At 38.5% G+C, this 144,179-nt stretch overlaps 1 protein-coding gene across 1 annotated transcript; it reads right to left on the bottom strand.

The window, feature by feature from the left end:
- Nucleotides 1-24,856: 24,856 nt before the first annotated feature.
- KLHL14 (kelch like family member 14) lies at nucleotides 24,857-118,725 on the bottom strand. Its single transcript, XM_004478996.3, has 8 exons — nucleotides 117,592-118,725; nucleotides 91,112-91,233; nucleotides 49,031-49,120; nucleotides 38,526-38,604; nucleotides 32,396-32,586; nucleotides 32,156-32,314; nucleotides 29,228-29,385; nucleotides 24,857-27,177 (listed from the first exon to the last, which is right to left on the bottom strand). The coding sequence occupies exons 1-8, from the start codon at nucleotides 118,542-118,544 to the stop codon at nucleotides 27,037-27,039; spliced, it is 1,893 nt and encodes a 630-aa protein (XP_004479053.1). The 5' UTR covers nucleotides 118,545-118,725; the 3' UTR covers nucleotides 24,857-27,036.
- Between the last annotated feature and the right edge of the window lie 25,454 nt (nucleotides 118,726-144,179).

The raw sequence follows: 144,179 nt of genomic DNA on the forward strand, positions 1-144,179 counted from the left end.
CAGGGCACACAAGATCAATACCCAAAAATCAGTAGTGTTTATATATATAAGCAATAAACAACCAGAAGAAATCAAGAAAAATATTCCATTCACAATAGCAACTAAAATAATTAAATATTTAGGAATAAGTGTAACCAAGGACATAAATGACTTGTACACAGAAAACTACAAAACATTGCTAAAAAAATCAAAGAAGACCTAAATAAATGGAAGGACATTCCATATTCATGGATTGGAAGACTAAATATTGTTAAGATGTTAATCCTATCTGAAGCAATTTACAGATTTAATGCAATCCCAATCAAAATTCCAATAACCTTTGCAGAAATGGAAAAGCCAGTCATCAAACTTACAGGGAAGTGTAAGGGGTCCAAAATAGCTAAAGCCATCTTGAAAAAGAATAATGAAGTTGGAGGGCTCACACTTCCCGTTCTTAAAACAAACTTATGGGAAGTGGACTTGACCCAATGGATAGGGCATCCACCTACCACATGGAAGGTCTGCAGTTCAAACCCCGGGCCTCCTTGAACCGTGTGGAGCTGGCCCACGTGCAGTGCTGATTTGTGCAAGGAGTGCCATGCCACGCAGGGGTGTCCCCCGCATAGAGAAGCCCCACATGCAAGGAGTGTGCCCTGTAAGGAGAGCTGCCCAGCACGAAAGAAAGTGCAGCCTGCCCAAGAATAGCGCCACACACATAGAGAGCTGACATTACAAGATGATGCAACAAAAAAGAAACATAGATTCCCGGTGCCACTGTGAAGGATAGAAGTGGTCACAGAAGAGCACACAGCGAATGGACACAGAGAGTAGACAACCAGGCGGGGGGGGTGGGGGTAGAAATAAATCTTAAAAAAAAACACCAAACTTATTAGAGAGAAGCTGATGTGGCTCAAGCAATTGGGTGCTCACCTACCACATGGGAGGTCCTTGGTTCAGTTCCTGGTGCCTCCTAAAAAGAAGATGAGTGTGCAATGAACAGACACAGAGAGCAGACAACAGCAAGTGCAAACAACGGGGGTGGGGGAGAAAGAAAGAAAATAAATCTTTTTAAAAAGTGATTTAAAAACCCCACAACTTATTAGAAAGCCACAATACTCAAAACAGCATTGTACTGGCACAAAGACAGACATACAGACCATTGGAATTGAACTGAGAGCTCAGAAATCAACCCTTACATTTATGGCCTACTGATTTTTGGCAAGGGAGTAAAGATCACTCAATTGAGAAAGAATAGACTCTTCAACAAATGGTGTTGGGAAGACTGGACCTCCATTTCCAAAAAAAAATGAGGACCTCTCCCTGACACCTTACACAAATCAACTCAAAATAGATCAAAGACTTACATATAAGATCTAGTACTATCAAACTCCTAAAGGAAAATGTAGGGAAGCCTCTTCTCCAGGACCTTTTGTTAGAAAATGGTTTCTTAGACTTTACACCCAAAACACAAGCAACAACAACAGCAAAAAATAGATAAATGGGACCTCCTCAAAAATCATAATGTTTTTTTCCTCCAATGACTTTATCATGAAGGGGAAAAGACAACTTATACAATTGGAGAAAATACTTGGAAACCACATATCAGATAAAGGTTTAAAATTCAGAATATATAAAGAAATCCTTCAACTTAACAGAAAGATAAACAGCCCAATTAAAAAATGTGTAAAAATCTTTCCAAAGAAAATAAACAAATGGCCAGAAAGCATATGAATAGATGCTCAACATCATTAGCCATCAAGGAAATGCAAATCCAAACCACAATCAGATACAATTTCAAACTTATTTAAATGGCTGATATTAAAAAAAAGTATAGGCGAGGGGATGTGGCTCAATCAGCTGAGTGCCTACTCTCCACATGGGAGGTCCAGGTTCAGTTTCTGGTGCCTCCTAAAAAAAAACAAAAAAGCAAACAAATGACAAAACCAAAACAACAAGCAAACAAGCCAAAAAACCGAACTCAGGGAAGCCAATGTGGCTCATTGGTTAAGTGACAGCTTCCCGCATATGAGATTCCAGGTTCAATCCCCAGCCCTGGTAACTTAAAAAAAAACAAAAAACAAAAAACAAAAAAACAAAAACCAAATAGTGATGACTGGATTAATAAAATGTGGTATTATACAATGGAATATTACTCAGCCATAAAAAGGAATTAAGCCCTGATGAATGACACAACAGGGATGAACCTTGAAGACATCATATTGACTGAAATTAGCCAGACACAAAAGGGTAGGTATTGTATGATTTCACTGATTTGAAAGTTAGAATAAGCAAACTCAGAGTTAGAATCTAGGTTATAGGGGACTGGGTAAGGATAGGGAATAGGATGTAAGGCATAAAATGCACAGGGTTCCTCTTTGGAATGGTGGAAATGTTTCGGTAATGGATGGTGGTGATGGTAGCACAAGAGTTTGAATGCAATTAACAGCACTGAAATTTATGTCTACACATGATTATAAGGGGGAAATGTTAAATTGAATATATGGTAACAGAATGAAAACAAATCGGAAAAAAATATATGGGTGAATAGCAATTATGGAACTATTGGATTAACTCCCTGTATTAGTCAGCCAAAGGGGTGCTGATGCAAAATACCAGAAATTGGTTGGTTTGTATAAAGGGTATTGTTTGGGTAGGAGCTTACAGATACCAGACCATAAAGCATAAGTTATTTCCCTCACTAAAGTCTATTTTCATGTGTTGGAGCAAGATGGCTGCCAACGTCTGTGAGGGTTCAGGCTTCCTGGGTTCCTCTGGGCTCAGCTTCTGTTTTTTCCACAAGGTCAACTGTAGACTATTAGGTGAACAGCTCTGTCTCTCTCCGCAGGGCTCCTAATTAAGACTTCAGCATCAAACTCCAACATTAAAAGCCCTCAACTCTGTCCTTTGCCATGTCTTTTATCTGTGAGTCCCCACCCCTTGGTGTGAGTCCCCACGCCCTAATGATGTGGCCCAATCAAAGCCCTAATCATAATTTAATCATGCCCAGGTACAGACCAGATTACAATCATAATCCAATATTTATTTTTGGAATTCATAACCATGTCAACCTGTTATACTTCCCAAACAAGAATACCTTATATGGTCTCATTTTATTCTCATCTTTGCAGATTAATTGTTTCATAATGAACTCTCTCCATCAGCTTAATATGCACAAGGATAACAGAAACAAGAATTGTCTCCAATCATTTGTATTTGGGTTTGGAAAGTTTCCCCTTCTCTTCCTACTTTAATTTAGATGTCGGTGAAAGTGAGTTTATATTTCCTGAGCATAAATATCAACTGAAGCTGGAGGAAGGTGGTCCCGGGTTGTATGGGGTATACAACAGGAAAATGAGGTGGTTTGCTCTGAACAGAACTTTTCCCTTTTCTGAAATGGTTTAAAGGGGACCAAAGAAGATGATGGAAACACTGATAATTTGTATTTTTTTTTTTTACAAAAACCATGAACTTGTTTAATTTTTTTGTTGAAGGAAAACAAACAATTTATTTTTTTATGACAAAAATACACACTTTATGGAAAAAATAAAAATATGCACATCCAAAATTCACCTCAGTTTAAAAAGGCTTTGGGATTAGCTCTGCACTAAAGAATCTATACCAGATATTAACAATTGCTATCCCTGGGGGAGGGATTAATAGTAATTTCATTTTTATGGTTCCTTTGGGAAGAATTGCAGAGTTTCTTTTAAAAAAATGCTGTTGAATTAGATTTGCATGAGAGACAACTGCAACAACTTGAAAACCAGGGAAAAAAACAAAAAATCTGAAAATCCAGAGGTTGGAATACTCTGATCATTTCTGATAAAAGATTTTTTAAAAACATGAAAGCTACCTGCTTTTTTGAGCAATTCATGCATCAGGCAGCATCTCATACAGAAAGTAGAAGGGAATTCCTAAGAGTGGTAGAAAGAGAAGGGTTTCCATAGACAGGCATATAGAACCCAAAAGGAAGCTAGCAATACAAATTACTCCACTGGCTGTTTCAAAATATTCTCCTTATTTGGCTTCTGCCAAGCCAGAAGGGCCTGGATACACAGGCTGAATTGGAGCGGGTGGACTACGATTGGTTGGCCTCAGGTTTCTGGTTCTGGGAAAGCTGAACACTCAGGAGAAACAGTAACTGAGTTAAGTTTTGGTTTGCTGACCGAGAGGTTCAGCATGAGGGGCTCCATATTGGGCCTTTGTGCACTATTTAACATTTCTAAGTTCTTTAATCTTTTTTCCCTTTAGAGAAACAAACTGGAAATGGTAGGCAATGCAATCAGGGTATGTGTGACCACACAGAACTCTATCAGCAACTGATAAACAAAGGACAGCTTGTGGCTCTATAGAAGTGATTATCAAATAAGTATATATCTGTATACTTCGTTAGAGTTAAATGTTTAATATACTTTTGTATCTTTTTCCTTCTCTCCTCCTTCTCCTCCCTCCCTCCCCTTCTTCCTCCTCTCCTCCCTCTCCTTTCTCCTATCTTTTCTTTAAATGACTGTTTCAATGAGCTTGCACACTAGTGGTCCTGATTGTGTTTGATGCCAGGCCAGTCATGAGTGGCATTTCAGCAGCAAACCGCATCCTTCCTCTTGTTTTCGCAGGCCTGTGGGAGCTCGGTCTGGCAGGGGATGGGAGTAGAACATGGTCTGGCTCTGGTCTGGGAGTAGAATACAGTGTTTCTCAGATACATGAGGTGACTCCTTTCCCTTCCCTGTCCTAATCATGCTGTGGCTCTTTCTACAACAGGGACCAACCCATTTTACAACCAGAACATGTCTAAGCCATGGCATTTGTTGTATCTGATGGGTATGAATTTCATGTGTCACGGACAGGTTTTGAAAAAAATAATTGTTTCCTATAATTCATCCCAATCTGTCTTCCCAACTCTCATTCTGTAAAAAGCAGAAAACATAATCTAGTTAATTCCAGGTGTATAGGGGAAGTGGATGTGACTCAAATGACAGAGCATTCGTCTACCATATGGAGGGGCCAGGGTTCAATCCCCAGGGCCTCCTGACCCATGTGGTGAGCTGGCTCATGCACAGTGTTGCTGCACTCAAGGAGTGCCATGCAGGTGCACCCCGCATAGGGGTGCCCCACGTGCAAAGGAGTGCTTCCCCTAAGCTCCCCGTAAGCCACCCTGCGTGAAAAAAGCGCAGCCTGCTCAGGCGTGGCGCTGCACACACGGAGAGCTGATGCAGCAAGACGATGCAACAAAAAAGAGATGCAGTTTCCCAGTGCTGCTGGATAATGCAAGCGGATGCAGAAGAACACACAGTGAATGGACACAGAGAGCAGACAATTGGGGGGTGGAGGGGACAGAAATAAAATAAATCTTAAAAAAAAATTCCAGGTGTATAATACTTTATCACCTATGCTATTTTCTTAGACTTTGAGGTTTAATTAAAATTTTTGTTGTGAGATAATTGTAGACTCACAGGCAGTTGTAAGAAATAATAGAGAGATCTCATTTACCCTTTACCCATTTCCTCCCAATGTTAGCAAACGTCTTGCAAAACTACAATAAAATATCACAACCAGGATATTGATATTGATAAGGTCAAAGTACAGAACATTTCCATCCCCACAAGGGCTACTTATGGTACTCTCTTTTAACCAATCCACTGCCCTCCAGCCTCTGCTCCTTCCTTAATCCCTGGCAACCACTAATCTAGTCTTCATTTCTGTAATTTTGTCTTTATAACAATATTACCTTTTTGGATTGGCTTTTTTCACTCAGCATAATTCTCTGGAGAGTCATCTAGGCTGTCCTGTATATCAACAGTTTGCTCCTTTGCACTGCTGAGCCCTCCTCCTTGGAATGGATGAGCCATGCTTTGATTAATCATTCGCCTTGAGAGACATTTTGGCTATTTCCAGTATTGGGGAAACACTTGTGTACAGGTTTTTGTGTGAATATAAGTTTTCATTTCTCTGGAATAAATGTCCAGTAATATAATTGTTGTATCACAGGTAGTTATATATTTAGTTTTATTTAAAAAGCTAAACTATTTTCCAAAGGACCTGTATTATTTAACTTTGCCCCCAGCAATGTATGAATGACCCATATCCTTGCCAGTGTTGGGTGGTGTAACTATTTTTTATTTTAGCCATTCTGGTAGGTGTGTAGGGATATCTTATTGTGGTTTTAATTTGCATTTCCCTAATGCCTATTGATGTTGAATAGATTCATGTACTTATTTAACTTGCCATCTGTATAACCTCTTCAGTGATATGTCTTCCTATTTTTTGCTTATTTTCTAATTGGATTATTTATGGTTTTACTGTTGAGTTTTCCTTATATATTCTAGACTAGAATCTGTGGCTTGCAAATATTTTTCCCAGTCTACAGTTTGTCTTGTCATTCTCTCAACAGGGTCTTTTACAAAGAAACTTTTAATGTGATGAAGCCCAAATTATTATTTGTTGTTTTTATGTATTGTGCTTTTTGTGACAAATCTAAGTCTTAGATCCTGAATATTAACTCTATTTTTTAAAAAAGTGTTATAATTTTATGCTTTTCATTTAGGACCACAATCTATTTTGAGTTAATTTTTATATGGTTCACATCTTTGTCAAAACTCAGTGGTGCACATTTATGTGAGCTATTTCTAGTTCTCTTCTGTTCACTTCATCTATGTGTCTATCTCTCTGCCAATACCACACAGTCTTGAGTACTTGTAGCTATAAAATACGTCTTGCAATTGGGTGGACCAATTCCTCCCACTTTATTCTTCTTTTTCAAAATGGTTTCAGCTATTTTAGTTCCTTTGACTTTCAAAATAAATTTTAGAATAGTCTTGTATATGTCTATTGGAAATCTTGCTGGGGTTTGAATTGCGGTAAACCTGTACATCAATTTGGGAGCATTGACATCTTTACTATGCTGAGCCTTCCAGTCCATTAGCACAGCATGTCTTTCCATTTATTTAGATTTTCTTTGATTTATTTGATCAGCATTCTATAGTTTTGGCATATAAATCCTGTACATGTCTTACTAGATTTATAACTATTTTATTGTTTTGTATGATTGTAAATGGTATTATTTTTAATTTCAGTGTCCAAGGGTTCATTGGTAGTATATAGAAATTGATTTTTGTATGTTTATCTGGTATCTTACAAACCTGCTGAACTCACTGAGTATTTCTAGGAGGTTTGTTGTTGTTGTTGGGTTTTTTGTAGATTCTTTGGTATTTTCTATAGAGACAATCATGTCATGTGCAAATAAGGACAGTTTTATTTCTTCCTTTTCTGGAGGAGATTCTGTAGAATTGGTGATATTTCATATTCAAATATTTGGCAAAATTCTCCAGGAAAGCCATCTAGGTCTGGAGATTTTTTTTTTTTTCCTTGGTGGGGATTTTCAATTTCCTTAATAGTTATAGGGCTATTCAAATCATCTCTTTCATATTGGGTGAGCTATGGTAGTTTGTGTTTTTCAGTGTTAGCCCATTTCATCTAAATTGTCAAAATTATGTGTGTAAGGTAGTTTGTAATGTTTCCTTTTTATCCTTTTGATAATAAGGTCTGCAATGATAACTCATTTCATTCCTATATTGGTAAATTTTGTCTTCTCTTTTTTTTCTTTTTGAATATTGCAAGAGTTTTGGCTGTTTACTGATCTTTCCATATAACCAGCTTTTTGTTCAATAATCCTGACTATTTTTGTTGTTTTCATTTTCATTGATTTTTGCTCTTATTTTTTATTATTTCCTTCCTTATGCTTTCTTTTGGTTTATTTTGGTTTTCTTTTTCTATTTTTTTTTTCTTTTTATGGTGGTTTAGACTTATGTAACCCAGAAAAACATGATCTTAATCTTAATCCATTCCTGTGAGTGCGAACTCATTCTAAATAGGTGTTTTAGTTTGCTAAGATGCCAAGAGCAGATACTACAAAGTGGATTGGCTTTTAACAATGGAAATTTATTAGCTTACAAGATTACAATTTTGGGATTGTGAAAATGTCCAAAACAAGGCATTATCAAGGCGACGCTTTCTCTCAATGACTGGCTGCTGGCGATCCTGGACTTCTGACACGTGGCAAGGCACATTGCAGCATCTGCAACTCTCTTCCCTTCTCTTCCAGGTTTTGTTTCTTTCAGCTTCTTGCTTCCATCCTCCTGCCCCTTCTCTATGTATCCATTCCATTTATAAAGGAATAATCTTCGGTATGAAGATTAAGCCCCTATGTGGGTCATGCCTTAACTGACCTTTTTAAAAAGGTCTTATAATAGATTTTTAAAAAGGTCTTATAATAGATTTACACCCACAGAAACGGATTAACTTATTATTATTATTTACATTTTTCTTTCTTTTTAAAGGAGTTTTAGATTACTTAATTGTTACATTGAAAATACAGGGGATTCCCATATACCCCACCCCTTACCCCTGCCACACGTTCCCCCATGAACATCTTTCATTAGTGTGGTACATTTTTTACAGTTGATAAACTCATATTGAAGTATTGCTACTAAGCACCATCAATGATTTACATATGCTTTACATTTTGTACCTCACAATTTTATAGGTTGACAGAATGTGTAATGGCTTCTATCCATCATTGCAATATCCTGCAAAATGATTCTGTCTCAATGATGTGCCATGTTACACCTATTCTTCCCTCTGCCTCCCCTCAGAACTTCTGGTGACCACTGCCTTTATATCAGTGTTATAAGTTCTTCCATTATTGGAATAACTTTAAGTCTACTTTAGTCCACAGTTGCATCCCCTCTTTATGTTTGTTCATTCTATACTTGATATCAGCACTTAGATAACTGATTTGAGACATTTCCTATCTTCTGATGGAAGAATTACTACTATAATTTTGCTTTCAGCATTCCTTAAGCTGTGTCCCACAAAGATGATAGATTGCATTTCCATTTTGTAGCAGTTTGATATTGTTTATGAATTCCAAAAATAGATATTGGATTATGTTTGTAAACTGGTCTGTCTGAAGTTTCACTTTTACTTAATTAAATTATTATTAGGGCTTTGGTTTTGATTGGCCCACATCAGTAGGGCGTTGAGTCCCCGCCCCTTGGTGGGGGACTCATAGATAAAAGACATGGCAAAAGACAGAGTTGGGAGTTTTGAGTTGGAGCCCAGGAAGTAAGCACATAGAGGAGCAGAGCAGCTGAGAGAATTGAGCCCCAGGGGAGAGAGACAGAGCCAGTCGCCTGATAGTCTACAGCTGGCCTTGTGGAGAGAGGCAAAGCCTAGACAGATTCATAGTCTACAGCTGACCTTGAGGAGAAAACGTAGTTGCTGAGCCTGGAAAGAAATGAACCTTGGGAAGGGAGGAATCCAGGAAGCCTGAACCCTAGCAGGCCTCAGTAGCCATTTTGCTCTAACACATGACAATAGACTTTATTGAGGGAAGTAGCTTATGCTTTCTGACCTGGTAACTGTAAGTATCTACCCCAAAATAAATACCCTTCAGAAAAACCAATTGGTTTCTGGTATTTTGCATCAGCACCCCTCTGGCTGAGTAACACACATTTCCATTCAGTGCAATGTTTTTTTTTTTATTTCTTTGAGATTTAATCTGTCCACTCTATTCTGCTATTGAATTTTTAATGTTATTTTATTTTTCAGTTAAAAATTTTCATTTCAATCTTTTTGTATCTTCTGTTTCTTTACTAAGTTTGTCTTTCTTTGCTTAGACTACTTTTCTCCATTTTTCAAGTGTTCATAATAATTCCTCATTAAATCATTTTTATGACAGCTGCTTTATTTTTTTTTTCAGATAATTCTAATATTTCTGTTATTTCAGCATTGGTACCTATTGCTGTTTTTTAAAAAACATAGTTCCTATGAAATTTTAAAAATTAATTTCAATTTGGATAAACTTCCCTTTGCTGAGACAATTAACAAATGCAATTATAATAAAAATTTTATCCAATAAAAATTTTAAATACTTAGAAAATAAACATGAATTTTATGTGCTACATTTAAATATTGCAGTGGTGTTGCATATGATAAATTATTGTGCAGTGTGTCAGGGTTCCCTCAGAGAAACAGAACCAGTAGGATATGCAAAAAGCGATTCATTGTAAGGGATTATGAGGGCTGGCCATCAGGAATGAGAAGCTGGAACTTCACAGGATGGACTGACGGTGCAGTCCACAGGTGGAATTTTTCTTCAGGAAAACCTCAGTTCTGCTCTTAAAGCCTTTCAACTGATGACATCAGGCCCACCTGTGGGGTGAGTGGCTGCTATGGTGCCTTACGGGAGCACAGGTGCAGGGCACTACAGAAACTTTCAGCAGATGATCTATTACTTGCATAGAATGAAGAGGCCAGAAAAGGCAAATAATCTCTCTGTTTCTTACTTGGTACAAAGATTCCAAAAGAGCAGGGGATGAAGTTTCATCACTGTCAGTCACCCGGGATGGCCGAACCGCTGGGTTCAAGGTTGGTGATGGCAGCTCTGCACCTGCTGCTTTGCAGACTGTTAGAGTGTGTGTGTGTGTGTTGGGGGAGCCCTGCACTGAGAATGCCTGTTTCGATTAGCACCTGGGGCTGCTTGCTCCCTCTCTTGGGTTTAAGGTCTGGCGGGGCCTTTTCATTAGATCTGAAGTCTTCATCAGGTGATGGAATGGTATACCATAGAAAAGGAGGTGGGAGTAGGGAAGGCCAAGGCTGGTGGCTTAGCATGTGTTTGTGATTTCCCCAGAGGAGGGGCTTGGGGTAGGTGCAGTCTGAGGTGTCTGTGATTTCCCTAACACCCCCCAGATTACCTAGGGTAATTTTCCTTACTTAAAGTAAACTGATAAAGACTTTATTCACATTTATAAAATACCTTCAGAGCAAATTAGTGTTTTACTGAGTAACTGAGGACTGTAGTCTAGCCAAGCTGACACATAAAACTGAGCCACATATGTAGTAAATATTAAATTCATAATTTAATTTAGTTATATACAGCACAATCACTTACAGAGTGATTGTTACCATCTCTTAAAGCAATGGCTCGTACCATACATTCGGGTAAAGAATTGGAATCATAATTCATGCATGTTGTGTTGAGCTAGACCAGGGTTTGACAACGTTGTGCTATTGACATTTTGGGCTGGAAAATTCTGTGCTGTGGGGCATGGCTGTCCTGTCCATTGCAGGGTGTTTAGCAACATCCCTGGTGTAAGATGCCAGGTGCAACCTTTCTCAGTTGTGATAACCAAAAATGTCTTCAGACATTGCCAAATGCCCTTTGAGGAGCAAAATCACTCCTGGTGAGAACCACTGAGCTTGAGCTACATTTATATGCTTTTAGGAGTAATATAAATTGTTTAATAGTGCAGACATGAATTGTAATATGAAGAGAAGTAAGAAAATGGGACTCTTTGCAAAAGCAGGAAGCACTACTTTGTCCTGGAAAAATCTATTGCCATAGGCAAGGAAGGGTTTGACAAAGTAATTAATTTATCTTCTTTTTTCTAAGTCCTTCGCTATTCAAAGCCTAACACTATTAGCCTTTTGTTTGTTTTCATTATACCATCACCACTGTTTTAACCTATTTAATAGTTTTTCTCCCCTGACCTCAATTTAGTATGCAGATAAATTGAAGACTTCATGATTATCAAAGATAACGATGTACACAACAACCCCCAAAACTACAAGAATGTGCTTCTTATTTAAATGCCGTACTTAATTGTTTTTTGGTGGGTCAGATATCCTCGACAGTTAAATGATTCTGAAATTCTGGATTTTAGATGGATTTGGCACACCAAAGTCACAAAGGAGCAATGAAGATAGGTTACCCCACAGTTTTTATTTTTTTCCGGATAAACACTGTATTCTGGAAAAATATACATTATGGAGCCAGAAAGACTTCATCCTGAATATGCATTCTGCCACTTTCTAGCTGGGGACAAATTGTAGACAATTTGATTCCTCTGAAACTCTCTTCATCTATATAATGTGAATAATAATAGTCACCTCTCTGGGAGAGAATGTAAACTACAATGTAAACTATAATCCATGCTTAGTGGCAACGCTCCAAAATGTGTTCATCAATTGCAATGAATATACCACCCTAATGAAAGATGTTGCTAATGTGGGAAAATGTAGGAGGTGTGGGGAGTGGGGCATATGGGAATCCCCTATATATTCTTTGCAACATTTATGTAATCAAGTATCCTTTAAAAAAAAAAAAAAGCCATCTCTTAGAGTTGGGGTGAACGGAATATGATAATAAATGCAAAACATCTGACCCCAGGACTTCCTCCATAGCAATAATAATAGTTCCTTTTTTTTCCTGAATGTGAGGGAATTAAGCCACTTGGGCAATGCATGCAGGAATGCTTGGTTCTCTTGCTGCAGTCTCCAACATACCAAAGGGGTATTTTATGTAGTTTATTAATAGTAACTAAACAAGCAAATTCTCTAGGAATACCAGAGTATCATTTCCTTGCACTCAGAAATAATCTCTTCTGTCAAGACCAGGTAGGCTCTTTCTTCTGGCTCCCGTTATTTCTGAAGTCTACCGTTAGGTTCTAGTCTGATTTATTCGCTGAGACTTGGAATACAAACTTAACTTTTTATCTCGTAATATTTTAGTGTTTTTCCTCGCTAAAGGTTGATTTTACTGTGCTGTTTTTGGTTTCATAGCTGCCCTACGTTTTCTGACTCTCTTGATGTAAATAAAAGGACTGAAGTCTAATTTCTAAGGCTAATGAAATTTGCAAGGTATAGTTTTAAATGCCTGTCACAGAGTTTGCCTTGTGCTAGGCAAGCAGAGCAGGCTGGTTTTTATAGTGATGGGGAAGGTAGAACAGGGGGCAATGCTGCTTCTTCATAGCCATATCTAAACTGGTCAAATGAAGTATTTTCTTTCTAAAAATGCAGAAGATATGCCATATTGATTTGCCATTGGTTTCAGTTCAGCAGATTTATTCAACTTGTAAAGTTCAATGAAAATGCACTGAGGAGAAACTGTGTGATAGGATGATTGGACATGGCCCCAATGTGCAGGAACCTAAAGATAGTCTGTAAAATTTCTTGAGCGCCATTTTGAGATCATTTCTCAGTAAAGGAATTGCTTAACACTTTCTGACAATAGTTTTCATTTCTGTTTTTATTGTCTTCCATCCCTTACTTTGTATGTCTCAGAAAGTACAGATATCATATTTTCTCTGTAAGGGTTCTATGGAGGTTAAAGGGTTGTATTGCATGAAAAAAGCTTTGGGAGCAGATTCTGTTAGTCTTATTTCTGTATTTCCTTTGCTAATCTCTGAGCTCCACAGGGACAGAGGCTGAGTCTTATTCACCTTTGTACTCAAACACAGTTTTGCTGATAGAGGGGGGATTTAATTTTTGATAATGCCAATAATAATGATAATATGTTGAATGCGTAAAATACTCTAGGCAATGCTCTAGGAGCTTCATATGAAGGGTTACCCAATATCTTGGTTAGCCCGAGACTAAAGTGTTTTCTGCAGTGCAGGACTTTAAATGTAAAACTTTATAGGTCCCACCTTATCAAATATAGTAACTCCAATCTGTAGAGTAACTGACAGCCATTAAAGAATCAAACTTTGGGACTTATTTAAGTATTGTCCTACAATTAAAAAGAGTATAGAAAACACTCATTAACCATCCTTAGTACCACTGAATCTGCATCTCTTCGTAAATTCCTTATAGGCAGTAAGTTCTTTAAAAGTGATTTTTGGGAAGCAGATGTGGGTCAAGTGATTGGGCTCCCACCTACCACATGGGGGGGTCCCTGGTTTGGCTCCCGGTGCCTCCAAAAGAAGACAGCAAGCTGTGGCAACAGGAAAACATAATGAGAGATACAATAAAGTCAGGAATGGAAGTGGCTCAAGCGATTAGGTGCCTCCCTCCTACATCAGAGGTCCCAGGTTTGGTTCCTGGTACTGCCTAAAGAAACAAGGTAGATGACTGGACACAGCAAGTGTGAACAAGGAGGGGGCGAGGAGAAATAAAAATAAATCTTTAAAAAAAGGTGATTTTTATATCAGAAAATTTGTGTTTCTTCCAAAATGTACATGGGTCAGGATGATGGAACATTAACTTTACCTCTTTATTTGGGAATATAATGAACCATTTGTTTAATATTCTCAGGCTTTTATGTACATTGTTCTACTTAGTCTGACAACTGTTCTCACTTATAGTTGAGGAAATTGAGGTTCAGAGAAGGAAAATAATCTAGTTCAAGTCACAGTTAAATGACAAGTCAATGAATGGTGCAATTGTACCACGATTGCCTCTTCTGAGGCTATACAAAACCGTCATTCAAATAATAGAGAAATGGGATGAGACAAATGTGAAGAGGATGTGTCTAATATTTACATGTCAATGGTTGTCCAACCTGAATCCCACCTCCAGGCTTCTCGAGGTTAAGGGAAGGCTCTTTGTGATCCCTAACTCAATGGGGCCATATATTAGGTTCTCCCCAGGACATTCCTGCCTTCTACACTTGGAAACAGGACTTACCAGGCATGTAGCTTGGGGTAGGAGATAGAGATGCCAGTTTCCACTTCAGCAGAGGGCTCTAGTTTCTCTTTGAAAATATAAAATTTTGAGAGGAGATGAAATGTCCCAGCCCTCTCTACTTTTACAAATTCCCTCAAAGATCTCACTCTAACTTACAGTCTTTGCTTTCAGAAGCTCTTTTTTTTCCCATAATTTTATTTTAAAACATCAGAAATCCACCTCTTTTTTTTTGTTTGTTTTTTGTTTTGCATCTTAATATGACTAATTTAAAAATGACAGCAAGTAACAATGAGAACTTTAAAACATATCTGAATATCTTTTTTTGCACCTTGAGCTTAGGGTTTATCTTTCAGAAGCTCTTGAAGGTTATAATCAAGTGATCTCTTTGCCTACTTATTCTCAAATCCTCTGGGAATGTGGATTTCACATATAGTAATCTAGACATGGCACCTATGAAACTGCATTGCTCAGATCTGCCGCAGGGAGCAAACTTGACCTATGGCCCCAGCTGCTATGTTCTGAATCACCTACTGAGTTTGCACCATAATGCTGCTTTCCACAGTCTGTTTTCTGCCAAGTGCGGCAGAGATACTAAGAAAGGCATGTTCCTACCAGATGGGAAACTTTTCTGATGGGCAATTTTGGCTCAAGAACTTCCCATTGGCCTGCCCCAACCTTACAGCTTTGCTGTAGGCTGCAGATCTTTCTACCCAATTCCGCTTTCCTCCCTCTCTCCTCAAGGTTCACCTTCCCCCTCTGGTGCCCTCCCCTGTTCCCTAAGAGTCATTTTCCCCGTATGTTTATACCCATCTTGCTGTTTGCTTCTCAGAAGGCCTAAACTAACACATATTGGTGCTTAATACTCCTCACTTAGCCAACATTCTAATTTGAGACACTAAGAAAAATCTCCTTTACTCTCCTGCTACATATGCCTTAGGCTCAAATTTTAGAATATTTGATTTATTCCCAGATGTGTGAAACTAAACAATAAAATTGTGGGTAGACTTGAATCTATCAAACATTTGAAGAAAAATCATTTTAGTCTAGATTCCTGAGATAATTATCCAGGTTTCTAGATCAGTTTACTTGTGTAAATGGGAACTGAGCCATAAAGGAAATAGCATAGGAAAGGAAGGGGTCTGTATTGGGACTGGGAGGCCAGTTTTTCATCCCTTCCCCATACTCGTGATGGTCTTGGACATAGCCCTTTATCTCTCTGCATTTTGCTTTCTTCATCTGAAAAACCTGAAGACCTTTCATTACTCCCACAAGAAAAGTACTATTACTCCCATTTTTCAGATGATGAAACTAAAGCTGAATAAGAAACATTTAACTTGCCCTAGTTAACCCTGCTGCTACAGAACCAAGATGTGAATAGAAGGCTTGATGGCGACAGTGTTTGCTCTTTCCCTCCATTTAATCTTTAAGGTGTTTCCAGCTCTGAATTTTATGGATATGTACAATTGGAATGAAAATAACCATTTGTCTAAACCCATATTTTATCTGTGCATGGATTTGTTTTTAGTGAAGGGAACCATCTTATTGGACAATTTTAGTTTATTTTTCATTGGCTGCTTTACTGGGCCTCATCAAATGTATTTGCTTTGCAAAGCTGCAGTGGATTAATCCTGAATAAGTAATTTGGAAATGCTTTTATTCATTTCTATGGAAACCATCTATTTGGATTTTCATATATCAAGATCATAGAGATTTGTCCCAGTCCAATTGCAATCTTAGTTACAGAAGTGTTGGCTTACATATTAAGGGCACAGTTTTGCTCGGATAGCCCTTCAGAAATCTGTCATTGGTGTGGAACACTGGCACCAATATAATATGTTGTATGAGGTCCTGTGACTTAGACTTCTGCAGATTAGCAGAATCTTTCTTGATGGAACAAGCCCTTTGGAATTTATTAACACTATATGCCTCTCCCATTAACTACTCACTTTTCACACAATTCATTTGGTCTGTCTTTGCTGGCATTTAAAAAGTCAAACATGAATCTGAGAGTCTAATTGATATATTATGAGGTAATATATATCAGCCATATTCCTGGACTTTTTACTACCAAATGAGGGCTTTTTTTTTTTCATTTTGGGATGAACAAATATTTTTTTTTAATATATTTCCTTCCTACAGAACAAACCCTTTTCCTTTTAATTATTAGAATATGTCAACCTGCCTCCAATATTACTTTATACCTTCTTCCTATCCCCCAACCCCCAGTTTTAGGGCTTTTTAGACCTAAAGACTGTGGGAAGGGTTGTATTTTGTGTGGAGGTAGATATAGGGGGGCAGGCAGTGCAGCCCTGTTCGAGACCATGAGCCCTGTTTAAAAAAACAAGACTATAGGGGATGGCCTGAAAATCTAAGAATCATGTTAGAAATCTAAGCCACAGAATTAAATTCTGGGAGAGTTTATAGATATTCAAGATTCATTCTATCTCTATCCTTCCCTCCCTCCCTTCCTCTCTCTTACCTATCTATATCATCATCTATCAAACTTCTATCTTTCTATGTCAAATAATTTTTTGTACAAATTCATTCCCTTAAATGTTATTAGCTACAACAGATTTGCAGTATGTAAAACAGCATCTAATATGCCCAAATTTTATATTTCCAAAGAGTAATAGCACAGTTTTATTATGTCCCAATTTATTCAGTGTTGTAAGTTAAATAGTCAATATGGAGATGCTAGGTTCTCAGTGTAGGAAGAAGTTATGCCCATTTTGATGGACTGTGATTATTCTGCCTCCATATTATGTTGATGGCATTATAGTTATCCCAGAGTTTTTAAATTTTGGTTTGTACTTATATTTAAATTATGTCTCCTGTAAGCATTATATAATGAGTTTTGTTTTGTTTTTAATACTAGTCTGACAATCTTATTCTTTTATGTGGAATTTTTGGTCCATTTATCTTTAATGAAATTGCTGATTTATTTGATATATCTCTGCCAACTTATTATTTGCTTTCTATTTGGCTTATTTTATATTCTTTCTCTCCTTTCTTGTTTTTCTTGGATTAATTCTTTATTAAATTTTCCTCTTAATCACTTATTTTTAAATTTAAAAAATTATTCTTTTAGTGGTTAACATAGAGAGCACAGCATGCAACCTTTATTACAAACTACTACTTTTGCCTCTTTGCTAATACTTAGAACCTTGAAATATATTTACCCTTTCCTGCAATTTGGAATTATTCTTGTCAAACATTTTATTTGTTATATATCTTAAATTCCATAAGAATACATAATTATTTTTTGTATGATCAAAATACATTTATAGTTACCCATATATTTACCTTTTCCTGTGTTCTTCATTCCCTCCTGTTTTTCCATTTCTTTTGATGATTGTTTCCTTTTGTCTAAATATCTCTTTGGTATTTCTTTTAATGTGGACCTCTATCAATGAATTCCCTCATTTTTTGTTTGCCTAAAATTGTCTTTTGTTCATTTTCATTATCTTTTAGAATATTGCTTCTTCCCTATCCTCTCTTGCCTTTCCTTCCCGAACTCTAATGATACATATATTAGACATTTTTAGCATGTCCCAGAAATCTTTTTTTCTTTAATATATTTTTTCTATTCTTTTATCTCTCTATGCTTCACATTGGGCATTTTCTATTAATTTCTCTTCCATTTCACCAATCCTGTGTTCCGCTTTGGTTAATCTGCTGTTAAGTCTATTCATTGAGTCTTAATTTAAGATATTATATATTTTTTAGCTCTAGAGTGGCCATTTTATTCTTTTGAAAAATAAATTTTAATTCTCTGGTGAAATTCTCCACCCATTCATTTATTTTTTCCACTTTTACTATATTTTATTTAATATATTGATCATAATTTATTATTTGTTTGCCAACTAAGAAGTTTGGAGCAGTGGTGGGTCCATTCCTATACTATTTTATTCTGCTGATTAAAGATCATATGCTCTTGTATTTTTCTCATGTCTAGTAATTTTTGACTGAATGCAATGCTCTGTTTATTAAAAAAATAAACTAGGGGCTCCATATCATTTTATCTTCCATCAGAAAAGGTTTCCCCTTTCCTCTTTTGTGCAGATAAAGTGAGGAGCTGATCATTTCAATTCAGTCAGGATTTGAGCTTGGTTCATTTCAGTAAGATTCAGTCTACCTTCTGTTTGCCTTTTCCTAGGGCAGGCCCTCCCAGGATTTTGATTGAGAGACTGTTTTTTGTCTCCTCAGTCCTAAAGTCTGTAGGAGAGTCAGCTCTTCCCTTCAGAGGTTTACAGCTTACCTCTTTATCCGCTTAACTCATACAACCTCAGCGTTAGCAAATGTCTTGAGGGGGTGACCAGTCACGTATTTAAGCAGACCCCTTCACTTGGAAAGCCCCTGTGTGACTGTCAAACATGTTGCTGGTTTCTCCTTCCCACAGCATAGATCTTTTATCTGGATCAGAGTTGATCACCAACTTGTGCCTCAAACTTGAAAATGCTTCAAGGGGGAAAAATAACTGGCCATCATCAGCTCACATTAGACTACTTTCCCCCTCTTTGGAGTTTTTTTCACCTAGTCCTAATAGCTTTTATAGTTTGCTAATGCCTTTAAAATAGTTTTAAAAATAACATTCATCTTTTGCTAGTTGTCACAATGGAACTCTTGGCCTGCTGTGGCCTACTTCATTCTATTTGAACTTGAAAGTCTTTGCTTTCACATGTTCTTCATCAATTTTACCACCATTTAATACACTAATCTAGGCTAGATAGTATCTTCTATCTAGCAAAATTCCACATGAAACTGGTTTAGTAATTACTGCATTTTCAAGGATTATCTTTTAAACATTAATTGATGAAAAAATTTTATTTCCAATCTAATTTTCAGGATTGACTTTATACGTTACCTCTGCCTCAGTTTTACCTGATTCCCCCAGGTCTCTTCCCTTTTGGAACTCCCATATCATCTTATTTGTATGTCTTTCTTGCACAATCACCTTGCATTATTACTGTTCATGTAGATTTATATTACTGTTCATGTAGATTTATATTCTTCATAGGGCACCATCATAGAGCTTGTCCACAGCGGGAGAAATAAATGAATAAAAGACTGAAAGCATAATACTGGAGGGGGTACCAAGAGAGTTATTTCATCCTCTTCCTCATTGTAAAGAGATCAACTAGGAAGCAATATTTGTGGATGTTTTCTGAGCTGGAGGCAGAATTCCACCAGTTCTGTACCATTTCGGTGTTGGGGCAAAGATTTTCATAGTTGCAGGGATTTTATACAGCTGAATGAAGGTTGAAGTTTTTTTTTTTTTGCATTAAAATTCTGACTTTTACCATCATTAAATAGGTGTTAATATGACAAAGGCAACTAGTTTATCCCAGCATACACTTAAAAACCTTTGCATCAAAGACTATTGTGGGGTTTGTTATTTTGGCAGCAATCAGAATTGACTTTGAGAAAATCCATGTACAATTTACAGTTTCAAGATTATGAGCATAAAATGTCTGAGCAAGTAATGACTCTGCTAGTCCAAGGATTCTAAATGTCCCTAATATCAACCACCATCCACTTACTGAGTATCACTACAGGCAAGATACTGTGGGAAAGCACACCATTTTCAGGCACTGTCCATTCTATGCCAATGGACATAGTTAAAACAAGGCATAAATATATCACAAATAACATAATATAAGAAAATATGTGATAGGTACTACATGAGCAGTACAGATAGTAAATATTCTAGGAAGTTAGGAAGAGATGATGACCGCTCTAGGGGTGGTTTAGCCACAGACCTGGATTATATTTTCCCATCAAACATGTAGATTCAAAGGATTTTAGCTTTAAAAATCCTTCCTTCCTTCCTTCCTCCCTCCATTCCTTCCTCCCTCCCTCCCTCCCTCCCTCCTTCCTTCCTTCCTTCCTTCCATTTTTTCCTTCCATTTTTTCCTTCCATTTTTTTTCCTTCCTGTGAGTTGGATTAACATGACAAATCATACCTTAAGAGAGATGAATAAATTTAGTATGGCATCCCATCACGGCTGATTTTAATTGCCAGATTGCTTTTAAGAAAAACTGGAAGGCAAGTAAATAATTTCCTGCCAAACCATGTAAATGCCATCTGGCCTGAAGTGGGATCATGGTGGTCTAAATCCAATCACAAGGAGAATACAGATTACCACAATTGTTCTGGAAAAGCCTGGAAGTAGGGGGAGTTGCAGCAGTTCTCATCAAAACTGTTAAATGAAGAAAAGGACCAGAGATTAACTGAATGAGCAATATTTCTAGAGAGCCAGACATTTTTATGTCTTTCAAAGTGTTATGGTTAAACAATATTAGTAGTTGTGCAGAACATGAACTGTGGAGTAAAATTGGCAGGAGGGAATCAGAAAGAACACATAAAAATGCTGTTTGAGATTTGTCTGTGGCACCAGTACATAAATAAAAATTTACCAAAGTTGGAATATTTGTTCAGCATACTATGTAATTATCTTAAAAATATTATAAAGGCTGTACAGTAACATGGAAAAAATGTTTGTGAAAATGCCAAAATTTAAAATGTCAAGATATTAATTCAGTTGTACAAAATGCAAGAAGTGCAAATGAAAAAGACTGGAAAGATTTCAGACCACCAAAAGATAAAATTATTGTGTTGGATGGTGGACTGAAGATAGTTTTCTCTTCCTCCATATTTTCCAAAACTTTCAAAATTTTATTATATTCATAGTTTTTAAAGATAGCAAATTCATCCAACTAATATTTTATAGTCCCCTAATACTTATGAGGTTTTATGGCAGGTTCAAAGATGTATTACCTATTATCTCTTCTGTTAAGGAACTGTGACTCTAGTAAGAGTATAAATCATATAAAATTTTACAAATAGGATGTATTAGATAAAGTAAGAATGCCATAGGAGCTAAGATGAAAAATATTCACATAAGACTGCTGTGTTCATGAAGGCTTGATGGAGGAGGAGGTGGAATTTGAACTCGATCTTGAAGAACAGGATTTTAATAGACAATGTTGAGTATGAAATGGAGAAAATGAATAAGTAAAAGGGAAAAGATGGAAAAGCATTGGTCATGTTTGTGGAACAGAAAGGATTCACTTTATTCAATGAACAGAGTAGTGAAGGGAAATGTAACTTGAAAGGGAGGGCAAGGTCAGATTTTAAGGTATCTTGGATGCTAGGTTAAAATTTGGACTTAGTTCCTTAACCATTGCATCATCATAGCCAATATGTTTATCTTACTACAGAATTTACAAGGTGCAAAGTGTTTTCTAATCCTTTTCATCTCACCCTCATAATGGTGTTTTGAAGAAGTGATTATTACCCCATATCCAGATGACAAAACTGAAGTTTGAAAAATGAAGTGAACGTCTAAGGTCACAAAGCAAATTCCCTTTTCCTTTTCTGTCCACTATTATGCTTCCCAGTAGTTCATTCCCACAAATATGGCATTGGTCATAATCTAAAATAATTGTTTAATTTCCCCTTCAGCACATCCCTTTGAGAGATGGAAAAAGCAGCCAATCTGACTTCAAATAATTGATTTAAGAAATGTCTTTATTTAGGCAGGAGTTATGGTGGTTAAGAGATGGCCTTAGATTAAAACTGTGGTTTGAATACTACCTCCAATACCTACCAACTTTTTTTTTTTTGAGATTTATTTATTTATCTCCCCTCCCTCCATTGTCTGCTCTCTATGTCCATTTGCTGTGTGTTCTTCTATGTCTGCTTGTATTCTCATTAGACAGCTCCGGGAACTGATCCTGAGACCTTCCAGAGTGGGAGAGAGGCAATCATTCTCTTATGCTACCTCAGCATCCTGGTCTGTTGCATCTCTTATTGTCTCTCCTCTGTGTCTCTTATTTTTTGTTGTGTCATCTTGTTGCGCCAGCTCTCCATGTGGGCTAGCACTCCTACGTGGGTCAGCTCACCACATGGGCCAGCTTGCCTTCACCAGGAGGCCCTGGGTATCGAACCCTGGACCTCCTATGTAGTAGACAGGAGCTCAATTGCTTGAGCCACATTCGTTTCCTCCACCAGCTTTTTAACTTGTCAAATGGTTTACCCTTACTGAGCATCAGTAGCTTTACCTTTAATATAGGAATGATACTTACCACCTAGAGCTGTTCAGAGTAAATGAGGAAATAAGTATAAAAGGCCCAGTCTAGGGCTTGAACTTAAATAAGCATTAACACCAGTTTTATGTTCAATAACACTGTTGATATAATAATTTTGAACCAATAACTAAATTTTCTTCCTTTTATTTATTTTTTCCTGGTTTAGTTCAATCAGTTCTTAATTTTCCTAGATGAGCAACTTGGTTGGAAGTCAGGAGCTTGCCATCTCCCGAAGTGCAAGGATGCCTCCATTTGGCAGCCAAATATTCATCTTCCCCTAAATACCCTCACATGTCATTTTATTGTACATAGAACTTTGGAAGTTCACAGTGTAAGAGTCAACTTAAGTAAAAATTGGAAGGAGAGTTTACAGTCAGGATCGCTTTATCCAAGATGATATAACTCTCCTGAGCCTGAGCAGTAAACTGTCCTGTACTTCAACTCACTTTAAACATCTTGTTTCTAGCATCATTGGTAAACTAAAAATTACTGGGGCAATGTTACTCCTGCTAATCTTAAGAGTAAACATTTATTGAGTCCTTAATATATGCTAGGCAATATTCTAAGTGTTAAGCATGTACTATCTTTATTAAAATATCAATTATAAGTGAACTATTCTATAATTATAAATTTTCTTTAAAAATAAATGAGAGGTTCGAAGGGATAAGTCATTCAAGCTTCAAATTATATAATTTTTTTTCTTATTTTACACAATTATAGTATACTACTTGAAGCACATTTTTAGTATGCATCTCTAGAATTGAAACTTTTGTCATTGTACTAAGCCTGTAAAGTCAACAAATATAGAATACCTCCATTAAGATCTCCTACTTAATACTTGGTCCATATTTATTGTGCCATCCAGAGAAGCACTATACAGCTACAGTGACAAAAACCAAACACAGTATGTATTTGGATATCTCCTGCTTATATACTTCCTGCTTCTTCTCACTGTTATTTTACTTTCTAGCAAGGTTTCAACATTCTCCAGGTCAGGGTACTTCTAGGAAGTCAGGCTTGATCACTCATGGTCTTCTGGCTACCCATCTATGGGAACTCAGTCTATCAAGACATCCATCAATATATATTATTTGGCTTTAGTATGCTTTCCTAATCCCATTTTGGCTTAATTCCTTGCTTTTTTTTTTTTTTTATATCTTGGTCTAGAGAATCAGATTTAATCAAAAGGCATCATTTACAGTGATGTTTTAGCATATGTTCGATAAATACTTTATTCTTACAATGTTGATAATCATGACAATTTGTTAAATGATGTAAGAGTCAAACAGCTGGGAAATAAAATTTGGCACTAAAAGGAACGAACAAGATGCAAGTACTAATTTTAAATCCAGAGATGCAGTTTAGTTAATTCACTAATTTGGCCTCTATGCTTACTTTCTTAGGCATTAGGCAGTTTTAAAGAATATTCTTATAAAGACAATTTTTTATGGCCAACTCAACATTGATCTACTTCCTACCCTAAAGTCCTTCAAGTGTTAACCAACTAAATATAAGATATGAAATGTAAAAAGTCTAGTTATGGACTCAAAGTAGGTGGTTCCTTGGGATTAGGAGAGTTTATTTCCTTAACTTCACTAGAAGTTTTGGGAACTCAGGATATTTGGAAGATGACCCATGACAACTAGTTGGTTCAGGAGAAGATGGTAATGGAGGCTCCTTAGAGAAGGGTCTTTTTTGTGTGTGCTACTCCAGCATGGAGAGGTGAAGATCAGTGGGATAAGAAAGCAATCTCCATACCGTTGCATTCATGCCATACTAGGGAGGCTCAAAATCTCTTTACTAGTGACTTTAACCATCAATAATGCTACATGTGGCTGTAAAGCAATGAAGTAAATTCTCCCTAACTTGCAGGCTTCAGGAAATTGCTCCTCATCCTGCATAGTTCTTTGCCTGGAGGGCTGCCCTCGTGTTGTACAACATTTTGGTAAGATATATTTTACAGAGAATGAAATAAATGCTATGCATTTAGATAATTGATTAAATTAATTCAATTGATTTAATTGACTTATTCTTTAGCGAGAGTGCACATATTGTTCAACACATATGGTGCTTATAGCAATTTCTATAAATATTTTGTTACTAGATTCTGGATATTACTTTCAGTGGAAAAATCAGAGTCAGCTCATAATTTTTAACTTACCATAGTTTCCCATAAGTGTTCCATAAATTTCAGCAGATTTTCTTACTCTGTACATTTATATATTGCTGGGAAGCAAAATAAACTTGTAAAGTCTATCTGCATAATAAAAATATTTAGTCATTTATAGATTACAAACCTTCAAGAATTTAATGTAGAGGTTTATACATGTGTTTTATAAGTAGGGATATGAGAGACAGTTGAATTAGTACATAAAGTTTTTATTTAAAGTTTTCCCTTTCAAGCAAGCTTCATTTGCACTTTCTAATACTGTACAAAATTTACATTCTCTGTAACTTATTTATTCACTCTTCACTTTCTAATAGGTTGCATCTTTCTGAAATACAGAAAGCTTTACTTATAGTTCTCATAAATGTTTTTATTCATTTTTGCTAAAAATAACAAATAGAATGAAGAACCAGTCTAAGGAAAGCAAATATCTTGTATAAATTGTGACTTTCTGAAGAAATGGTGACAGTTGACAATAAAGGCTCTGAAGCAGACAGACCTTGTTCTCTTCATGATATCAGCTGGAATTTTCCTGCAAAGTATTGGGAATTTTTTTTCTTTCTATATATTCATATGCTTTCAAGGAAAAGGAAATGAAAGTTGATTGCACTGGATATATATATATATTTATATATTTTTTTACAACGGATCCTTTGGATCTGAACATACAAATAAATACAAAAACAATGAAGATTGTACTTTACTGTAGAAACGGCATTTCAGTGTACCCACTCTATCTTGACATGCTCTGCAATGAAAGCTCATCACCAAAGCCTTTTAATCTCTGGCTTCCCCATATTGTTGCTTTGAATGACACATGTGTTGAGGGATTCAACAACATCTCTGAGTGATAAAAAAAATATTTTATGCTTTTATTTGCCATAACTGTTGTTGTTCAAGCTTTTAAGAACTTGAAAACCAAATTCATGTTCCTGCCAGTTTTGCCCTTTCGATTTGTCAGACCGAGACTAGTCATGCTCTGCTGTCCTTCTGCTCCTAAACTCCTCAGGGTCCTATAGACAATGTAGCAGTTGCTCAGCTTAACTGGGTTCAGGCATCTCTGTTGATAAAAGAAATATGAGGAGCTGGGAAATAATGGTAAGTATAGGCTTTTCTGGAGCCAGTTGAAGGTGGGGAAGAGGGAGAAGGATTTTGTCAGGTGCTGTGATTGGTTCTGCAGCTCTCTTAATTAATGCTATTTGGTGACAGAGAGACAACTGGGATTGTACTTAAAATAAACGATTCTTTTTGTTCCCGAGTTCCTGAAAGCAATCTTCCAGTTTGTCAGTTTTTTTTTTATTTTTTATGTGTGTTACTTCGCTTCGAGGCACCTCTCCATGCCAGTCTGAGAGGCCTTTTTTCTCTTTTTTAGCGGGAGGTCCTGGGGATCAAACCCAGGTCCTGCATATAAACGGGAGCTCAATTGCTTGAGCCTCAGCCACTTCCCTTAATTTTTATTATAGACTAAGTTTGAGGTCAGATGCATTATCCAACAGAATCTTTTCAATATTGGAATTTATCAGTCCTATCTTTTGAAGAAAATAAGAGGTGTCTTCTCTACTTATATACTACAATCAGTGTGAAAGCATAAGCCTCTGTGAATTGAATAGTGATATAGTGTATTTTGTTTTAATCTTTCAGATAAAATTGAGGACACAGAAATTATGACTCTGGCAAGCTTAGAACCCATAGAGCAGGAAGCAATTACTACAAGAACCAACATCTTTCTCTTTGCTGATCCCATGAGGTGCTAAAAGGGGAGAAGGTATATGAAATGAAGTTGTACAGAAATGAAAATGCCCCTCTCTAATCTATGATTTTCTAGAACTGTGTTGTTTATGGAGTCTGTGAAGTAGCCAAATATTAGGATTACAGAATCAAGTGGCAATTTCTGTAGTGCTGTGGAAATATTTCAGTGGGTTAAATTTTGAATCATTCATGAACACAATATCCCCAAAACTTCAACAAATAGATCACATGCAGGCAGACTACAATGCACAATACAGATCTTAGGTCTCTCTGGGGGTAGTCTTCTGTATTTTATCTTTCTCCTTGTGAAAGTTAAAATCCACATGAGGAATTTCGTAAAGCTGGGACAAGTTAAAACCAGTCTGAAATGGAAGAGTCTGTCACCACAGGAAGTTTGGTGTGATCTGAGTTACAGACACAGTATCTGTTCAAGAACAGGTCGCTTTCTTTTGTCGTTACTTGTAAATCATTCATTAGAAACCAAGGATGGGTTTCGACAGTTGTGTCATTAGAATGTATTGTTCCTATTATAATAGGGATGTCATCTGTCATTGTTTCCCACCTGTTCATTTGGGAGTTTCCTGGTGTTATTTGTTGTACGGTACACAGGCAGGTAGGATAACAGTTGCACAGGCAGGGCCTGCAAGTGGTTCTGCTACATCTCCTTCGAGTTCTGTCCAGGTTCCTTTTTCTGGACAGTAGCATATTGTAGATGATTTGTAGGCCCCCTGTAATGGGAGAATTGGAAGCAATTAGAAGGGAAGTTGAGATATGTGCAAGAGTGGCGTTATTTAACACATTAACATTGGAAAGCAAACATCTTTTCTCTGCTCTTGTTAAAAAAATTCTAAATGAAAGCAGTAGATTTTAGACTGATTCCAAGGGAAGAATTGAGACAAGATTTCAAGTCTTTTTATTTTGTGATTAGTAATGAAAGTAAAAAACTTAGAACATCCTAGATAATCAACAAATTCTTTAAAATAATTTATCAAAAATGGAAATTCTCCAGTTGGCTTAAGTAAAAAAAAAAAGGCCAATTAACCTTAAATATTCAAATAATTAAAGTAAATTGGATTTTAGAAGGGTGCCTCAATTCTCCATTTTATTTTTGCTACTGTAGAGCTGAGATTCAAAACCAATTTTAAATAAGGAGGAAATGGCTTGCCTACTTCTTCAGACATTGATTCATTTATTTCAAGAGGCCACACAATAAATAAAAAATGTCTTTGATCTAGTTTCCTTTGTCAACCTCAAGGGCTAGTACTTGTATAACATTTCCCTCCTAAAACCAAAGCAGCATTATTTTTTATCAAAGACAACAAACAAACAAAAAACCAAGCAATCTAATAATTAGTTTATGAAAGAATACTCCTGGTGTTTGGTTCCCAAATACACATATTCTTACAGCTAGCAATTTGCAGCAAACAAGCAAACACACCAGTATCAATTTTATCTATTGTTGCCTCCATATAACTAAAAACTTCTAAAGGTCCCCCAAACATTATACAACAAATCTTGTTTGATGCAAAAGAAATAAAAATAATTGATATCATTAAAATCCCAAATTAGCCTTACAAAACAACATGTATAAATAGAGAAATTTTAAAAATAGCCATCATTTCAAATGTTAATACCTAGACATCTAGATATGATGTGTCTCCTGATGTGGATGCAATATGAACTACATGACCACCTCCTCAGGTGCTCTTGCAAAAAAGAAAGCAAACAAACAAAAAAAAATAAAAGAAAAAAGCTGGACTTAATTAGATCCTTAGGTCTAACTTCCATTCTATGGAAAATATAGAAGCAGAGAATTATTTTAAATGATACCACAAAGATGCCATTAGCCATTTCCAGAATGTAGGATAGTCGATATAATAACTGACCCTATTTCCCTGTTTTTTCAACAAGTTAATAGCACGGGGGGAAAAGTGGGGCAGAGTAATGCTCCAGATGATAAGAGACTTATGAGACATAAAAACCAAATACGATTTTTTGATTGACTATATCAATTTGAAAAATAAATTTTTCTTCAAGTGAACAGGGGAAATTTGAATATGGACTCGGTATAAAGGATTTATTGTTAATTCTGTTGGATTATGGTAATATGCTTATGTAAGAGAATGATTTTATTTTACATAAATATTGAAGCATTTGGGTAAAATAACATTATATCTGCAATTCGTATCTGACTGCTTCAGCCAAAATTTTTACAAAAGGGGGAAAAGGTGAAGTAAGTATGGCAAAATGTTGATGTAAGTGGAAGCTGAGTGATGGGTTAATGAGGGCACATTTTGCTCTCAGGTTTTGTGTATGTTTGGAAATCTCCCAGATAAAAAGGGGAAAGAAAGTGAAAAGCAAAGGCAAAGTACACATACTAAATAGAATTTGTGGTTGATGAGAATTAATTTCCATTTCTCGTCACTTAGGGATCAGAAATATTTCAGATTCTTCTGTTTAATAACAATTTCAACAGAACCTTTACAAAATCACTTCAGTCTGACTTTTAGTTGGAAAACCAGAATTTTAAAAAGTCTGGAGATAGGAGAGAACAAGAGACACCCCTACCCTGTCTTGTGGTAACAGTTGATATGACGGTAGTCAGCTGTAGGCCACCACACTCATTCTATTTTACCACTTAAAGTAACTTACAGTAGCATATAGGCATGGTGCTCTTACACGGTGAAGGTGTGGGTGATAACACATTTGGAGGGAAACAAATAGAAAAGATAAGCACAAACACAAAGCAGGAGGGTTGAGGTAAATGTGGGCACGCACCATACTCCAGCTGTAGCCTCCCACAAGGTAAATGCTGTCATCAAGCACTGCACAGCCAGGACCACTTCGACCCTCCAAAATGGGGGTCTGGAGAATATTCCATTGGTCACCTTTGGGGTCATAGCATTCCACAAGCATGACATCAAGATGGGAGAAACCTGAATGACAGAAGCAAAATGGAACCACAAAAGAATAAACTCTCCGGGTCCCAATTCAATGCCAGGGCTTCTTTAAAAAAAAAAAAAAGTATAGTGCCAACAAGTGGATAAATTTATATTTGAAGACTCACAAATGTATAAACCCACTAGTAAAACCAGGACACATGTCAGAAAGACCTAACAAACAAACAAACACTGTAGGTATTTTGAATTAATTCATAGCAAGTATGCCTGACCAGATGTCATTAGTAAGGGTTGAGTATATGGGGTAGATCTTATTAAAAATGCACAGTTTATAATAATATTGATTAAGGCAAGCATTTTATAGAGGGCTTACAACATACTAGCTGCTCAGTGATTTATATAAACCGATTCATTTAAGCTGCTCAATCACCCCATGAGACAGTCACTCACATGTAGTGACTCTACATTCATTTTATAGATTAAGAAACAGAGACAGAGAAAAGTAATGACTTGTATAAGTCACGCAGCCAGTTAGAAGCTAGGCTGAGATTTGAACCCAGCAGATAGGCTGCAGAGCTCACACTCAAAGATTCAACCATATTGCCTTTCTTGAACAAATATTTAACTTCCGCAAAATGTTTTGTTAATTAAAAATGTTCTTAAATCAGACTATTTTTGTAAACAGCTATGATACTAGATAGATTTCCAATATCTACTAAGGACCAAGTGTAGAGTCGGAAGCTGAGTAACTTCAGTGGAGGGGCTTCTCCCACTCCTGATAAGGCTTCTCACTGGTGGGGTCAGTAACTTGGCTGCAGAGAAAATTTTAGGTTTCTAAACTCTACTGGAGCTCTGCTTTTAATTCAAGGGGTTAAAAACCCCTCGTGGGAACTTCATGGTCACCAAAACTTAAATGGCTTCTTTCTTTTCTTTTTTTTTTTAAGTTAAAGGCATGCTGTTGGTATTTACTAGTTGACAATTACAGTGAATATACTAAATTAACAAACATACTGGACTCTTTAGAGTAATTGAGAAGATGGACCAAAAAGTAAAATAATTTTTACTCTTGAAGAAGTAGACAGGTTTGGGCTATTAACTTCTATGAAATAAATCACATAAATTTCAGAATAGAGCAACATACTGCAGCTCTGGGATGTACTCCTTTCCTTTACCACATATATTATTGATGATAATTTTTGAAGCCTATATAATCAGAGTGAGCACTTGGAAAAATTCCCAAGTGCTGAAGTTTTAGCAGCATCCCTGGGGGAAATGTGTGTCTTATCTGTGCCATGCACATAGATTATATATGTTGATTGTAAACCAGAAGCTAACAAGGAAGGAATAATTGTTCTTATTTTACAGACACAATATTAAGTGTCTTGAGTAAGACCACACAACTAGTAAGTACGTTACTGGGATATTCCAACCAGACTTAGATGCAAACCCATTCTGGTTCCTCTACACCGCCATGCCCCTCTGAGCTAACCTAATTTTGATGTGCATGTGCTATTTCTCATGTAGGTGGCCATTACCCAAGTCTTTCTGTCCAAATATAATCTTAACTATGAAAAGTTCTCTAACATATTTAGGGAATATCTTGTGCAACAGAAATTAGAAGAAATCATGTTTTAATGTAGAATGGTCCAAAACTAATAAAGAGCATATTGAGGTAAAGGAGCTGTGTGTGGATTGAAATGAAGGTGTACCAATGAAGAGAACAAGATAAAAAGGGAAGGTCACCACTATAAAGATAGTCCTCTTCCACTGGGGAGAGCACTAAGATGAGCAAAAGACAGAATATTGGCATTTCTGACTGAATAGGCAGGAAATGCAAGCTTGGAAATATGTGCGTAAAAATTACACCTGTTCAGTCTAATTAAGTTTAGGGGTAAATATATATTAGGAAAATTTAAAAAAATTCTATGTCTACCTATTTTTTAAAAATGGATATAATATTGTAAATAATACATGGATGGGCCTAATCTATCATACCTCAATGGCCTATTCCCCAATTTCAAGGATCATAGAATGTCAGAGCTGGAGGAGAATTCAGAGATCAACTAGACCAGTATATTCATTTTCAGATGAGGAAACTGAGGCCAAAGCAGTTCAACAACATTTTCAATGTCACAGGTCTCTCCCTTTCTCTGTCAAATTCAGTGTTATCCACATGTATTTCATAAGTACGAAATGTTACAGTCATATACATATATGTGGAGGAAAAGAGCCAAAAATGGTTAGAAATATTATGCTTTAAATACATGTTAATTTTAAAAAAACAAACAGAAGGAATTTGGGAATCTTAGATGGTTTAATATTCAATTCTTAAAAGAAATAATTCTAAATTTAGATACAAAATTCTACTAAATGTTTTCTTTAGGAAAAATCACATATTAGCTTCTTTGTGCAGCTATGTCTTAAAGTTCTTTATGATTACTGCTAAAAAACAATTTCTGGAAAAAAATTCATTACCACAACTTTGGTGATAATGGCTAATTTATTTTACTGAATTCACTGTTACGACAAATTGTTTGTGCTTTTCAGTTATTAATGCTCCCATTTTTTATTTTCTGTAGACTTCATTATTCATTTCTTTAATGTGGATGGTAACTTAAAAATAATCCTATCTGCAGAAAAGCCCAAGTAAGTGGTTGCTCAAGGGTACTGCTAATTTACACAGAGTAGATTTTATTTGGTCAACATGTTTTTTACTTGGTTAACTATGATTATCTAACGAGAAACCCCCTTAGCAAGAGACAGGAGATGCAAATGTTATTGCAATTAAAAAAAGAAAAAGAAAGACCTTTCAGATGATTTCCTCCAATTGCATACAAGCGATCATTCATTACAGCCAAAGTGTGGATTGCACGTTTTGTGTTCATATCTTGTTTTCGAGCCCAGACATCCATTACGGGGTCATAGCAGTATAGCCATGGGACATATTCTCCATTGTGAACACCCCCTGTAAAATAGAGATATACAGACAAATCAAGAAAGTGCCTTGGAACTGAACTTTGTAGCAGAAAGTGGAGGAATGACTTGCCTGAAATGTATATCTTCCCACTGTGCACTGCTCCTGCATGAGCTGCTAGAGGCTGTGGCAAAGAGGACACATAACGCCATTCATTTGTTTCTAGGTTATAGCACTCCACACTGGACAAGTAGCCGCTTTCGTTCCTTCCACCAATAACGTATAAATGTTTGTCCAGCCGGCATGCATAGAAACTGGCTCTTCTACAATGAAATCAACAATCCATAGTAAATCACAAAGGGAACTGTGAAATGTCACCTTTTGAAATACTTAGGGAGAGGAAGTCCCTCCTGCTTCAGAGAGAAGTACAAACTTTTGGAACCTACTTGCATAGCTACCTTCTAAATCTGAGGCCTTATACAGTAATCATGTGCATTGCCCATTGTGAGCTGTATTTTTGATATTTAAAGTCTAGTAAAGGAGAAATTTGTCAGCTCTTTTTACTTTGCATTTTACACATTGTTGAAGTGTTCATTAACGTTTGGGGTATTTGGTACCTTGTAAAGGTATCACAGCTCCATACAACAAAGTGAAAAATGAGGAAGATAATGTAACAATAATAAATTATCTTGACATTCATTTTCTTTACGGTCCTTCAAGGGTCATTGTTCCCAATTTATAAGTGAACTACATCATCAAAATTTTCTTCAATTATCATTTTTTTCTCCCTCCCAATACTACTGCAAATAGAGCAACTTTTGTGACTTGCACACAATGATCAAAATTATTAAATTATATAACCAGTTATAGAAATATAACCTAAGGAGTTTTTCGTGCTGATTCTTATAAGGTTTTAGGATATCTTTTGATTTCCTTTTCTAGATAGCCAATTGGCTGAATTAGACAGCTTGGCCATCAAAGGCAAAAGATACAAGCTGTGCTGAAAGGATTGAAGACGGGGAGACAAATTCTGAGCTAAGTAAAAATCTAGGCATGAGATACTGAGGACTTAAATTAGGGTGTTAGTAGTAAGTGGAAAAGAGTGACGCAAAAGGTATTTTAAAGGAAGAAGATGTAAGACTTGTTAACTAATAAGATACCGGTGGCAAGGGAGACTAAGATTCAGAGAAGCCTCAGTCATTTGGAATTAGGATGACTGGGTTGTAACCTGAAGCAAGGTTGGTACTTTGCTTTTTTCCCCTCATTGATGGTACTGGAATAGTATACTTTACCATGATAATATGTGGTCCAATACCAAATCAGTGTAGTTAAGTGTTAAGCCCCGCAGAGAACGTAAGTCATGTTTGCTCCGGTAATGGTCCCCATAAAAATCGATAAGACTTGTGCAATGTCAAGAGTAAGTACAGCAGCCCTCTGGAAGTTTTTAACAGGTAAACCGATATGGTCTGGAGAATTTCCAGATTGTTTTACAAAGTATTAACCCCTCTGGAGGCAGGATAGGGCATGTTGATGCACAGTTTAGTCTCTGGGGTCATATTTCCTTACTATGTTACTTACTGGGGGTGTGGTCTCTGACTTGTTACTGAACCCCTCTCAGCTTCAGATTGTTCATCGGGAACACCCAGATAATACTAGTACCGTCTTCCCCAGGCCATTTGTAAATACATATGCAAAGTACTGAGCAGAGTGTTCACAATATTGTTAATGCTCAAGAACGGTGAGTTAATATTATCTGGATGAAAAGTTTTTTAAAAAATTAGTCATCAAGATTTTTGTATAAAACCTTTTCCTAATCACATTTAAGTGATGTTTCAATTTTTTTTTAATGTTCAGACGATTTGTTATCATATAGGTATGGAATTTGTGATAGATGGTGATGTATTCAGGGTTTTTTTGATATTCTAGAATTGTTAACCATTTCCGGTAATTGTAGAATAATATTTAGCTATGTTGTTTTTTTACATTTCTGAATGCCTTTGAAAGAAATATGTACTGCGAAAAATTTAAAAGCAAGAAGAACAATACCAATAATAGAAAAAGAGGAGAGAAAGCAGGAAGAAAAATAAAGAGCAGAGGAGTCAGATTTCTAAAGTAGAGGCTGTTAATACTGTCAATGGTATCTTAGGGTCCAGGAAGCTCTGAAATTGTAGTATATGTATATATGTTTATGCATATGTGAATTCCTTGCATATAGGACCAAAACTGTACTTAAATATAATATCAGGTTTTTTAAAAGTTGCAAAATTAAGTGAATACACATGAATCACTGGTTCCTTCCATTTCTTTCACCAGATTTCAATTGCTCTCTCATTGAATATGGCAGGTCAAAGTTATTTTATCAGTACTTTTACCTTATCAAGTTAAAATACTTCATTGAAAAGACTGACATGTCTTAAAAAATCTGTCCTAGCATAACAAAGATATTTATTTGCACCTATGACACAAGGGTAGGTAGGTAATTCTCCTCCATATTTTTCTATGGCAGGTCCTGGAGCCTCTGAAATAATGAATTTACTTATTTCATTGATGAGCCATCTTTAAATAATTTGCACACTGTGGGTAGAAAGGTGGTAATGGAGAGTTCTATGCAGTACCAGTTTAGAAGAGAAAATGCCCATTTGTCATTGCAAGTATGAAAGCCCTCCACTTAAGTTTAGATTGTAAAAAAGAAGAGAAAAATCTCTCTTCGGTAGTGTGAACTCCTTTTGTCTAGTCTGAATTTCAAATTTTCACTTTTCTCATTTGGCTTTTTGAGGCAGCCTGTCCAAACTTGCTTTTTTTTTAGCCAAAGCATTCTTAACCTGATGCTCCATGTGTACTCCTAGCTTTATCCACACAGTGTCACTGTTAGGATCTAAATGGGAAAACATCAGTAGGTTTTACTTCCTGACTAAAAGTGCATTTTTATGCAGAAATTTAAATAGTGAAGATTTCAAGTCTCTGACTTATTCCCTTGCATGACCAACATGAGAATTCATGAAATGCACTATAGAAACGCCTGATAGTTAATGGTCTGTCAGCAACTGTCAACATTTGTCTGAGGCTAAAATTTCGCCATACCTGCTTTCTCTTGGGAAGCTCCCTGCTCTTCTTCCTCTCATGAAGAGCTCACCTGATTAAAGCTATTTTAATTTTCTTTTTGGTGGGGAAAGTAAGTTCAAGATTATTGAAGATTCCATAACAGGGTTGCACTATTTGAATTTAAAATCGTTCATCTCCTAAGCCTCCCTCCAGAGACAATATTCAACGTTTCAGAGATAAATTAAAAACATGAACAATAACTTCCACAAACACACTTGGAGCCTTGCTAATTGTAGAAGTCTTCACAAGTCCTTTCTGGCAACTAGGATGGTCAAAACCTTGTCCCAGCTTGAATTTTTAACTTCCACCATTAGGTTAAAACAATAACAACAACAACAACAACAACAGATTTTCAAACAGAATATCATCTTGCATTGTTTCTTGTAAGACTGTCAGTGACAAGATATTTAAATTTGGAAACTTTTTTTGATGTATTTGTTTTTAGCTTTCACTTACTCCTGGAGGAGAAACAATGCTTCATTGTTGCTGTCGAAACTGTTTGTTTTTCTTTTCCCCATGATGAGTTTTCTAGACTAAGATGCCCATAGGAATAATGCCTAAATTTTCTTTTTATTGAACAACAATGTTAAAGTTAACCGAAACATTTCTATTGAACCGAGTTTTCATTTTGTTCTCCCCGCTTTTACTGAAGAATCATATCCTAAATCTGGGACCAAAACAATTCATCAACATTACATTTAAATTTGTTTCTGTCTAATTTCAGTTAGTAAAATTCATAGCCGGCAGGCGTGCAATTCATGAGTTGAGCCTATTATTGGGTTAGCTTAGAAGCCATGCGCCATTTTCCTGCTGAACCAGAAGGCTCTCCTGCACAATTACTATACTATTACTATACCTCTTTGAAAGCACAACCTTGAAATCTGTCTCGCCAGATCTCTAACAGTGGGTTATCTCAGGGGTGACTCACAACCTCTTTCTAGTATTTGCAACTAGGCTGGTAACTTTTCAGCACAGTTTTAACTTCTCAGCACTTTGGTAGCAGCATAATGCAAGTGGGTGGGTGAGAAGTTACTGGTGAATTTGACTCATGATCTGCACAATGCAAAATAAATGAATTGAAATGTTTCAAGAAATTGTTTTTGATCTGAAGAGAGTCTCATATATTTTAGTTTCTTCCTTTTCTTTCTTTCTTTTTTTTTGTACTGCTAATTAAGCCACACTGAAAACTGATCTCACTTGCTGTTTTGAATGGAACTATTGCGATGACAGCAAAATTTCATTTTAAGCTATGGATTGCTGCCTGGGTCAACAAACTCAGAGGAGATCGGAAGCTAGAAGATTGACTGGGCATTTGTGAGATCTGCCTTTTCCCACTCAGCTCTGTAAGGAGCTCTTTATTTGGTCTATCGAGTTGATTGTTCTAAATCTAAAAAAAATAAAAAAATAAAAAAAAACCTTCTTTTACTAGGGACCTGACATGATATACCATAATGACTTAGAAAGAAACGTTAAACAGTCCATCCTGTCAACGGTGGCTGCCGGGTGCCGACAGACCATGGCAGGTCTTTTTATCAGGTCAATGAACTGCTAAAAATTGTCTAAGTAGGACCCTGCCATGATAGGCCATAGTGCCTCAGAGGAAGTCATTATGGACTATCAAGTAAACAATACACATTTTTTAAAAATTACTAATTAGGTTTTGCAGCAATACTTCCCATCCTTAGGGGTTCTACAGTGAGATAATTGACCGCGCCGTGAGCTATGCCTCCCAAGCCGAAGGCATGAAGGTTAATTATCATGGCGAACAGCCCCCAGCAAAGGGGGCCATTGTGATGAGATGCTGACATTTCACACATATTATTGATATTTATTTTAAAAATGATTTCTTAAATAAAACTTTTTCAAGTGGTCTTGAGTAAAGGACAAAGTGACACAGCTACAAATAACAGCAACCAGGAAATAACCCCTGTGAGAGAGAAAAACAGGGTCCATTGGAGAAAGACATCATAGGCTTCCAATTCATTGAGAAATTTGGGAGGATAGAAATTGATTTAGAGTATTTTCTTGAGGTACCTTTGGACCAGACTTTCTTAAACATGTCTGTGGCCTTTATAATGTACCATGCCTCCTAATTTTTGGTATAGAGGTTTTAGTCTCCTGAAAGAGAATTTTAATATACTTTTATGGAATAGAAAGTTAATTATTGAGTTTCTTTTAGTATAAATTCACACTGCCTGCTGCAGCTATGTACACTTTCAAATGAATGGTATTGTCTGAAAATGTCCTATTAAGTTGGAATTTAGGATTAAAGATCTAATTTGATCTCAGTGTAATCTATTTGGATGTTAAAAAAAAAATGGAGATGTTAAGGTGAGAGGTCATGAGGGAAATAGGAAAGGGAAAGAATGCTGCAGATTCCTTAAATAACTCAATTGAAAAGAGGAAGTAGCTTGCAGCTTATGCCACTATCAACTGGAGAATTTGTTCAAGAGGCTATCCAGATATTACTTGAAAAGAAACACGTGTTCAAATTTTAGAACATAAATTTGATATGCACTTGGTCTCATGCCTAGGTAACTTAGGTAACAGCTAGGAGAGACAAAAAATATATATAAATATAACAGTCATCTTGTCCTTTTGGAACTAGGTTAGCTGAGATAAACACAATGTATATAAATGAATACATTGCAAAATAAAAACAAATAACCTATTCTTCACTGTCTGATAAGATGCTTGGGAAGGTAAATGTAAATTACTTGAGTCAGTTTGACTTGAAATCTTTGATATTGAAATTTCTGTACTGAAATGCCTATCATTGTGAGAATGGTGTTTAATATTTCAATTTTAGGATTTAAATATATTATTAGGATTTAAATATATTATATTATTAGTAGGATAGCCAGGGAGATTTTAGCTCTGCTTACAAAAATAGCAATGCACTGTAATAAAAGAAGACTAGTCACACAACTTTTTATTTTCTTCTGAAATGAGGACAAATGATGGACTTATTTGACTAGTTTTCTCCATTGGTTAACAAGGCAGTTAATCTAAATTGGCTGGGCCATCCTCTATATTTTGCCTCCTGTGTCTTTTATTGACTCTGTTTAGCATTCCCTATTTTATCATGGAAAGCTGTTCAGAATCCAAGCCTCCTGTAAAAGAGCCAGAAAAGTTTCAAGCACAAGAAATAAATGCTTACCTTTCTTGCATGGGCGGAAGTTGAATCCAGCTGTTAAATCGGGGATCATAACGACTGACAAAATTTGTACTGTGCTTTCCTGTGAAAATATATTTGAGACACTTAAAACTTAGATTCCTTTGCTGCTTTGCAAATTTAATATATTTTATAGGAGGTCTCTGTTATTGGATTTAACAAACAGATGAATTAAAACAAGGAAAACCTCTATAAGTCAGGAGAATAATATATGTGCTACCCCAAATGTTTTTCCTTTTCTTCTTTTTGCTGTTTTTGGAATGAGTTTACACAAAAATAAATCAGTCATATTGATAAAAGCTAGTATATCTTCCAAATCAGTTTTTGTCACAGTATTAGAGTAAATGCTTTTGTGTTTTGGTGTTTTATATTTTAAAAACATGAATTTGTTGTCTATAAATTATCAGTTCCAGAGACTACCTTGTCATTTTTCTGGTTAGAGCCTTTGGCTAACCATCTAAGAACTCTAGCAGTGGGACAGTGTGCTCCCTGCCCGTGGATATAGTAACAATCATCTTAAGAGTCCGAGTTAAGAAAGTTTTATTCTAGGCAAGTCATATGTGTATACTTGGGGAAGCCCAGTTGCTGTGACGTATCATAAGTACATTTACTGAAAAAGGAAACATGAGTCCTCAGAGCTGGTTCATCAACTTATCCCTCTGCTGAGCCCAAGAAGCACAGTAATGCCTCCAAGGTATTAAAATGAATCCTACTTTACATACAGATTGTCATCAAAGCAAGAAATGGAAGCAAAAGTGTGTGTTGCATTTTCCATGGAGCACCTGAGATGACAATCAGCTAAAGCACCTGAGGCCTCAACTCTCAAAGCCTGCCATTGTTCATATATGTGTAACTAAACATTGAAATAGAGGTTCTGAAACACCACAGGGTAAACAGATGGGGTTGTGTTTCTGAGCGCTCACACAGGCATATATACACAACACAATTATTAATTGCCTAAATATATATTGAACACCTACTACATGTTTTATATGTTCTACATTTGGGATTATATTGGTAAACAAGACAGACAAAGTTCCTGAACTTATATATACATAAACAAACAAAATATATTATTGAATAGAGAAAAATGCTATAAAGAAAAATAAACCAGGGATTCATAGAGGAGAGGCCAGTTTAAGTAGGATGGTCACCTGCTCAAAGGTGCCCTTGGCAAACCATGCAAATACGTGGCGAATGAGTCTCTTTACACTTGCTTTAGGCAAGCAGGTGTAAAGACCTTGGGCTGGCCATGAGTTAGGAACATTCAAGAACATTCAGGGACACAGTTGGAGGGGTATCAAGGTCCAGAACACATTGTACTTTGTGAACTCATGTAGTAGGTTGCATTTTGTTATGAGAACAATGGGAAGCCATTGGAAGGTTTGAGCAAATGAGGGACCTGGTCTAATTTATTTCTTAAAATGATCACTCTGGCTGCTGTGTGAAGAATGGACTGCAGAGGGGCCATCTGGAGCCTACTGCAATAATCAAGGCAAGAGATGATGGTGGCTTGAATGAATGTGCAGTGGTGAGATATGATCAGATTTGGTACATACATAGTCAATAGAATTTCTGGATGGACTGAATATTGTTAGGAGAAAAAGTGGGTAATTAAGGATGGTGGTCAAGTTTTTAGCTTGAGTAATTGGAAGGAAGGTCATAAAATTTGCTGAAGAGGAGAAACCAGGGAAGAGTAGTTTGAAGGTTGGAGAGAGAAGTCATGAGCTCTTTTTTATGTTTTTTTTTTTTTTTGTACTTAAACTTGAGAGGTCTATCAGATCTCAAAGGGGAAGTGTCTGGTAGGCACTGGTTAAATAAGGCTGGAGCTGGAAATTCAGGAGTAAACATCCCAGAGATATCACTGAAAACTATGGGACTGAAGGAAACTGTCAGGGAGAGAGTATTGAGATGGAAGGTAATGAGTTCTGGGAATGAGCCCTAAGAATAGGAAACATCATCAAAGACAAGGAACAGTCAAAGATAGGAAAACTGTAAGAGTAGGAGCCAGGTCAAAAAAGTGTTTCAAAAAGAAGGGAGTGAGCAACTGAGAATTGGTCAAAAGGTTTGACAAATCAAGGTTGTTAGTGACCTTCACAAGTGTTGCTTCAGTAGATTGGTGGCAGTGGAAGCCTGAGTGGAGGAGAGAAAAAGATGTAAGAAAGAGGCGGCCAGAGGATAGACAATATTAAGAATTTTGCTGTAAAAAGAAGCAAATTATAGCTGGAGGATATAGGATCAAGGGAAGAGGTTTTTGCTTGCTTGTTTGTTTTTTAAGTTGGGAAATACTGCACAGTCTTTGAGCAGGAAAGAATGGAATTAGAAATACTTTAGTTGGAGCAGAAACAACAATAGGATGGAAGATAGAATATCTGAATAGCGATAGAGGTAAGTGAACAGATCTGGTAGTAGCAAGATGCTGATTTTATTTTTTCACTGCTTATATTATCCTTGAATTAAGAAGCAAAGCCATTAACTGAGAGTGAGTATGGGGGTTTTGGAGAAGGAAGAATTTGAGGAGAAGGTGTGGAACAGATATTGGAATTGTTGCTCAAGACAAATTATTGAAATTGATATTTGGCAGATGGTGTAATAATTGGGAATGGCAAAATCTTGTGTATGACTGAGAGTGGGGGGACTGAAATGAGGTGGAAGAGGGGCATGAAGGAACTGAGTCTAGCATGTTGGATGGATTGATTCATTGGTGAAGTGACAGGAGTGGTGGTAGAGAGGTGTCAAATCCTCAGGGAAGGAGGTGCCATTACCAGGAAAACGGTGGATAACTGCCATATAAAGAGGCTGTGGGTGGTATAATTTGAAGACATCTTTTAAAGTGGCTGGAGTTTCAAGGGTCTGCAAGTGGCAACGAAGAGGCAATGTTGTGAAATGTGAAGTGTGTGAAGAGAATGAAAACCATCCACCACTAGAGAGGGTGACTGGGAAAGCAGTACGCTCAGAGGATAGCCAGGTTTTGATTAGACAAGAAGTTGAAGGGACCATTCTGAGGAGAATTTAAGAATTGTAGGGATTTTGTTGATGTGAGATCATGAGTTCCAGGGATCATGTGGAGGGTTTGGATGGTTGGGGTACAGGGTAAATTGAGTCTTACTTGGGGTATATAGAAAGAAATCTGCATGCTCATGGTGAAGATGATTTAGGAGGCTTGGATTTCACATAGGCAGACTTCAACTAAAGGAAGGATTATGTTTAGAGTTGGTTTATAAGTGAGTTTCTGTGGAATTTGCAATCATTTTCCCATCTAAACAATATCATCTTTGACAGATTCCAAGGTTAAGTCCCAAAAACATCTGAAGATTAATGCTGTTAATGGGAATGTAGAAGCTGCCCACCCCGCATACGAATGTTTCTATATGAAATTTGATTTAGAATTGTAATTTGGAAGAAGACAATCTGCCTCTTCCAGACAATGGGGCAGAGAGGGGCTTCACATGCTGAGCAGGGGTGACAGATGCAGCATGTTCACCTCTGGTCTTAATAGTAGGGGCCTTGGCCCAGAGAAAAGGCTAAGCAGGGACTGGGAAGAGGAGGAGGTGAAGAGCAAAGAGTTTCCAGAGGCAGGGTCAATAGTGTGGAAGGGGAGGAAGGATGGAGACATGGGATCACAAAAAGAAGGAAGGAGTTCTGGAGGTGGCAAGGAGGTACAGAGAGGATAATGAGCCTCAGAAGAAATGAGTTTGGTGCAGTAAGGAAGATGAGATAAAATGGGGGTTATTTTTTCTTCCCTTGTAGCTACTATTGAGGCCCTACCAGGAGCTTGAGAATGGAATTTTAGATTATATTTCACCCTTTCAGTTTCTTCTCATCTGTTTCATTTCTTTTTTGACTCTTCACCCATTTCTTCCCATGCCCTGTCACCAGTTACTATTGTTGACTAGCTCTTGGGTGATGGGAGAAATGGGGTAGAGGGGAAGGTAGTGGGAAGGAGAGGAAGTGGCCTGAGGGCTCTAGTTTTGGGGTCATTCATCAGTAAGTGACAAATGTAAATTAGGTCTAAGTTGGTGCACTGATAAAATACATGCATTTCTATCAGAATATTCTAATGCATTCCTTGCACTAATGACATGAAGGGAGTTAATAGGAGTTAATATCTACAGCTGAGAAGAAAAACTTATATATGTATCCTGCTTATATTTCCAAAAACTAATGTGTTTTCTGATTTCAGACTTTAGTCTTGTAAGCCAAGACCACCACTAAATAAAATTATATTTGTGTTTTATGGGCATGTAGTAAAATTTACAATTTTGTATTTCATTTAAGGAAATACATCTCAGATACCATTTTCATAAGAACTAATGTTAACTTAAGATTTCATCTTTGGAACTGATACTTACGTAATAACTGAACATACGGATTACTAATTTTTCTCCCTGCCAGCAATGAAATTAAAACATGTTATATATTATCATAGGATTTTTGTTCTTTATAAGTTTTTGTATTAATTTTACTTGTATGAGGTATTGTAATATGATATGCTAATCCCATATTTTTGGGATTATTGAGCCCTTTACATTTTTCTAAATGAGGAATAATGAGGAGTTCTTTGTAAGTGAGTAGAAGCTACTTTCCACTGTGATGCAATACTGATTTAATTTCAGAAGAGCAACGGCAAAGCATAATTGTTTTAAATATCTAAACAAATACGTAAGTTTGGGTAATGGCAGTGTAGTATAGTGAAGACTTAGGTTCTGGAGTCAAACAGACCTGTGTTAGAATCAGCTCAGCTTCTTGCAAGCTGTGCATCCCGGCAGGTTTTTAAACCTCGGTAGGCTTAGTCTTCTCAGAGTAAAACTAGAGTGATAATGGAACATGATTCACAAGGTGATTGTGAGGATTAAGTGGAATGTTGCAGGTCAGTGCTGGGCAAAGTTCCTTGCAAATAATGGTTACTCGATAAATGCTAATATTAATACTAAAAAAAAAAATTAATTATGATTGACCAGATAGATGGAATACGAAGCTACAGGGAAAATGTATAAGGGAATGTGGTGAATGCTATTGGTAAATAGCTCAGATACCCTTTACCAAGTGGTGTAAGTGTTGACAGCTCATACTTATGGCTGCTCCCTTTCTGGAGAAATGCCCTCAGCTGAACAAGAGGCCTCATTGCCCACCCCAGCTCCCCACCTGAGGGGAGGTCTCAGCCAATGACTAATTAACATGGGAATTCAAAAGGTTGGCCTGCTTGCTTCAAGGTGTAACCAATTCTCTGTGCAATTCAAGAGCTCCCTCATGGCATCAGGCTGAAGCTACAGTCTAGATGAGAGCACATCCTTGCTTAGCTCTGAATCCTGACAAAAGACAGAGATCATCTGAGTGGAAAAAAGGGACAACAATAAAATTGCATGTGTGCTCTGATTCTAGCTGAATAGATATGTATTTCACGTGGAAAAAGACTGAATGAGAAATCAAAAGCAATTGTGTGTGGGGAAGATATTGTGCATTAAGTTAAAATGTTCCTTTAAGGTGCTTGTGATGACGTTTTAATAATAAATGGAATAACAAACATTAAGCAATGTTAAAAGATAGCAGAAAGGATGAACAAAGTTTAGTATATACGTACAAGAAAGTTCAAGTGATGACTGAGAGTTAACGGTTGATTTTGGATCCTGTAGAGATCCCTTTGGTCAATATGGGGTAGTATAGTGAAGTAAAGAATATGGCATTGGGAGATGTGATTTTGTTTGTGTCTTTATATTATCTTCATGGAGAACAATGTCGTTTTTGTTTTTTTACTCTCGAGGCTGGCAATTTTTGTGGTGGTGGCAGTGGGGGACATGGGGGACTTCAGTGGACTATGGGGAAAGCAAGCCTGTTGAATGTACCATTGAGTTCGGGAAGAAAGCTCACCTTTTGACTTTGATCTTTAACTTTGTATCTATAAAATTGATACTTAAGGTAAGGTTTTCTTTCAGAAATAGCTTTGGCTTAGATTGGCTCTTCTGGAATAAGACCCATAGAGAACTTGGTTATCCTGCCCTCTATGGACACCTGTGAGCAGTCAGGTTTTGCTACACTCTATGCCCAGTTCCCTATGTGGGGGCCTAGGGCACATGCAGGGTGAGAGGGAGGGGAAGACAGTATAGTTAAATCTCTGTGAGTCAAAATACACCCATGAACTTTTTTTTTTTTTTTTACAGTGGCAACATTTAATTTCACAAAGTAGATGCAGAAAAATCTCCTTTCCAACCCTATCCTATCCATACCATTAACCCAACACCATTGGCAAATATTTTCATTAATTTCTGATTTATTCTTCCTGCATTTCTTTTTTTTAAACAAATCAATTTTATTGATACATATTGATAAAGCATACAAATCATCCAAAGTGCACAATCAATGGTATTTGGTTTAATCACATAGCTGTGTGTTCATCACTTCAATCATTATTGGAGCATTTTCATTATTTCAATAATAATAAACAAAAAACAAGCAAACAAGAAAAAAATTCCTCACCCCTCAATCTTTCTCTGTTCCCCTGCTGTACATAGCTACTTTTTCAATTATTTATGTGTATAATTATTTATGTGTTTATTAAGCAGTTTTATTGAGGTATATTCACATATCATATGATCTATCTGAAGTGAATCACCAATGGCTTTTAGTATAATCACAATGTTGTACATTCATCATCTCAAAAATTTTAGAGCAATTTCATTACTCCATAAAGACTCTACACTCCTAATATTCCTTCCCCAGTCCTACATAACCATTAATCTAATTTAATCTTTATAAATTAATTTATATTTACATTTTATATACATGGAATCATACAATATGTAGTACTCTGTGTCTGGTGTCCTTCACTTAGTATACTTCACTTAGTATTTTTTTGTTTGATATTAACATTTTTTAGTTTGGCAGCTCCTGAGGAAGTAGAATACAGACTTGCCATGGGACCTGGCAATACCATTGCTAGGTATATACCCAGAAGAACAGAGAGCAATGACGTGGATAGACATCTGCACACCAATGTTCATAGCAGCTTTATTCATGATTGCCAAAAGTTGAAAACAACACAGGTGTCCATCAACTGATGAATGAGTAAACAAATTGTGGCATATACACATGATGGAATATAAGGTAGCAGTTGTGAAATATATAACATGGATGAACCTAGAGGACATTATGTTGAGTCAAGCAATTTGTCCAAAAGGACAAATATTGTATGACTGTGCTCTATGAACTAAATATATTATGTGAAATATGAATACATTCTGTGAAATATGAATAGGGGTAAAATTGCTTATATAAGACCATTTTTCTTTGAAGCTGAACAAATGTCGGTTAATACCACCCATTAACCTTTACATGGCATGGAGAGAGCACAGGCGAGCTTGAGGACCAGTTGCAACTAAACTTTCTCCCAATAAAAATTTGGAAGCAGGATAATAAAGTGGTTAAAAGCATGGGCCTGGAAGTCAAATGACATAGGTTCAAATTCTCTTTGCCACTCACTATCTGAATGACCTTGGGCAATTTATCTAATTTCACCAGCTGTAGTTTTGTCATTTGCAAAATTTGGGTAATGAGCTTCTTAGAGGTGTTTTGAAGAGTTCATAGTAATTTAACATGAAATTTATGTTATGGTTTATTTTCATATGTGGAATATATATAGGTCTTCCTACTTATTTAGGCTTTACTATATGCCAGACTCTGTACCATCTGCAGTTTCTTCATGGCAAAATGTAGGGACTAACGCCTACTCCACAGAGTCATTAAACTATATTGAGCAGTGCCCTGAGGAGTTTTCCTCAGACCCAACACCTCATTTTTCATTTCAGACATTTTTGTTCATTAAGCAGGACCTGCTGGGGATATTCCTTCTCCCCTCCCCCGCCCCCTTTCCTCCTTCTCTGCTTCTTCCTCTTCTTCCTTTATCCATTCTTCCTCTTCCTCTTCTTTACCCCCTCTTCCTCTTCCAATTCTTCCTCTTCCTCCTCCACCTCGTCCTCACTCTACTGTGTCCTCCTCTGTAAACCATAGTCTGGAAAACAGGTCCTTGGCCAGCATGAAAGCTGTGGATTTCGACTTTTTATTATGATTAGCTTCCTCCTTACTATTACTTCATATACTGGCTTTTAGTTTTCTGTGTTTATTTACATCCTACCCCATTCCACAGAAGATGCAACTCAACCGAATTCAATAAATACAGTAAAATAGAAAATAAAAATAGAAATTAGACTCAAGAGAAATGGAAAGAAAATAAAATACAAATGCGTATCAAGACTAAAAGGAGAGGGAAACGGACTTTGGCCCAGTGGTTAGGGCGTCCGTCTATCATATGGGAGGTCCGCGGTTCAAACCCCGGGCCTCCTTGACCCGTGTGGAGCTGGCCATGCGCAGTGCCGATGCGCGCAAGGAGTGCCCTTGCCACGCAAGGGTGTCCCACGCGTGGGGGAGCCCCACGCACAAGGAGTGCGCTCGTGAGGAAAGCCGCCCAGCGTGAAAAGAAAGAAAGAAAGAGCAGGGCAGCGAATAGACACCAAGAACAGACAACCATGGGAGGGGGGGGAAATTAAATAAATCTTTAAAAAAAAAAAAAAAGACTAAAAGGAGAGTTAAGATACAGTAAAGTTGCACTAAAATTTAATTCTTGGTTTCTTGGTGGCTAAAGCAAATAGAAGAGGCTCACTTGATTAGTATTAGTAATAATTTTCAAAATGTCTCTGTACCTTGGTCTGACAAGAATTTGTTACGTGGGTCTTTGTGTAGAGTACACTGAGTGATCACAGTGAAGGCTTCCTCAGTGACCTTCCTACAGTAAATGCCATGCTGAGTTCTGTATAGTCTTCTCTAATAACATATTCCTTGAGGGCTTAATACCAAATTGCTGCTCCTCCCAGACGCTGGGGGAGAGAAAGCAGTGTGGTCCAAGGGTCCTCATAGCTTTACAAGGGTCTGAATTAGTTCAAAGACGAAATTTTTATTCTCTAGACAAAAGGAATGGAAATGTCCTTTAAACTCTCTCCTACCCCCTACTCAATTCTCTCAGCTGTGTTTTTGGTAGAAGGTGAACAGCAAGCAGTTACAGTTTATATTCTTTTGTATAAGCATAGGGGGCAAATTTTCTGTGTTGCTGATTAAGGTCTGAAGCATAGGAATGGAGAAGTTCTTAGTTTTTGTGTGTGAAAACTAAGTTTTTGAACCAAAAGACCTCTTCCATCTTGGAGGAGAGGTGGGCTGAGAGTGTACTGTAACCCGAACCAGGACTCTCCAGCCCACGTCTTGTCATGCTTTATTTTTTAATCTGGCCTTCAACAAGAATGTTCTGGAGATTCTTTGCTGAGATAAACACAATAGCTGTGAATTGTCTGTTTACTTCCAAATGTTTCATTCCATTCAAATCATTTCCAAAGGATGATTAAACAGTAAAAGGGGAGTTTACAGTGGGTTGTATACACATCAGAGTTTTCTGGTAACATATCAAATCTGCCATTACAAAAAATAAGTTAGAGGTGAGATAATAAATACTATTCTTGCTCCTGTTCCAAATCTGTTCCTTACAAAGCACAGGAAATGTCTCCTTTCTTAACACTGAGAGAGAGACATAAAATAACAAAGCTGCAGGTCTTGAGAAAGAAGGTCCCCTTTCTTAAAAGAAATGTTCTTAGAGGGTGGCCTGAATTGTTTTCCTTTAAGATTTTCTAGAGTGAACAGATGTAACAATTTTCTATAATTTGCCTTAGTGCAGATGCTGAAAGAGAGCATTCACAATAAAATATATGCAGTATATGTAATTTCAGCTGGATGTTCTGGGGTTTTAAAGTAAAAATGTGTACCTGCAAGCTGTTTTATGGTTTCTCAGTCATAATTATCTCTGTTACACAGAAGGTTACAACTGCAACTCCTCCTTCATGTGCAAGCTCTCCAAAAATATCTCGATAATTTTGTGTATTTTGCAAGGCGCAGTGTTCTTCTTGTGATCAGCTTAGGAAGTGCGTTAAAATGTTTAATTTATCTTTGAGGTAAACTTACGAACTAATCACCCCAATGGGGAGGATGGTGGAAGAAGCACTTGCCAAAGGTATAGTGATGAGAATGAGTTTCAAGGAATAAATGCTGCAAAATAACTTGGGCTAAAACTACGAATAGCACGACTAAGACAATTTATTGCAACCACATTATTATATTGCTAAAATGGGAGAAAAGTGGTGGAGAAGGTGGCTCAAAGTCTTAGCAGCAGCTTGGTACCTTTCTCTAGGGACGCTGTGCTTATGCTTGTGGCATTCCTCAGGGGATGGATAAGGAGAGGGGCCAACTCCCCAGACAGCCAATGAACTAATAATGCTTGGCTGCATGTGTCTTCTCCTAGCTCAATGATTGAACCTCCCTCCAACTGTCAGCCCAGTTCACTGATTACCTCATCCAGCCCTGCTGCACAGAAATGTATTTTCCAGAGCAATTAAAAAATGGAATGCTACTAGTGTCTGTCACTCCACACATGGACTATTACAGTGTTCAATATTTACCATTAGGGTTCCACTGGTCCTCTCCACCCAGTACGAACAAGAAGTTTTCTACCTCCACGACACAGTGGTGGGCACTGTTATATGGCATAACTGGAATGAAGAAGAAGAAAAAGACATAAGAAATTTTCCATCCTAGGACTTGATACCTTGACTCATTAGTTGTTTGCTTCCACCAAAGTGTATAAAATGTGAGACTAAGTTGGAAGGCAGAGGAGAGCACGGGCAGCAGAGCGGAGCATGCACCAAACCAGAGCCTTACGCTGTGGCTCAGTGGTGTGTTCCCGGCAGTTTCAAACCCAACCCCTTCTGATTAATTTTACATAATGTTATTCCAGGAATTAGTCAAGAACAACCTGTTATGCTGCTTTCGATTCTCTAAGTTCTTGCCACCTGCCTGATGATATGGATGGCCTACCCCCAAGATGACAGCCACTCCCAAATGGTCAGGGCTGGGGGCTACTTCTTGGAAGAAATAACCCTGAATCCCCTTCGAGCCATTAAGATGCTCTGCCCAAACTTGGTTTGCTGGCAATCTTTCCATAAACAGACTCAGGGAGCTTGGTAGCTTTCTATTCCACAGCAATGAACAAGCTGAATTTCCATACAGTTTTAAGTTTTTAAATTAAGGTCCTGCTGATTTAATGCCTCCTCCAAATGTATACGCTTAATTTCCTGTACAATGCCATTAGCTGCACAATCACACATTTTCTATCTATCTGCTTAGGAGTTCTTCTGTAACAAAGATAAAAACTGTCAAGACCATCACCAATATCCATTTTCCTCGTCTCTCCCTTCTTTCTGCCCAAAACCAGTGGCTGTGAGGAGGGGGTGTTTAGAAAACCCACTGAAGCTAGAATTCTCTGCATTTGTTCTCATTTACATTTCTGTGTGGGAGCCACACAGTACCAGAGCAGGCTGCCCCTGTTGCCCCGTGTGTCTCTGCTATTATAATTTCATATGGTAAATGTAAACTTACACAGCATTAGTTATCATCTCGCATGCAGTGGTTGGGACCGGTGACATCAGTAGGAAAAATGATGTCCTTGTTCAGCTCATCATATGGGCACCTTAAATCTAGGTGAGGACAAATGGGGAGGTGATGTGCATGTTCAGGCAGGGAACTTATTGCTTGACACGGATCAACAGAGCACTTAAGAAACCAGTGCAGTGCGAAATCAATATGAGTCAGGGCCAGCTCTTACTTTGTGCTCTTTTGCCAATGCTGAAAGAGACAGAGAGACGGAGAGAAAGAGGGAGAAGAACAGGGAGAGGGAGAGGGGGAGGGAACGGAAGGGTGAAAAGGGAGAGGGAGATGGGGAGGAAGAGGGGGAAGGAGAGGGGGAGGGAAAAGAGTAGGAAGAGAGCTGATCTTGCACCTGACTTATTTGGGGGTGATATATATCTCATTTCGTTTTGTTTTAATTATCTTTTATTTTTCTCAGAATGTACTTATGCAGGTTAAGATATAGAAATAAAGTAATAAGAAACTTACACAGCTTTGAAACCTATAACACAGCTTCAGATCATTTAAGTTACTGAAGGATTTTAAGAGTTTTGATTATTTTAGTTATTTATTTATTTTTACTATGAATGTTCATTGTTCTTGAACTTTTATCCACAAGGGAGAGGGCATGGGTATACAAACCCCTGATTTTTGGGATAATGTAGAAATTGGAGGGCAGTGGATTTGTGCAGTCCATTAATTAGGTCAGCAGACTTAGAGAGTTATCTCGGAATGTCCCTTAGACTCCTCAATCCTGGTTGGAAAATGCTTTTAATTCTAAAGGTCCTGAAAACTTGAACCTATTGGGGCAGAGTACATATTGGGTTCAATGAACAATTTAGATTGAATGCACTTTTTTTTTTTAAATAACTATTTCAAATTGAAAAAAAAAAAATAGAAAAAGGCAGCTCAAAGAGTTATGGAAGCATTATTCCTAAAAAGTTCTGTCCAGGCTCTTTTATCTCATCTAATTCCAACTACTAACTCAATTGTTCCTCTACTGTTCATTCAGAAAGATACACAGATTAACACAGATTAGTTAAATGGCATAGTCGAGGTCTCCTTATTAATGAAAAGAATGAAAAAGAGAAAAAATGCTTAATCATATTCATATCTCATAAAAACCAAACCCCATATTCGTTTTTTGGACCTTTAGCATTAGTATTGTACCAACTTTGCTTTTGCTACAAAAACATTGCAATGTTGTCATCAACTATAGCCTATAAATTACATTAGAGAGATAGAGACCATTGATGATAATCAACTTAGTTATGACTACCACTCTTTGAACATGTACCTTAAACTTTGGATCCATTAAATGCCCAAATCTTACAAATAATGAACATTGTATTATTTTTCTTTGAACTAGAGGTCTAACTTTATAATAAAGCACAATCTTCTACAAATATAATAATACTTGTGTTTTGTTCTTACCATTCATTTGCTTCCATTCAGGCAAGCAGAAATTAAGTGAAAGAAATAATACATGATTTATTTTTAAGCCTCTTTCTCATTTGATTACCCCTATTGTTATGCTTTCTGCAATCAAATGAAACTATGGCATACAAGCTAACTATTGAACACTTCAAAATAAGAGAAAAGAAGGTATTTGCAGTCCTAATATAAAGACTACTTGAAGATATTCTCATTTGTCTACACATTTTACTCTTGTTTTCAAACCTTGCATGCTGTATTTCTTGGTTGAGTATTTCAGTATTCTCATTTCTGAATTATTGTGTTTTATGAATTGTTACCGTGGATTGAGAGACTATAAATACATACAAATATCCCTGAACTTATTCTGAATGTAAAATGCACCTAAATTTATTAGAAGAAAATCTATATTAAATCAATGTTTGCATTTTGCAAAAGACCTAATTTCTTCGACTTCTGATTAAACCTGAAGGGAAGCAAAATAAATAGGGCAGTGAGCAAGAGCAAACAACCTGTTTAAAATGGCACTGAGTACTGCACTTATCGATTATCTTTTAAATATCAATGAATACATGCCTGGTCCTTTCCAGATTTCTCCAGAGGTGAAAAACCATCTTGCCCTCATGAGAAGGTATTTGAGGAGAAGTTTGTACTCCGTGTTCATATACAGCCCAGTGTGAGCTTTTAGCGTGTCAGTCAGTGAGTTAGAGGGAAAGGGTAAAGAGAAGCTAATCAGGATGAAATGAGATTAAAGGCTGTCTAATTTTACAGCAACTGTGATCCATCAGCCACTGTGAAAGTGACAGTGGAAATGAATGATGGAGACAGACAGGTGGGGCTGTACATTTCACTGATTTATCCTCAAATGCACTGGGCCTTATTTTATTGAGTGAACATGACCGCATTTATCATGACTGTCATCTAAACCCACTTCCCTCCATTTAAAAAGGTCACTTTACTCAGAGGGAGTAGGAGAGAGGCACTTTCAAATCAGATTTAAAATCTAATAACACGTGTTTATAAGACCCTTTGCAAGAATTCTAAACTTTATTAAAGAAACTAGTAGTCCTGGAAGGAAAGGGGAAAAAGCCAGAAAATTGAAAAAGAAGAAACCCTTGGTCATCTGAGGGAACACATCCATTTATTCTCTAAATTTAAAGCAATTTGCACCATTTTTTTTTTTCTCACTCAAACTTCTATTCTTGTCTAGGGAATTAAATAAAACATTTACATTTAATATTTTTAATTAAGAAGTAGGCAGTAGATAATCCTGTAAAATAAACTCAGAGAAGATATTGTCACAGTATTTACTCTGCAGAATGACAATCAGCATGCACTAAATAGATCTTAGCAATCTAACATTTATTGTTAGATGTTCCACTTGTTACAAGCTGATTTTCTGCCACAATTAACTTATGTACCTATTCATTGTTTTCCCATAATTTTAAGACCATAAAAAATTCAGTTACACAAGTCTTTTCTTCTTCCTGCAGTAGAATAGTGCAATAGAATGTCCTGGAATGTGATGCACAAAATTGGTCTTTGTGGACATGAAAAACTGAGTCATACCCTCAGAGTATTTTGTGTTACTTTTCACAATAATAGCCACCATTTACCAAACATTTACTATCTTCCAGGCACTGTATGCGTGCTTGACCTATATTATTTCATTTAATACTCACAGCTAACTACAAGTGAGGTTTTACTCATCCATTTTATTTCTATAAGAAATACTGAGGCCTTGAAAGGTTAAGTAACTTTGTGAAGGTCATATTCAGCCTGTGAATGGCAAAGATAGAAGCCAAACATGGGGATATCTGGATCCCAAACCACGCTCTTATCCATTTCACTCTACTGATTTTCAATAGGTATGTTCATCCAACCAGCAAGTAATTACTGAGTACCTGTGTGTTCAATGATGGTTTCCTGAAAATTGTGTATAATTTTTATATTGAATCGTATTTTAAATGTGTTTATTAGTTTGATATTTAAAGGAATTCTTAAATTAAAAAGTAGATGTTCCTTAACAGAATTTTTAAAAATAAATCTGAATATTCAGATAGTTGGTTCTCTAAAAGTAGGGTACATTTGTTTGATGGAGCTAGAAAACAGTCAACAAATCCACCTGTTAAGGATGGGTAGTCTATTAGTGGAGGTTTTTTATTTTTATTTTTTAAAAACAACATATTTAGGGCTTATTTCAATTTTGCAAGCAGATTCAAAATATCTTGGATACAGAGTCCCTTTTTTGGCATGTAAAATTTCTAGTGGGCTTGTTTGTATGGATGAAGAGATTCACACTATTCTATCCTCCACATATTCTTTTATCTAAAGAATGTATTTTATACCTAAAGAATGCAGAAACCCACAAAAAGTCATGAACATCCAAACATAGGGCTGTGCTTGCTAAGTAAATGGCTATTGAATATTTATCATTCAGATATAACATTATAAGATTATGATTTCCTTTTGGCCACAAATACATTAATTTGCAAAACTGTCAAAATAACATATTTCTTATTTTTTAAAAGAAATTAATACCCATGGTAAAAGTAAAACAAAAATTCAGTTCTTTACCAGAGAGGCCACCTCTGTTACTATGGTCTTGGGTTTTCTTTGCAGAAAGACTTTGTATGTGTATCTTCTTTGACACAAATGGAAGCAGCATGGTATAGGCACACTGTTCAGTACCTTGCTATTTTCACTTAAAAATTCATTCATTCATTTGCCATTAATCAAATATTTGCTGAGCTGTTGGTCTATGCCAGGAAATTATGATACCTGTTGGGGAGTTCATGGTGAATGGCATCAAAGAACATTCTAGTCAAGGGAAGCACAAAATAAGCATGCAAGCAAATAAATACGTACTTTTGTTTCAAATGACAAGTGCAATGAGAAAAAATAAAGCAGGATTGGGGAGGCGGGTGGCAGGTGGGGAATTTTGATAGTGGCAGGGAAGGGTCTTCCAAGCAGATGACTACCAAAGTTGAGAGCGGGATCCATGCAGGGACCAGGGCCTGAAGACACGAGCATGGACCTATTAAGAGCATCACAAGAGCTGGGTGGCGGACTTGGCCCAGTGGTTAGGGCATCTGTCCACCACATGGAGGTCCACGGTTCAAACCCCGGGGCCTCCTTGACCCATGTGGAGCTGGCCCATGTGCATGCAGTGCTGATGTGTGCAAGGAGTGCCGTGCCACACACAAGTGTCCCCTGCGTAGGGGAGCCCCACGCGCAAGGAGTGCGTCCCGTAAGGAGAGCCGCCCAGCGCGAAAGAAAGTGCAGCCTGCCCAGGAATGGTGCCGCACACACAGAGAGCTGACACAGCAAGATGACGCAACAAAAAGAAGCACAGATTCCCGTGCCGCTGACAACAACAGAAGCGGACAAAGAAGATGCAGCAAATAGACACACAGAGAACAGAAAACCGGGGTGGGGGTGGGGGTGGGGGTGGGGGGGGGAAGGGAAGAGAAATAAATAAATAAATCTTAAAAAAAAAAAGCAGCAAGAGGATCATGAGCACAGGTATCTGAGAGGAGGCCTGGCAGGTAGGCTGGGGCAGGTGCGATGACATCACAGGCCCAGTCCGAGGATAACACTAGGAGTCTCTTCCACCACATTTTTTTTTAATGGCTGCGCAGGGTTTCCATTTGATGGATGTCCTATAATTTATCCAGTCCCTTCTGATGGCCATTAATTACTTCAATCAACAAACATTTACTGACTACTCATTATGTGCCAGACCCTGCACTGGGTGCTGATAATAGAGCAGTGAACTAAGCAGACAAGATGCCTGTTCTCAAAGTGCATACGTTAACGGGGGGAAGACGAACATAAACGAATGATGAATAGGAATACTGTCAGATGACCATGGAGCATAGAAAGAGAAACAAAATAGCACAGTGTGCTAGACAGTGAGCACCTGCTCTTACTCTCACTGGCCTGGTCAGGCAAGGCCTGGTTGAGGAGTGACAGCTAGTTAGGAACTGAAGGATGAAAAGGAGCCACAGGTTAGAAAACAGGCAAGATGAGTCTCTGCAGAGGTCCCTGAGGTGGACTTGAAACATGCCTGAGAAGCATAGAGAAGGGCTCTGTGTCTGGAGCAAAGAGGATAAGGGGCCAAGTGGGCCAAGCAGAGGTGAGGAGGCAGGCAGGCTCGATGGGCTTAGGTTTTACTCCAAGTGTGATGGAAAGGCATTGGTGGGGCTCTAAGTAGCAGAATGACACAATCTGATTGATGTTTTAGAAGGATCACTCTGACTACTCTTGAGGCTGTAGGGGTACAATGGGGAAATCTTCTGTGGTCTAGAGAGAAGATGGAGGCTTAACCAGGAGGTGCTACTTCAGGAAGGAGAGAAGGGGATGGAACTCAGACGCTTGCTGAGGTTGCTCCCAGTAGGAGCAGCACTGTGCTGAGGGCTCTTCAGGCACACACCACGCATGTGGGGGGGCATCTGTAGGATCATGTCTCCAAGTCAGGTTTTGGGGCCCACGGATAGGTGCATATTATATTTTAACTAATAACTGCCAGATGGTAACCCTTTTTACATTTCTATCTTTGCCAATATAATTGGCAATGTGAAAAATTGGTGTCTAGTTAAAATTTAAGTCTTTTTAAAATTATGATTGAAGTTGAACATCTTTTCATACATTTAAAATCCATTTTTGTTTTACACCTTTTTCTTGTTGGGTTTTGATTTCGTGGTATCATAATTTTTATCAATAATTACATGATATCTGTTTTTAAAGTATTCTTTTCTATGGAGTTGTCTAAACTGGTTAAATAAATGATATTTTGGAAGCATGGTAATGCTAGAAAACAGATTTGTGAAATATTTACTCATTGAGGCAAATTCAAATAGAAATTACATGCTGATGACAACAAATATAACCTGGAAAAAAGATACTTTATACCAATAATATTGAATAAGTACTCCCTGCCATGGACTCATGAAGGGTTTTTACAATATTTTCAATTTTATTTTAAGTGCAGTTGTGAGACATAAATGTTTAAACATTTACTAGTTTACCCCTACCATTTAGTCTTTCTGCAGGGATCGAGTAATTCGTCCAATGCATCCCTGCAGATGAAAGCGGACACATGGTAAAAGCTTCTACTTAGCAGTTGCTCAGTAAATACTTAGTGAATCAATAACCCATGGAAAAGGCTCTTTTATTTTTAATTTTCTGATATATTTGGACTACTATGCCTACAAACCACAAATAAATGGAAATGTTTTGCAGATCTGGGAATACTTTGATCACTATGGACAGTCTGGAAAATTAAGCCCTCTAAGAGGTTTGAATCCAGTGGTGAATTGGTCAGGGGTCCTGAATTAAACCAAAGGTTGCCAACACTTTCTCCCCTACCCTCAACTTATTCTGCACACACTCAGCCAGATTCCCATAGTCTTCCACTGGAGACAAAGTTATTTAAGGGAATTCAAGATGGATACATTCTTTTTCAACAAAGTGTAGCATCAGGTTTTGGAGGCTGTGACAGAACGGAGAGCTCATGGTGGAGAAAGAGAGAGAACAAGTTAACAGATAAATTGAATGCAGAAAGATCTAAGAGAAGAGTACCAGGGAGGAAATGATGAAAACTCCAGGGAGAAAAGGAGGCTTAAGTTAAATCTAAGGATGAAAAGGGATTTTCCAGGCTGTCACAGTCACAAGTCATTATCAGTAAAAGGAACATTCATTCAGCAAATATTTATTGACTTTGTGCCAGCCTTGGGCTAAGTCCCAGTGACATTATTTTTAATTATTACATTATATTCTAAAAATACACAATTGAAATTTGATTAATTTATAAAATGTTCTCATATTATGATTGTCTTATGTCAAGATCGACTCTTTTATTGGGGCATGAGAGCTTGGAAAATTGTGTTTGGGGAAAGTGGGAACAAATAAAAGGAATGGTGTGTTATCTATACTGTACTTTGAGGCAGCCATCCTAATCCCTTCTCAAATCCCCCTCTTGAACACTTTCTCCTTGGAGGAGCTAGCCATAATGGCCTCTGCTTTAATTAAATCTCTCCCAACATTTGGAGCCATGGATAGTTCTGGAAGCATTTGGTAGCATTATCAGAATGGTGAGTGATACTTTTGTTCCATTTAAATTGCTTACCATGTCTAATCTGGCTGCTTCAGTCTATGGTTCTACTGCACTTACTTGACTTCAAAGGATATTTCACTGCAAGGATTCAGAAGGATTCCATACAAATCCACATGTGTAGGTATGTCCAGTAAGACAATAGAGCAGTTGGGCTGGGTTACACTGAGTCAATAGCTCATAACACACAAGAGGAATTCACGTGCAGTCCATGATTTCAGGAGATGAGTCCAAGGTGAGTGACCAGAGCCAGGATGAGACACCTAGAGCTCCCTGACATCTTTAGTGCTGGGAGAAAGTATACAACTGGAGCTGTGTAGGTCAGAAGAGAGAAACATGTAGGGCAATATGATGAATATGGAATATTCCCTTTCTTCATTTTTGGCACTGTATTTCAATGACAAAATTAGACATTCATTGAATGTTAAGTATTATTTATTTATGAGTATATCTGTGAACATATGTGAATATTTGGCACTTTTCCTATCTTGAAGTTTAGGTAGAGTCTATAATACTGAAGCTAATCTAAAGAAATATACCAGGCCATCTATGCAGGATTTGCTAAAATGTGACCCAAAACTGGTTCTGAAGGGGTTGTATATGTGTGTGTGTGTTTCAGCCTAACTAGACAGTGATGAGGAAGACAATCAGTGAGTAGGGAGTTTTTAAAAAAGAGAATATTTGTGGGAGTACTGTGCGTTATCCATCTACAGGAGGAGAAGAGAATGCTTCCCCTCCCCGACTGCCCTGCCCAAAAGGCAAATGACAGCCTCTTCAGGGACCAAATTAGAGAGTGGTGGAAGAAGTCTTGGGTCATGTTTTCCTGTGCTTGGAGCCTGGAAGGTATAGGGAGACATCTGAGGGCAAGAAGAGTTGTCTGTGAAGTGAAGTGTGAAGGGAGATAGTGGGAATGGAAGAGACCTTCACTTCTGGATGTGGTGGAGCAGGGACGTCCAGCACTGCCTGGTGGGCTGGTGCTATGGAAGCTTGCTTGGCAAGCACTGTCTTGAAATGACCACCAACCTATGAGGATTAATTGCCAGGTCAAGGAGACCCTGTATGGTAGAGAGCCCATGGTGCAGTGGAATGGTTCAGTGGGAAATCTTCAGAAAGGGGCTTACAATAGAATCCAGAAAGGCTCATTAGAAAACAGTCAGCATTATAGCACTTGTTTCCTGAAGGACACAAAAGTCAGGTACTAAAACACCAAGCAAATAAGGGCTTTCCTCCCTTTGCCTTTCTTTCCTCCAGTCTTTCCCTGTTGGAACCAGATCTGATCAGGATGACTGATTAGGGCAGGCTGGCCTTACACACTCTCATGTCAACATAGACATGGAGAAAAGAGTTAAAATATCATACCTGAACTGCTATCCTTAGAAAGGTCTGCTTGCCAGGTGAGCTGTTAGATGGCATCTGGAAACTTAGATTTCAGGAGGGTTCCTACCATTGCCAAAACTGATAAGAGTGGTTCACTGTGCCTAAATGGTTTGTACACAAACACTGTTTACACCAAACATCTGCCTTCCTTCTGGGAGGCTGGAATTTTGGTATATGCTAGGTAGAGAGCACGTAGGTGAGCAACCACCATTGAAAACCCTGGGCACTGAGTTTATAATGAGCTTACCTGAAAGACAGGTCATATGTGTTGTCACAACTTGCTGCTGGAGGAAATAAGATAATCCTGTGGGACTCTGCTGGAGGAGGACTGTTGGAGGATTGTGCCTGGTTTGCCCATCTTTATCCAATGAGCCTTTTCCCTTTGCTGATTCTGCTTTGTATCCTTTTGATGTAATAAATTACAGCTGTGTGTATGAGTGTTTGCTGAGTGCTGAGTCTATGAGTCCACCTAAAGTTATCATCAGATCTGGGGGTGGTCTTGGGGACCCCTGTTACAAAAGGAGACAGAGAAACTTCAAATGTGTTTAGAAAATAAGATTTTGGTTAATGCCCAAAAATGTCTGGGGAGAGAAGAGACATCCAACAAAGAGGGTTTAAAAAACCAGTGGTTGTGGTGCTGGGCCTACCTTCCCTCAACCTCAATAGAATAGCCAGAGAGTTTCACACCCTGTCAGGCAGAGACTACTGCCCCCAACCAGCAGGAAGCAGCTACAGAAGAATGACCATTGCCCTTCAGCTCCCCCTTAGGAATAAGGGTGTAAACTCTGAGGGGACTCTATAGGGCAGGCCAGTATAGGGAAAGAGGAAGACTGAGTCACAGCTGGGACCCAGCAGAGAATATGTTCATGAGACCCCACCCAGAAATGCCCTGAGGGAAGGATCCTACTAAGAACAAAGCCAGAAATACCCTGTCAAGATCCTGGGCTCAAGAGGAAGCCCCAGATAACTCTAAGCAGGCCTCCCCATTGGTACCAGATAACTCCAAACAAAAGGCCTCCTCACTGGTCCCCTGAGCGTTAACAGGTGGGAATCATAAGGCAACCAATCAGAACAGTAAACAGCTGGGCCCTTCCCTAACATTAGGAAAGGGGAGGAGGAAAGGCCTTAAAAAGACCTAACCTAGGGCCCCAAGCACACATTTCACCCTGAAGCACACCCGCACCCACGTCTGGAATGTGTACTTTTCTACTTTCTCCTATTTCTCAACAAACTCTTTAATCCCTTGCCTACCCTCCCCCGCAAAAAACAACTCCCCCCCCCCCCCCCCCCCCCCCGCGAACAAAACAACAACAACAACAACAAAAAAACAGTGGTTGGAAAAAATTACGTTGTTTTCAGTTTCAGTTGGCCCTATATGCAAAACTTGTTCAATAAACAGATTCTGGATATATGTATTTATGATAGGAGGAATTCTTGTTGATGTGCAAGTGTTGCTCAGACTCCTAAGAAAGGCTTTTAGCTGGGTAAGTATGGGCTACAGATGTCCTCTAGTTGGAATCAGTGTGCAGATCTTTCCTGAGAACCCACTAGTGTCCAACCCACCTTGACAGAGATCTGAGAGGATTTACCAGAGAAACTGATGCTGCAGCCTCTTTTATTGTCTTGGGAAATTTGCAATCTAGTTGAGATAATACTACAAATATATCTGAGACCATCTGGAAGGAAAATTACAATGGTGTAGAGCTTTGTGTCAAAGAAATCTAAAGAAGGGAGAAGTCACTGGGGCTTAGCCATCTTCAACTTCTCCCTAGTCTTTATATTCCTTTTGTTCTCCTCATGGGGTGTTTGCCCTATCTTTAAAGAAACAAAATAAAATGCAAACGTTTTTGATCCTGCCCCTTTAATTACCATTAGGGCACCCCATTACCTGACTGTGAGGCTGGGCCTGTGCTCAAAGCAGTAGGCGCAGCGAGTGATGAGTGATTGGGCATGCGGTGGTCACGTGACCCCAGCGAGGTCCTTCAAATGTGCTTTTCATCCTGGCACTGACAAGAAGAACGCTTTCTTTTCCTAAAATGGATCATGGCCTCCCCAGAGAGAGAGGCAGGTGTGAGGGAAGAAGATGCTCACATAGTAAGGAGAAATGATGATTGCAGAGAGAGAATCCTGACAGGATTTCGAGGTTGTGTTTCTTAGTGATACCTAAGACCAGTGCCGCCTGCCTTCTTGGTTACGTGGCCCAGTAAATCCCCTTTCTCCCCTGAACCTTTCCAATAGCCTCCTAATGGTCTTTCTTCTTCCATTCTTGTCTCCTTTTGGCTTATTCCTCACAAAACCATCAGAATGAGCTTTTTAAAACAGTTCAGATGATGACATTCATTCCTATTCGGTCCTTCCTTTACTTCTCCTTACCCTTAAAAGAAATTTAATAAATTTCAGAATGCCTAGAAGAACAGCATGACCTGGCCCCTGGCTCCAGCTCTGCTCCTCACTGTGGTTCCAGCCATGATGGCTTCCTTGTTATTTCCCCAACCTCCCCAAACATGCTTTTCTTGCATGGATTTTGCTATTCTCTCTGCCCTGTATGTTCTTCCTTCATATATTCTTCTGGCTAACTCCTTACCTTCATTCAGGTGTCTACTAAAAAGAGTGGCACTCCCTTATCATCCCATTTAAAAAAGTTTTCCTTGTCACTCTCCACTCCCTTACCCTGCTTTAGTGTTCTTTTTTTTTTTTTAAAGATTTATTTATTTCTCTCCCCTTCCCCCCCACCCCAAGTTGTCTGTTCTCTGTGTCTATTTACTGTGTCTTCTTTCTTTGTTCACTTCTGTTGTTGTCAGCAGCACGGGAATCTGTGTTTCTTTTTGTTTTGTTGCCTCATCTTGTGTGTCAGCTCTCCGTGTGTGCGGTGCCATGCCTGGGCAGGCTGCACTTTCTTTCGCGCTGGGCGGCTCTCCTTACGTGGTGTACTCCTTGCGCGTGGGGCTCCCCTGCGTGGCACGGCACGCAGCTCCACACGGGTCAAGGAGGCCCAGGGTTTGAACCATGAACCTCCCATGTGGTAGATGGACGCCCTAACCACTGGGCCAAGTCCGCTGCTGCTCTAGTGTTCTTAATAGCACTATACAATGCCTAATATTATATGGTTTTTTGTTTGTTTATATTAGCATATTAAATGCATAGGGCAGGCAAGGAATGTCTTGTTAACCACTGAATCCCTAGTGTCTGGAAAAACGTTTTGCACATAGTAGTTGCCCAATAAATATTTGTCAAATGAATGAAAATTAGTTTGTTATATTGAATTGGAGTTCTGTTACTTGCAATTAAACTGTCCTTTACTCTAAAATTTCAAATAGACAAAGTAAAGTAATTTGGTTAAGGTGAAATGATAATTTGATAAGCATGTAGCTTCGGCTACTTGGTTCAATATGGGAAATTTATGTATGTTTTTCCTTTTATAATAGAAGACAGTATAGTGTCATACATAAGTTTGATATCATTTAATTATTTGAATTTAGGAGTCTTGCTGTTCTTCATCAATAAAGTATAGAGGGAAGCAGATGTGGCTCAAGCAATTGGGCTCCCGTCTACCATATGGGACGTCCAGGGTTCAATACCTAGGGCGTCCTGGTGAAGGCAAGCTGGCCCACGCGGGGTGCTGCCCATACAGGAGTGCCAGCCTGCAGAGGAGTGCCGGCCAACGTGGAGAGCTGACGCAGTAAGGTGATGCAACAAAAAGAGACATAGAGGAGAGACAATGAGAGACTTAGCAGACTAGGGAGCTGAAGTGGCACAAGAGAATGATTGCCTCTGTCCCACTCCAGAAGGTCCTGGGATCAGTTCCTGGAACTGTCACAGAAGAGCACACAGCAAATGGACATAGAGAGCAGATAATGGAGGGAGCGAGGGGGGACAAATAAATAAATCTTTAAAAAAAGGTATAGATTTTATCATCCTTACTGGGCTAGTGTGAGAATTCAATTAAATTGGATAACTTATGTAAATCACCAAACTCATTTTAGCCATACTTTTTTAAAAATGTAGTTCCTTTATTTTCTCTTTTCCTTAGTTCCTCCATCAAATATTCTTACATTTTTAAATTTTACAAAGCATAAAACATCTCCAAACAAGCAAAGTTCCTTCTCTTGCGACGTTAATTTATTAGTATATAAAAGGATGAAATAGTTAAAGCTTGAATTTGATATAGAACTAAATCAAAATGTAGTTTTGACTTAGGCAGGAATGTATAGTTCCCAGAATATGATCTCATCTGAACATGTGGTTAGGATGGAGTGACACAAGCTCCCCAAATTTCAAGTTATGTGATACTTAAAGTGGCTCAAACTCACTCCCTAAGAACACACGTTGGGAAGAATGAGACTTTATTTAATCTTAACAAGCACATGTCAACACCTACTATGTGTGGCATTTGAAACAAAAAGGAATGCAAGCATAGTCCCTATCAGGAGCTCATATCTAGTTGAGGGAAATTTTACATGCCCATGTAAATGTGATACAAAGCAGACTGTAGTGAATGATGTGCTAGAGGGCCAAGGCACAAAGAAAGATGAGGCCAGAGCTGAGCAGATTTTTTTTTTTTTTAAAGTTGATGTTGGAAAATGATGGCTAAAGGTGGATTTGTGTAGAATTCTGGAATGAAGGGTGGGAAATGGACAGATGGGGAGGGGCTCTGGGAATTTCAGCTAATGCCATCTGTGTGCACAGAGGCTGGTGACTGGAGAGTTGTTAGGCAGCTTGGAGGGCCTGCAGAGTAGAGAGAGTTTTGACAAGCAACACAGTGTAAAGTTGGACAAGTTGGGAGAGAGATAAGGTGGTGGAGGTCCCTAAATAAGAACATGTACTGCTCTCAGGAAAGTGGCCTGGAAGGGTTTAAGGAGGGGCATAAAGCATGAACAGTGTGAAAGATAAATAGATGGAGTCCATGAAACTTGCTGACATTCCTTTATCACCTTGTTAGGCTGTTACTAAAATAAAAGCCACAATCTTAAAATGCAAAAAACTCGATGATCTTAGAAAAATCTATAAAATATGCAAGTGTTGACCCAGAAAAATTAAGCCATAGTCACATGGAAAGACTGAGAGACAAAGAAAATGGGATAGTGGGATTTTCCTTCAACCCCTCCTTCCCCCCCAAAAAAGACCATTAACTAAAACTTAACAATGTGTATAAATATTATTTGGGGGAGGAGTAGTAAATATACTATATATAACAAAGGGGAAGAAAGAAATGAGCAATCCTAATAATTAAGAAACTAGGTACTATTATTGTAATCAAGGCTTTCATTCAATACCACTTTCATGTCCATATGGACTCTCCTTCCTTCCTCTGATGCAATGGGGAGTGGTATTACATCTGTCCTGCAGAATGAAGAACCCTCTATGCATTGTCACCTAACAAAACTTGAATCACTATTTAGCTCTTACTCTTCAATAAAAAAGCTAGTGAACTGTCCTCTTTCCTCAGGAAAAGTATTTGAGCATCAAATGCAACAGTGAGGCCTACAAGCCACTGAACCTGCCTCCTTCTCACTGCCCCTCATCTGCCTCATATCTTTCCTTCCCTCCTCACTCAGTTTTATTCCATACCTTTGTAATCACTTCCTGACACAATAGTCAACTCTCCTGCCCCTTTCTCCATTCTTTATACCTGCCCCACAAAATCAAACTTCCGTTATATCCAGCTCTCTGCCTTTTCCCTGGTAGCATCCACACAGCTGAATGTAGCTGGAGAAATTTATATCACCATGTGAAGAGGCCTCGTTTTGTTTTTTCTTAAGATTTATTTTTTATTTATTTCTCTTCTCCGCCCCCAGATGTCTTCTGTGTCCATTCCCTGTGTGATCTTCTGTGTCCGCTTGTGTTCTTGTCAGTGGCACCGGGAATCTATGTCTCATTTTGCTGCATCATTTTGTTGTGTCAGCTCTCCATGTGTGTGGTGCCACCCCTGGACAGGCTGCACTTTTTTTGCACTGGGTGGCTTTCCTTATGGGGTGCACTCCTTGTGCGTGGGGCTCCCCTACGCAAGGGACACCCCTGTGTGGCAGGGCACTCCTTGCACGCATCAGCACTGACACATGGGCCAGCTTATCACACGAATCAGGAGGCCCTGGGTTTGAACCTTGGACCTCCCATGTGGTAGGCAGACGCCCTGTCCGTTGGGCCAAATCCGTTTCCCAAGAGGCCTCATTTTAAACTCATGTGACTGAATTCTGAAATTCTGGCTATACTTTTCTAGACCATTCACTAGTTCATTCTCCTATATCAGGGTTAAAAAACTATGCCTCCTGGGAGTAGATGTGGCTCAAGCAGTTGAGCGCCCTCCTCCCACATGGGAGGTCCTGGGTTCAGTTCCTGGTGCCTCTTAAAGAAAAAACAGACAGACAATGAGTAGACAACAGGCAAAAAGTAAAACACAACAAAAGAAACAATGACCAAACAATGAGCACAAACACAAGCGAAAACAACAAGCAAAAACAGGAGGAAGCCATGTCAGGGGGGGAAAACCCCAAAAACTATGGCTCCTGGGCCAAATCTGTCCTACTGCCTTTTACTGTAAATAAAGTTTTATTGGAACACAGTCATGCCCATGCATTTGCATATTGTCTTTGGCTGCTTTTGCACTCTGGTGGCAGAGCTGAACAATTGCAACAGAAGCCTAATGGCCTGCAAAGCCTAAAATATTAACTATTTTGCCATTTACAGAAAATATTTGCTGACCCCTGTCCTCAACAAATCATTTCACACCTTGTTTTCCCTACTCACATCTCTAATGACTGCTCCTTGATTTATTTTCAGCTGACAACCTTGTTTTCTATTTCACTAAGGAAATAGAAACATTTAGAAAAGAACTCTCACTGGTTCCCAGCTTTGTACCTACCAAATTACCAGCACCAATATACATATACTCTGCCCTTTCTTTTTTTATTGTGGATGGACTACCCGTGCTTATTCCTAAAGTCGAACTCTCCATTTGTGTACTAGGTCCCATTCCCTCTCAACTACTCCAGGATATTTTTTCCCAGCAATTTTATCATGTCTTGCATCATTAATTTTCTCCTCTTTATCAGATCTTTCCTATCAGCAGAGAAACATGCTGTTATATTGCTCACTTATTTTAAAGACTTTTCTTGAAACAATATTCTCCTACCCCTACTTATTTGTGTTTCCCTTTACATATATAATCCTCAAAAGAGTTGTCTTTACTCAAAGTTTTCAATTTTCTCCCCCCATTTTCAATTAAACCCTTTCGACCTAGTCTTTTAGCTTCATCATTCCACTGAAACAGCTCTTGTTAAATTAACTTCAGTGTTCCTAAACCCAATGTCACTCCTCAGGGCTCATCTCACATGATCTATCTATCTGTAGCTGGTGACACAGTAGATCATTTTCTCCTTCAAACATGTCTTCATTCTTCCAGGAGAGCATTCCCTGTGGATTCTCCTTCTATCTTACTGGCTTTCCCTGCTCAGATTACTTTGCTGGTGGCGCCTCATCTCCTCAATCTGTAAACTTTGGCATGCCCCAAGCCCGAGCCCCCAAAATCTTTTCTCACCTCTTTCCACACTCACAACCTTGGTGCTCACCTCCAGTCATATGACTTTAAGTGCATTGGTGCAACTCCACCTGGGCATCAGATAGGGCTCTCCAACTTAACAAACAAGCCCCTGGCTTTCCCCTCCAAATACTCTCCTGTTCACCAGTGTCAATGTCAACCCTATCCTTCCAGTACAAACCATTGGGGTCATCCTTTACTCCTTTCTTTCTCTTGTATTCTGCTTGATCATATGTATTATTTATTCCTTTTGGAATACAATATACCTTTTTAGACTTTTTTCTTTGCATATTTACTGTTACGAATTGAATTGTGTCCTCCCCACTCCAAATATATTAAAGTCTTAATTCTCAGTAAGCGCAGAATGTGCTTATTTGGAAATAGTGTCATTACAATTAGAATTAGGCAAGGTAATGCGAGGTCATACTGGAGAAGGGAGGGCACTTAATCCAATTTGACTGATGTCCTTATTAGAAGAGGAAATTTGGACATAGAGAGACAGAGGGGAAGAGAAAAAAAAGAGAGACAGAGGGGAGAATGTCATGGATTGTCTGCAAGCCACTGCTAGAAGCTAGAAGAGGCCTGGAACAGATTCTTTCCTACAGACGTCCAAGGAAGCATGTACCTGTCAGCATTTGGTTTCACACTTCCAGCCCCAATTACTGAGAGACAATAAATATCTCTTGTTTTCGGCCATCCAATCTGTGATACTTTGTTTGGGCAGCCCTAGAAAATTAAGATGCTCATAAAAACATAAAAATGGATTATGATATATACTCCTTTGTAATCTGCTCTTTTCACCTAAAAATCTATGGCAAACAATTTTCATTAATATTTTTTCATAGTGATATGCTATTTTTTAATATAGATGTTCAATAATCTCTCATTGTAAAAATTTTACATTTGGTTCCAACTTATTGCTATTATAAACAATACTGAAATGAATATCTTTGAACAGTGAATGATTATGTCCTTTGAAAAAATTCCTAGATGTGGGACTGCTGAAACCAGGACCATTTTATTTTTTAAAGTTCTGCTTTTTGTACAGTTTGAATATAAATGTATAAATATAAATAAATATATTTTTGTGGATTCCTGAATGAGAGTGATATACTAATATTTATTGATGAAAAATGCATAATAAAGAAACAAATAATTTAGTAATGATCTTTTACTAATTACATTGGAATCCACCATCGCAATGCTTCCATTTACATACTTGATTTATAGAGAACATGCCTATTGACTGTGGATTCAAGGACCCCTTGTGTTAGCTCCAAAGCTCCCCAGGAGTTCAGAGGCTAGCAACCACAGCCAGATTTAGAGAAGCAATTCCTTTAGCATATGATCACAAGTGGAACCTATTTCCTTTTTCATCCAAATTTCTTACTTTATGATATAGCAAAGTGATGCAGTAGTAATATTAATTCAAGTACTAAGGAGGTGAGTAAAAACTTCTCATTAAAGCAGAATAATTACAGAAACAGAGTTGGGAAAAAGTAAGATTTTAACTGTGGGCTGTTTAAATTAACTTCCTGAATTACCCTGTTTATGTGCTCTGAGGATTTCCCCTGCAATTCATGGCAACCACATCAGTGTTTCCAGACCCTTGGACAAACACTGGAAGAAGCCGGCTAATTGTCATGGCTGCAGATGTCCTGTGCTGCATCCTGGTCAAACCCGACCTTCTTCAATTGCTGCAATTTTGAACTAAGCCACTAGATGGTGTACACTGTTCTTTGCTTGCCCCCCTGAAAAATCAAGAACTATGCTCAGATATGGGGCTCCAAGGCCAACAAAACAAAGAGGAAAACTAAACATTAATGCAAAAATTAAGAAGATCTCCTTAAAACCCCAGTTTTCTTTCTTTTTTCTTTAGATGCATATTATGATGATTTGAAGAATAATATCACTGTTGTTGTTTTTTATTCTATACTTCCTAAGCAATCCCAAACATTTGAGTTGGTCTAGAATCTATCTCTGATTCTCTAGCTCTTCATAGCAACCTACTTTTGAACTTTATACTTTAATCCTAGAGGCAAATATAAGATCGTTCGCTTTCACTTTGAGATGCTCATATGGACAGGTACTTAGCAGGGATAGTCTATGTTAATATTGTTAAAGATAGAGTTTTAAAGTAGGCCAGATCTTCCAGTGTCTTGAAGGACTTGTAGATAAGTCTTGTGGTGTTTATGTGGCAGAGATGCAAGGAACTAGAATTTACTGCTTCCTGTAAGCAACTTTGATCCATACTTCAATATAACTGTGCATTTATAAATATGGTATATATATGGTGGGGAAAATAATATGGGTTTCTTAGTTTTCAGGGAATAATTCCACACAAGAGCCAACCATCACTTAAGGAAAGAATAATCTTTTGCAACTGCAGTTTGATGGTAGATTTAAGGAAATAAATCAGAAGAAAGCATGTGGAAGTGATAAAGACAAAGGGAAGAAATTCTTCATGGGTTCCCTGAAATTTAGACTATATCATTCATGTCACCTCATGGCAGCCATATGTTGAATTATAGAATTAGGCTATGATTCAGGTAAAGCACTTCAGATAAAACAAAAGACTGCTACAGACTCCTAACTGCTCTTTCTTTATCTACCCGGGAAAAGGTGGTATTCATTCATTCCTTCATTCATTTATTCAATAAATAAAATAGTTTTTGAACCCTACTCTATGATTGGCATTGTACATACATAATCCTATTTTCCTAGTGTTGAGTTCTCTTTTTAGTCCATCTTTTCTCCTTTAGAGATCTCAGTGGTGTTAACTGCATGCATGCTGACTTCCAAGTCTGCATTTTTAACTTCTTCTCCTCTGTTATACTCCTTTCTGGACTTTTCTTATATATCTCTCAGTCTTTAATTCTTCCTTCCTTCATTGAATATATTCACCAAATATTTATTGAAACTTATTATGTGCCATGCACAAGGCTGAGTACAATGGATATAAACACCTCAACTCAACATGATCAAACCAAACTGATTCTATCTTCCTCTAAAATTGCAGTTCCCTCTTGCAAATAAAGGCATCGGCCCAATTTGGCTAAATAAGCCATGCTTTCTCTTATCTCCTACTGCCCAGCATTTACCAAGTGATGCTTAAGTCTACTTGTGAAATGAGTTTTAAATTTACGCTTCTTTCACCATTCTCATTGCCATCGCTGCAAATCAGGTCCTCATTATCTCCTGCCTGGGTTATGCAATAAATGGTACCCTGCCTCCAATCTCTCCTTTTCCAATTCACCCTACATTAGCCTTTAAAATAGACTTAATTATGATATTTCTCTGCTCAAAAATTTCTTGTTGCATCTCCACTGTCTATAGAATAAACTTAAATATTTTTTACAAGACCCTTCATATGGAGTTGCAACCTAAATTTTTGGAGTTCCCAACTTCTTGCAACTCCCTAAATTTGAAGTGTGTCCTCCTACTCTGCTTTTGTTTCCATTGTTCTCTCTTTGCCTGGAATAATTACTAATTACATTTGCATGTCACTTTCCAGTATATAAGGGACTTTCCCATGCACTTTCTGTAAGGTAGACAGGTACTATTTTCCCTAATTTAAAGTTCAGAGAACCAAGGTTTTGAACATCCATGTGATTGACTGAAGGTCTGATGATTGGCAAGAGAACTCAGATACTAAATGTCAGGGGACACAAGTACCAAAAATCAGATTAGAGTGGGGTGTTGCATTTTATTGAATAAAATGAATTTGAAATATGGGATTTCTATCAGTATTCAGTGCCATCTATTTTACCTAAGGGCCATGTTTATACAGAAAGCCAATTTTTAGATTCCATTTATTTTTGGATTTATAACACTAATCTCAGTTTAAAAAAATAATTTCAATATTTTATAGTCACTCTGAGAAACTCCACCCTCTTTTTAATCTTTGTGTATCTCTACAGTGACATAATGTACCAACATTACTTTCACAGCCTAGTTTTCACAAACGTTTTGTAAAAATTACACCTGCTAGTTTGACCAATATTTACAACATACTGTGCTATAATTTGACAGAAACACTACTTCAACAGATATTTAGTGAGTGCCTGTTTTGTGCAACTATGATAGGCACTTACTAAACAGTCTGTGGGAAAGAATACATTTTAAAAGCTTGCCCACAATTTTGAACTTGAACAATAAATAAAGTATGTCTATATCTCATAAACCCACTAGTCAAAGGTCAATGAATTTGTGAATGGATAACCCTTTCATTACAAACAACTATAAATTCTTGGATCCTTACTAAAATATGTAGTATATAATATGATATAGATGCCTGCTGTGTGTGAGATTGTTACTTCAAATTGATTGTTGTATATGTATATTTATCAACCAATTTGATGTAACACCCATCCATATTGACTCACTTTGATGCCATCAGTTTATTGATTGCCAGGTTGCTTAGGCTGCTATCACTAGTCAGACACCACTCATTCATTCCTTCAATAATTATTACATGTTCTTGATACAGTGGCTATAGAGATAAGCCTTCAGGCTAGGAAGGCAGACATTTGAACAACAACACAGAACAACAATATCCACAAGGTAGGTATTGGCAGGACACTGTGACATCACAGCGGAAGCATTAATAGTTTGTTAGAGGTAATCAGAGTTACCCTTGTGTTTTGTCAGAAGGACAGATGGCCAGGTGGGTGTAACTCTATGTGCACCCAGGGCCTACTTTTATCTTGGCTGGTGGAATTCTATAGAATGCATTCATTCACGTTTCCTGCCAAGATCATAGAAATCTAAATAATGTGGATGATGTCTGATTTGTATCCCAAATTCCTAGCACAAAGGTTGAAATAAGCAAGTGCTGCCTGATTGTGTGTGGAACGAACAGCTGAAAAGCATTCCATGCAGAAGAAAGTGCACAAGCAAGGGCTTAGGTGGCAGAACAAATATATTTCAGGGACCTGCATGTGGTTTGGAACAGCTGGTGGAAAAGGTGTGGCATGGGAGAAACACCATAAAGCAAATCTGGAGAGACAGGCTTTAGAAGCCCTGCTAAGGAGCTGCAGTTCATCTTGAGCATTCTGGAGATTCACGGAAAGAGTTTATGCATTCAGCAATGTGAATGGAGATGTGGAAATGGATTAGAACAGAACCAGCAGATAACAGTAACAGCACTTGATACAGGACGAGGAGGCGTTGGAGAGATAGGAGGTGTTAAGGATGACACCCAGGCTTTTCAGGCTGAGCAATTGGGGAGATGAAAAAGCCATTTACTGAAATACAGACAAAGACAGAAGGGTCTGAAGGCAAGATAATGATTTTAAGGCCATGAAGATGTCCAGCAGGCAGTCAGAAGCACCATAGTCTGTTTCAAGAGAGAGGTCTGGGAAGGAAGCACAGATTAATAGTTAGTCCATCAACTATTACAAATGCCAAGGCCCAAGGGGAGGATTCAGTTGAGAATAGGGCTCAATATGACATCCACCAAACACCAGAACTTGACCTGGGTTCGGTTCCCAGTGCCTCCTGAAAAAAAGACCAGCAGACAGCAAGCAGACAGAGTGAATGCAAACAATGAGGGGGTGGGGAGAAATAAATAAATAAGATAATTTTTTTTTTTAAAGAATAACTAGAAAAAAAGGTATCCAGGAAGGTACATTTCTTATAAATCTGCATTTTTGGAGAAAGTGATTTAGCCAGATAGATAGGACTTTCACTGTGATGAGGGATCTACTAGAAGTACTAGAAGAACAAAATGGGTTCTCTCTGGACCAGAAGTCATTGCTAAATAAAACACTCTCAGCTTTCTTCATGATTTCAGTACCAGACTCACCATGTTCCCTTAGATATGTTAATAATTGTCATTACTCTCCTCTTGTTCAGTTTCTTCCTCTTCTCCTCCCCTGGAAGGGTGCATATTTTAAGGTCATCCTATTTGCACTAGTTTTAGCAATGGAAACATGGGAGAATGGTGGGATGGTAGAGTGGCAAGATGAAAATGCAGCCATAAAACAAAGAGTGCTCTCTAAAGAGGAGGCTCATGACTCCAAAGTGGGCCAAGAGTGTGCTGGGGCTCTGAGGCTGGCAACTTTCACGCCACTATCACAACTATCTCCTCCAGTGCATGCCTTTGGACACTTAGTAGGCAAGGGCCAACAAAGGGACCAAATCCACATTTGAAATTCTGTAGAGCAGAAACCTGGGAATTTATTAGTAGACTTCAGAGTAACCTACAACTCTGTGCAGTTTTACAGTGGCTGGGGGTGGGGTGGGAAGAGGGTGCAGCCGTTGTCTGCCAGGCCTGATGCCCTGATCCCTTGCATCACAAGAACCTGTAGGGGTGAGAAGTAAGCCTTCTCCTAATGCAAATCATCTATTTAAGGGATAAAAGAGGGGAAAGCATGACTTTCAAACTAGGTTTTTATTAAAGTTAATAATACTCATTAAAAATGATTCATTATTGACATCTATACTCACTGAGCATTTGTTCAGGTTTGATTCACATGAAATTTACATTTATACCTGTTTTCTGTTCACTCGAGGGAAGGGTTCCTCTCCCCAACCTTGACACGTTTTTAAAAATGGCTAATTAATCAAACTCATCTTTTTCACATGATTTCCTCAGTTACCAAACTGAGGATCGTTTTGCGATTTAAAAAAAAAAACGTGAGAACATTTAATTCTCCAGTGTAAACATGTTTGGGGCGGCTTTCACCAACAGTTTCTCTCTGTGTTCTGATGGCAAGCACAGGTGAACCCACTAGCTTGACTCATCCATTTAAATCACAAATCCCCATCTGACCTTCAAAACGATCTTAGAGGGGAGTGGATGTAGCTCAAGTGGTTGAGAGCCTGCGTCCCATGTACGAGGTCTTGGGTTTGATACCTGGTACCTCAAAAAAAAAAGGGCCTTAGTTGGAGGCAATGTGGCTCTCCTATAGAGCCTCCAGGCAACGGTTCTTTCCTCAACATTTAGTGACACTCAGGAGGCCTCAGGCTCAAATCCACGTCTTCGCTCAGATATGCAGTGCCTTTTTCTTTATCAAAAGCACGGCCTCCAGTCCAGTTTGATACAAACAACATAAAAAGAGGAGAAATGTAGCCAAAAGCCACCTGGGGAAATGGAGAGGAACACACAATGAACAGAGCTCTGCTCTGCAAAGAAGGAGCTTCCAGAACCACCAGGGCCCCAAGCTGAAGACACAGTGGTGTCCGTTCTCACCATCGATGCCACTCAAACTTTCTGGTAAAGCTGAGCCAAACCACTAATCTTCATTCCATAACCATTAATGTGTGCAAAGCCATTGCTGTACCATAGAAAATGTCTTCAATTGGCAAAGAAGATCATGGGGAAGAAGAAAAGTAAGTCATCTTTTAAAAACCAGACACTCATGGTCATTCTTACTGAGGGGAGGGGCCTAGCATAATATTGGTTATCCTTCACTTGCAGGCAGGCTTATGCAGTGGTAATATGTCACTTTCTCCTTGCTACCTGCTCCCATCCCCATTTGTTTAATTGGTATTGGGCCATCTAGACCCAATAGGATATTTGACGTGCTAAGGTGTTTTTTTTTTAGGGGGTACTGGGGCTTGAACCCAGGCCTCATACATGGGGAGCAGGGGCTCAATCACTGATCTACATCTGCTCCTCACAGCTAAGGTTTTACAGGGCTTCAGTAAGCCAAAGTAGCTGTTACAGTTCTAAAGAACTGAAAACTCATCTGTATCTTCACATTTTTATTTGCTGATTTTGGTCTCTAATAAAAGGCAACATTCAAGGATAGTGATTCCAAATGTGCCGGGCATCTTCCAAAGGCCTTTCAAGGTCCTCTCTCCAACCCGCGATGACTCTGCTGACCTCCCTGGTGCTGGACGTACTGACTACGTTTAGGGCCTCGCTGTCCGTGGCTTCTGGCTGACTTTAGCTTCGAGAACCCAGAGGGAGGGAGGTAAGGAAGGTCAGGGTATTTACTCCCCTGGCCTCCTCTTCTGGGTTACAGTGGGCTGCCTTTCTTGTTTGAACAAAGGCAGTATTATTTGGCCATCTCAACACAACCCTGTCCAGTTCTGGTAACTTCTTCCTTCCCAGTCTCTTGAGGCCTCAGGGTGGTACCAGTGCCCATTGTTTCTAGTGAGGTTTTCCTACCCCTCATCCACAACTCTCTGAGAAGCCTTATTATTAAACATTGTCATCTGTTTTCTGTCAGAACCCTGACATATACACCAAGTAGGCTTTTTAACCGTAACATGGCATTGTGTAATTTACAAAAAAGCGGTTAATTATTTTCTATTCAAAATGGCCAGAGTGAATCAAAGCTTCTGATTATAATAAACACTTTTCTAAATACTCTGGTTGGGAAAAAAATACCATGAGAGAAAGAGATCAAATAATGTCAGTTACAGGTCAAAGAACTGCTAATAAGGTTTCACAGAACATGGTTTTAATAGAAAGAGCACTGAACTAAATAAGGTCAGAAGCCAAGGGTTCGAGTCACAAATTCATCAATTACTGCATGACCTTGACAAGTCACTTAACCGCTCTGAACTTTAGTGTCCTCACATGTCAAATGGTGATAATGCCTGACCTGTTTATCTCACAGGGCTACAAAGGAGGTTCCAGTGGATGATAGATCGGAAAGTGCTTTACAACTGTGAGGGCTGCTCACATATAGAATTGTAAGTATCACGACTAAAATGGGGATAACATCCCACCTACCCAGTATGAGTGTGAGGATAACGTCTGTATATAAACATGGAAAGCTCCAACATCTTAGAGAGCCCTCCTTGCATGTTTGCCCTTATTCTTAAAATCATGGTGTCAGGGTAAAAGCAGTGCAGTGTGGGGCTTAAGAGGCAGGCTCTGAAGCCCCTTGCCTGGCATCATAACCCGGCCCCCTACAACTGAGCTCAGACACATTCCTGGACTTTTCTTTGTTCACTCATCATTCCTCACATTATTACTCTGAGTATTTAATGAGATAATCCACGAAAGGCATAGGAGTACAATGCCTTGTACCTAGAAGTTCTGGGTCTATGTCAGCCTCACACCATTGGAGGTGGAGACAGAGTCATACAGTTGTTATACATCCAGTATTTGGAGTCAAAAAGGCATGCCTTGGAATATTAACTCATATATTTATAAACTGGGAAAGTTTCAGCAGATTATTTAGTTTCTCTAAGCCTTACCTTTTTCACCCTCATCAGGATAGTAACATGTGTCTTAGAATGGAAAGTTGTAAGAACTGAATAAGAGATTTGTAGGGTGTTTAACCCAATGCTGGGCACATGGTAAGTGCTCAGTTAAAATGCTCATTATCATTTTGGTATTGCTAACATCAAAGCTCCCCTTCTTTGCCTTTTCATCCTTTACTTTGTTTGCATGTATAGTGGGCAAAGAGGCTCCGTTTACAAAAGAGATACTTGTAGGTTCAAAGATACAATAAGATAAGCAGAAAAATCTAACAGCACACATTTGAGAACTGGACATGCCTCTGAAGTTAAAGATGAAGGTTCACAAAATATTCTCTGAGAGTCAAGATGGCTTATGACTTAGGTGAGTGATCTCTGAAACAAGACTCCCAAAGTTGGCCTCTTGGCTTTGCTTCTTGCTTGTTGCATTGGAAAAGTTATTTTACCTTTTTTTTTTTGCCTTGGTTCCCTCCTCTATAAAATGGGAATAATAATAGAACCTCCACCATAGCGTTGTTGTGAGGATTAAATGAATTAAGACATGTAAAGAAATAAATGCTAGTTTTTAGTACAGTGATAAATATTCATTATCTTTAAACATTGCTCCACCACCAGGTGGTGTGCTTTGTGAGTAAAATAAGATGTCCTCCGATTAGACTGCAAAGGTTGGCAAACTAGACCCCACAGCTCAAATCTGGCCCTCTGCCTATTATATTAATATAAAGCTTTATTGGGACATGGCCTTGCTTATTTATTCAGGTATTGCCTATTACTACTTTTGCTCCACAATGGTAGAGTTGGGTGGTTGTGACAGAGACCTTATGTCCTGCAAAGCCAAAAATATTTACTATCTGACCTCTACAGAGGAAGTTAGGTGACTACTACTAGTGTATTTTTCTCAAAGGAAATAATTGGCCTAGAAATTATTTATTCTGGGAAATAGGTTATATTCACGCATTTGCATTCTGTCAAGTGATATATTGTACAATACAAACAAGTGAAACCGAGAAGACCTTGGATAGCCCTGCTAGGTGCCCTCCCTGCCCCCATCAGTTCTGCTTAAGAAAGCAGCAGGCCCGAGTGTGATGCCACTAACCCACTTGCAGCAGGATAAATGTCCTGTTCTTTTCCAGTAATGTTAATGGATTTGCACTGTTCCATCCTCTCTTTCAATGGGTCTCCGTTATCAACAGTCACATATGCTTATAAGTTGCTGGTTGGGGTGTAGCCTGTGGCTTGGAAAAAGAATTTCCTTCTATATGAAGCCAGCTGAGCTGTAAAGGGAATTGAACTCTCATCCTTGGCTTTGCTCAGACCCTGATAGAATCATATTTAAAAGTAGCTGAAGTTTATTTGGTAAAAGGAACAAAAGCTGCTTCTTAAAAAAGATATTTTATTTTCCTGTGTCTGAAACAGAGTATGGGAAAGTTAAAGTTTTTCCAAAGGTCAAGAAAGGTTATTCAGTGCATCGAAGGTGGTTAGTAGTGTCACAGCTGCTGGTTTAATATTGTACCCACGTCTGCTCAAGCTTTTCAGTTCAGGACTGAAACCAGCTGGAGAAAGGCATGAAAGAGGAAACCCTGATGCTGTGATTAGCAAATGAACTGAACATTAGAGATACATATAAATTATGAGAACCCTCATGGATTGTTTTCTGAATTTATATCTAGAAATATATTTACATGTATTTGTGACAGATACAATGTAGAATATCAAACCTCTGCAAGTTTAATGATAAAATTGAAAGAAAATAACCATTACATTTCATCTTAATTCATCAGCACATGCATCTTTTGATTATCAATCAGGTGGGGAAATGACTCAGGTTTTTGGCAAGAATGAAAACCATTTTTAAACAGAAAAATGAAGGCTCTAAAGTGGAAGAACTAATTTAATCCCAGGAAATGTTTATGCATACATAAAAGAAGCTACTGATACTTGATAAAGTTAATAATTACTGTAATGAAGAATTCTAGACAAATTTATGAATGAACAGGAAATGAGGATCTGAGATTTATCAACAAAGAAAAGACCGAGGAGTACCTCTGTGTCATTAGAACAAAATGAAACAGACAATCTGAGGGATTAGAAATGCAAACCTTTTCCCTCTAGAAAATCATACGCTGGCTCACAGTCCTTACAAATATGATTTTTCTGAGTGAGGAGGTACACACAGAAAGCAGTGGCAGGAGTTACATGTCCACTGGATGCAAAGATTATCATATTCTAAAATAATTTTCACCTACAAATAGCCAGTGCCATATTGTTTCTTCAGTCTTTGATTAATGACAAAGGCTCAACAAATGACCCTGCATATTTAGGCTATTATTATATTCTATTTATGCTAAAGAATAGTTTTAGGCTGCATAAAATGCTGGATATGCCTCTCTAGTCTTGCTTTACCCTGAACTCTTTTTTGCAATATTATGAGTACTCCATTACTACAGTACTGAGAAACAGAAAAGAGTGAAGACTGTAGACCCATATTTGGGTACAAATTTTGGCTCTTCCATTTTCCATCTGCATGACTTTGAGCAAATTACTTAATGTCTCTGTGCCTTCTTTTCCTATCAGAAATAGAAATAATATTAGCTTCTATTACCATAGAGGGTTGTTGAGAGGCTTAAACGAATAAATGCAAATGAAGTGCCTAGAATGGGCTCCTAGCATACAGTTTCTAATAACTGTGTTCATGTTGCCATGTTTTTTCCTTACATGTGTCATTTGCTAAGTGTAGTGGGTTGAATTGTGTGCCCCCAAAAGATATGTTCAAGTCCTAACCCCTGATACCTGTGGCTGGAGTGATGCAGCTACAAGCTAAGGAACACCAAGGATTGCGGGGAAGAGTAAAGGAAGGTTTCTTTTTCTAGAGTCTCGGGAGGGAGTATGGACGCTGCAGACACCTTGACTTTGGACTTCTAGCCTCTAGAACTGTGACAGAATGAGTTTCCATTGTTTTAAGCTACCAGTTTTTGGTGCTTTGTGGTGGCAGCGGTAGGAAAGGAATACAGTAGGCAATCTAGGTGAAAGAGTTGGGGTTTGTGTGAACCCTAGAACCAGGCTCACGGGTGGCTCATTGGTGTTCTTTGACTTATTTCATGGAGATCATTCCTGTTTTTCCTTTCCTGTAGGGGAATAGGTTTGGCATAGCAGGGTAAGGAGAGCAGGTGGCACCCAAGTGTGACTGTGTACACATCCCAGAGCTTCCTGCAGTCGAGAACTGTGCTGCCTGATACAGAAGCCACTTGTTCCAAGTGGTTATTTAAATTTAAATGAATTAAAATGAAATAAACTTAGAAATTCTGTTCTCAGTTGTACTTAATTTCTCAGTTGAAATAAAACTAAAAATCTCCATTTCTCACATTTCAAGAGCTCAGTAGTCACAAGTGGTGAGTGGCTGCCATATTGGACAGAGCAGATAGAGAACATTTCCACCAGAGCAAAAGTTCTTTTGGACAGTGCTGGGCTAGAAGATATTTTTATTGTAAGAGGATTTATTTAGAAGACAAGTAAAGCAAGCAGACAGGTTACATAGAAAAAAGAACAGTAAGATACTCCTGTAAGATCTGCAAGCAACTCCACAATTTAGTAAGGAGAAAATAAAAGGTGAATATTGTAGAATCGATGCCTCTACAACTACCATCACTTGCTCTCACTTGTTGGTCTACTAGCCTCCTATTTAAGTCTTCTATATCACTGCTTTTCTGTAATTCGGACAAAGGATATTGTATACAATTCTTTTAGGCTGAAAATTAGCATAGGCAAAAACTAGCTGATATTCAAAAGCAGGCATCATTGCAGAAATCATCTGGTCAAGATGCACATTGTATAGAATTGGTTAATATTTTGGTCTCTTGAAACTCTGTAGGAGGTAAATGCTGCAAAGCAACAAATGAGCTCAAGAAATCTTTCAGCCATGGTCTCCCTCCTCCTCTTCAGATGTAATCATACAGATGAATAAATTGCTATAAAAAATACCAAAAATAAAACTAAAAACAACGACTGAATCATTTTTTTAAAAAATCTCATGTATTCTGTGTTCAGGTAGCAAGAAATTTAATTCCAGTCAGACCAGTCTCCTGTGATTTTTTTCCTTTCATCTAGGATATTTTTAATGCTTAGAGGCATTATAATAGAAAAGCATATATTTTTGCCTGGTTTATACCCATCATCCTTACCATTACAACAAGACGAAACCATTAAAGTAAAATTAATCATGTCAAAAGATTTTAGCAAAAACAAGTGAGACCATGCATAAAGCATCGCTTTGTCTAGTGTGAAGTCACGCTCTGATTAAAAACATATAATGAAAGTGAAAGTGATACATCATTGCCTTAGCAGTAGGGTTTTCTGTAAGTGCTTTGCGATTCTCAACATAAAAATGTTGGAAGATTTTGGTCTTTGAAACTCACAATGATTATTGTTCTGGCCAAATAACTGGATCTTAAAGGTTTTTCAAAAGAAATTAAGACTTAATGAGCAAACAAGGCACATAGGTAGGATTAATAATTCAAACATATTGTAAGGAGCAGCAGTGTGCCTTGACATCCTAGACACAGAGGTAAGACAGTGTCTGCCCAGCACTCCCCTCTCAAAAAACCATCTTTAATGCCAGCTGATTATGGTCAGGTCTTTAAAGTAGCTTCTGTGAAGCACAGCTGTCTCTTTCAAAAGACACAAAAATAAAAGTGTATTTGTAGAGTGATCATTTCCCTATAATTCAGTAATTTCCTATCCCATCCAAACTGGTGGGATATTCATGAAATATAGAACACATACTTCTATACATGATGTTCTATCTAGATATTCCTATATATTATATGGAATACAATACATATAAAGTGATTCCACCATACAGGCATCACACAGATCTTAAAAGAAAATGTTTACTTATTTGCACTTTGCCTTAATTAATCCTTTTTTGGGGAGATGGAGATAGTTGCAAATAATAATCTCCCCAATTATCTTTTCATTTTTCCTATTGTATATTTGAAAATAATTTTAGTTCTTTTTTTAAAAAATGAAAAAATAAAACATTTTGTTCCACGAGGATTATGTATATATGAGGTTGTTATTTATATGTATTTATGTAACTGTATTATAGATGTATCATAATTTATATATAATAGTAGAAGCAATGAAAATAATATAAACTCAGACACATTTAAACTATTTGAAGGGAGCCACAATTTGAAAAATTTCACCCCAAATGCATTATAACAATATTTGGAATATATTTTTAAACTTTCCTTTTGATTTAGAGACATCTAATCTTCTGAGAATAGATAAGAGTCCTGATAAATAGATAAAGTCTCATTGATGTAGGAAGTGATAGAAAGGTACATATATTTTCTATTCTGACTAATAAAGTCTCATAAAGCAAATGAGAATATTTTGCATGTGACTAGAAGAGTGAACTAAATATTTGTTGAACTCAGGGTGCACTGTTATAATCATTGCACTTATTTTTAATTAATTAATTAATTTTTAATATTACATTAAAAAATATGAGGTCCCCATATACACCCCCTCACCCCACTCCTCCCTTAACAACAACCTCCTCCATCATCATGGGACATTCATTGCACTTGGTGAATACATCTCTGAGCACTGCTGCACCACATGGTCAGTGGTCCACATTACAGTTTACACTCTCCCCCAGTCCACCCAGTGGGCCACGGGAGGACATACAATGTCCAGTAACTGTCCCTGCAGTACCACCCAGGACACTTCACAGTCCTGAAAATGCCCCCACATCACATCTCTTCTTCCCATGCCCACCCTCAGCAGCTACCATGGCCACTTTCTCTATCTCAGTGCTACATTTACTTCCATTACTAATCACATTAGTTCCAGAATAGAGTAACAGTAAGTCCACTCTAATCTATACTCTATTCCTCCATTCTGTGGACCCTGGGATGGTTATGTCCACTCCACCTCTGTATTGAGAGGATGCTTTGATTCCACTTGGATGATGGATGCAATTCTCCTGTTTGCAGTTGTAGGCACTCTTGGTTCCCTACATTGCACTTTTAAACATTTTTATTATCCTCCTCTGAAACCTTGGGAGGATTGTACTTCTTCACCCACTTTGAAGTTCGGTGTGGCCAACTGAATTGTTTATATCGATGAAATGCATTAATTCTGGGAAGAAGATTAAAAAGCCAGCATGAAAGTTTGCTCTCCCTGCCATGGCAATGATGACATCAAATAGTGGTGTTTCCATAAACTGAGAGCTGGAATCAGAAGGTGTGGGACAGAGAGTCCAGCTAATCTGCCATAAATACATGGCATGAAAAGAAATAAACCTTTACTTACAAACACCACTAGGATTTTGAAATTGTTGTTATAACAGCATAACTTGGCCTACCCTAACCTGACTGATACAGACATTGGTACCAAAAACAGCCAGTGACTGATGACAAGGAAACTGGTATTGGAGGTTGGAAAGATGGAAATCCATATTGTGGAGGAGAAAAGTACATAGACTGTTGCTATTACTTGCAAGGATAACCAGTTATATGGTGAACTTCCACTTCTAAGAGAAGGGAATGGAAAACTAAATATTGATAGTGTGTATTGGTTGCTGTTGGCTGCACTTGGCAAGATCTACAAAAAAAAAGGTGATCTCAGAAAAGAATTGGTCCATTTATAAGCAGGATTGAGAGGAAATGGTCTTTAGTAATCTAGATAAAATTGAGAAGAATTATGAGCAAAAAATGGTAAGTTAAAACTGAGGTTAGGGATAAAGATAAAATTAAGAGTATAGCTTTCACTGTAATTTCACTGAGTTAGACTGTCTTAGAAGAAAGCTTCAATTATGAGTGAGGCACCCAGTAAACCTTTCTAACTCAGGAAAAGGAGTCAAAAGTGACTTGATACAGAGAGTGATGTGGCCCAGTGATTGAACACCTGCTTTCCATATATGAGGTACTGGGTTCAATTCCTGACATTTCCTTAAAAAAAACAACTTGATGGGTAAATGAGTATACAGAGGAAGTGTTAAAGTGAGGGTGAGTGTGCGTGCATGTGTGTAAAAGAGACATGGGGGCAAGAAAACAAAGGAAAAAGCAATCTTAGAAGTGTATCAGAAAAGACACAGGCATAGTCAATGGCCCATGGAGGTGACTGAAACATAAGACGGCAACTAAGTTTTCTAGAGAGCTTATTGCCAAAACCACCACAAGCCTGGCCAAAAGTGGTTGTTCCAATTAAAGACTTCAGGTGACCGCTGTCCCCTAAATGTCTGCAGACAATGAAAAGTCTTCCACTCCCAGGAAGTATTCCTCAGGCTTATTTGAGATACAGCCAAAGAGGTTAAAAGGAAAAGAAGATTCTCTCATAGGGTGAAGCCAGGGGCCATGGAGAACAAGAGACCATGAGCAGAACACAACCCATCTCTTCGAAGGCCTTCAAAAATCCCATCCATCTGATGGGATTGCTAAATTGCTATGCTCTTTCCAAGTGGGAGTGTTGACGGTGGTGAACCTGTCCCTGTTCTACCACTGTGCATTATGTGTGAGGGAGCCAGATAACTTGTCATGTTAGTTTATTTGTTTCCAGATCAAGAGTAGTCACAAATAAGCCTGGTGTTGAGATGACTGCCCATCACCCAGAAATCCTCCACATTGAGCTGGGTGCTCTGACTAGGATCACTCTGATGAGGTGATTTCCCCTTGAGGGGAAGGGTGAGAGTACTTTAAGTGTGGCAAGAGTACATGGAATAGTTGATATCAAATAGGGCAGATTAGGGCAGTCACTGCTGTTGTCCGCCTGCTTCTCTGGTGTTTCTCCTCCTGGAACATGGAAGGATTGCACTTTCCTGCTCCCTTGAAATGGTGTATGGTACTGTGACTGAGTAGAAATGACAAGTATCACTTTTGTCAGTGCAAGACACTGTACATTCTTCTCCCAGCTGGTTGCATGGTGGAAACACATGTTTAGATGGCATTTCCACATCCTGGCTCTCTGAATGGCTCTGATGAGCACAGGCCCTTTGCCAACCTAGTCTGGGCATGTATCATGAGTTGAAACCCATTTTTGTTGGCTTAAGCCACTGAGATTTTGGAGTTGTTACCACATGATAATATGCATAAACTTCATGCTAGAAATAGATGCAGATTTCACTCAGAATCAAGGTATGTTATCTTTCTCAAACCTTAGATGAGCAGAAGATAGGATGCTATCTGTTGGTTTTTCTCTGGTTATAAAAGAATGCAAAGTAAAGTAGACCAAGACACAATAGAAATTTATTGAGGAACAATTATTCTCAAGGTACCAAGCATGGAGCTTAATTTGTATTTATCTTATTTAATTCTTATAAAAACCCTATAAGGTGAGTATAATTATTCTCAATTTGGAGACAAGAAAGGTTTGTATCAGAGAGTAAGCAAGTCTACCCAAAGTCACACAGTTAACAAATATCTAGGAGTATATTTCAATTTACAACTGTCTGTCCCTAAAGATGTTACTACATTCATACATTCATTGTGTGTGTTTCTATATATATGTGTGCATGTGTATGTTTTGTGTGGTTTTTGAATTTCATTCTGACACTGTGCTGCCTCCCAGAGAGAGCTGAATGTTAAGAAGTAGATAATGGCTTGTTGGTAATTTTCAATGCAAATTTGGTGACTTACACATCATAATTTGCAGTTTAGTCCATAAACCAAGATTATATTCTTGATCTCTAGGAATAGGGTATTCATTCAATTAACCTATATTAGTTTTATTCTTATGAAAACACTATGCAGAGTACATTGAATACATTTAGATTTTCATGGGCAAAATGGGTTAAATGCCACTCATCTGCATGGACTCTTTTGACTAAAGGCACTTGTTGGTCAGACAGCTCAGTATGGTATGTGAGGCAGTACTGTTTGATGGAAATAGCAGGGACCAATTTTCTAGTCCTCACTCTGACACTAAATCATCGAATGACTCTAGGTAAGACACCTCCTATCTTTGTGTCACTTAAAATAAAAACTGAAGTGTTATCCTGCCACGGAAGTTCATGCATGGCCTGGTTTCTGCTTACGCTTTTAGTCACATTTCATATCTTTCTCCCCCTCACTCTTTCAGTTCAGCCATGCACCTTCTCTCTACAGGGAACTTGCACTTATGTTTAAGCAACCTGGAACACTTCTCATCCCCTGGTTACCTGGCTAACTCCTTCTCATCCTTCAGTTCCCAGCTCAAATACCACTTCTTTGGTGATATTCTCCTTGACTGTTAAACTAGATCAGGTTTCTTCATTACAAGATCTTATCTATTTTATATCTGTACTTCCATGCACTGTCACAGTTTACTATTATCGATTGCTCTCTGGGATTATTTATTAATGCTGATTTCACCACTAAATTCTAAGCTCGGTGAGGGCATGATGATATTTGTTTTGATTCAACATTGTATTCTCTGTGCTCAGCACAATCCCTGCTGCATAGAAATCAATGATATTTTTGAATGAATGATATGAATGCGTAAAATGAGAGGGCTGGGCAGGATATTACTTAATTTTTCAGCATTTATATTCAGTGGTCTGTCAGACTGAGCCCGCAATTTGCCTAGTAATAACACAGAGCAAATTTAGGCAGTCCACATGACTCATACCTCCTTCAGGCCAGACTCAGTAGAAAATACCAAAGCTTGTGTAAAGAAGGCATTAGAATTATTTGTACACACTCTGTTATCTGGAGAAAAAGCAATTGCTGTATTCAAGGGATTTATAAACCAGCAATAAATGAGAAATGGTCAAATAAAGTCAGATGACTTTTCTAGGCACCCAACTTACTTGAAATACAGTACTTGGAGTGATCACCACACATATTTTTAAAAAATCTATGAAAAATCCACTAATGCACTGGTGCATGAATACACAATAGCAAATAATTCAAGATATATAGCAATGTGCAGCCATGTATCTCAAATTAGAATTGAGCTCATTGAAGGTAAAATTAGATGCTAGCATATTAAAAAAGTCCAAACACAAATTTCTCTCCTCCTTCTTTGTCCAAAGTCATGGGAACAATTACTCCATGAACTGAAATAAAAAGTGCCAAGCAAAGAGCAAAAATCATGCTATTGCATTCAATTTTTAGATTACTGTTTTCACTAACACTGAAAACAGAAATTAGAGGAGTATCTCTACTCTCCATCCTAATTCTTGAATTTATCTTAACGTTTCTTGAAATAGTCCTGTATGATATGGCTCTTGGTTAACTCTCCAGTTACGTAAATACTATACCCCATTACATATGGCTCCAACCTCAGATTCCCCTACAGATATACAAATTTATGTCAGTTCCTTGAAGGCATCATACTCTCTCTTACCTTCAAGCATTCCCAATACTGGGTCCTCTTATTGAGATACTTTCCCATACATCTTTTTGCCTTGATAATTCCAACCCATTTTTCAGATTTACAGAAGGTCACATCTAGGAAAGCATCCCCTTTTTGTGTTTCCATAATACCTTCATTTTCCCTTAGCACGCTGTATTGTAATGACCTCCTTGGGTGTTTGAGAGGAGAGATTATCATATTCATGTTACACACTACCATGCAGCACGGAGCGAGTAATCAGTAATCACTTGCCAAATGAAGGAATGAGGTCTTGTCTATAAATGAATCTAAAATTTTCCCCAGACATGGTCAGAGTCATTCTGGAAGTAGCTTATAGTTTTCTGAAGTTCTCAGGCAATGAGAAATATCTATCTACACTCTACCTATCTATCTGGAAATTCAATTCAATTCAATTCAGTTCAATAATTTGTGGGTTTTGGTTTTTGGTAATGGAAACAATATGAATAAAGGAAACCCACAGGTACAAATCCTCAAGTGAATCTTACTTTTTTATTTCCTTCAAAAACAAATTATAAGAAACAAAGATTAGCTTTTGACTAAATTGACTTTCTTCCCAATATATCCTTAAAGAAAAGGAATGAACCAAAGCAGAGAAGTAAAAGAGCTAAGGAGAGAAGTCCAATCAAATGTTTTCACATGCAGGCTGGTTATTTCCTGAACAATCAGCAAGGATGCCTTTCTCCATTGCCTGGTTATTGAATGTGATCAATGCTATATATATCTTTTGATACCAGAGTTCAATGTTTACAGTACTGTCCCTTCAAATTTTATGGAACATATGTATTTTTTAAAGTACGGAGAATTGCTCAGTTTTCTAATCTTTGTGACTTGCTTAAAAGAAATCAATGGCAACCAGCCACAGGGAATATTCCTCCACAGATGGAACCAAGTTAAATGGCCTCCATGGAACAGAACAGGCAGCCAAGGAAACCTCTGCAGAATGGGTCTATTTTATTTCTATGACAAAAACAACAAAAGCTAAACAAACAAACAAACAAACAGGAAATCCCCAAATCCTAGGACTGCAAAGTAGAGAAGAGCATTTTAAATGAACTGAAAAGGAAGAGGAAAAAAATGACATTTCCTTCATCTCTAACAAAGGGAACTTAGAGCAAAGAAAGAAAGAAAATGCCTTTCTAATTTAGATCTTCTAATTTTCATTCTAACATTATAAAAAGGAAGTCATCATTGGCATGAGGAAGGATAAATTTATATTTTGAAGACTTTCCCCCCCCTCTCATTGCCCACAGAAGATAACAAAGAAACACCTAATAAATGGAATTTCTTTTCTGAAAGTTAGGAAACAGGAAGTCAGTTTCTGGGAACACCCTTACCCACCAGTAAAGAAGTTGATCAATGGAGAGTAAAAATGGAATAGACAGCTGTTCTAAAGCTCTCTCATGGGGAGTATTGTAAAAGGTAGCTTCCACATGTGGACTTCATAAAAACTTTGGCATGTAAGAAATTTATTACAAAAAGTACACAGTGGCCATGGGAATTGTTTGTCTGATCTATGCACTGAGAATTTAGGGCCTGCAAAGTGCAGGAGGGATTTTTACCCCCCCCACTGGCCATTTTAGTATTCATGTCTCCTGTACTGCTTTCTAATAAGTTAAGAATGAAACGGGAGACTGCGTTCAAGAGTGAAAAATGCAAGAAAAGCAGTACTGTAAAATAAAAATGAATGAAAGTGCATTTCAACTTCCCTTTCATTATTACCAGTCAAGAGAACAACAATGCCTTTTTTATTGCTATTACTTAACAGTTCACATTTACAAAAGGACGTTGCTATACTTTCCTCATTGGGGCTGGGGAGCTCTGTCACTATTCTTATTATCAATTTTATGATGTTATATTAAATGATTTTTCTAAAGATGAGGATAAAAATGCAGGTTGTGCCAACATGTTAGCAAAACAGACTTTTCAGTGAGAATAATTGTTCTGTTGGTTGTTTGGGTAGACCACACCCCTGGCTGGCTGACTGAATTTTGTTTTCTTTTCTCCCCTTCACCTCGACTTCATTCAATTTATTCTAAGTGCAGCCCATATTCAGTATTCCTAGAAGGTAAATGATAAAACAGATAAAAATAAGAGAATTATTACTGACTTCCTTTTCATTCCTTGCTGCGTCATTTGTGTGAGTTAGCAGGGCTCTCACAAGTGGGTACCTGTACCCCTGTCTGTGGAATGATGTTTTCCAAAAGGGAGAATATCTGTGAAATATGCTGAGAAATGTTTGCTCAAGGCAAGTGGGCAAAATAGCCTGAGATTCAGAGGTTTTAATCCCGGGTTTTAGGTTTCTGTTAGTTTGTTAATTTGTATGCAGAGTCATCCAATAAATAAGCAGACCTCAAATCAGGAAACTGTCCCCTAGTCTTAACTGTGAGCCCCACCTCCCTGCCCCCAATTAGCTTAGCAGTTTTTCTGAGTCAAAAGAATGGCGATAAGAAGCTCTGCAATCTGTAATGTTTCAATGGATCTGGGAAGAATTTGGATAATTTCTTATCCCAATGAGAAAAAGTTCATTTATTATTACATGGCTTAAATAATGTTGAAATCTGTCAGTTATCTGGCTTATTTATTCAATTTAGCCAAATAAGGTGCCATGATTAAAAAATAAAAGCCAACAGCAGAATTCATCCAGATCAGTTGTGTACATTTCTTCAATAAACCTGAAAATATTTCTTTACTTGGGGACACGTAGTCATAGCCCAGTAGGTAATAAACTCTATTTAAGTAGACGATTCCAGTGAAATGAAGAGCATTAAGTAGAGTAGATGTTTCTTTCAAACCTATAGCTATGCCTGAGTATAGAAAAAGTGCTCAAAGTTCTTTGAGTATGTCTCCATTATAAAAACTTTTCTATATTTATACATTAATGCTTTGTTTCCTTGGATTTCAAATCTGGTGAACTGAGTAAATAGATAACAATTATTGTTACTTCTTAGTCTATAGGTGATGACCTTCAATATGAAAACTACAGAAAATAGGCTTCCTCCATGTGTTATGTTATCTGCCGCTCTGAATTCAGAGCTCGCATTAATGATGCCTGTAAGATATAAATGTAGTCTTTGTTCTAATATTGGTAGTGGTATTACAATAACAGCAATAGTGACTGCAATTTGTTGAGTGCTTGCCATGTGCTAGGTGATTTATAAATACAGTTTTATTTTTAAAATACCCAAAGACCCTGACAAAATGAGGAAACCATGACTCAAGAGACTTCTCAATGTCATAGATCTGGCTTTGAAACAAGGTCAGTCTGATGCAAAGTTGATACTTTTTTATTACCTCCCTCCAAGAAGAGCATTATATCAGGCAATGTAAAAAATTTCAGTAGGGGGATCATGTGTTCCAGTCTGTACCGGTTGTCCCAGCATAATTAATAATTCCCCCTTTCATGGTCAGAAATGTCCTAGTTTGAACAGTAAGTTGGACGATCACCCTATTTCTGAGCAAGGTTTAAAATGAATATAAGACTTTTCTTAGGTATTGTTCCGGCTGCTTTAGTTAATCATTTTGCCTCAAACAAAGAGCTTCAAACAAGTAGCACCTGGGACCTAGGCTGGCGTATTTGGGAAGACAGATGGATCTGTGAATGAAGACACTTACTGGTTGGATCTACTATCTCCCCTCAGCCTCTGGCAGCTGTCTTCTTCCAGAATCCTTCGTCTTCCCTCCTTTCTCTCTCCTCCTCCCTGTCTACGTGTCTCATCCTGTGCAGGCGCTCTCTATTGATCAGCTGTCATCAAATTAACTCTTTAGTTTTAATTTAGCTTTGGTTTCCAATGCATCCCTAAAATACAGTTTGGTCACCCATTCAGATGGACTTCCTTGACAGTATTTTTGTCAAAAAAGAGAATAAGTTAATTTTAAGGCAGCTCTAATTTATTTGTCTGTCTGTCTTCTCCTTAACTCGCGGCTACAATTATACTGCTTCTTTGCTACAACCCTACAATGGAGGTGTCTAGGGAGCTCTCTCCTTGCAGTTCTTGGACAATGCTACTGCAGGTTCCGCTGGGGTAAGCCCGTTCCAAAATGTATTATTTCAAGCACCACCTCACATGTCTTTGCTCCTCTTCTGCTCCTAAGGGCGAACTGTTGTCCTGTTTCTATGATTTTAAAAGGCTTCCAGGAAGAGGAAAGGAAATGGATTTTTTTTTAAAGATCAGATAAAATATAGAACTGCTTAAAAGGTACATGCAATAAGAAAATCTAACTTTCACTTTTGTCGGTTTTAAATGTACAGCTTTGATTTATGGATCAAAATTGCTCGTTTATTATTTTATCTATACAGCTCTGGGCAATTTTGACAGTTAAAATTTAGTTTTATTGACCAGTGCAGCCAGTGTGCCCACAAGAGGCCTGGTGCACACACAGCCTACTGCACTCAAGATGTGATGGTTTTTGATTCCATGACTGAGTCAGATTGGGAATCAGAACCGATATAACAGTAAGTTCCAAGTCTCAATGCCCAAGGCAAGAGGTTTGCTGTAAAACACAATCACCCTTTAGGAAGGGGAGGCAGAGAATCTTGGGTGGAAGTTTGCAAGCACAATTTAATAAAGCTAGGGTAGGTCATGGCTGTACCTGGCCATCTACTCAGGCTTTGGAGCAGTGTTGGGGGGCATTTTTCTAAAGACCATTTGCAATTGACTAAAGATTAATGAGCAAAAATGCCTAGAAAAGCAAAATGAATTGTAGTTACAGATACAGGGAACTATAAACGACCATTTTTCAGATTTAAAGTGGGAAAATTTACTAAACAATCTTTCACTTTTCAATCAACAACAACAAAACCTGAAGAATTTGTTTTGGAAGATCTCTGCCCCCTGTGCTCCAGCACACACAAGAAATATAAACCAGTACAGTGATTTTAGGCCAGTTTTAATTTAGGCCTATTCAACTACCAAACTGGCCATGCCTGACAATGTTAATTTACTCTTTTACTTTAAATCCCCAATGATACATAAACAAACCTCCAAAGGATAACACATCAATAAAATGTCTAGTTTGATTAACCATGTTTTTGGATTCATCAAGACAGCTCTAACCTGAAATAAACAGGTGGATAAATAAGCAAATAAGGCCACTCACTTGTGAGTATTTTCCACGTCTTCTTTTCGTCGTCATAGTACTGGACCAAGTTGCTGGGAAGCCGGTCTGGTCCAGGAGGCAAGCCTCCAACCAACAACAGCATTTTCTTGTTAGAGCGAATTCTTCACCCAAAACAAAAGAGGAGATGAATAACCACATTATTGTAGAGTCTTTTTAGTGGCAACAAAATCATAACCATCAAAAGAATGTTCCTTGCTGGCAGATTTCTATTTCATTTTTTCCTGTTTCTTCTCTCATTCATGTCGCAACAATTTTTTGAACCAAGCAGAAAAATGATCAGAAGAGCTGCATATCTCCATACTCGTGGAATAATAAGCTCTCTTTATGCAATTTGTTAGAGGTTCATTCTAGAACGACCTTTTTCTTATATTATCCCTTTAAATCATCACTCTTTACAGCTGAGTACACATGAAATGCTCTGGAGTTGTACTAAGGTTAAGTATTAAAGTTGCATGTCAAAAATCGTATTAGTCAAAATCATTATTATAAGCCATTCTCCACTCAAAGAACCTTGAAAAAATTAAGGTTATGCAGAGAGTTTGTGAGCCAACTCTTTAATCACCCCAGGAACTTCCAACACCAGTTTGGTGCAATTAGTAGCAGAGGGCTAACTGGGGTGGGTTAACCAGTTTGAACATGACTTTTTGTGTGTTTTAATTTCCCTTCCACTTCTGCCTTCCTCCCCTCTCCCCACTCCCCGCCCGCACTCCCGCCCGCTCTCCCCCTGTGCACCACTGGCGATACAGCAGCACCAATTGGTAAAAATGAGACTGTGATGTTGTTGTGAGCCTCCCCAGAGTGGAGCCCTGCCAATGCTTGCCACTGATCCCGCGGCATGAACCTGCTCAACTGTGCAAAGTCACTCTAATTCCCTCCCTCTGTTTTTCTACCTTCTCCCCCAGGGGGCAGCCACTGAAAGGAGTGACTACCCACCCATCAAGAGCTGGCAATTCGCTGCTATTAACCGTGACTGTGATTCCCAGTCTGCCTGGCAGTTGCTGAGAACAGGCCTGCAACGTCTCATATGCAGTAAAAGCTCGACATGCACCCTGGCCGGCACCCTCAACCTGACGGATGTACGACCCTCAGGAACAGTAATGGATTGAGCACACTTGCACAGGAAGTGGGGAGGGGAGGCACAGACCCCCACAAGGGGCCTGCTGATTTAACGGTCGCTTTACATATAATTGAACTTTTCATTTCCCTGGAATGCTGAGGTGGTGGAAGAAATGCAACAACCAAGATTGAAGATAAAGTTGATAAATAAAAAAAAAAGGGGGGGGGGCATTTACTCTTAACTATGATCACAGCCCATAGTGTGGTTCTGAATCTATTCTTATATATGCAGCCCGCTCTGATTCTAGGGTGCTTGGTGAAATTAGCCCTTGTGGAGCAGCACCATTTGTTGGTTAAGAACCTGACATTCAGAGAGTTAACTTAATAGAGTTAATGACATTTCCATGTGAAGGAAGGGGAAGAGAATTCCTCTAATGAAACTCTGGTGCCATTGAATGCATTGTATATGCCTCAGTAGAAAAATACCTTCTGGAAAAATTCCCATGTTCGAGACACATCGATAGGGGGAGCTGTAATTTTAGAAGAATATGTAATGTAATATCGGCTTGCAATATTCATTTTGACAGCCTGTGGATATAGTTGAGTGAAAAGAAAAAAAAAAATCTCCAACTCTAAGTGTAAAGGACTTTTGGAACTGTGCCCATTTGATTTACAGACTAGTAAATGGCAAACAAAACCAGAATACAGTGCGGCGCTCTCTACCAGCACAGGGGGTTTCGCTAACTGCGGTGTCTGGTTGAGTTGTTAAGGAAACTTCGTGTGATAAGTACCTCTCTTTTATTTGGAAAGAATGCATCATAATTCATATGCCACATAATCTCCTAAATGCTTGATAAGACCATTTTCAATTCAAAATAGTCAACCACTCTGCACGTTCAATAGAGGTTAAGATGAGAGCAAATAATCTTTTGATAAGATTATTTGCCATAAGATACCACATGTAGATAGACCTTTTCAAGTGGGAGTCTCGACTCTGTAGGTCTGCTGACATCACCTGTGTCCCTGCTAGCAGGTTGCAGTGAGGGCAGATGGACCACATCAACTGGTTAGAAAAAGGACTCACTAGAGTGGTGGTCATAACAAAAACAGCGTAATTCAATGCCTATTTCAATATATAAATAAGGCCCTGCTTTTAGATGCATTTCATGAATGACAAAGGGAGGAAAATGCCTATTTCAGATGTGTTTGTAAGGTTGTTGCATTAACTGTCAAGGCTGGCTTCCTTGACCAACTGGTGATTTTCATGATGACTTAGCTGTGGGGGAGCAGAGGATCTAGAGTCTTTGTCCTCTCTGCCCCAAACAGTCATTGCCACCCGCTGCCTAAGAACTGGACTGAGATCACCAACACATAAGCCATGGAACAGCTGGCAAATGGTAACAAATTCCAGGCCCTGCCAACAACGACATGATTCAAAGACTAGCACAGCAGCAGTGAGAGACTAAAATTCATCCTAACTATGATGAATCCCAACCCCATCCAGGTCTCCTCAGGGAACCTGATGACATGAGCAAGGGCTACAGAATAATATATAACATGGTAATAGAGGAAATCCCACCTACACTTGTTGGCTCTGTGCTTTCACTGTGTTTCCTTGGGTATGGTCATCTTTATGTGTGAAGACCCTTTCCAAATCTTCTGCATTGTATATTGGTATCACCATTCATTCAGTTTATGATGGCATTTTACTTGGAGGATTTTGTCTCTAAAGCTGGTGTTATTTTTCCTATCTAATACTGATGTTATTTAATTTTAAATAAAATCTAAAACTCTGTTTTTGTGAAGGTGAGTTACATAGAAACAAAGAACAGGATAAAGTGTGTGAGAAGTAGTATGGCGCAGAAAAAATAACACATAAAATATCAAAACACATTCAGGGGGCTTGCTCATGGACTTGCAAAATGGCCCTGAGAGGTGGAAAAACTCCATTTCACAGAGAGGTGAGAAAGTTCCCATAGTCACACAAAATGGCAGAAACAGTGTTCAGGCCTGAGCCTTTAAACTATACTGGAGCCCATGTTCTTTAAATTAAAGCATTAGGGAAGTGGATTTGGCTCAACGGATAGAGTGTCCACCTACCACATCAGAGGTCCAAGGCTCAATCCCAGGGCCTCCTGACCCGTGTGATGAGCTGGCCCCCACGCGCAGTGCTGATGCATGCAAGGAATGCCGTGCCATGCAGGGGTGTCCCCCACGTAGGGGAGCCCCATGCACAAGGAGTGCACCCCGTAAGGAGAGCCACCCAGCGTGAAAAAAGTGCAGCCTGCTCAAGTGGCACTGCACACATGCAGAGCTGATGCAGGACACAGATTGCCGGTGCCACTGATAAGAATACAAGCGGACACAGAAGAACACACAGTGAATGGACACAGAGAACAGACAACTGTGGGGGGGGGGCAGGGAAGGGGAGAGAAATAAAAAAAATAAAATCTAAATTAAAGCATTAATTTTTTTTTCTCTACCGCAACTCTGATTAAGATCCAGTTGATGGGAAGTGGCTGTGGCTCAATCAGTTGGGCTTCCATCTACCATATGGGAGGCCCTGGGTTCGAATTCTAGGGCCTCCGTGTGAGGGCAAGCCTGCCTTCACCACACCACAGAGAGCTGCCCGGCCTGCAAGCACCAGGGAGAGCCTACTCAGCAACAAAAAAAGGGAGACAAGTAAAAACACTGAAGAACGCACAGCTAATGGACACAGGGAGCAGACAACAAGCAAGCCACAGAGTGGGGGCGGGGGGGAAAGGATGGGAATAAGTAAAAAATACAGACACACAGAAGAATGCACAATGAATGGACACAAAGAACAGAGAACAAGCAAGCCGCAAGTGGGGAGGGGGAATAAAAAAAAAGATCAAGTTGATGTGGATTCTGGTGCTGACTTTGGTATTAAGATGTGTGACTTTGTCTAAGTTACTTGGCCTCTTGGAGCCTTTGTTTTCTCATCTTTAAATAGGCTAATGATATCTGACCTGCCTCTTCAAAGAGAGGTCATGAGGATAGATAAAACAGTAAAGTGAAAAGTTCTCTGTAAAATCAAAAGTAAATTACCATCAATCAGTCTTCAGACAATGACAACACAACGTGGACTTTTTTCAATACACCAAGCTTGGTTAAACAGTTAAAAAAGAAAAGTAGTATTTTTCATTGAGATTCTTGCTGAATTCATGTGTATAAATACAAGCTAATTAGGAGAACTTCACTATGCAATTGCTATCTTATAAATATTTTTTTTCTTAGAAATTATCACTTCACTTATACTGACTATCTTTTGAGCCTTATTATAAGAAAACAGACATTAGGATACTACATAAAACTATGAATCTTTCTGGATCCAAATGAAAGAGCTTAATAGAGATTACTCTACATTTCTTATATCTTAAGAATAATACAAATGTGAAAAACCACCACATATTTTATTTTGATATAAATGCCATGCCAACTATTCAATTACTCCTAAAAAGAAATACATATGAATAATTCCTGTGGAAAAGCTTCCATTCTCTTTCCAATGTGCAATTATGATACTAGCAATAGCAATAATGACAGATAATAATGAATGTGTATTGGGTATCAAATCCCTGATTATTATGCTATTTATTTGATGTGGGTGAACTTCAATTTGAAAACACCATTAAAAAAAAACCTAAACCTTGTGAACTAGAAAAGTAAAATTAGGAGAATCTGAACTACAGTGCTGACATGGTGGCAATTATTCTTTTCAAAATAATTCCAACAGAGCTTCACATGTTTAATATTGGAAAAAGCAAAAATCTATAAATTTAGCCCTATTTCCATAATTAGAGCTGCTTCATATGGCAACTTATGGTATATTTTTAAGAAGTTCTTTACATAGGGAACCAATTTCACCAAAATTAATATATTCTCTACATATCTGTTATAATTTTTTAAATATTCCTTTTCACTCCTCATCTTGGCACCACCTAGGTCAAAGTAATGTAGTTAAAAGATATGCAATTAGGGAAATTTAAACAAATTGCTGAGCATGCCATTGTTAATAATATTATTTGGATGCCTTTGATCTGAGTTCCTAGTTTCTTACATGGAGAAATGCTAGCTTAAAAAGGTGGAATTCGAAGGTCTCTTCGTTCTGTCTCAGTAATTACCCAACATTTGCCATGTGTCACATTCGTGTGCGTGTGCGTGTGTGCAGGTGTGTGCGTGTGTGCATACCTGCTTCCGTTCTGGGGATGAATGATTGAAGGATGACCTAAAACCTCCCGGTGTAAACAGATTTTTCATCAGACTGATATTCGAAGTACTGCAAAGTCTCATTTATTTATATTTCAGTGATTTGGAACTTTAATAATTGGGAAACAGGCCAGGCAAAGTTCTCCTTTTCATGATACATGAACAAAGTTTTCATTAGCTAGACTGCAAGAAGAGTTTTAAACTATTTAAGATGTCAGCTGGTTTTCTAATACTTTAGAGTTACCTATGTACATTTAGGCAAAATTCATTTTACAGATTATAAGTAATTCTCATTTATTTATTAAAGAAGGGACTCTGTAAAGTTCTAAGAATTATTAAATCATAGACTGAGACGAGTACTTTGAGGACATCTAGTTCAATGATTCCCAAACCTGACAAGCTAACAGGATCACCTGGAAGGATTTTAAAAATTTGGATTCTTGAGTCCCAACTCCAGTAGATTTTGATTCAATGGAATAAAGCCGTAAAAAATAAATGTTTTAGTTTCCCAATTGAATCTAACACACAGCCAGACTTGGAGTCACTGATTTGGTCCTGGTTTTTATATAATGTAGAAATTCCGTTTAGAGTTTTTTTTCATATATAATTTTTTTAAGTTGGGGATTTATAATAAAATTGATCTTATTTGTTCAAATCGACTGTGTTATTCAAAGTCATTGGACAGTTCTAAGTTATTAGATATATATATATATATGTATTCCTAATGTTGAGCTGAAAACTTTCCTAGAGAAAAAGAGCAAGTGTCATGACCATATTTCAAATATTGGAAAATAATTGGTATACATCTTCTCTGTGTCAAAAATTCCATTTCTTTCTGAAAAACTTTCTATGTCCCCAGCCAACCTCGTTACCTGCTTTGAGTATACTGTAGATGGTCACTGTCCCTTTCAAAATGTGAAGGTCAGAACTGTACATACTCTAACAAATGTGATATGACCTATACTATTTTTCTTTCAAGACCTTCTAAAATTACAATGGTCTTTTAGCAGTCACTGCACAGTGTTGGGTTCCTGTTCAGCTTCTCGTCTTCTACAAACATTGTTTTGTTTTGTTTCGTTCTGAAACAAGCATTTCCAAACCAGATGTTTCGTATTCTGTTTCTTCGAATGAAATATTTTATACACCAATGCATGATTATTGTCTATGTTTTTATTTCTGCTACAGAGTTAGATGCTTTGTTTCAATTCATTTATTATTTAGCAATTTTTTGTCTTTTTTTAAAATATTACGTTCAAAAAATATGTGGTCCCCATATACCCCCCACTCCCCTCACCCCACTCCTCCCCTCATAGCAACAATCTCTTCCATCATCATGAGACATTCATTGTACTTGGTGAATACATCTCTGAGCACCGCTGTACCTCATGGTCAATGGTCTACATTACAGCCTACACTCTCGCACATTCCACCCAGTGGGCCACGGGAGGACATACAATGTCTGGTAACTGTCCCTGCAGCATCACCCAGGACAACTCCAAGTCCTGAAAACGCCTCCACATCTCATCTCTTCCTCCCATTCCCCACACCCAGCAGCCACCTTGGCCACTTTCTTCACACCAGGGCCACATTTTCTTCAATTACTAATCACAACAGTTCATGAATAGAATATCAGTAAGTCCACTCTAATCCATATTCTATTCCTCCATCCTGTGGACCTTGGAATGGTTTATTATTTAGCAATTATTGATTGAACTACTACTAAGTGCCAGACAGGCACTGTTCAAAACACTGGAAATATTGGTGGGAGCAAGAGGTGGGAATCCCTGTTCCTCTGATACTTACTTCCATCCTAACGGGGACATCTGCTGAGACCACTGCTGTTCTGTAGGCAGAACAAGCTGCTTGTTGTGGGCTCACAGACCCCTCACAGGCCCTACGGCCTTACAGACACCTGGCTTTAGCTCTTCCCAGGTGAGAGACCTTGGGCTAGCCTCTTTGCCCTCTTTCATCTTATTTTTAAAGTTTGGATAACAATAGACCTATGGCATAATTTCTTCTTTTTTTTAGATTAAAAGAAACAATATATGTAAGACAGTTAAAACAGTGCTAAATAAATGCTATCATCATTTTCTTCACCATTTTTAGTACTAACTATTCCTCTGTATAATCTACAGGTTTGGCAAGCAAGTGGTCTATATCCCCATGCAAGTTTTGTTATGTAAAAAATAATAGTTCTGTAGTTCCACTGTCTAAAAAATAAGTTCCATTCAAGTTTCATTACTTAAAAATAATAGCCTTGTATTTCCATTGCTTAAATGTTTTATTTATCTTAACTAGTTCTCTATGAAATGAAACTAAATCACTGGGGTTTTTACTTCACAATGTCCCACATTTGGTCTTTTGGAGGGTATGGTCTTTTAAAAAATTATTTTTAATGGAGGAACTAAACAGCTTTGAAGTGCCAAAGTAAACAGGGGTAGAAAATTACTATCCCATTCTTCAAAGGCCAAAGTAATTTTAAGTTAAGAGTCATCTAGACCTGGATTTAAGTCCTCTTCCTCTCACTTGAAATACTTTTATAAGCTTGGGTTGGTATTCAACCTCTCTCAGTCTCAGTTGCCTGCTAGTTAAAGCAGGAATAATAGTATCTTCTTTATGAGGATGTTGTGAGGGTTAAATGAAGCTATTTGATGTAATGGGAAACTAAGTGGTTTTTTCCCTTCTAACCAAGAATGCCTTCTGGAGGAAATCCATCCAGCGAATGAAAGGCCCTTTGTATTGATGACACCTTGAAAGAGAAATGTTTCTGCATAGTGAAGAAAGAAAAAATTGATTCTCACAATGTAATCCAGTAAGGAGAGGCGGGGCAAGATTGAAAGAAGTTATGACTCTTCCCCATGACCAACCAATTGCAGGGGACTTTACTAGACCCATGATGGCTTTGTATTTATAAAAGAAGTAAATAGTTTCACATGTGGTGGGAAAACAGTGATGTATGATAGTAACCTGGGAGGCAGAGAAAAACACAGGAAGGCAAAGGTCCCTGAGGAATCAAAGACATGAGGATGGGCTTTAGATTTCTCTAGGTCATGGGACTATAAGGTTTTGTAGCAAATTTACCTGATCTTTACTAAATCTGGGAACCCCCTAGTTGACATCCGGGATACAGGTGAAAATATTTATGTAGTTCCTATGGTAATCAATTGACAAACAGCAGCCTATTTATTTTGCATAATTATTAACCTTACAAAGCATTCATTTGAAAATCAGTCTTTGGGATTTTGGTGTTTTCTTTTATTGCTCAGAAGCCTTTCAGACAGCATAGGTTATATGGTTTATAAATAGCCAGAATATTTACTACATCAAAAGTTTAACAAAAATATAAAATCACTGGGTTTCCTATAATGGTATTGATCCATAATCTTGTTCATAAATTCAACCTACTCTTTTTCTTGACTACTACCTCTCTCTGTTAAGGAAGTCATCAAGCCTTATAATACCCAACTCACCAAATTTCATGATAATCTTTGCCTCTTCCCATTTTCTTGCTTTATTCAATATTTTTTCAAGTCCCTTCGATTCAACAGCCATGTTTCTCAAATCTACTTCTTCATTCCAGCCCAACTGCCATCTGCCTAATTCAGCTGGATTGTCTCTTTTAAATTGCTCTAATAGTGGTGTCCCTGCTTTCTGAGTCCTTGCTTCCCCTCCCCCTGCCATCTAATCTATACTACAAAGTTTGCCAGATGAATTTTAGCAAAGCCTGGCACTAATGATCAATTATTTCTATCCTCTTCTTGAAAACCTTCACAGAACCCCCCCCCCCACTATCTATAATATGCACATTTTTTGCCCTATTATAAACTCCCTTTTCTCTCTCTGTCTCTCCTGTGGTTAAAGGCCTTGCTTGAAATTAATTTCAAGGATAAAAATTTGTGAGTTAAGATCTGCATAAACTTGAAAGAGGAATTTCACATGGAAACTGCTCAGACCGTGAGGAAAAAGCAAGCAGAGGCAGATCCTGAGTCATTGACCAGGAGGACGCTTTGAAAGTCACCTGGTGTTCCTTAAGCTTCCTGCCAGAATGGTACCCAAAGATCCCTAAAAGAGAACTGCTATCCTCTTCTTAAAAAGTCCCAGGCGAGGTAAAGTCCCTTGAGAATGCGTTCCAGCTGATTTGCTGTTGTATTTAGGTTTCTTTATCATAGCTGTTCTTGGTAATTACACAGCAGCTTTCATTGGAAGAGCCTTTAAATAGACCTGATAATGCCTCTCTGAGGTAGGTAAACACAAAGTATCATTATCCCCATCTAACAGATGAAAGAATAAAGGAAAAGGGGTTTGGGCATCTTTTCCAGTGCCTCAGGATGGGTTTTATTTCCTTCTTTTCACAAAGGAATCCTCTCTAGGGCTTTCTTACACAACTCTTCTGTGACTCTCAGGTGTGGCTGAAAAAGCTTCCCGTCCTCTGACATTGGAGCCACTTCTTCTTCTGCCTTGTTTCTGGTTGTGTGGTGACTATAGAATGGTTAGTCATATAAATTATTTAGTTTTTCTAAAATGGAAGTAACTCTTGAAGATTTGTTTTATCACAATATAAAGACAATATATGTTCACTGAGAACAATTCTGACTGTACTTCAAAGCAAAAAAGGCTTAGTACAATAGTACGTGTTCAATAAATGCTTGTATGAATGAAGAAATGACAAAAAAATAGTTTAAAAAAATGTCACTTGTAATTCCATCAACCAAGAATACGTCATTATAGATTTTTTAACATCTTTTTTTTTTTTAGGTATCTGGGCCAGGGTTGAATCCAGGATCTCATATGTGGGAAGTCAACGCTCAACCGCGAGTTACATAGGCTCCCCCAAGTTGGTTTTTTCATTTGTTTGTTGTTTGTTTTGCTTTTAGGAGGTACTGGCGATTGAACCCAGGACCTCACATATAGGAAACAGACACTCAACCACTTGAGCTGCATCCGCTTCCTCATCCTTTTTTAATACTCACTTGCTTCAAGGTCCAGTGGACTGGTTTTAAGATCCAATTAAGTAGGAGAAGAGGGGGTGTCAAAAGGCAGAAGAGGAAGAGGCACAGTTCTAGATCAATATTGGGAAGAGTCAGAGGGTGATATTTTGGGGAGAATCTTACTGAGTAGCCCCCAAATCTAACCTGTTACCTTTGTTATGCAAGCCCCTTCTGTTTTTGATCTCTGCTTGAGCGTGCTTAGTCTTTTTTTTTTAAGTTCCAACACTACATTCATTAATTTTATTGTATATCTGTTTTCCCTTTTGTTCTTTAGAAGCAGTGTTGTCTCAGTGCCCATTATAAAGCACACTGTTAATGAGCATTTAGTTTATTAGTAAGAATAAGACCTTTATGTTTTTTGCCATATCTGCATACTATCTATAATATTATTCACTTGGTATTTTCTTCCAAACTGCTCACTTAAAAACAACAATAACAACAATAACAACCAAAACTTAATCCCAGACTATACTAGTGGATCTCAATACTGGCTGCCTGCACCTTAGACTCACCTGTGGAAGCTTTTTAAAATATCTAGGGTAGAGGCACCTCCTGGAAATTCTGATTTAATTGCTCTAGGGTGGAACCCAGCACAGGTGTTGCTGTTGTTTCTAATCTTCTGAGTGATTCCAAATTGCAACCAGTATTGAGAATCATTGTTCTAAGCAATTTTATTTATGAAATGACAAGCTTGATGCGTTCATTTTGTTTTATTTTTAATATACATTAAAATGTAATAATGCCTAACCTAATAAAAATGTATTTAAAAGTGGTTTCTTGTATACCATCTGAAATTGTCTCATTCCACGAGTGATAGGTAAACCATATTTTGGAACCCAGCAGAAAAATGGAGTAAGATCTGATAATCTGAAAACCTGAATGACATTCCAACCATGCCCCTTTCTATCTTTGTGACTATGAGAAGATCAGCATTTTAATGACCATAGCGTTACACATTCCAATTGCAGCTAACCATCTTCCCATCCCTCCACTCCACACCCCAGTCCCTGGAGCTCACAGGAGTCCTCTGCGGTTTCTTGCCTGACTCAGCCTAACTCCAGAACAGAACCATGCTCCCTGTGAGGAGAGGGCAGTTTGGTGCGTTCTTCTAGGCACCACACCTGGAGACCGGCTAATGACGGTAGACATAGGCGGGGGAAAAAACTTTCAAGTCTTCACCTGAATCCATGAATGTAGACCCCACTTTAGCCTCTAAGCCTCAAGGGCTGGCATGGGTCTATCTTCATATTTGTACACAGTGCTTCATACTCCATTCTGGGCCCTTTGCTTCATGCAGAACAAGTGCCTCCAGTCATCTTTATACTCACTGCATTGCCCTCTTCCTTTCCCACTCCTAGATTAAAGCTTCCTTTGCAACTAGGCAACTGAGTATCTTCTTTGCTTAGTGACCACTATCATCCTTAATTCTAACCCCTAGTGCTTAGTGCCTTTCTTCTGAAGGGCATAAATTGCAGTGGAAATAACATCTCATTCATCCTCCCCACCCCTGTGAGGAAGTGGCGTGGCCAAAGTATTACCTCCTAGGCTAATCCTCCTGCTGCAAGTGGGCACAGGCTCTGGCTGCTCCCTGGCACAGATGCTCACTACCAAGAGGTCCATGAGGTAACCGGTATTTGTGTGGTAGGGGAAAGTTCCTCTCCTTATTCAGGAGGGAAGTGGTCTGTGCAGTCTGTCACAAAGGAGAGATTCCAGCTCCATAGAGCCTAGCAGTAAAAACAGAAAAGGCTTCACCTCACGCCAGGGATGGACTCACATGCCACGCCGGTGTGCAGATTCCTCCAAAAGCCCAAGACGAGGCTGCCTCCCGAGAACTAATCTCATGACTGAAACTTTTCTCTCGTTCTCTTTCCCACTCCCTGCCTCCTTCCTTCCCATCTGTCTGGCGTTTTAAAGAGATGAGACTGGCTTCCTGACCTGGAGATACTTCGGGATTTGCGTAGAAGAAAAAGTACATACAAATGCAAGATCACAGAATAAGGCCGAGCATTCAAATTCAGAAGGAACACACCTCACGAAAGCCAAAGACATAACAGTAAAAAATGACTATTTTAACAAAATGACATTCCAAAGAAAGCAGTTCAGCCATTCAAGATGATGCTTAGGGGGACGATGGCCAGTTCCCTGTTTCATCCACTACTCTAACTCCGGGGAGACAAATTTTTCGTGGGGAAACTACGATGCTCATTCTGAAGAAGTGGAACCAGCCTCCTGCTAAGCAGGTTCTTTCCAGTTGGAGAGTCACTGTGGGAGTGGCCACGCAGGGAGATGGGGAGAAAAGTCAGTAACCGAATACATCGCCTGGAATATTCATGGCAACAAATAGGTGTCTATCTTCAGAAGAATGGGTTTCAAATGATACTTCCTAAAATGGTGTCATTTTAATCTTAAAGGAAGAATAATTCCATATCATCTTGGGATTAAGAGAAATGACAAGACTTATCCTTATTTTTTCATAGATATGCAGCAGGGAGTGAGGCAGGCACTGGGGGAGAGTGTGCTACGGAGACAATGAGGTGTGGCTTCTGGGATCCTGCTTAGGGACCCCCTGCTGCTGTGGGTGAGCCAGGCATCTCTTCTCCTCCTCCTCTTTTGTCTCCCTCGCAGGAGGGAGCCACTTCTTTCTGTTCTCTGCTGCTTCGCCAAGCCTGGAGGGGCCATGGCGCTAAAGGGAAGGCTATCTGGAGGGCCCTCCTGTGTTCCTCAACAGAAAGAGCACTCTGAGACCCACCCAGGCAGCCAAGCTTGCCAGTACCCTTTTAAACCATTGCATCTTTGACTTGCAGAAGCACTTTTTTTCTGGGGAAGTTTATAAGATTCTCTGAAGCTGGATTGTGGACACTGTGAACTGTGTGGCTGGAATTATTCTGCAAATTCTCTTAGGTGGTAGGTACCAAAGTTCCACTGGAAGAAATCCTGTACGGTCTAGTAATTCTGAAAACTTTCCCCCTTTCTTATGCCAATTAATTAATTTCTTTCAATTTTGAAATAATTTTTCTCTTCTCTTTGAGTAAATTATTGTCAGTCTTTCCCCCATCTTCTATGTATGTAGTGAATTGGGAAGGAGACACCATTATTTGCTTAGTCCAGTGATTTTCAAAATGTGATCCAAAAACCCACCAGCAGAACAACTGCCTGAGATGCTTGCTAAAAATGCAGGTTCCTGGTCCACATTCCAGACCAACTGAACTCAGAACTCTGGGGTAGGGCTGAGAATTTTTTTAAAAGTTGTGTGGTTGATTCTTTAGGTAAGATTTTCTGGGCCCTAGGAAAGAAGATCCATGTTTTTTTCTGTTCTAATTTTGCATACTGGAAGAGCTACTAACACATTTCTGACTTGGATAATTACTCAACTACCTCTATAACTTTGCCCATTTAGATTTAGTTGAAAAGTAACATTTCAGTTAGTTTCTGTTAACCTATTTTCTTATTCCTTATGTTCTCTTCGTGGCCGTCCTTAACAGAACTCTCTAGTCAACAGAAACTGAGGGCTGAAATAGACCATCAATCCCACACTCAGTTGTAGGAATTGACACTTGAGAAAGGGCCTTCCATGGTCAAACTTACATGACTGCCTTGAGAAAAGATCTTCCTAATTTTACCACACAACAGCTACACTTCATAGCAACTTACAACCTATGCTCTGTACAGAGTATTTGGAATATAGGGAGGCAGGTTCCTTAGCTACTCCTCTATTTGGTGTTCAGCGGACTGTACATATCCTGTAAATGTTAATGGATAACAAAGTTGGCATGGAAGAAGGGGTGAGGAGGAGGGAGAAGAACAGGTATAGCTTAGGTGGAGAAGTGATTCGCAGAAGCCTTTGTGGCCGATTTTCATTAGCGCCTATAAAGTTACAGATGCAAATTTTGTTTTGCTTTCAGAAATTTTAAGTGTTTTCTCATGCTCTGACAAAGTTTCCTTGCCATAAAAATATGTGAAGCATTCTCCAGAAAAACCTTTTGAGGTGAGATTATACTTTCTAGTTCAAAATAAACATTGTTTCCTGGAACTTGTTCTTTCTGAGTAGGCTGATGGAAGACTAGAGGGGCTCCTTCCTGATCGGGGCATTCCCCCTCCTTGGAAAGGATTTTTACCTAGACTACGGACTGCTGCTTTAGTTTGCTGTTTCTTAACTCTGGGGAAATCCCAAACCTTGAATTTATTTGATTACATTAATGAATGATGTTTACACATTCCTCTTTTGTTTTCTCTCTTTCCAAAGTTTGAATACTAAGTGGCAAGTAAAGTTCATCATGAATTGAGGTATTTTGAAGTGACTGCCTAGAATTAGATACCTTCTCTGTGTAACCAAGAATTTTGCTAATGCATGGAAGAAGATGCATTCTAAAGGCATACACATGTGAAAGATAACTAATTTAGAGAGGTTATCTGCTTTCTTGGGATCGGATGGTAGTGGTCGAAATCCTATAAATTTATGACACACATTTGATAACACCTGATTCCTGCAGAAGGTGTCCCAGCTGTGACCTAGAAGCTCCAATAAAATTCTTAAAGGACTCTAACAAGTTAGTAACATAATAAAAAGATGACCCAAATATAAAATGGGCAAAGAGCTTGAACAGACATCTCTAGCAAGAAAATATACAAATGGTCAATAGTCACATGAAAAGATGTATAATATCATTAGCCCTTAGGGAAATGCCAATCACAATGAGACCACTTAACACCCACTAGGACAGCTATAATTAAAAAAAAGATAATGTAAGTTTTGACAAGATGTGGAGAAATTGCAACCTTATACAGCAGGTAGGAATGTAAAATATCGCAGCTGCTTTAGAAAACAATTTGGCAGATCCTCAAAATGCTAAATATGGAGTTATTATATGGTCCATCAATTCCATTCCTAAGTATATACGTAGAAGAAATGAAAACATACCCACATAAAGCTTGTAAGTGAATTTTCAAAGTAGGATTATTCACAATAGCGAAAAGTGCAAACAACCCAAATGTTCACCAATTCATGGATAGATAAACAAAATGTGGTATATCCATACACTGGAATATTATCTCATCATAAAAAGGAATGAAGTACTGATACATGCTCTAATAATGGATTAATCTTGAACTCATTTATGCTAAGTGAAAGAAGCTAGTCACAAAAGACCAAATATTGTATGATTCCATTTATATGAAATGGCCAGAATATGCAGATTTATAGAGAAAGAAAGGAGCTTAGGGTTGCTTAGAGCTGTGGGGAAAATGACTGCTAAGGGATAAGGTTTTTTATTGGGGAAATGACAAAAATGTTCTAAAATTGATTGTGGTGATGACTGCACAACTCTGTGAACATATTAAAACCACTAAATTGTATGCTTTAAAAGTAGGGTATGTGGATTACATCTCAATAAAACTGTTAAACGTGAATCTGCCATGGTACTTCCACTTTTCTGATCCCTGGCATGGGTTAAATCAAGGGGATGGAATGGATCTAGTGCTAGTCCCAGCTCTGTAGTTCACTCAGATGGGACACTTACAACTATAAGACCACCATTTAGGACTCAGGTTGTGGGAATCCAACTTTAGAATGAACATAGTGTTTGGAATTAGGAGGCCTGCAAGGAAACAGAAAGGTAAATTGGAAAGAAATAGAACTATTCCTATAAAAATAAAAGCTATTGATTATTAAGTATTCACAATTAACCACTGCACTGTGTTGTACATAATTTCAACATTAAGGATGTTGTTAGGGGCGTGTAATATTAAGTACATTTTACAGGTAAGAAGTATGAAAATAGGTTAGGTATATTAACCCAAGGAGAGGCAGCTTGTAAATCATAGAGGTGAAATTTGAACTCATATCTGTCTGACTTCTAGGTATTAGTTACTATGCAGTAGAGATATTTATGATGTTTGCAATATAACCTTAACATTTTTCTTTATATCTCCTATTAGATCAAACATTATAGATAGAGATGTAGAGATACAGAGATAGAGGTCTTTTACCTTCTCAATGCCTAATTTTACTTTGTGGTCTCTAACTACAAAAGTCATTTTGGAGTGAGTACTCCTGAAAACCTTAAGGAAGGCTGACTGTGGTAAGCGGATTTCGCTCGACTGATAGCGTCCGCCTACTATATGGGAGGTCCAGGGTTCAAACCCAGGGCCTCTTGACCTGTGTGGTGAGCTGGCCCATGTGCAGTGCTGACGCGCAAGGAGTGCCATGCCATGCAGGAGTGTCCCCAGCGTAGGAGAACCCCACATACAAGGAGTGCACCCCGTAAGGAGAGTCGCCCCATGAAAAACAAAGTGCAGCCTGCCTAGGAGTGGTGCTGCACACACGGAGAGCTGATGCAGCAAGATGATGCAACCAAAAGAGATACAGATTCCCAGTGCCTCCAAGAACGCAAACAGACAAAGAAGAACACACAGCGAATACACACAGAAAGCAGACAGTGGGGGAGGGGGGAGAGGGGAGGGGAGAGAAGTACATTTTTTAAAAAATCTTGGGAAAAAAGGGGGATTGTAAGAATTTGCCACTGTCAGTGGTGGTGGTACAGTTGCCATAGTAACCAATTCACCAAATTGGTCTGTGCTACCAGGCACCTGCTTCTGTCATTATAATATATCAACAATGACTAGGAGTCTCACAGCATCAATGAACTCCTGTTGATGCAAAAGAAATGGGACATGCTGAGGTCCTAACGTAAATTTTAAGTCACTAAAGTTTTTCCTTTAAAGTTCCCCTCTCTGACTCACACATTCTACATTCCATCTTCTAACCTTCTTCTTTTGCACAAGATGCCCTTGTGTGGTTGATTTCAAGGGATGCTAAAATCAGGCCCAAGCAGTGGTCTGCTGCACCGTTCTAAGCAGGATTTACAAATACGACTCTTTCTTTTTTGGTGAAAAATTGACTCTCCCAACCTGATATTCCTGAGCCAGGGACAGAAGGTGAATCTTTGACCATTCCACCTCCACCCCAACTGCCCCCACCATACAAAACAGAACTTTATCTGATAAAATAAAATCTAAGGAGGCCCCGTATAGAAAATGTAAGGCTAGCAGCCAACAGTATGCATTTCGTATGCACATCCATCTATCCACATTTTTCAACAATGCTTTTACATTTTCAAGGACTCTTTGTTCTCTGATATCTCTGCTTTCTCTTCTTCCCCCTCTTCTCCATTTCACTGGTCTCGCCCGTCTTCAGGGGCACCTGAAGGCACATAAGGCAGGGAAGTGAAACCGACTGTAATTGTTCAGTTCACTTCTCTGCAGCCTCCAGTGAGCCAGTCTCCATACGGCGGCCCAGCGGAGCTCGGAGGGAGTGCCGAGTCCCCGCGCAGGTGCAATTTACCAACCCTGTCCCTGGCGCACTGGGAGCTGCAAAAGCAGAGGTATGCGGGAGAGGCCTGATGGCAGCCTCTGAGCTTCAGTTTTACACGTTTAAAAAGAACAGGGGCATCTCCTCTATGAAAGTAAGATAGGAAAGACTTTTATACCTAAAAAGACCATCATTTGCCCCTTGAAGAAATAAATATAAACGACTGAGAGCAATCAGAAATCCTGTTTCCCATTTTTTTCTGCTGCCCTTGGTTTCACTTTGGGGTACTTTCAACTTCACTCTTTGGGTCTTAAAAGTCTGGCTATTTCCGTGCTTCAAATGAAATCACGAATATGTTTAAGAGTTTTCTCAATAGGCAAAAATGTATTCAGATAAGTTATGCTTAACTTATTTTTTAAAATTGGTATTATAATTTAAATAGTATATATATATATTATACATATATATAGAAAATCTTAGCTGATCCTTTCAAAAGTCCTGGGAAATAGAACTGTAATTATTAACCCATTTTACTGATGCAGAACTCAGCTAAAGTGCTAAAGTGGAGCTAGGTTACGTAGGTAGGACTATGATTTCAAAGGCAGAATTTTTTTCCACCCTAGTGTTGCTATCTTCTCTCAGCTAAACTAAAAAATGTGCTGATTTTCCATATTGAATTCAGCCATGCGGTGGATGATCCTAGCAGCACCTACAAACTCGCTGTGTGATTTGATGATTTGGACCGCCCCTCCTGCTGTGTCTCAAGTCACACACACCTGTTTTCAGTTCCTGGAAGGTGCCAGGCTATTTTCTGCCTGGGGCTTTTGCTCATGCCCTTCTCTCAGCCTGTAACTCCCCTAATTGCATAGGTTGCTTCCCAGAAACCATCACCCTGGATGACTCATCTCAAACCTCTTCAATAGGGAAAGCCTTCTTTGACTCCTTAGACAAGGCTGTGTGGCTGCCAGCTGCATTATGGTCTCTCAGCTCCTGGTCCTTGTCTAATCTATAGCACGTATCGTCTGTGTAATTAATCTGTGCCATTATTTACTCTTGTTATCGAGTAAGCTCCGTGAGGTCAGAATATGTCGTCTTCTTCAAGTCTAGATCTCAGCACCTAGCACAGTGCTTGGTACGTTATATAAGTTCAATACAATTTTGGGGGATTTTTGCAGCACAAGTTATTGTTATTGGTGAATTGCAATGCATCACTCCAAGTTCCAACAGCGGACATGACACCATCTCAGGCACAGGTTGAGTAAGCTGCCCCAAGTTGCGAAGTTCTCCTTGCTCCTTGGATCTGCTGCCAGTTCAAATTACAGTGTTAGTAAAGGCAATTTTGCCAATAGCAAATTTATAATTTCATGTCCTCCTGTCGGAATAACAGGCTGTCCTGTCCTCTTTGACCTCTGACATTTACCTAGCACAAGAACATAGAGGTTTTTTTTTAAAAAAAATAAAATACGTTAACTCAGATGGCAAATATGTAATAATTGAAGTGAATTGAAATAAAGGGGGTGAAGAGGCCATTATTGACCTTTTCTTCTTGTGGAAACTTTTTTTTTTTCTTTTAAGGACTGACTTTTTTTTCCCTTTATAATCAAATTCTATAAATCTGTGAACTACGTATGGCTGGGAATGTAGTGATTCAAGCGCTTCTTGATTTGTACTTATTTGTCCCACAAATATTGAACATCTCCTCTCCAAACCCTAGAATGTTCCCGCCTAGATTCTTCTATTGCTAGTTCTTTTGTTCTTCATTTTCAGATCTCATAGTTTACCTCTTTATATTTTCTTTGATTCTGCACATCTCCTTGCCTTTTCGTTCCTGCTTTTTCACTTTCCTATGAGATATTTTTTTCTCTTACCTTCTCATGATAAATATTCACTCTTGTCAATTCCACACTAGAGTAGGCTCTCCCTAATACTTTTCTGTTTTACTTCTAATGCTGGAAATAGCTCTAACCCTATTTTCATTAACATTATTTGTGACTAGACAAGCCCTTCTGATATTTACAGCAACATAGATATATTCACTGGATCATCTATGCTAGAACTGATAATTCTTACCCTAGCAAACTCATCCTCCTGTCCATATATATAATGGGTTTTTAAAAATAAATCATCATTAGTAATTCATGCATCATGAATTATCTTGGAAGTTAATGGAAAGGACATAGAAAATAAATATATTTTCTGAAATTCTAAATGAATGACAGAAGACATAAACATTGATGGCATAACAATTGGTAAAATGATTTTCTTGAAACAAAATATAAACAATAAATTTCCAATTAGAGTAATCTTACCTTATGCTATTAAAATAGCCAGGCATTTTTATAATTCTGGCTTCTGTTATATTTATCACCTGATATTATCACAGACATTAAAAGCTTTCTATTGTCCTCCCAGAAACAAAGCTGATACCAGATCCACCGTCATGTGAAAATTCAGGGAAAGCTATTTTGGGTTCAAATTCAGGGTTTTGCTGTGTTTGTTTTATTTTTATAACTATTCTTCATAGTTTAAAAACACTTATTTTTATTGCCTTATTTAAAGTATATTGGCTTACTCTAATTTTAGGAAGTCAATATCAAAATGGCAAGACAACTCCTAGCCGCCTCATCATTTAACTCCTTAATCTTTGAACTAAAAATTAAGTACAGAGGACCAGTAGGAAAGAATTTTGGCTTTCTATTATGTTCTCCTCACTCCTCTTGGCTGGCAGGGTGGCTTGAAGAAGAGAGTGAAAGTAGGAACTCACATCTGTAGTGTGGTAAACCAAAGATATGTAAGGTACAAATTATAGTTTGGTTTTTGCAGAAGTCATGCCTACAAGATGTACCCATAATGCAAGGTTTTTCTCCAGATTATTTGAGTATCCCCAGCTCAACACTATTCGGATAATTGACCAAATTATTTATCTTCTCTAAAATACAGCCTCCTAATCTCTACAAAGTTTGAAAGGCTATTGTAAGGATTGGAATCAATGTAATTAATATGTCTAGCTCATGGTAGGTGCTCAATTAATGATAATTACTATTATTGTTGACAACGAATAGTTGTGTTTGTGTGAGTGAGAGGAATCATCTTTAAAATTACCTCAATTTTCATTGCAGATTGGCTTTGTCAATTGCAGTAAACTGAGCCATATACTAAGTGTCCATCTCAATCATATTTAAGATCAATACCAATTCATAGGAAACTAACATTTTTGGTTACAAATAGTCAAAGTCCCTGTCTAATGAGGGAGATAGGCACATGAGCCAACATTACAGTGGGATGAGGACTAATCCAGAAGTTATTCACTTTGCACAAGGCAAGAGGTTCCACAGACATACTCAGCCCAATGGATTTATTCAGAAGGCAGAAGTCCGGACAACTCATGACCTTTGATCAAAGAAACTGGAAATATAGGATGGCACTTAGGAAAATAAAGGAACATTCCTTTACATGCCTAGATTAATTTGCAGATAGGTACATATCAAACTCAGAGAGCAATGTGTTCAATGCCCTTGCCTACTCTGATTTCCTCCTGGAAGTCACTAAAATACCATATAAACGGTAGTCATTCTCTTCTGAATAATGACCAACCAAGCTGAAGAGGTTCCATATCCAGTGTGCTTGTAAAAGTGAACAGTAAATTCATTTTAATTAGTCACTATTTAGCTCTGGGATAACTATTTAAATTCCTAAGTCTTATTCTATTATAGAAAGTTGACATTCTATCAGATGGTAGAATTATTTAAACTTGAATTCTTTCCAAATAGAAGGAAGAAAACTAATGGGGATTCTTTCCCACTAGAATGAGTGCAAAGTTTTTGTCTCTTTGTTCACTGATGCGTCCCAAGTGCCCAGAACAGGGGTTGGCAAACTATGGCTCACAGAACAAATGCAGCTCACTGCCTGAAAACTAGGAATGTTTTTAAAATTTTGAATGGTTGGAAAAAAATAAAAATAAGAATAATACTTCATGACATGTGGAAATTATATGAAATTTTAGCATCCATAAATGAAATGTTATTGGTACACAGCCTTGCCCATTTGTTTACGTATTGTCCATAACAGTTTTTGTGCTACAAGGGCAGAGTTGAGTAGCTGTAACAGAGACTCTATGTCCCCAAAGTAAAAAAATATTTATTATCTGGCCTTTTACAGAAAAAAAAAAAAAGCCAACCATCTGGAGCATCTCTACCTTCTCTGAAACTCAGATACATTAATATTTAACCTGCCTAAGTTTCTTTCCAAAAGTGAAAGTCTTAGGTATAAAATATAACTCTTGGACATCCAAGAGGTGGGTACCTTTGGTTATTCATCAAATTATGGCTTGGCAGGGAGAGCGCTACCAGAAAGAAGCACACTGTAGTGGGTGAGAGCAGACTCAGGAGCCACAATGCACCCAGACCTTGGCTCCACCACTTACTAGCTGTGCAACCATGGGAAAATGCTTAACTTCTCTGTGCATCAGGTTTTACATCTATAAACTGAGTGAACAGAATGGTACCCACCTCCTAGGGCTGTTAGGAGGATTAAAGAAGTTAACATTTGTAAAGTGCTTAGACTATCACCTGGAATGCATTATCTGTTGTAAATAAGGTAACATATTTTGACTGTATTTTTAAGTTAAGAAAACTGAGGTACTTAGAAATCAGTAAAGGTAATGAGTGAACTGCAAGCAGTGTGTTCATAAAAATGGGGAAAAGTACAAACATGAATTAAAATTTGAAAATTACTACTTTTGGCAGTAAATCCTCTATGCTAGTAAAATACACTAATGTCTACTCTAATTGCTCTTTGATTGTAGAATATCACAATATGGCTCCCATACCTGTGATATAATTTTGTAATCAATGCTTCTGTTTCAGATAATAAACAAATTGTATTCTGAATGGTTGAGTAACCTCTGATACACAATCTAAGTACCTAACAATTTTTAATCTGTGGGTATCAAATTGATATAAAGGGAAGTAACAATTTAGAGTTTGCCTGGATATGAGGTTGGCTTGCTTTGTTGAGGTTGTTACTGAGTTTTTAGGAAGAGAACCAATAGAAAATATTGTCATACATTTAAACAAAAACTTTCTAAGAACCAAAGCCAGAGATCAAAACTGTGATGTGTAGAGATATTAGAAAATCTAATCATTTGTAATCATTGCCAAACCATTTTAGCAAATAGGTAATTAGTACTCTTGATGTTTCCACAGATTTTTACAGTAATTTATGTGAAATAGACTGTGTTTTATAAAGTGAAATTTTTGAAAGGTAACCTCTTATCTTTTATACCATAATTTTTAGAAAACTACACTTCAAAATGGACTGTAATAGCTGGTGATTAAATTTTTAAAAAGTTACAGTTCTTGTCATGAATGCTTTCCTATTACATGTGTTTCCCTGGAAAAGGTTAAATAGACTTTTGTTATGTGCAATAGTAACATAGATTGAAGAACATGAGAGAAGTACAGCACAGGCTTTCTGACTTCACTAGCTTAATCCATTCACTTTCAGTAGGCATTTTTTTAACTATTAACTTGTGTGAGGTACAACAAAAATGTGGGGGAAAAAAGAAGCTCATTAATCTGGTCCATTGGGGGACATTTGGGGATAAATACTAAATTATGCATTAAAATTTAAAAATACATATAAAAAAGACACTTTTGGGATTACTTAAGCTAAAGTTAGATTGTAAGTCTTATGTACTTTTTAATGTACTAAACACTGCATGTCATGTCACTTTATTAAATTAAATTTTCATGCTTTAGAAGACTCAATACTGACATTTCCAGAAACTTTTTTCAAGAATTTAGTTCTTAAATTTCATATTTCTTGCAATATAACAAAAGAAAATAACCCGAGAGTAAACCTTCAAAAAGTTATAATTTCTGTTTTCCTTCAAGTCCTATAATCTTAAATTGCTTACCTATATAAATATAAGGTAACAAGTCTGTTTTATTTTATTTATTATTCTTAATGCTTAGTTGATTAAAACAGAATGTGAATCTGAGCACAAATGGCATAGTCAGAAAAACTAAGCATCTAGAGCAAAAAGTAAAATTAATTTGGGCCTTTATAAAATCTTTGTATTTGGGTCACTTTATTTTTCCAGACTTAAAATTTTGAAACTAATAACCTTTAAAAACACTTTTAAAATATTGTTATAATATTAATATCCCTACTTTCTACAGATAACAGGAATTCTTATACAAGTAAGTTCTCTTTTGAAGTTATTCTGTTTGCTTATGTTTTGTACTTAGTCCAACAGATGGATCAATTTTAATTTTCCATTTTGACTTTCTGAGTTTGAATTTAGACTATAAAACTGCGGATTTATAAAAAATCGTAACTACAATGCACTTCCATTCAAACGTATTCAATAAAAGTGATGTAATCACAAAACAATTGGTTAACACAGTTTTTCCCTGTTAAACTACATATTGGGCTGAGAGATCATCTTTATATTATGCTGATGCTATAATAAATGGACGATAAAATACTATTGATTGCAATTTATAGCATGTTTGTCTGCATTTCAGTGTTTATTCTCTCATTTTTTCTGTGAATTAAAATTAGAATAATGTAATTAGTCACAAATTTAAAATGCTGCCGTTTCTAATAATGGAACAAGAGCTAAATTTGATTACTCTGAGATCAACAATAGGTTCCCAAGAAGTATTTTCTTTTCTGTATCTTCCTCTTTTAAAGAAAAGCACAGTTTTCTTCCTACCAGAGAAGCATCAGATTCTTGTAGCATCCATGACACTTGTAAGCATTCAGTGGTCAGACACCACTACATATCCTTCAAATGACATGGTCCAGTGAAGCTGGAAGGTGTCGTCACGGAGCCAGGCCGTTGGTATCTCAGCCAACCACCAGGACAGAGCCAGCAGGCCCCAGCCAGTGTGCTGAATCCACACTGAGGTGGGAAATGGATTTTGTATTTTGGAAATCAACTCTTCTAACATTGAATCTGAGGACATATTTACTAGATAAAAGTGCTTTGAGGGCTTCAGAAATTATTTATTGGATCAAATTTATAATGCTCCTTATTCAAAATTACTCTTAAAATAAGTTACATCTTACTTTTATTCTCTTTCTGGGTTTTCAAATTTATACTTGATTGTACACATTTTTAAAAAACATGAAAAAATGTATATTCAGGACTATAACTGTGGTGTCTGAATTCTTGAATATGTATGGTATATGTTAAATTAAGAATTCTTAGAGGTCACTTAATAATGATACAAGTTTAAATACCGAAATATTAATTACCAGTGCCCATCTCCATGGGTGTGGGAATGTTTGGCCATCACATTGAGCTTACCATTTTGACCTTTCGACAAGTGAAAAACTCTTATAAAAGAAAAATGCATTCTATATTCTTGCTCTCACTTGTATTCATGTGCTCATTGTTCAAGCATTCCAGTGTTTGGATTCTTGCTTGTGCTATTGTCTCACTGTCATTTATTGGCACCATAATTCATTAACTCACAGATCTCAGAAAAATCAGCTTAACAAGACTTCCAAGTTCAAGATTCCTCATGCCTGCTGTGGGCCTCATCTTAACACCAGTGCTGCTTAAACAACTGCAGCGAATACCTTTCATTTCTTAAAACTTGAGTTACCTAGGTGGTAGAAACATGGCCAAAAACAACCAAACACTTTAATTCCAGAAGACTACTGTAAGTGGATCCCATCTTGTTGACCTCATTCTGGATGGTAAAATGCAGGGATAGATTTTTAAACAATGTACTCTCGTCTAATGTAACAGCTTGGTGGCTGAGGCTGGGGTGGCCTGGACTCCGGAATCATCATGTTTTATCCTGAGAAACTGAGATGATACTGTTTCTTTTTTTCAAAAAAAGAGAAAGAAACCCTCTGCTAGGGCTCATTAAAAAGGGGTTTTAAAACTGACGTCAATAAAAACACGATTGCTCATTCCTACAGCCTTTTAAAAAAACCTCAGCAGCATTTTTAAAGCCCATCATTTCTCCCCTTGGACATGAAATCCTACTTGCAAACCACTCAGAGACACATTCTACAGAACAACTCCCCAACTTTGTGACTCCTGAGCAGATGCACAGACCTAATTGGAGCCGGATGGCTCTGCCCCTCCCCCTAATTTTCCACCACGCTCTCCTCTGGGATGGGAGTCCTTAGGTAAAATTCACCTCACCACTCTGAAACCTCTTGCTCTGCCTCTCTTTTAAAAAGTGAAAAGGCAAGGCTTTCCACAAGGTAGAAAAGTTTGCCTGGGCGTCTGATGCCAGCATTTCCAAGAGTGGCCATAACAAAGCAGTACTGGATGGAGCTCTAGTCTCGAAAGGGAGCAGAACCAAGTCATTAAAAAACAAAGCAAAACAAAATCCCAAACACCCCCAAAGCAATGTGCGCGTCCCAGAAGACTCTCCTCTCCAGCCTCGGCGCTTCTGCTCACCCAGGACAAGAAAGAGGAGGGGATGGGGCGGGGACTTCCCTTCACACAAGCCTTTGCCTGAGGCAAGCTCATCTGGAGATTTGGAGGGTGGGCTGGTTTAGAGAGGCTTCTAAAAGCTATTTGTTGGCACCGCTTGCAACTGTCCGGGCCTCGGGCCCCACCTGCCTGTCAATTTCAGGCTCTGAGTCCACTGCTCCATCGTTTCGGCTCGCGGGGATTGAGAATCTGGGATTTCGTGCACTACGGGATGCAGTTAGGCCAGTTTCCCATTGACCTTTCAGAGACCCTGAAATCAACTTTCCCCACACAGTCTTAACTGTTTATTTGCGTCCTCCGCCCGCCAGAGCTTCCCGCCCAGCCCACCTCTCTCCCCCTCCTCCCTGCCCCCTCCCCACCCTCCGGCCTCTCGAGCTCCCCCACTCCCGTCCGCCTCTTTGTTGTCTCCTACCTGCTGGCCAGGCTCTGCCTGCAGTGCTGCCTGAAGGGCATCAGGTGGTAGTTCATGGCGTCCAGCAGCAGCTTCTGGCAGACTGGGTCGGTGCGCATGAAATCCACGGACTGCACCCGCTCCACCAGCTCCGGGGCCGGGATGAGCGCGAAGCGGAGGCGCTTCATGAGGTCGGGCGCGTACTGCATGCGGGTCTCGCGGTCGTGCTCCAGCCACAGCACGGACATCTGGAAGAGCGCCAGCTCCGACTCCACCGGGGGCGGCAGCGAGTCCAGCAGGGCGCGCATCTCCTCGAAGTTGAGCAGCAGCACATCCTCCACCAGGTACTTGTTGGCCAGCTTCTTGGTCTCCTCCAGGCCGTGCAGCGCGGCGATCTTGCACACCTGCTTGTAGTTCTGCACCGAGATCTGGTCGTTGAGGAACTGCACGCAGAGCTTGGTGACCTGGGGGATGTGCAGGATCTTGCTGACCGACAGCACCTCCTCCACTGTGTCCAGGGAGAGGGTCACGTTGGCCGTGTAAAGGTACTCGAGCACTAGGCGCAGTCCGATGGACGAGCAGCCCTGCAACACCAGGTTGTTGATGGCCCGGGGGCTGGTCAGCAGCTTGTCGTCGGGGGAGGAGGAAGGAGTCCCGGGCTCCTCCTGCGGCTGCTGCTGCTGCTGCTGTGGCGGCTGCTGCTGCGGCGGCGGCTGTTGCTGCTGGTCCTTGGGGGCTCCCAGGCCGTCCTGGCCGCCAACCCCTCCCCCGAGTGGGGGGTGGCTGGAGAAGAGCGATCGGAAGTACTGCGAACAGGAGGCCAGCACGGCCTTGTGGCAGTGGAACTGCTGACCCTGGGCCGTCAGAGTCACGTCGCAAAACAGCTGCTTCCTCCACAGCAGGTTGAGGCCGTGCAGCAGGTTGTCGCTATGGCTGGGGTCGAAGGTGGATGTCCTGTCCCCGGATCTGGACATGGCGAGCTGACTTGGCGCACCTGGCTTTAAACCCTCCTCCAACCTGGCAGACAGGGGTGGGGGATGGGAGGGAGGGGAGAAGGGTGGTGGAGGGGGTGGGGTGTGGTCGGGGTGGGTAAGGGTGTGGAGGGGAGGGGAGGGCGAAGAACAACAATCAATGCTCAGCTTGGCTCCCACCCGCCCGCCTCGGGACCCCGAGGAAGGTCGAAAGGTGCTGGGTCCCTGAACGCCACCAAAAGGGCTCTGCCCCCTGCTACCCCTCTCACACTTGGTCTCTCACTTTCCTAAAACCGGCCAAGCTCGGCGCTTGGCAGCGACGGCAAAGTGGCGACTGAGGCCGAGACACCTCGTGGGCTTGAGTCCATGCCGGGCCGGGTGAGAGGAAAGGCCCGGAATGGAGAGCCGGGGTGTCCCGAGAGCGCAGAGGCGACCGACGGCGGAGGTTCCAGGTCAACTTGTGCCCGAAGCTTTGTTTTTCGCCGTTGGCCCAGTTTTGGGGGTAGGAAAGGGGGCCCACTAAGCGTGCGGGTGGGCGATTCTTAGCTCTCCAAAAGCTGGGAAACCCTTCGATTATCCGTGCTGCCCGGATAAACTCCTAGGCTAATAGTCTGAGGGAGGAGATAAAGCCCTTTCTTCTCCCGGGAAAGTGCAGCGGAGCGCGGTGAGGACCAGCTCAGTGGACTCGGCAGAGGCGGGAGCTGTCCTTATCAATTCTAGCTCATTTCCCTCACCCCGGCCCAGCCCGCTTCCCTGCTTCGCAAACTGTTGGCTTCCCCGTTACCACTCAGCTTTGCTAATTTTCCAGAGACGCCCCTAAACCTGGCAGGAGAATCCCTCCAGTTCCCCTCTCCCCACCTAACTCACCCCCCCACCCCCCCACTTCCCCACTCCCCCACCCTCCCCGCATTTCTAAGCACGGAAGTTCAGACTTGTATGTCCCCTTCCATGGCGGGGCGGCACCGAGGGAGACGAGGAGGGAGCGAATGGGGCTACCGGGGTGGATTTAGAGCCAGAGCCCAGAGGCCCGGAGGGATTCGCGTGGACGATGCTTCCTCCCAGCACCAGGCGCAGCCGCTTTAACTCCAGTAACTATGAGAAGTTCAAGTTAGAAGGCAGGTGTTGGGGGAGGGAGGGGGGTCTGTCGAATGGGAGGAGGGGGGCATTCGGTTGAGGGACCTCTTCGTCCCACCCAGCATCCTCTCAGGCAGCCACAGCTTCCTGCCGAGCCCCTCCGGAGTGCCCCCAGCGGCCCCCCATCAGGGCACTCCTACACCCCCGCCCCTGGAACTTCTTCTGTAAAAAGTCTGAGCTGCCTACATCTAGGCGGAGGAGGGCGGGGTGGGGGGAGGCAGGCGAGATCGATATGCTAGGTCCTTAACCTGTAATTGCACCTTCTAGGGCTGAGCAGAAAGGGACCCTCTGCCCACATCCCGCCCGCCCGCGCGCCCGCCCGGGAGAGCCGCCGCTGCCGCCGCCCGGCTCAGAAGGATCCCGCCCGACCTGCCCCTAGCACTGCGGCTCGCTCTGCCCTGCCTGGCGCCAGTCCGGGATCGCCGGCTTCTTATTTATACCGGATCCGGCTCCCTTCGACTCACTTTACCGTCCCGTTCCAGGTGGACCCTAACCTCTTGCGCGCTCCCTCCCCCGATGCCCCCCCATGCCCCCAAATCTCTGGCTTTCCTGAAACATCTGAGTCTCTGCCTTTAAGTGGATTCGGTCAAACCTCTCTCGCTCTCCCCGCTTCGTTGTCTCTCCCCCCCCCGCCCCCCCCATCTTTCCCTGTTCTTCCTTCTTGTTCTCCCCCTTTGCCTTTCCCTCTCATCTGCTTATTTCTTGTAATAAGAGTTTTATTCTTTACAAGCGTTTACCACACAACTACCCCCCCACCCCAAGACTCCCTCCCCGTCCCTTCCCCCCCCCCCCCAACAACCCCAAAGACAGAACAAAATACACACAAGGCAGACACAAGGCCAGAAACTTACCTGCTCTCACCCAGCTGCAAAGTCAAGGCTCACTTAAGCTCCCCCCCAAAAATCAATTGTCCTTCCTTTTTAAAGGTTTGCTTTCTCCTTGGGAGGGGGGGGAAACACCTTCTGGTTCCCAACTCCAGGCAGTCACTCTTTACAATTTATTTTGTCGTACATCATTTGATCACCATGAATTAGCAACAGCAAGAAAATGTAGGAGAGGGAGAAAAGAGAGAAAGAGAGAGGGAGAGAGAGAGGGAGAGAGAGGGAGAGAGAGAGAGGGAGCAGAGCTTTCTGCAAGAGAAGAAGAAGAAAAAATGTACGTGTGACAAATTATGCTACCAAGAAACAACACATCATTATCCTTGGGCCTGGGGCTCAGTGAGTCGTAACGAGAGTAATAGGAAATCCACGGTTGGGGAGAGAAACGGTCGTGCTTGGCCAGTAGAGAGAGACCATACAGGGGGATGGATGCTGGAGAGACTCGCAAAATTATGGCTCAAGGCTATTGTAAAAATTGTCGAGCGTAAATGACTGCGATTTCAAACATCTTTGGAAGAAAGAAGGGGAAAAAGCGACCCCCCCCTCTCTCCCTCTCCCTCTCTCTCCCTCTCTCTTCTCTCTCTCTATAAAGAACCGTCAAGTTTTAGTGCGCATTGCTAATTAGTCAATTTCTCTCTGCCTTCACAGGCTGGCGACTTCGCTGCTGAGCTGAAACTGCTAATTTCTGTGACCAGCTTTTTTCTTAGCTGTGATCTGGATGAATGAGTAGCTGTCTCACAGAGATGACAAAAATAAACTCTAATCCCCCCCAAAATTTCCACTACATCTTTCTCATGCATAGATTTATGATCTTCAAGCGCTCTGTGCAATATGCAAACTTTTTTTGTGTCTGTATATATGCTGTTGTTTCCAGATTTCACTACATTTGTATGCTGCTTTTCCCTTCCACCACCCCCCCTCCACTCTATGAAATGCAAAAGCTGTCTGATCTCAAAGTATGCCAAGATGCCACTTTCTCATGCTTGGTATTTGGGGGTTGAGTCCGACTTGGAGGACACTAGCCCTTGCTTAAGAGATAAGTCACTGGGGGTACAGATGGGGGTCTGGAAGAAAAGCTGGTAGAATTAGAGGGCAACCCTTTGCTTTACATTTGTTTCCCTGCCCTGTACTATTCAAGCTTTACGATGTTGTTGAAAACATATTTTCTCTATCATTTTGTCTGGCTAAACAACTGTCTCTGAACTTGTCACCTCTTCAACAGATAAGGGTTCAGAAGCCACTTTTTTTTTCAATGAAAGATTAATATATTGCCAAATTTGTCTTTCAATTAAGAGTTAGATTCAGGTACCAGGAAACCTGTCTGCAATTTAACAAATGTAACCTTTCAACTTTGGAGCACATCTGATATAAAAGGGCAACCACACGGAGGTCACATTTTTGACCCTTGCTTAGCACGCAAAAGGGACCCCAGCATAATTTTAGATTTTTTTGCTGTTCTAGAGATTCATGTCCGTTTTAGTAGAGGACATGTTCTCCAGACTTACCTCATGATGTATTGCACCCTTACATTTATAGCCCTGCATTTCTGTTGTCAGTGGGGGTTGGAGGTGTCCAAGAAAAAAAGGGAAAAAGAAGCAAAAGAAGGAAGGTATGCCCTTGAAGAATAAAAAGAACACGAAAGAAAGCTGGACATCCATTAAATGGAGTTTTGTTTGCTATTAAGTATATGAAAATGATTAATTCTAATTTATCTATACTCTGATTGGCATACTTACTAGAAACATACCAGGGCCTCACTGAAAGTGTGTCCTTTTATCTTCCTCTTTAATTTGTAAGAGATGGAAAGACACCTGCTTAAGGGAGGGGGGAAAACTGAAAATTCTGAGTTTCAGATATAGGGAATTCCCCATTTAGAATGATAAATATTAGTATACATATTTGGTATTTACTCAAACAGATGAAGAAGGATCAAGCTGAAGCCTTTTATCCTTCACATAGGCGCTTCTCTATCAAGGCCCTAGATTATCTGAGAGTTAGATTTCTTTATTCAGGTTTTGTTGAGATGCTGCATTCTCATATTTATATTTATGATAGAAAAGCCCAGATACATGGTGAAATAACAGAAAAGGATTTTTGTTTGTGGATAGGGGAAAAAAAGAGAACAGATTACCCGAAACTTCTGCCTCTACCATTTGCATTTATTTATTTATTTATTGTGGTCTCTTTAGAATTTCTCTTATTGGAGTCCAGAGATGGTGTGATGGTGTGGCTGTAAGCGAGTGCTTTTTTTTTTTAGTTCTCTCTGTTTCATTAGCAGTTAAAGCTATCAAGTATGTGGATCATCACCAAACTCTTATACCTGCAAAGTATAATTTTTACATTATGCTTTTGATGTTGCTCTTTTATCAGCCTCCTATTGAAGTATTTAGAGCTAAGCCCAAAGATGAATAATAGTATTGATCACTTAATATTATTGCCATCTTCCCATTTTATCACAAATGAGTTGAAATATGTTCTGTAGGCCTCAAAATATTTTAGTTCTAAATTTTTATTTATTTTTTCTGATAGGATATGTTGGTCACTAATTATAATTACTAGGGTCTTTATTACTTTGAAACAATACAAAAGCTATGTTTCAGGGTGTTTGTTTTTTTTTTTTTTAAAAAAACCCACCTATCATTTTAATGCTTATTTAACCACTGGGGTGTAAGGGAAAGAGAGAGAGGTTAGGGAAGTTGCAGTTCTAAAACACAGCTGCTGAAACAAAGCAGATAAGGCTCTTTTCTTCTGGGTTTGAAAGTTACACTATATGATAATATTTCAAATTTCAGAGAAAAACATGATTATGGTCATTTTCTAAGCAATTTTTTAAAAGATTATCGGTAATAAAAATTTCCTGATAATCTGTGTATAAGATAGCATATATATATATCACATAACTCTCACACCTCCAATATCTTGTACTGGCTTTGACTGAAATGATTGCAAAACTCAAAAATGATAAGAACCTATTTACAATAAATTCTGTTAGGAAAGATTTAATTTGCAGCAATCAGATGCTAGCTACTAAGTGATTCTTAGTATTTGGATTTTATCCTACTTCACTATTCAACGTACAGAAATTGCATCTGTGTTTGATCTGTCCTGCTGAGCACTATCAGCAGCTTGCATCTCTGCCACTATTGTTTTTAAAATGGCTGGAAAGACGTGACTAGTCAAGAGCACTCAGCAGGATGGATTTCACATGGCATATGACAAGCCAGAATTGTCTTTAAAATTTTAAATATAATCATGTCGATCATGTCATCATCTAATTCAAGCTGTCTTCGTACTTCCACAGAATTACCAAAATTATTCATCACTGAATCTGCATTTAAACTGTGTACAGCGGAAAGATTCTGAAACTATTACCATGGTAGTTCCGATCAGTCTGGTCTGCCTTCAAGGTAACAGAGAGCCAGGTGTATCATTGACTTTGGTTGCATTACTATTCGGGACCACCGCATCGGATTGGATGAACCCAAGATTATCTTCAGAGCAGTTCTAGAAGTATTTTGCTGCCTAACCCGAAGGGGCAGTTACGCAGAAACTTTGTTTTCCTTATTCTTGACTTACCTATTTAAGGTTTATGAGTTATCTCCAAATTGTGTAATCGTCAGAGAGCCTGGAGTCCTTATGTTTCTTTTGGAAAGTAAGTACTGTGCTTTTGTGGCCTGACATTCAAGACTGCCACCGTGGTGGAAGGAGTATTCCATTTTACAGATGGAATGAGATTGAGCAAAGGCGGATCATTTAGTGCTTTCAGATCAGGGAGTGGCAGAACCCAGACAAAACTCATGGAGGTTTCTAGGTTTTTGGTCTTTTTTTTTTTTTTTTTTTACTTAAATCTTGAGTAGACTTGCCCGAGATATCAGAAAGCTATCAGCATCAGGAAGCTTATTGAAAACCAAAGCATCTGAAATAGCAATAGAAAACAAGAAACGGTGCCATTAGCTAAAATTTCAATGAAGAGTCAATGATTTACTATTGCCCCAGAGCCAAGCCCAAGATGTTGGCCAGCATTCCAGGTCCCCAAGATCTAACTCTGTCTCTTCTGGGCAGTCTGCTCTAGTAACCATTCTCTTGGCACACCCCACTTTCACAATATAGTGCCTTTATAAGGTTGTATCCTCATGAGAGACCTTGATTCTCTACACATGGAATCTCACCTAACTCTCAAGATTAAACTTGGATTTCCTTCCATTATGAAGCTTTATGTGACCACCTCAAGCAGAATAATTCACAAATAATGAGTTCATTACTTGTGTACTGAGTACTATCTAAATCCTTTTAGATAATTATTTTCTCAGTCCTCTTCATAATCCTATGAGAAAGTTTGGTGGGTTGCAAAAATGGCCCTAACCCAACTCTCCACACTTCCTCCTCTTTATACCCCGTTGCTATGTGACTTCGCTGTTCCTTCCATTAAGAGTGAAGCCTGTTTTCCCCACCCCTTGAATGTGAGCTGGCCTGTGCCTTGCTTTGACCAATAGAATGTGGTAGATGTGGGAAACGGATGTGTTTTAGCTGATAGAGTATCCTTCTACCTAATGGGAGGGTCCAGGGTTCAATACCCAGGGCCTCCTGATCCGTGTGGTGAGCTGGCCCATGCACAGAGCTGCCCTGTGCAAGAAGTGCCCTGCCATGCAGGGGTACCTCCACAGGGAATGCCCCACGTGCAAGGAGTGCGCCCTGCAAGGTGAGCCACCCCCCGTGAAAAAAAATGCAAGAGTGGCGCCACACACACAGAGAGCTGATGATGTAACAAAAAAGAGACTCAGTTTCCCAGTCCCCTGAGGGTGCAAGCGGACACAGAAGAACACAGTGAGTCAACACAGAGAGCAGACAATGGGGAGGGGAAGGGGAGAGAAATAAATAAAATAAATCTTAAAAAAAAAAAAAGACTGTGGTACATGTGACTTTGTGCAAATTCCAAGCCTAAATCTCAAGAGACCTTCTATGCTTCCACTATTCCTTTTGGAACCCTATCAGCTGCCATGTGAAAAAGCCCAGGCTAGCTGAGTGGAGGATGAGACACCACATGGGCCAAGCATTCCAAACTGACCTGGTGACAACACAGATGCATGAATGAGTTCAGCCGATACAGAACTAGCATAGCCCAAATTACTGTCGCACAGAATCCAGAACTAAATAAACGGCTGTTGTTTCAAGCTATTAGGTTTTGGGGTGATTTTCCCATAGGAAAATTAGATGATAAAGCAAGGTACTATTACAATTTTACAGATGAGCAAAACAACTTGCAGAGACATCAGGTAACATTTTCAGGGTCACACAATTAGCAGTAGAACTGAGGTTCAAACCAACAAAACCTGACACCAGAGATTAACCTTTCTGCTATACTGCCCACAAAAGAGAGGCCTGCTTACTATGAACTTTCATTAATTTATTCATCAAAAATATATTTATTTATGATAGGCTAGAAAATATGCTAAAGACTGAGGATACAACAATAAATAAAACTGGATTCCTGCCTTCAAGGGGCTAACATTTTGGTGAAGGAGGCAGGCAAGTAAATTAGACATAGCGAGTAAATAATTTCAATGTGATAATTGCTCTAATGAGGGTACATGTAAGGAAGTGTCGGACAGAAAAAAGTTGGCTCTTAACTTCCATAGACAACTTTTTATCCGTAATATTTCTATGTATTGAGGAAAAGTGAATAGCATGAGTGTTCCCCAAATACACTTGGGAATTTTCCCAGTGATTTGTGAGATAAGCTAAAGTTTTACGAAGTAGAGGAAAGAAAAAAGTATTCTTCTACCTCTGAAAACTGCCCAGAGGCTTGGGACCACTGGCATTTACCCAGATGTTTTTGTGGAAGTAAGTTAGGTGCAAGCAACAAATAAAAATTGTGAAAGCATTTTGAGAGCCTTAGCAGGAATTACATTATGTATGTTCACAAATAATTATTTTACATGCATCAAAAGTTTTCAAAGAGTTGGAGTTATGGAAAAGTATTTGTATTGCTGTAGAAATGCCTTACCTTGAATGATCATTTAAAAAGGCAGGTCCTCTTTTTGTCTGAGCAAGACAATGCATCTTTATCTTAAAGATTTATCATCCAAATTTGCAAATTATTCTAATCACCTTCTCCACCCTCAAATTTTTCTTTTTTTGTGTGGCAATAATTTTATCTTTCTCTTCCTAATTCTTATAAATGAAGATATGTATGGCTCTGTTACAATATTCACTAGCCCATTGAAATTTTTTCTAGTTAATAGAGAAGAATGATTTGAGTTTCTTAGTCAAATTGCTATATGCTTAATTGCCAAATATTAATGTATCATTACAAGGATATATCAAATTGACAGAGGTCCCAGTTCTCACAAGCAACAAGTTCATACCTTGAGGTATATATTTATTACTGCTCTTAGCTTCTTCAGTTTTAGTACATATTTTCAATTTTCCACTTTCCATTTTCAGAGTAATATATCTCTGTGGCTCTGCCTCATCCATTTTGCCATATCCTTCCTCCTTCATCCCACCCTAGTATACCCTACTTTATTTCTACTTTTATTGTTTGTTTTATAATAACACTTTTCATAATATTTCTGTAAAGTTGTTTAAATTCTATGAATTAATATTGTTCTTTTACTGTCTGAATTTGGATAAAATGAGAGTCGGTTGAGGTGACAAATAATTAAATGATTCTGTTGGGTTTGTCTTTTCACTTTTTAAAAGGCAACCAACCAACTAAAGGATATATTTTCTCAAAATTCAATAATAACATGCAACCACTACTAATACAACATAAGTCTCATTTGGAAACTTCTCATGTTGTCTTTACATCTTACTGAGCTCAAAAGTAGAATAAAACATGGGTCAAAATAAGGACTGATTTAAGTCATCTTTGGGGACTTAAATCCCACCTGAAAGAACGTTTGGTCCAATTTTATGTGTATTAATTTCCTTGACTTTGTAATAGTAGGCAAAAGAAACCAAATGCTTCCAGAGAAATTTTCAAGAACATTTTTATTTTGTAATACATAGATCTTTTGAATTCTTATCTTTAAGAAAGGCTTTCAATTGTAACTGCCTTCTAATCTTGAAATATATGTCCTGTTGACATGAAATTTCATAGTTTCTTTGAAAAGGATAAAATTTGTCAGTAACATATGTAATTGTATATTTGCCTATTTATGGAACATGTGCTATAGATTATTTTGTGGGGGAGGAATAAAAGGTAATGATTTTAGGTAATTCATACAGCATTTAATTTTGAAAATGAAATTATATATACATATACATATGTGTAAGGTATTTATATATATATTTATATGGTAATATTTGTTGTTTTTCTCCAAAGTTAGCATTTCTCAGCATAAGTAGCTCAGACTATTTGCCAAATTTATTTATTCTTTGAAACAATCATTGATACAAAATTTTATTTTGTCTTTTTTCTAAAATATGAAGTACTTTAAATTTTTTTTTTAGAAAATATTTAGATTTACAGAAAAATTGAGAGGATAGTACAGAGAGTTTCCATATACTCTGCACCCATTTTCTCCTATTATTTACATCTTATGTATTAGTATGGTGCATTTGTTACAATTAATGAACCTATATTGATGCATTATTATTAATTAAAGTCTTCAGTTTATTCAGATTTTCTTAGTTTTACCTAATGTCCTTTTTCTGTTCCCTGGTCCCATCTAACACACCACATTACATTTAGTTGTCATGTCTCCTTAGGCTTTTCTTGACTGTGACAGTTTCTCAGACCTTCCTTGTTTTTGGTGACCTTGACAGTTTTGAGGAGTAATGGTCAGATATTTTGTAGAATATCCCTCAACTGGCATTTTTCCTATGTGTTTCTTATGATTAGATTGTAGTTGTGGGTTTTGGGGGGAACACCACTGAAGTAAAGTACCATTTTCATCACGTTATGGCAAGGCTATGCAATATCAACATGCCATATCTCTGTTGATGCTGACCTTGATCAAGAGGCTGAAGTAGATTTTGTCAGGTTTGTCCACAATAAAAGTACTCCTTCCCTCGCCCCTCTCTCTCCTTAGAGAGAAGACATTATGTGTAGTCCATACTTAAGGGATGGGGAGTTATGCTACAGTTCCTTGAGGACTGAGTATCTGTACAAATTATTTGTCATTCTTCTGCCTGGGAGATTTGTCTATTCTCTCCCATTTAAAAAAAAAGTATTCAATCATTTATATATATCAGTATTGGCTCATAGATATTGATATTTATTTTGCTGCTCAAACTCTTCCAGCTTTGGCCATTCAGAGCTCCTTGGGGTTGATGACACTATAGACTTCACTGAGTTCTCTGCAGGATATAAAGAAGTACTCTAATGAAGGAACAATTTCCAGAACTACTATTTAATGGGGTTACACTTTTGTGTAACATGAGGACAATGAATATTTGCAATGAAAATCCAATATATTTTAATTAGAATAGGAGAGATGTCAGGATCCTTTAAGATATGTCAGCTGTGAAAGCAGCATATGGGGAGACATCAAACACAGACCTATTATGAGGAGGCTATAATAAAAATATCCCAGCATATGGTCAGACAAAGGGGTACTGATGCAAAATACCAGATATTGTTTGTTTTTTATAAAAGATATTTATTTGGGGTAGGAGTTTACAGATACCAGGCCATAAAGCATAAGTTACTTCCCTCACCAAAGACTATTTGGAGCAAGATGGCTGCCAATGTCTGTGAGGGTTCAGGCTTTCTGGGTTCCTATGTTCCTGGGGCTTGCTTTTCTCTGGGTTCAAGGTTCCTTTCTTCCTGGGGATAGCTTCTCTTTCCTCTGCGTGCTGACTTCCTGGGGCTCCAGCTTAAGTCTTCAGCATCAAACTCCTACATCAAAACTTCAACATCAGAAACCCTCAACTCTGTCCTTTGCCATGCCTCCAAGGGGCGGGGACTCAGTGCCTTAATGATGTCACCCAATTAAAACCCTAATCATTACTCAATCAGGCCCAGGTACAGATCAGATTACAAATATAATCCAATATCTATTTTTGGAATTCATAACAATATCAAACTGTTACACACCAGCCTAGCCTGAACTTGCTTCTACAGGCCCTTGCTCTTGACAACTGCTAGAAGCTCCTATTACAGGGATGGTTGTAACTACCGACCACCTAATCATTCACTGCCCAGGGGAAGTAGGAGGAAAGAATACAGCATCTGGAATAGAAAGTAATGGATTTGAGGATCAGCTCCATCATTTATTGACAACATAAATAGCTTAATATCTCTAAATCTCAGTTTTCTCATTTGAAAATGGGATAATATTGATTCCTACAGCACCTATTTTATAGGGACCTCATAATGATCAAGAAAGTTAACATGGTAAACTGAAAAAAACAGTGCAAAAGTGTTGTTTGTGTTACTTTTAGTGGGAGGAGATCATACTCTTGTAGCTAGTTGGAAGCAGTGTGGTCAAGAATGTGGATTCTGGAAAAAGATCACTTGGGTTAAAATTTGAACATTACTATTTACAAATTATGTGGAATTAGGCACAAAAGTATCTCTCTGAGATCTGGTTTTCTTGTAGGTAAAATGGGGTTAATTTGTCTCACAACCTTCTTGTGAAGATGCTTTGGGAGAATACCTTGTACATGGAAAACACTCAGTATCAGTTTAGCAATCTCCAAATAAGTGATTCACAAGGGAACTGAGAAATCTATCACCACATTAATTTTCTCTGAATTTCAGTTTAATCATCTTTTGGGTAGGAGGATGGTTGTATAGTTTCTAATGTCCTTTCCAGCTCTAAAGTTCAAATTCTGAAGCTCTATTTCCTAGAAATGGTGAGTGGTGCATGGGATGGGGACTCCTGCTTGATAGTGCAGAGCCTGGGTAAATTCTCTTGGATTAGGCAGGGGCATTGGGCCACCCAAGTGAGCTACATGGGCCCACAAATAACCCGCCTCCCAATTTAATCCTCAAGTCCCTGTGCTTGCATAGGCCCCTTCCAAAGCTCTGGGAGGGCAATGTATAAAATTTGCAAAAATAAGGCATTTCAACTGCACTCAATTAAGATTACTCTATTTCCAATTTGACTTTGCCTCCTGTCAATTTAGATTGAAAAGTTCTTTATCTCTGCATGTTGACATGGTGACGATTTGTGTATGTGCGACATATTCACATGCATTCACATTGACATCTGTGTATATATATTATATGTAATCATTGTATATGTGCTATTTGTAATTTATCCATTCTTGGAGAGTTTGATCTGTCAGAATGTTCTTTCAGGATCTATGCAATAGCTTTAGTTGAGTAAGAAATATGACCTGTCTCCTGTGACCCATGTGTATTCTACTATCTAAGAATATATACAGATGTTTGTTCAGTGGCTCCTTGAATATTTCTCAAGAGGGTGGCACCAGGTGGCAGATGTCAACATTGAGTAACTAAAAAACAATTCATTTTGCCCTCTAAATATTTCAAACAGGGCAACACCCAGAATCCAAATTCCTGTACATCTCTGCACTGAAGCATGGAGTGAATGGCAAGAATATGCTTTTAGGAATTCATCTCTGGGTCCAGAAGCAAATGGTGGCAAATGAATCTGAACTGCAGTCAGCCACAGTGTAGATGATGATTCTACTACTAACAACTGCAGGTAACACCAACCTGTTATCAGAATAACCTAGTCAGAAATTAACTGGAAGCTGTGCCTGTCTTCCAGCTTCCCTTTCACACTGGAAGCATTCTCATGTTTTCTCTCCTACATACCCTACTAGGAAGATATGCAGTTCCACAGTAAGGGCCCAAGGGTAGCTTAAATAATTTCTGAAGTTATAGCTTACTGTAAGCTCTCATGCACTTACTCTGCTGAAGAGAATGAATTTACCACATGGAATGACACTCCTCAGAAAATCTGGCTCTCCTCAACATACGGATGTATAACAAGCCAACGAGTACTTATAGACTCTGATCTATTAAACCATTTTCCTAAAGTACCTACAGTCTTCTCATATGAGTCAGGAAAAAAAAAAAGTCATTAAAGCTATGGTTTGCCAGACAATTACTTTGTCAAATCTCAAGAAATTGCATAATAGATTGTATACATGCATCAAACATGAACAGCAGAGGAGTATAACAAGCTATGTATTTCCAGTCCACTTGCTTTTTCATCCAAACAGTAGCTTTTGTTTTCAAGAACAATTCTATATCCTTTTTGAAAGCTTTCATAAAACATGGGTATACATTTATCTATCTATTATCTAACTAAGTAGAAATAATTGAAACACTTAATATGCACAGTAATAGAGAAACGCGCAAATAACTTCATTATTAATGTTTGTTGATTGTGTTTTCAAATAGGCAAATGTACCTCCTAATATTTTTATCATGTAAATCTATATGTGTATTTTTATTTCACCTGTTTATTGGCAAATTTACAATCCACATTATGGGTTTTTTTTATGGCTTCACGTACTTATTTGCTAAGCATATAGCCAAGGTCAGTTTACAAACAGGCTAGTATTTATTCAATTTGATTACTTTGTTACATTTCTGATCTAATTTTCTCTTTGAAAAATTAACTGTACAATGAAGCCTAGTAAATCTTTACTTAAAAATTCCAAACTTTAGATTGATTTCAGCAGTGAGTTTGTATTGATCTCAAAAGCTTTGCGTTCCTAACTAAAAACTAATCTTTATTTTACCTTTTAGTGACTGCAGTCATAAATATGCTCTCTCCTACCAGTGTAGAGTGGATTAATGGTTATTGGAGATTGGGGCTTCCAACTGAGTGTGGGAAACCTTAACCTTTGGAGGACAACACGAAGGCATTTACCCCTGTCAGCTATAATCCCCACGTCCATTTTTGACATTTACCTGAGTGTTAAAGAGGAGGCAGAACTGGGGCTGGGGAATAAAACACCAGAGATTCTGCTTGGCTATTCATCACTGACTATTAGATTGACTGTCGGGCCTGACCCTGGCCGCTTCTGGCCATCGGAGTCACCAAGAGGCATGGACCTGCTGCTTCACAGTGGAACCCAGGTTATCTACTGGGGAAGAGCAGTACCGCCGGCCTTCGAGGAGGGGCTTACTGCGCTGTTAAACCTGTCTGTCCTTTTCATTTCCAGCTTTGCTGTACTGATGGCACAAATATTTGCAACATCTAATTAGGAGAACAAAAGAGTTAAAAAGGAACCAGAGCAGAATTTGTTATTAAGGGACGATCAGAAACATCAACGGCAGCAACAGATAGGTGGCTGGCAAATGGTAATGAAGCTGTAAAGCTGTGTTTCTCAAACTGTGGTTCTTGGCACCCCCTGAACCACAGTAACTACCTGGGAGTGCTGAGTTAGAATCTTGGGGTGGGGGTGAGGAGGTGGGGATGGGGTGGGAGCTAGGATTCTGAAATTTGACCAATACTCCAAGTGGTCTTCCATGCCCAGGAGTGTGAACCCCATAGCTGCAATGACAGTATGTTTTAAGGTCTTGCCTGCCCTTTTATTACTTTCTATGGTTGAATGCAAAAATTGCAGTTTTCTTGGACCTGATGGCACTGATCACTGGTTGCTTACTCAACATCCATATTCTTTCTCTTTAGTAATGGAACCCTAATTTTTACCTGAGCTCCTTGCTGTCCAGTTAATATTTCCCTTAAAGCTAGATGCAAGAAGGTCCTCTGCATGGGGCCTGTAATATCTCCTCGAAGAGTGGAAACATGCCCTTCTCTTTCTCCACTCTGCTGCCTACAATATCCCTAAGTTAGCTGGAGCTGCAGCAGCATATCTGGACCATGGGCACAAAGCTGCGGGTTGACATTGGTGGGTTACAGAGTGGGAAGGGGCCTGGGTCTTTGATGATCTCATGAAACCACCATGGCAGTTCTGGACTGCCTCCATTTGCACCTCTTTTCCATGAGAGAATAAACCTTGGGTTTTTAATCCATTTCTGAGTGTGGAATAGGAGGAAGTCCCTCGAATTCACAGCGAATGAGATTACTGGCCGGTCCAGACCACAGTTCAGGAGAAAGGTGTACATTCTCACTTCAGGCTAAATCCTCCCATTTCAGATGATCCCAACTTTGCCCTGGTATTATTAACTGTGAGGGTGAAAGTGTTTTCGAATACTGATAGTGATTTTGTTCTTTTCCTGGGGGCTCAGGTGTCAGAGAGCACTCCTGCTTAGTCTTGCTTAGAATTTCAGAAAGGTATGTGCACTTCTGGCTGTTGTCCACAGAAAGGAGATGGGTTTGCAGTGGTCAGGGGGCCAAGGGGACTCTAGGGAAGGCGGTAGCCCCAAGGACAGCCGTGCATGCAAGAATCTAGATGGCCTGTTAAAGCAGCTGATCATTTAGTGGTGCCCTCCATGCTCCATGAAGTTAACCTTGCTCAGCCTTAAGGCTAGGACTTGTTACATATGGATGAACTGCAGTATCATAACCACATTCGAAGCTTACTTAAAGTGTCCTTTTTTATTTCTTCCGTTTCCAAATCAGATGCTGTCAAGTCATTATCCTGGTATAGGGATAGTCCCTCTAACCCTTACTGTCATGACACTTGTGGCAAGCAAATACAGCAAGCACAGGGAGATGCTGTTTTCTTCACTGACGTTTGCTCAGTGATTGAACTTATTTATTAGTTTTCCCCCCTTTTTCTTTTCTCCCTCTTTCTGCTATAAATGCTGTAAAGACTTTTAATAAGAGTGCTTTTCCTGTTTCATTGATTAGTGGGATGGCTGCAGAATCACCTGCATAAATAATTTTTATTAAAATTCATATTACAAGTCTAGTATTACCTGATTCTGTTAGAGCAGGGATTGTCGAAGTGTGGTCCCTGGACCAGTAGCATCAGTATCACCTGAGAACTTCTTAGAAATACAAATTCTGGAAGTGGAGCCCAGCAATTCACGGTTTAACAAGCTTCCCAGGTGATTCTAATGCTGGGTCAAGTTTGATAACCACTGATCTAGAGTCCATCTAATAATATCTTCAAGTCAAATCAGTAGGAAAGCCTAAATATTAATATTCCTTAATCTTGGGAAATCTTGGGAAGACTCCTACATGTTGGCTATTGAACATTTAATTCTATTACTTTTATCTTATCTATTTTCAGTCCACAGATAATTGGGGTAGGCAATTAGGTGACTCAATTTGTGCTAAAATAGCAACAACAATAATAATACCTAAAATATATAGCATTTTTTCAGTCTTCAAAGTGCTGACACATAAAATATCTCATTTGATTAGGCAACAAATTCAAATGTACTGAGTCAATAGAATAAATTGCATGGAAAGAAGAATAAACTCAAATTTTTTCAGAGCCATGTCTTATTCTTTGTCTCCAATATCTCTGGGCCTCTGGCTTTAGGAACTATACTTGGTAAAATAAACATTACTGAATGAATGGACATCTAAATGAATGACATTGAAGTGTGATTTATTAATGAAGTGACGGTGAAGAGAAGCAATCTATGGAGTTTTAGGTCAAATCTGTTTGCATGAAGAGGGAGCTTTATGAAAACAGTTCAATTTTCTAATTAAAAATTTGACACCAATACCTTTGATAAAAAGGTTAATGTCCACTGACTTAACCACTGAAGAGATTGACTTATTGTTTTCATTGTAATACAAAACATTGCTAAGATATCTACTGGGTTACACTCATAAGACCAAATTCTATCTGCGTTTCTATTAAATATTATTAGATGTGAGAATATAATTTTTCAAGACCATAAATGTAACATTGAGGAATTGATTTAAATGACACTTACTGTGGTGGTTTGGAGCTATGTACCAAGAAAAAATATGTTCTTAAAACTTAATCCATTCCTATGGGTGTGGACCTATTGAAAATAAAATCTCTCCAAAGTTGTTACTTCAGTTAAGGTGTGGCCCAAATGAATCAAGTTGGGCTTTTATCTGGATTCGGGGAGTCCTTTTTAAGTAGAGTGAAAGTCAGAGAGAGAAAGAGAAAGCCATAGAGAGAGCAGCCAGAAGTTGAATGTCAAGGGAAACTTGAAGAGAAGGGAGAAGCCAGGAGAGGCTGCCATGTACATTGTCATATGACAGAAAAGTCAAAGACCAAGGACTGAAGGCAGCCAGCCCCAACATGCCTCAGTCTTCTGGTAGAAAGTATCGCATTGATGATGACTTGATTTTGAAGTTCTCCTAATCTCAGAACTGTGGGACAAAAAATTCCCATTGTTTAAGCCAACCCATTGCATGGTATTTTCTTTAGCAACAAGGAAATGGAAACACTTATTTAAATCCATTTTTCTTATATCTATATATGAATTGGGATATTATTTTACTACATATGGTTTAAATAGTATGTTTTAAATTATATTAAGAAAAAAATTTAAAAATAGCCTTGTAAGATGGGGGAAAATAAAACAAGGCAAAGAATCTCTAAAAACACCAAACTAACACCTAGCTAAATGGTAAGTTTATTAAAGGCATTAACCAAGGACTTTTACTAATATGTCAGGATTTCCATCTTACCCAAATATTTCAAGGTTTGATAATATTCTTTCTTAGCTCTGAGACTCAAAAAAAATAGCATCAATCCTGACTCTTAATCTTTCAGTAAGCTTTCCAAAAACAGTAAATCCCAAGCCATCGTGTTTTGAGGCAAACTTCTGATAAAGAATTTGGAGTAATTTCAATAAGAATAACTTAAAATTAAATTTCCAGGAGTGTGCTTTAGTGGAAAAGATTCAAGCTTTGGAGTTAGAAAACTGGGCTTAAATTTCACCTCAGTAGTTTGCTAGTTAAAAGGCGAAGTTATTTATTACCCTAAGCCTCAGTTTCCTCCTCTGTAAATTGGGAATGATAATAACTCCTTTATAAAGTTTTTGTAAGTACCAGAAAGGACTATATGTGTTGATTGTCTAGCCTAGTGTCTGGCCTAGTCTTCAATACACAAATGCCATTCTTATTGTGAAAGGGAATGAGAATGTATGTGAAATAATTTGTGAAACATAAAGGGATACATAAATTTTGGTTGATATATTGGTTTTTGGCAGAAACAAATATAGTTTGGGGATTACTTTTTCTATAGACACTTTTGTACAAATTCAACAAAGTGTGGTTACAAAACTTCTAGTCAGTGTAGCTAAAGACTTACACAAAATCTGAGGAAATACCAAGACACTCTACCAACTTGCATGGGGAAATTTGTACACAGTTCTTTAACAATTCGAAAGAAAGCTACTGCTGAATTATATCATGCTAAAGAACAAGAGACTAGAAAGGCACATTTAGACAGCCTGCACATCCTTTAGCAACATGAAAATGATACTTAGTTTTTTTTTGGAAAAAAAAAAAGATCAAACAAGTAAGAAATTGTGTTAAAAAATGATCCTGCCTTAGCTTTTTGGATAAATTCTACATCCCCATTTATCACTTATCCTAAAAAAGCAGTAATAATAAGGTCCTTTAGGCTCAAAAGAAGTCTAAATCAATACCATCCTGGAAGACAACTACCTTGGCGTCCCTTAATTCATTGAACCCCAATCTTTCCTGGAGACTTACTAAATGTCACATGCTGGGATTTTGATGATGAATAGGACACAATATCTGTTCTGGAAAAGGATCAACAATCCAACCTTGCAGGATGTAAGAGGACAGATATCTATAAGAACCTGAGTAATTGTTGAATACAGAGCTAAAACCAAGCAAGTGAAAATAGCTAGCAGGCAAAGAACTAAATAAAATACACTCACCTTGAGGGGCTTTCACAAAACACATATTCAGTATGCACATGTTCTAAAAAAACACAGATAAACTAGTCAGGAAGGGTTAAAGGCTAGGATTCAAGCTTCTTATAGTAATAAAGTCCTTGTAGTTATAGACACAAGAGATTACGTAGAGCTGTCAATCTTAAAGTGCAGTCCATAGACACCTGGTGGTGCCTAAAATTCTTTCTGGGGGTCCATGAGGTCAAAACTATTTTCATAATAATGCAAAGATGTTATTTAACCTTTTTACTGTGTTGACATTTGTGCTGATGGTGAAAAAGCAATTATAGGTAAAACTGCTGGTGTCTTAGCAAGAATCAAAGCAGGGGCACCAAATTGCTTGGTGGTAATTGTTTTCTGCAATGCTATGCACTGCAAGTTTAAAACAATTGCCAGTTTTGTTTAAGAAAGTTTTTGATAATGCAACAAAGTATATTAATTTTATTAAATCTTAACATTGAATATATATATTTTTAATATTCTTCATGACAAATGGGAAGTTTTATTGTATATTAAAGTATCATGGTTGTCCTGAGGAAACACATTTGTGGAAATGTTTGAGTTGCAAGCTAAACTAGCAACTTTTTCATGGAGCACCATTTTATTACTTGAAAGAATTACTGACAGACATTATTGAGGCCAGGGTATCTGGCAGAAATTTTCTTGACAGTGAATGAAGTGAAACTGTCACTTAAAGGAAAATAGCTGACTGTATTTATAACAACAATAACATTTGACATTTCTAGTTAAAATCAAGATTTTGGAAAACCTATATGCATCCTCATTAATTTTATTTAAATACTTTTCAAATGAATTTGGTGGTGCTATTTACTGATGATAGATTTTTTTAAAATAAAAAATGAAATGAATCAACATTTAGAAACTTTTTATAATTCAGTGAATCAGTATTTTTCAAATACCAAAGCTTTATGATACCAAGTCATGCATGGGTAAAGGATTCATTAAATACACAAGGTAGAGAATGGATTTTAATGATAATAGAATAAAAAAGTTAATAGTTCATATTCCACAATGCAACTAATCTTTAGTAAATTACCACTTGTTGAGTTTTGGTATAGTATCAAAAAAGATTATTCAAAATTATCTGAACTGGCTACAAAAGTACTCTTCCCTTTCCTAACTACACGTCCTATGTGAGTCTTAATTCTCTTCTTATGCTTCAACCAGAGCAACATATTACAACAGAGTGAATGCAAAAGCAGATATGATAATCTGGCTGTCTTCTGTTAAGTCAGACATTGAAATGATTTATAAAGATATAAAATAATACCACAATTACTACCAGTTTTTGTTTGTTTTTGGATAATATAGTTACCTTTCATAAAAGTGTAGTTTTCTAAAATGTAATGGGTCTATTATTTTTAAATGAATAAATATTTTTGAAATGTCTGATTTTTCTTTTCTAATAAGGTAAATATCAATAGGCTTAATCCACAGAAGTAAAATTTCTTTGAAGTACTCAATATCTTTTTTATCATATTTTTATTGAAGTATGCCATTCATATATGAACATGAATAAACAATAAGTATATAGTAAAATTGTGAACTTACAAAATAAACATGCATAACAACATACCTCACCCCTCTACCTACATCTTGCATTGTTTTGCAATATTTGTTACAAACTATGCAAGAGCATTGTCAAAATATTATTACCAACTTTAGTCCCTATCTTACTTTTGGTGTATTTTTCCCACAACCTACCTTATTTCTTTCAAATATGTTTTTATTACAGAGGTTGTAAACTTACAAAACAATCATGCACATGTGTAGAATTCCCATACAATACCCCCTCACCAATACACCACACCATGGTGGAACATTGTTACAGATTATGAGATAATATCATCAGACTCCCACCACCAACCATGGTCCATAGTGTACATTTGGCACACTTTTTCCACACACCCCTATTCTTAACACAGTACATCTTTGTCATTGATACAAAAATATTATAGTACTACTATTAACCACAGTCTATAGGTCATACCAACTGTAGTTTTCCCTTGCTTCTCCACATTCCCATCCCCTGCAATAGTGATAGACATCTAGCTCACAGAAAGACATTCTTGTATTTGTATCCTCAACCACAATTCTCATCCACCCCTGGGTTCACCATGTTATTCAGTCCCTAGCTTTCTTTCAGTTGACATTTATTTATTGACATTTATTTCCCCAGACTACCCTTTTCAGACACAATCTCATTTAAAAACCAGCTGCTACTCATTATAATGTGTTCCCATCAACTCTATCCATTTCCACACTTTTACATTCAAGTTAATTAAAACTTCTACATGCATTAAGAATCAGTAGTTCTTCTCAACCTTTCTCTTATCTCTTAATAACCTATACTCCATATGTTTATTCTTCTTATTAGTTCATATTAATGAGACCATGAAATATTTGTCCTTTTGTGTCTGGCTTACTTCACTTAGTATAATGTCTTCAAGGTTCATCCATGTTATCATGTGTCCCAATTTCATTTCTTCTTACTGTAGCATAGCATTCCATTTTATGTATATACCACATTTTGTTTATCCATTCATTGGTTGATGGACACTTGGGTTTTTACACCTTTTTACATCTTTTTGCTGCTATAAACATTGGTGTATAGATGTCTGTGTTATAGTTTTTAGTTCTTCTGGATATATTCCTAGAAGAGGAATTGCTGAATCATATGGCAGCTCTATATTTAGCTTTCTGAGGAACCACCAAACTGTCTTCCACAGAGGCTGCACCATTTTACAATCTCACCAACAGTGAAGGAGTGTTCTTATATTCTCCACATCCTCTCCAGCACTTGTTGTCTGTTTTTTTAAAATAATGGCCATTCTATGCGGTGTTAGATGATATCTCATTGTTTTGATTTGCATTTCTCTAATAGCTAGTGATATGGAACATTTTTCATGTGCTTTTGGTCATTTGTATTTCCTCTGTGGAAAAATGTCTATTTAAACCTTTTGCCCATTTTTTATTGGGTTGCTTGCTCTTTAGTTGTTGAGTTGTATGATCTCTTTATATAGAATGGAAATCAAACCCTTATCAGATATATGGTTTCCAAATATTTTCTCCCATTGAATGGGCTGCCTTTTCACCTTCTTGATGAAGTCCTTTGAATCACAGAAGTGTTTAAGTTTGAGGAGGTCCATTTATCCATGTTTTCTTTTGTTGCTTGTGCTTTCAGTGTAAGGTTTAAGAATCTACCACCTACCACCAGGTCTTGAAGATGCTTCCCTACATTTCCTTCTCAGAGCTTTATGGTACTTGCTTTTATGTTTAAGTCTTTCATCCATTTTGAGTTAATTTTTGTATAAGGTATGAGAAGGGGTTTTCTTTCTTTCTTTTGGCTGTGGATATCTAGTTCTCCCAGCACCATTTGTTGAATAGACGGTTCTGTCCCAGCTGGGTGGGTTTGACAGGCTTGTCAAAAATCACTTGGCCATGGATGTGAGGGTCTGTTTCTGAACCACCAATTTGGTTCAATTGGTTTATGTGTCTATCTTTATGACAATACCATGCCGTGTTTACCAGTATAGCTCGGTAGTATGATTTAAAGCCTGGAAGTGAGAGTTCTCCAACTTCACTTTTCCTTTTTAAGATTTTTCTCTCTTTTTGGGGCCTCTTACCCTTCCAGATAAATATGATAATTGTATTTTCCATTTGTTTAACAATTCTGGTGGAATTTTTATTGGGATTGCATTGAATCTGTATATCAAGTTGGGTAGAATTGACATCTTAATGATATTTAGTCTTCTAATCCATGAGCATGGAATGGTCTTCCAATTACTTAGGTTGAAGTACTCAATATCTTTAATTAGAGTATAAAGTATTCCTGAGTCAAAAGGTGTGCAAACCACTAGTACAGAGTATAAGAAAATGACTACTGGCAACATGTTGATCTCTCAATCAAACTCTCGTTGGAAGACCACAACACCTTGCCATGTTTGAGCATTAAAGGACAAGGTTAACGTTGTGTTGAATATCATTGAGGATCCCTGTGGGGTGATGGTATTGCTAATGGACTTCCTGCAAATTCATAGGAAATGATTCTTCCTTATAAGTAAGTTGCTCTGGTAAACTCCTCAGGGTGTTTATTCTCTGAAGGCCAAAATACTTCTTGCACTGGAGCATAAGGTACTTTGATTTTGTGATACCTCGGGATGCAAAAAATTTAGTTCAAGGGATGATTATAAAATCTGAGTCAAATAATTTTAATTTTGCAAGGTTTATAAATATTGAACTTAAATATTGAACTATTTTTTAGAGATACATGTTGTGTGTATACACTACTAGATGAACTAAATACAGTGTCTAAAATTTATTAGCTGATGGGTATAGACATTAAAACATTAAAAGGTGTCATATGGTTATAGGGACAGTACTTATGATATGAACTAATATAATCATTGCTGGAGCTCACCTGTTACACATCAACTCTAGTCACTTTATTCTTTTGTTTTTCCTCTTCCTTCCCAGAGAGTTTCTAGCTCAGTACCCTTATTGTAATTGCCTCCCCCAGGCTCTGTCCATTTTTATTAAGCACCAAAATGTCAGCTAGTTAGCCAAAAGATGTTGCTGAACTCTGCATGGTGCACTGCACACACTCATATTTAAAGGTATATGCAAGAGGAGACCTTCTGCAGAACAAGGAGGAGGTCACCATAGAGGAAAGTCTTCCCTTCATTCCCTGCAGATACCAGGATTTCCTCTTAGAACACAATCTCTACAGTTTAAGGCTGAAGGCCTGGGGAAATCCATATACCTCTGAAGTGGCAATAGAGTATTTCTACTTTAATGTGAATGGAGAAATCTGAAGTCTGTTTAATAGAGATCTGGAAGAAGAGGCTGGAAGGCAATGATTTCAAAGTAGTTTGGAGGCAGCTGCCCCTCCTGTGGGGAAGGAGAGCTGAAGGATGTGAGGGCCAGAGACAGTTAGGTCAGTTTCCCCAGGAGCCCATGTGGAGTAGTGGCAAGAGCACAAGGGTTGATGTTGGCTTGACCAGATTTGAATCTATGTTCCGCCACTCACTTACCAGCTGGGTGACTAGAGGCAATCTATTTAATCTCATTGAGCATCAACCTCCTCATCTAGTAAATGAGGACAATCATATCTACCTCAACAAGGCTGAGTGAAGATTCAGTGAGAGCAAGTGTGTGAAATGCCTGAAACACAGTAGGTGTCCAACAAATGCCTGCTTTATTTTCCTATTTTAGAACTTTTCACACATGTGAAAAGGTAACAGTTATTATGTTTAGAATGGGCAGAAACCCATTCTACAGGAAACAATGGGCCATTTCTGACCACTTCCTATGTCTTCATGAGTTTACCTGTTTTAAAATCTCATGTATTTAACACAGAATACTCTCAAAAGCTTTCTTTAGACAAATTCAAAGAATAGGGTGTTCATTCTATTCTTTAGTCTTCACGGTTAGTTGTGTCTTCCAGAATTCCAAGAAGCTGGTGAAGCCCGACCTTCTCCTTTTTTCTTTTCTTTTTGTAAAGTGCGCCAGCAATCCTTAATCATGCTGTGATTTTTTTAATGCCACCCAGGTTAGCTTCTGAAACAGTTTCAAACAAAAATTTAACCCACAGACACATAAATAACTGAGCTGTACTTTCCAGAGAGTCCTCAGAAAAATCGTATTTATTTTTAGTAGAGAGTCAGTTTTTTCATCTTTACATTTCTATATTCATTTCTAGAGCAAAGCATTCCCTTTTGTTATAGATTAATAAAAATTAAGACCTAATTATAGTAGAATTGTTATGGTGCTTACTCTTTATTGGAATAATTGACATGCACAATATTTGATAATATTTTCTCTTTTAAAAAGAAGAAACTGTATACATAAAAAAGTCGGGGTTTGTCTATTAGCTGTTTTTCAGGTCACCTAGTTGTCACCTGATAAAAACTAATTTGATCAACAGAGTTTACTGCTTGGAATGAGAAGCTTTGGAAGGGAAGAAGGCTATTAAAGGAGAAAATAGGCTAAAAGGAGTTAGGACCAAGAATATCAAATGCTCTAAATCTTAATAGAGATCACTGTGTTGACCAATCTATGTGCTGAAAATTAGCCGTCTAGTCACTCTAAAGGAAGATGTAGAGAGTTAAAAGAGTTAGTGTCTGAGACAAATGCAAATGGACACAGCCGAGACCAAAGCATTCAATGACCAACAGCCAAAAAGTCTAGTGGAAGGATTTCCACTATAAATACGAGTAGACCTTAGAAAAGAAAAGCACACATCAGATTATTTCTTTGCAGTGAACATTTGTCTCTCCTACCCACTTTGACATGGTGGTAATGCTAACTGGAGTTAGCTTGAAGGAAAACAAGGTCATGTGATGAAAGAACAGGGGCAGTCTTGGGATCGGTCCTACGGTAAAAAGGGTTGCAGTATAAGATAAATTGATGACATTTATGGGAAGTAAAAATTGGCAAAAGTATCACTTAAATGAGCTTCTCTACTTTGATGTTTTTTCTCCTTTCTTGGCAAATAAACCAGGATACTTTTATTTGAGGAAATGATATTTCCAAGGGACAGTTCTTTATTGTTGAGACCTGGGACAGCTTGTCTATTTTGTGTTACATACTCTACCTTTACTGAAAAGTGATGATATGAGAATGATGGAGCTACTTTTTGGAGTGAACTGGACCATATGATGTGTGTTAGACAAAAGGAGCAGCAGCATATGGTGATGAAGGCATAATCAACTGGACTTGGTGTCTGCTGGGGTCAGCCTTTCTGCATTTCCTTCTACTTTAAATTTCTGTTTTAGAGAGTCACTTTCATTCTTTCCAGATTTCCATTTATGCGGTGGAACTCTTCCTTAGGCATTCCTCTCTCTGTTTTCATTCTCTTTCCCCTCCACCCCGGCTTGTAAGCTAGCTTCACCCTATGAGATC

Source organism: Dasypus novemcinctus, chromosome 16 (genome assembly GCF_030445035.2).
Source record: "Dasypus novemcinctus isolate mDasNov1 chromosome 16, mDasNov1.1.hap2, whole genome shotgun sequence".
Classification (NCBI taxonomy): domain Eukaryota; kingdom Metazoa; phylum Chordata; class Mammalia; order Cingulata; family Dasypodidae; genus Dasypus; species Dasypus novemcinctus.

Excerpts from the sequence above, each read along its gene's own strand:
- KLHL14 (XM_004478996.3), bottom strand. The coding sequence starts at position 118,544 with ATGTCCAGATCCGGGGACAGGACATCCACCTTCGACCCCAGCCATAGC. Across the intron at positions 38,605-49,030 it reads GGACCAGTGGAACCCTAATG|GAAAGCACAGTACAAATTTT; the intron begins GTAAATATTGAA and ends ATATTTTCACAG. Across the intron at positions 27,178-29,227 it reads GAGGCTACAGCTGGAGTATG|GGGGCCTACAAATCATCTAC; the intron begins GTGCGTGCCCAC and ends CTCCCATTACAG.